At 40.7% G+C, this 144,179-nt stretch overlaps 1 protein-coding gene across 2 annotated transcripts; it reads left to right on the forward strand.

Moving 5' to 3' along the window:
• Positions 1–54,041: 54,041 nt before the first annotated feature.
• Positions 54,042–111,523, forward strand: CENPF (centromere protein F; the record flags this gene model as incomplete). Of its 2 annotated transcripts, XM_082834156.1 has the most annotated exons (19): positions 54,042–54,203; positions 55,199–55,395; positions 61,030–61,151; positions 61,566–61,657; positions 64,121–64,412; positions 65,542–65,744; positions 74,164–74,289; positions 75,238–75,366; positions 79,340–79,462; positions 85,936–86,071; positions 88,269–91,663; positions 92,953–95,694; positions 96,924–97,076; positions 100,195–100,371; positions 100,718–100,879; positions 103,153–103,315; positions 104,537–105,013; positions 106,455–106,633; positions 111,320–111,523. In XM_082834156.1, 19 exons carry the CDS (start codon positions 54,042–54,044, stop codon positions 111,521–111,523), a joined length of 9,234 nt encoding a protein of 3,077 aa, XP_082690282.1. The 2 variants fall into 2 exon arrangements, with proteins under 2 accessions (XP_082690282.1, XP_082690283.1); XM_082834157.1 differs by lacking the exons at positions 100,195–100,371; positions 100,718–100,879 and having other exon boundaries at positions 96,924–97,046.
• Positions 111,524–144,179: the final 32,656 nt, after the last annotated feature.

The following is a 144,179-nucleotide window of genomic DNA, read 5'->3' on the forward strand; positions in this document are numbered from 1 at the left end:
TGCATTTCTCCCTTTTATCATCCCTGATACATATACAGTAATTAACCTATCAGAATCCTCCAGATGAAGGCAATTTATTATAAAGGAAGGGAGTGAGGGAGGGAGGAGAAAAGGGGGAGAAAGGATTGGAGTAGGGAGAAAGAGAGGAGGAAGGAAATTTATCTGAATAATGTAGTAAAGTGTAAACACCACTTCATATTCACAGGCCAAGCTTAAATGCCTAAACACGTGCACGAGGATGAAGCGACATGAAACACACACTTGTACCAAAACTAGCCCTTGGAAAATAGGCCTCATTTTGAAAACAACCAAACAGCTGCTCGGCAGAAACACAGCACAAATCATCCTTCCCAGCCTTTATTTTTAGATGCCTGTTAAGAAAAACAATAATTTTCTAAAGAATATAATTAAAACCGGTAGGTGTCACTTCATTATTTTGGAGTTTTAATTCATTTCACATCAGTCACACTTTTTTCCCCCTCATAAATCACATAATTATATAATATTCCATAACAAATTCCTTGCCTTTGAATAAAAGAATTTATATGATCTTTTTAAAACGTACAGATTTTAAAACAGAACAATCCACCCAAAATGACAGTATAACCCACAGGTTCAGACACAGGGGGTCTAAAAGTCAGCCCCCTTTTTCATATGACAATTTGGAGACTTGCGTATGTCTAAAAAAAAATGCGTACCTTCGTCATGTAAAGTACAGTTTACAAAATGTCTAATGGAAAAGAATATGCTTAATAGATCATAGGATTTCATTGGCAGAAACGAATGCTAATTGCCTGCTGGAGTCTTTAATGAAACCTAATTGCTGGCTTGAGCTGTCACCACTGACCCTGGTAACAGACCAGTACACCCTTCAAAAACCTAATACAGCATAATCCTCCTTCATTACAGTTATTATAGCTCTGCAGTGGGACACGTCTGCCACAAAAATACGTCTGCCACAAAAACGCTGCCTCTCCTCTACAAGGATGTGTCGCTTCTCCATCCCAGAGCAAGTAGCGTTGATGGCATAAGTCACCCTTACAACAAGTGGTACCACCTCAGAGCGCAGATCTACTTCAAAACCTAGACTCACACATCCCTTGGACACTGCTACAGAGACCATCAACATACTCCATGGTCACGGGGGGAAAGGACTAAAAAATAAGAACAAACCAAAACAATTACACCATCACCCATCACCATAAGGTAAATGGGAAAAGCAGAAGAAATAATTTCTAAAACTAATCATGGGTTTGAATTAGGACATCCATGTGTAAATCAATTCAACCTACAGTCTACATTTCCGATATTGAGCCCACAAGATACTCCCCCTTCAATTTGAAGTTTTTCAGACACGCTCTTTTTAAAAAAATTACTTCAATTAAAAACATTAATCTTACATCTATGACTCAACAATTTCGAGCATTTATTGAACTTCTACTCTGCAGCAGGTGCCAAGAACCCAAAGATAAATAAATCACAAAACATGTCCCCGAAGAGCTCACAGCTTTGGGGAGATAGATGAACAAACAGCTATAATCCAGTGTGATGCTTATCAGTAAAGAATGGGGAGAGGACCAAGGGAAGGCAGATCAGGGGACAATGAACTCTCCCAAATGATAAAAAGGGAATGTCAGACAAAACATCTAAGAAGATGTAAAACTCGTACTAGACATTAAGGAACAGAGGAAATTATGATGTGACCAGATGGGAAAAGGAATTCAAGGGAAGAATAACAGTAACAGCATGAGTCAAATCCACAATGTTTCAACCATGAGAAATGTTGCCGGCCCAGGCTAGAAGTTAGGTTAGGTGGGAAAAAGAGCTATGCATGCAGAGCTCTGAATGCTCCGCTAAGAAGTCTGCATTTGACTGTGGGCAGTCTCATGTAGTATTAAAATGAAATATTTTAGACATACAGGAGAATATAGTAAACATACGTGTCCCCGCCACCCAGCTTAGGAAATAAAACAATACCACATCTCTCCTCACCTCTGCCACCACCCATCCCCTGTATTTGGTGTTTATTATCTTCTTGGCATTTCTTTACCAAGTTGACCCTTGAACAACATGGTGTGAACTATGTGGGTCCACTTATACTTGGATTTTTTTTTTTATAGTAAGTAACTACAGAACTACTTGACCCGTGGTTTGTTGAATCTGTGGATGTGGAACCACAGATATTGGAGGGGGAGGGAGCACAACTATAAGTTACATAAGAATTTTCAACTGTGTGTAGGGTTGGCGCCCCTAACCCACATGTTGTTCAAGGGTCAACTGTACTTTTACGACAGACATATGTGTCTCTAAACAATATAAAGTGGCAAGAAAGATTTCAAGCAAGAGACTGAAAATATCAGACGTGTTTAAAACAAGACTCTGCAGTGTAGGGGGTGGACTGGTCTCTGCACTGGCAGCGGCAGCACAGGTGACAAAGAGATGTCGAGACAACTGTCTTTGCTGAAGGACTGTCACGATGGAGAGAGGAAGGGCAACCTCAGCCTCGGAGTGCAGTCCTGGGGCAAGCAGGAGGCAGACCCCAATGAACAGTTACAGGTGACCAGCCGCAGAAGAGAAGCAACAGGCTGGGATAGTCTGTGCTGGGAATGAGGAGGGACATGGAGAGGAGTGAGGCGGGTGGCAGCTACTGGGCAGCTGGCAGGCTAATGACAGGGATGAGGCAGGTTAACCAGGACACAAGGCACAAAGAGGTAAATGCCAAGACAAAGCGGCAGAGGGGCCTGGCCAGGGGGTGAGATCGGGAAGGCTGCCCAGAGGAGCAGTACTTAAGGTGGACCTTGAGGATGCTTTTGACAGGTTAGGATGGCTGAGCACCACGATCCCTGCCCATAGGTGACACGTTATTGGGCCTGTTCAGGAAACAGCTGCAGCTTGGCAGAACCCTGGGGAATAGTGGGACATAAATCTGCAGAAATCAGAGGACCATGTGGGGATTACTTGTGGAGAACCTTAAAGATCAATCTGAAGTATATATAGTGTATACACGTAATTCATAACAAACTCACTTTCATGACCATGAAATCTTCCTTAGTCCCTTTTACTTGAGAACCGACATAAGGACCAGAGCCCATCTCGTGATTTGGGTGATAACGTCAGTGACATCGTTGCTGCTTATTACATGGTTCTGTATGCAGAACAGGCCGTCCTGGTTAAGGACAGGTTGGTATCCACTGTGACTCGGTGTCATGAAGGGTCTCTTTCCTTTTCATTTTAAAAACTAGTAACCCAGAGGTTGAATAATGAGTGATTTGCCTTTTCCTCTTTAACATAAGGGACAAAAGAAAATAATGCATAGAAAGGAAATTAAGCATATTCTAGTCAATAGTACATCTAAACTTGTGAAAACAATTTTGTTTTATGCCTTAACCCCCAAGTATTCCAACTTATTAATCTTTTTGTGATATTTACACCCCCTTGATCTGCAAGGTTTCCTAGGTTTGAAAAATGAGGAAGAAGATTACCATGTTTTTGAAAGTATACGAGTAAAACAAAACAACAATAAGAACCAGAGTATCAGTGACTTGATAAAATAACTCAGGGAGGGGCTTCCCTGGTGGCGCAGTGGTTGAGAGTCCGCCTGCTGATGCAGGGGACACGGGTTCGTGCCCCGGTCCGGTAAGATCCCACATGCCGCGGAGCGGCTGGGCCCGTGAGCCATGGCCGCTGAGCCTGCGCGTCCGGAGCCTGTGCTCCACAACGGGAGAGGCCACAACAGTGAGAGGCCCACGTACCGCAAAAAAAAAAAAAAAAAAAAAAGCTCAGGGATGTGATTCATCTCCTCAGATGAACAAATAAGATGTGTATCATAAACAGCACTGATATCTGTTTAACTTAAAATCACTTACAGTCATTAAGATATAATCTTCCCAGAGCACCACACCTCCTATTAAAGAATAAATAATAAATTCCACACCAAACTCGGCTCTAAACCTTCAGGTCAGTATTTCAGAAATGCATTCATTCGCTGATTCTTTAAACACTTAAAAAAAAAAAGTCAACTCCCTTTCATTCTCTGCAAAACGGCAATAATAATAGTACCTACTTCACAGGGCTGTTGAAAGACATAATAAAATCATCGAAAGTGCTGAGAGCACTGGGAGAGAGTCCGCACCAGTAAAGGTAAGCCGTGGCTATTTCTAGCCAACCTCCATACAGGGTAGAGATTCTGAACCAAGTAAAACGTGAATCCTGCCAGGAGAAGCTTAAAACTCAGTAGGGGAAACAGGGAGGTAAACATATATAATATGGTGAGACAGAACTTACCGATAGAGCTAAGTGCAAAGCGCTCCGGAGCTATAAAGAAAGGAATGCCTAACTGGTCATGGGAAGGCGTGTTAGGGAAGAAGAAGCTTTAGCTGAAGGCACAGGGACTAAGCAGGTGGCAAAGGGGAAGAGGTCGCTCAGGGTCGGAATGTAAGGAACAAAGGAGAGGGGATTACACATCACCAAATCTTAGGGCCCTAGAACAGAGAGAGAGAGAGAGAGAGAGAGAGAGAGAGAGAGAGAGAGAGAGAGAGAGAGAGAGAGGGAGAAAGAGAGAGAGAGAGAGAGAGAGAGAGAGAGAACAGCAGATGGGAATGGGAAGGTACTCAGAATAAAGAAGCTTTATCATACAGGTAATAAGGAGCAAAATAAGAATTTAAATACCATAAAAGATTTGTGTTTTAAAAAAATCTTTGAAAGAGTAGATGAAGAATATATGAAAGACAGCCTTTGAAACTCTTGAACAATCTGAAGAGGCAGCGGGGATGGAGGGAAAGGAACAAATTAAGGATATTTTAGAGACACAGACTCAAAGGATCTAGGGACTGACTGGGTCTGTTATTGGGGTTTGAGGGTCAGGGTTGGGGGGTGCTAACAAAGAGTGACAGGTTGAAGAGAACTCCAACTGCCTGGCTTCGGCAGCTAACTCAGCTGATGTCACTAAGACAGGACATATAGAAGCAGCAGATTTTGTGGCAAGAAACTAATGAGTTCAATCTGAGACAGGTGGAATTGGGCATGTAGATCGGATAACCAGATGGAGAGAAGTACCAGATAAACCGAATTGTTTGGAACCAAGCAGAGGGGTCTGGATGGGAGAAGATAGCCAAGCAAACCCATTAAAATGTAAGCATCTAGGGGGCTTCCCTGGTGGCGCAGTGGTTGGGAGTCCGCCTGCCGTTGCAGGGGACATGGGTTCGTGCCCCGGTCTGGGAGGATCCCACATGCCGCGGAGCGGCTGGGCCCGTGAGCCATGGCCGCTGGGCCTGCGCGTCCGGAGCCTGTGCTCCGCAACGGGAGAGGCCACAGCAGTGAGAGGCCCGTGTACCAAAAAAAAAAAAAAAAATGTAAGCATCTAATTCATGCTCGCCATGGGTCTGGCTAGGGATAAGTGGCCACTAAGTGACTCCCAGCCTCTCCAGAGTTCTAAAGCAACCAGAAACAGAATCATTCAAACCAATACAGTGAAAAACTTAAGTGACTACCACCCCAAGGCTGACTGGGATGGACGGACCAAAATGAGATTCCTTGGCTCAGCGATTACTCAAACTGCAGATGATCAAAGGACCGGGAGTATTAACACCACCTGGGAGTTCCTTAGGAATGCAAATTCTCAGAATCAGAAGCTGGGGTGGTGTGGGGAAGAGCAGCTGTCTGTGGGTAAGGAGCCCTCCAGGTGATTCTGAGGCTCACTAGACTTTGAGATCTACAGCCTTAGCTAATGCCCCAATTACTTGAGGGGAATGGAGTGTGAAAGAGAACTCCCAGGAGACAGGTCTCCAAAGATTTGAGGAAACTGTAAGTTAGAAAAGGATACACTCTGCACGAAGACAAGCAACAGGAACTTTTGCTAATTTTCAACAGCGAAGCAAAGGAGAGCACGTCAGTGGTCCTCACCGTAAAGCTTTCTAATTGAGGAATATCATTCAGCACTAAAATCTCAAACATTACAAACGCGAAAAGGATGCTCTGCTTCTCAGAGGATGCCACCACCACCAGCGAACCCTTTCTCATTTTCTCACCAGACACCTCCCTGTTGAGCAACATCGAGCATTTATGGGATGGTCGCCTAGGGTTACAGGATCTCTGGATATGCAACAGGCCTCTGGGTCAAGCTAACTGACCAGATTCAGGATGAAACCCTTGAGCTGGGCCTAATGGAGTCCCCTAAGGAACTAAGCTAAATCACCCACATATCAAATCCTACACACAAGATTGATCTAAGCATGGCCACAGTATGTTTTTTCCAGTAGCAAGGACCATAAAGCAAGTCCAACAAAAGCTTGACTGGAGAGTAAAACAAAACCAAGCTGAGGCATATGGAAGCAACAGGAAAAAGGGAAAGGAAATTAAAACAATGTTAATACGCCATTTATAATCCAACTTAGACACATAACCACCCTTATCCCACAAAAAGGTACTTAGTCACTATTACCTTTTACCCTCAGCTACTCTAAATCCTCATCCACAAGCATTGCATCATATCCTTTCATTCAAAATTATAAATAATTCAGAGATTATTTATTTTCGTAATTGGTGTGCATGCAATACGTGGCAAAGGCAATGGCTGGTCCTAGCAATGTGATTTCCTCTCCCTTTCCACTGCAAGAATCCCAGCCTGATCTGCATTTCCTTAAACTTTCTCCCTCGACCACTCAAAGGGGTCCTCTCTGACCCGGGACCAGCCTACAATCCCGTATGCACGATCTAGCCAATTCTTGACTGTAACAACCCATTCTGCTTCTAGAAGAGCTACTACACACCTGCCTTACTGATGTTTTAGGAGTTGTTCCTTTCTTCTAACATTCCCTCCTGTTGGGAGGTTGATACGAAGATCAATGAGTTAATGTTTGCCAAATACTTTAGGCTTCTCGGATGAAAGGCAACGTTAAAGTTCAAGCGACCTGAAGCTGGCAGGACACGAGAGGCATTGCAGTTGCCTCCTTATACTTGGGCTTCAAAGAAGGAAAGCAAGGCTGCAAAGACACTCATTTGTGTCGATCGGCCAGCTTTTGCACTCTTGCTATAAAGGCAGGCGGATTTATTCTAACATCATTTAATTAACTGGATTTCAACATTAGAAACACAAGGATCCTTGTATTAGCACTGGACCCTCGTTACACTAAGTAGTAGACAGGGAAAAGAATCCTTTTCTCTGCCCTTGTCTACGTGGCTTTCCCTCCCAACTATCCTACTGCCTGGTCCTGCAACGCTCGACCTCCTCATATATGAGAGGCCAGCAGCTGCCAGCCAACACGTGTGCTTTGAGCCAATAGACCAAAAAAAAAAAAAAAAAGGGTCGAAGACAAAGCTTTATGTGTATGTTGGCACACATGTGAATTCAGGCTGCTGGGGAAAAAATGACACACACAAAGAGCACATTCATGGCCACATATAACTCCTGGAACATATAAATAGCCATCCTTGACCCAACACCTACTCTGTGAGGGAGGCACTGTTAGCAGAGGGACATACAGCACTACACAGAATTCCCCACAAACATCCTGGCAAGTTAAATACTACTGGCCCCATCTAAGAGATGAAGAAATGGAGACTTGGAAGGGCTGCGAAGTTCGGCCAACATCACACAGCTAAACGATGGCAGAGCTGGAATACAAACCTAGCTATATCTTGAACTCCCAACCCTGGATCCCTGGCACCAGCATACCGATAGCCCGGAAAGGCTGCAAAATGTGCTACACACACCCCTTGGACCATTTAATAAGCCCTCCCTGGGGCTCAGACAGGGGAAGAGAGAATTAAATCAATAAGAGGAGACCACAGAGTCTTATTTTAGACATTAACTTTAACCTCTTCTCTACCAAAACTTGTTGGTTTTCCCTCGTTCTTTTTCAATCAGCACAAGCAGCAGTAACTGAATTGACTAGAGTTCATCTCATCTCTTTCCCCTGCCTTATGTCTAACAAAGTGCACAGTACTGTTCTGAGGCTTAGAATGAGTTCCAAAAAATGCACAGCATTTGGTGACTAAGTAAAGAAGTTCGAATGCAGGGTCGCAGGTGACAAAGGATAAGAATATGGAACCCAGGTGGGGGACGATGTGCAATCAAAGGGTTTATGTTTGCTTCCCTGGAGCCAAAAATGGAAACCCTTAAAGGAGGGAAGGCACTGGGAAACCAAAAAAATTTTCATAGTTCTCGACTTCTGGCTCTTCCATTCAGGACAAGTAAGAATCCTCCCCGAAATTCTGATTTTCCTCTGAATTCTTTAGGTTCCTCCAAGTGAAAATAGTCAAACTGCTCTTTCCATTACAGCTGTCCGTTCCGCATGGTCCGCACAAACCTAAATAACTAAAGCATTAAAATTAACTATGTGTTTAAGCCAATGATGGAGGCTGGGCGGCTACCTGTAATTAGCAAGAAAAAGCTTCCCTTGAGCCATTACTCTCAAGCAGGTCCTACACCTTCAGGAAAACCCTCGTCAAGGGGCTGTTCTTGAGATAAGGCATGGTGTTTGCGGGGAGCTTAGGTAAACACCCGACACTGTAGGAAGTCAATGTTCTCTTCTCACTCTGATGGACTGGCCTGAGGTCACCAGAAGCTGGACTCCTGCCACCTCAGCCAGGACGCAGCCACTATGAATAATAAATACTACAACGCCACTTCAGCCCCGAGAAGAGGCACACCACGTACAGGAGGTTCCCGTACTACAAAAAATTTTCTAGGCAGGATCTGCTGAATCCTGGACGATTAGGCTACAACAATCTCCCAGAAGACATTCAGTTTTTCATAAAGTTTCAGAGGAAGGGAAAGTCATCCTTCCAACTGTGCTGGGGCAGTAATGACTTGGAAAAGTGGAGAATACTACAACAAACACAGTGACACATACGTGAACTCACTCTGCACAGCATGGCCACCCATTCGGATTAGGCAAAAGAGCACCGTGCTGTTCAGCCCCCACTCATTAACCTATCATTCTATAAGGCACAAGCTTTTAAGGCCATCACCAAAAGACAAGGCAACTTTAATAACAGGGCTCTGTAAGCTACAGTATTATCACCTATTGCTGTCAGGTGGCTCTTTAAAAGAGAATCAATACCATTCTAATGAAACCAGGCCTGGGCCAATTAGTGCCAATGAAAATTTAGATGGTCCCACAACCACTGCTTGTTGTAGAAACGGCATCAGGCATGAAGGCGTGTCCAAAAAGAGAGATGTGTGCTCCTCTGGAAGCTACTTGGTTCCTGTAAATGCTTCCACTTTAATTTCTGATATTTTAAAAAAAAAATGCTACCCTGGCTACACTGGCCATAAATCCCCCTCCAGCCCCCAGCTAGCTACTAGGTATGACCTTTTTGTACTCGTCTTTTGGATGACTCTTACTTTGCACAAGCTCTTTCCTCTGCGCGAAATGCACTTTCCTAATCGGCCCTCCAGGTGAGCAACATCTCAATCCTCTCAGCTCAGCGCACACCTTGCCCCCTCACCTCCCGACCAAGGCTTCTCAGGCTCTCTCATTACGCTCTACTTCTAGATCAGCCTGAGGGTTTCCTCCGGGAGGCTGCAGTTAGATCTTGTTTTAGCATCTTTGTATCCCTTGTTCCTAGCCCAGAGGGGAAACTGCAATACTAGATTCCTTGAATGAATGGGTGAACTAGCCCATTTGAAGAAATTCACACATTGGTGGAAATCCTGTAACCCACCAGCAGCCAGCAGTCTAGAGATTCCTCACCTTCACAAAGAGCCTGCAACAGCCAGTCCCTGGACAGACTGAAGACGAAACCCCACAATCTCCTTAAGTTGTAGCTGGGGGTGACGGCAACTAGAGGAAGAGGAGAGGAAAGCGGGACAGGGGCGGTGTTACCTCACTGCTCCCTCCAAAAGGTGGAAAATCCCTTACAAGCATTCAAACCCCAGATGTAGCGGTCATGCCAGGAGAGAAGGGAGACGGTGCATTAACAACACCCTCAGAACTTGTTAATACTCAGAACTTCGAGAGTTTGAGGTGGAGACCTGTTCTGAAATTATGCGGCCACAGGTTTTCCTGATGGGCCGGCCCGACCACCCAAGTAGGGACCAAGAAGCCCTGGGGTTTGGTGGCTAGGCTGGGGCCTAGTAGGAGGGCATGCAAACTCCTCTCCCTCTCAGGATCCTGTCTCCTTAGGGGGCAAGAGGAGGGTCGCGGAGAGAGTCCCTCTCCAGCCCGAGAGGCAGCAACGTCTTTGGCTTTCATCCACCGGCCCGCACCGTCTGGGTATCTCCAGCTGCCCTCACTAGGCCCTCTCTGGATCCCAAAAAGGAGAAGGGAATGGGGAAGAGGGGGCGAGAGTGTGATTTCACCACCAACTCTCCAGACAGCGCTCACCTTCCACCTAACTCCCCAGACAAGCTGTGCGCCGCAGCGGGCGGCTCCCACCGCCACTTAAAACTCCTGCGGCCCGGCCACCTCGCGCCCCCGCTGCCCTGCCAGGCGTCCCGGGCCGCCGATCCCAAGTCGGCGTTGCCAGCGTTTGCCCAAGTCATCGGCAAGGCGCCCGAAGCGCCCAAGAGGCCCCCAACCCCGGGCCCGACTCCCCGCCCCAGACGCCGCTTACCTGCTTACATGGCCCTATCGGTGCCCCGGAGTCCCGCGCGGAAAGGCTGTCCTCCGCGGCGGCGGCAGCGGCGAAGCCCCAATTCCCCCAAAGAATTGATTCCAGTGGCTGGCGGTGGAAGGGCGGAGGGAAGGAGCCGAAGGAGGCGAAAGAGGAGGGAGGTTTCCGCCGCGATCCCGGCGCGAGAGTTGGCGCGGGGGCGCTCGGAGAAGGGGAAAAGGAGAACCACCCTGGCTCGGGTCTGTCCCGCCAGAGGGAGGCTGGGACCGGGAGGATGGGCGAGGTGGGAGGGGAAGGACCGCCAGGGGCCACTGAGTGGCGGCCGCTCCCCGAGGACCAGCGCCGGGAGGGCAGGCGGCGGAGCGAGGAGGAGCGCAGCAACCTGCCCCCGGACTGCGCCCGCCGCGCCCGCCCGGGGGAGAAAAAGTTGGGACGAACTTTCAGGGGCCGGGAGAGCCAGAGCGGCAGGAAATGCGAGCGGCCGAGAGAGGAGGGAGGAAGGGGCCGTGCGAGTGGGAGGGGACGGAGCAGGCGCCAGCGGCCGCGGCTCCCCCACCCCCGGGCCGGGCTCGGCGGCGCGGGGGGAAACGCTGGGCGCGCGCCGGGGGCGGGGAGGAATGCGGCTGGGCGGGCGCGCGCGGGGGCGCGGGGGGCGGCGCGGAAAGGGGAGCCCCAGCTCCCGAGCCCCAGGCGCGCGTCCTTGGGGACGTCACAGCGCTGGAATCCGAGGAATGCCGGGCTGCAGGAGCTCCTTCTGCAGGCCCGGGGGAAGTCGCGCACTTTTAATGTGGTGGCTTTGGAGAAGGTTTTCAAAGGTGAGGGCCGAGCGGGGAGGACGGGGTGAAACTCTCCGGAGTAAGAGACGTGGGAGTGGGGAAGGCGAAGCGACCACAGCGACCCCGCCTAACGCCGCTCCCGGCGGGGGCGAAAGCGGGGAGCAGGAAAAATCCCACCTAGATCTCCGCAACCTGCAGAGGCGGGGCAGCGGCGGGAACTTGCCCACCCCGACCAGAAGCAAGGACAGTCCATCTTATTTGGGGGAACCCTCCAAGCAGGATGTCCCCATGCGGCCACCGCACAGGGGAAACAGACCAGGAGAAAGGAAGGTGGCTTCCCCAAATAGGCAATCTTAAAGTTCTCTGTCCAGGACACCTGGAACCTCTGGGTACCGGACCTGGCGTCTTAACAACCCCCAACCCCACCGCCGCCTCCCTGAATCGCAAAAGCAGTTAGTGCACGCAGGGAGTTAGACTATGTCGTTTTCCCGGTTCTTTCAGTGCCACAGAATCGCCCCACCCAGCCTGGGTAGGCACTGGGAGGGAACTTCCTTAGCATTTTCGGAGGTGGAGTTAAAGAGACGCAGCTGGTAAGATGGAACAGGCACCGAGCCAGGCCGGGGAACCCGGGTTTTCGGACCTGACCTGTGGTGAGTGTCCCAGTTCCTGAAAGCCTTGACCTCTGTAGCTGTAAGATTAAACGATTTGCCTATTTTTCTGTGGTCCTTTGCATTGCCAAAATGATGTCTTAGGAGTCTGTTGTCTTACTCAAGCTCAGTCCTTTCAACCTTTCTTAGGTTGAATAGGGTCCTTGAAGTCATTGCCACTGAGGATGTTGTCTCAAATTCCTTCAGTGTCCCACAACTCAGAAAAATTCCTGGACTCTTGGGGAAGAGCCTCTGGCAGCCATCATGTACAAATTTGTGGTCACAAAACTCTGACTTCTCTGAGCATTTGCTAATCTTCAAAATTATAAAGAAGCGGAGAACTTAAAGGGATGGAAGGAAAAGGCTGAAGGGAATTAAGATCGGTTTCTCCAACTTTCAAGAAATAGCTGGATAGCTTCAATATGGGCTTGCTGGATTTCCAAAGAAAATTAAGGAGTGCCTTACTGTTCACCAGGAAGCGTGGAAAGCACTTTATGTGCTCTGGTATATTATCCCCATTTCCGAGATGAGGAAAGTGAAGTGTGAAGAAATTACCTGTCTCACCAAGGGTCACAGAGCAAGTAAACTATGATAATGGACCCTAGTCTGTCTGGCCCCAAAATGCAAACTTATAAACCTTTCAAAATTTAACCAAAATAGGGTTAAGATTAAAGATAAGGAAAGACCTACGGGCTCTCAAGGTAGGAGAGATGAGAGGCCTCTTGAGGTCTTCCAGGAAAGGAAGTGGCGTTTGTATATTTTTGCTTTAAAGTCACTGTGACACCAAACTCTTGAGCACAGCAAGCTGAGACAGTCGTGGTGTAGATGAAAAAGAACTTGTCTGTAGACGCAGTTTTTGTTGTGCCTCTGACTAGCCGTGTGACCCTGGCAAGACACTTCACATCTAGGCCTGAGTTTAATATTTAAGTGGAGTGTGACATGGAGGTCAGAGCCTGGTTGATCGAGTTCATCTCTGAGGTCGTTCCCAGTCTGAACTGGGATGAATGTATACTCCTCCAGGCAGATGGCATACCTATGGAAGAAGCTAAGTGATAAAGCCAGGATGTCTTGGGGAAAGGACTGCCTTCAGAATCAAAATGAATGTTGAGAATGTTGCTGAGTGTTCAATGGCAACAAAAAACAAAAACATAGAAAACCATCAGATAAGATTAAGTACTACTCCTGTGGATTCATTTTTATTTTAAATAATTTTACTTCTAAAAATAAATTAACCCATTATTAATTAAAAAGCCCATAAAGTGCATCTGACCAGCCACATTTTCTTTGGAATAGATCACAGAAAGGCAACACAAGTAAGACTTTTTTAAATATGAAGTCCCACTTCAAATTTTAAAAGCCTTTCATTCTCTAGATAAATATATAAAAGCTAGTCACGAGCTTCTTTCATAAAAGAAAAAAGCAACCCATTTCCTGTCTGCATTACACTTGAGTCTTCTCAATATGCATCAGAGTAAACAGGAGATTGATTGATGCGATAGGCCCTGAACACATCACTACACATTTATTTAAAGCTCTGTAATGTTAGGAACTTGTCAGTATTAAATATCCCCCCAAATCTTTCAACTGTTTCTAAGCCCAATTTAAACTACAAATACAGGCCAAATCCATGATTCCTCCCACCTCCAATGTGTTCCTCACATTAATTTATTAATTTTATACCTTCAAAACCACTGAAAAGCAAAACAAAATAAGTTCCGCAATCAAAGAAAACCGGCAAGTCAGCAGGCTCTCTTATGAAAACTCTGACAATCTCTAGGGGCCTTCTACAAAATGTAAAGCCATATATAAGTAGAGAGAGAGAGAGAGAGAGTGTTTTTTTGGTCTCGCCGTGCGGCATGCGGGATCTCAACCAGGGATCCAACCCGTGCACCCTGCATTGGGAGCATGGAGTCTTAACCACTGGACCACTGGGGAAGTCTGAGATTGTTTGTTTTTACCCTAAGTCTAATTTCAGTTCCTAGGAGGGTATTTGGCAGTGTACTGTAATGGAAGAAAAGAGAAATCGGAAGCTTTTTCAAAATACGCATCCTCTCCTGTTCCCCATGTCTTATTTATCTTATCCCCTTGTTCTAGGGTAAGAGACTTCAGTTGGTATATATATGTTTCTATATATAATACTTTTAGGCAGTATTTTATTGAGATATAATTCACGCTCAATAAAAATGTACCTACAACTTTACTTTTTCATATGGATACATCCATGTGACCACCACCCAAATCAGGATATAGAAAATGTCCATCACCAAGACTTGCTTGGTGGTCCAGTGGTTGAGAATCCGCCTTCCAATGCGGGGGACGAGGGTTGGATCCCTGGTCAGGGAACTAGGATCCCGCATGCCGCGGGACAGCTGGGCCCGTGGACCACAACTACCAAGCCCACGTGCTCTAGAGCCCACGCACCACAGCTAGAGAGCCTGTGCACCACAACTCCTGAGCCCGCACTCTGAAGCCCGCATGCCATGGCTGGAGAGAAGCCTGTTTGCCACAACAAGGGATCCTGAATGCCGCAACAAAGATCCTGCGTGCTGCAACTAAGACCCAACACAGCCAAATAATTAATTAATTTTAAAAAAGAAAATCTCCATCACCACAAAAATTTCCCTTATGTGACTGTTCAGTCAGTAACACCTCTCTAGGCTAACTTCTACTAACATAGCATAGTTTTGCTGGTTCTCAAACTTCATATAAATAGAATTATATAATGTGTATGTATGTATATGTGTGTCCATGTCACAATTTGCTTATCCATTCTTCTGTTGATATATTGGGCAAGTATATTTTGAAAATATTTCCCAAGTAATTCTGTTATGCCTGAACCCTCCAATTCAGAACCATTGACTTACAACAAAAGTAATCATAAAATAAGCCTAGATTCTTAACCCCTACAAAAACTATTAAGTAGCAGAGAAAGAAAAACAAGAACACTTAAGAACAACCAACTTGAAGAGTGTTTTAATGGTATTACACATTCAGAGCTTCTTGTCCATAAAATTTACTGGAAATTGCCTGGAATATGGACTTTGTGTTATCCAGTGACTTTTTTAAGAGCTAACGTGATAATGCAGAGCTCTTGCGTACATACACACACACAGCGCACAATACTATGTAAGTTCAAATAGTCTTTAGTGTGAATGGCATCCCCTGGAGCTGTGCACCATGGTGGCTGTGATATTAGGAGTTCTCGTTTTAGAGGTAACTTCATGGAGTCTGCTTTGGAAGAATCATTTCCGACACAGAAGACTGAGTCCTTCCCTCCTGGTTGCATCTTTGAGGACTTTCAGTTTGGGGAAGAAAAGTGACTTTTTTTTTTTTTTTTTTTTGGCCTCACCATGCAGCTTGTGGGATCTTAGTTCCCAGACCAGGGATTGAACCCATGCCCTCAGCAGCGAAGGTGCAGTGTTCTAACCATTGGACCACCAGGGAATTCCCAAAAAGTGACTTTCTAAAGCTCAGATTTCCCCACGTTGACTAAAGGCAGGAAGTCACACTCTTCTCAAATATTGATAACCTAACAGGAGACTTTTGTGGAGGCATGGATAAGATGAAAGTGCAAAGTATCTGTTTGGGTTTGTTCTCCAGCCTCTTTTGGAGGCCCGCCATACCTGCACCCTTTTATGTCCCATACTGTCTCCATTTCCTCATCTTTCCTCATGTCTCAACCCTGCCATTCCTGATACACTGTCATCTCTGGCCACCAAGCCTTCTGGTCACCACATTACCTCTCCACTTCATTTCTCTTTCCTTTATCCATCTCTCAGGAAAAGGCTCCCTGCCTTCCAAAGGGACTGTCCTCTGACCTGAGTCAAAGAAATGAGGGACCCCAGATCCATAGCTGTCAACCTAGGCCACAAATGAATTATTGCCTTGTTACTTCCTTCTGGAAAGAATTCCAAAGATTTTTAGGTTTTGTTTTTTCGAGCTGGGAGGAGGAAGATAAATCTGTCCTCTGGGACACTGTGCCAGCTCCCCTGGCAACTGTGGTTGACCACGTGGGCGATGGTATCAGAGTCATGTACACCAAGCAGATTCACTCTAGGCAGGTCACTAGTTTTTCCAAGGAAAATGTACAAGATGCAGCCAATTGTTTATTAAAAATTCCATACGACAGCAATATATGTTAATCAAGTATACTCTAGAAAGGAAAATTCACACACATTATCACTACTTTCAGCAAGAGTTAAAAGAAATAAAACCTAGGCACTATTAAGTATCTTACCCATTTCACTGTATTCATTATTCTCTACTAATTTCACCTTGCATCGCAAATACACTTTGAATCACATCTTAAAGGTACAAGCTTCCTGGTCATACTCACCGGTCTCCACTTGCTGACTTTCCCCACTGCCCTCGGCCCCAACCTTGTCTTCCAGCTTTCCCAGGCTTGATGGGAACACACAGCTTACTCCCCACACTGTCATGTGCACACACACGTCCAGTCATCACCATATCCTCTGTGGGGCATGCTGCCAATGGAGTGTACCCACCCCTTACTGCTGAAAACCATCCACCATCCATCCAGTGAAGAAAGACTTTACCTCCAGAATCTCTTCTGGAGGGCTTCTTCATTTCGATTTAAATCACTTTAAACTTTGTAATGGAATAGAGTCATTAGAAAAAGGAAGGAAGGGAGGAAGGAAGGAAGGAAGGAAGGGAGGGAGGGAGGGAGGGAAGGAGGGAGGAAAGAAAGAAAAGAAAGAGAAGAAAGAAAGAAAAGAAAAAAAGAAAGAAAAAGAAAGAAAGAAAGAAAGGAAGGAAGAAAAGAGAAAGGAAGGAAGGAGGGAGGGAGGGAGGGGGGAGGGAGGGAGGGAGGAGGGAAGGCTCTTCGTAGTCCTTTACATGTGGTTGATAAACTCAAAAGCATACTCTAATGTTGGCTGCAACGGATCTGGTACTTAGGGCCAATTGTCTTAGTACAAGTTCCTTATTGTTCAAGCCAAAAAGGAAGATATTGGCGGGATACTGGAACATGTCTTGGAATAACAAGAAAGAAAGAGGGGCGGGACCAGAGAACCTTGAGGGTATTCTGCTTTCCTCCCTTTGGCTGGGGGGATACTATCTTACTCTTTCGCCTGTACCCAGACTTGATAGCTATGTGACCCTGGACAAAGTACTAAAGCTCTCACACCTGAATTTCCTCACCTGTAAAAAGGGGAATGATGAACATAGCTATCTCATGGGGTTGTAGTAAGAAGTAGTAGTAAGATTGTGGTGAGTGAGTCAATAGGTAGGAACCCCTTAGAAGAGTACCTGGTACACATTGAGCTGTCAATATGTTACCTATTAATATTATCATCAACGTCATTCTCTCTCTGCAGACTGGATTTCTCGCCTTCAGCAGGAATATCCAAATTTGAATCTCAAATCCAAATTCCCAAGAGAAGGAATATGGCTTCAGTTGTGAGTCTAGGGTCTCGAAGAAGGAACGGGCTATTGTGGCTGGGCTCAGCCCTTTGGGTGGGAAGGACAGTTCTCAGAAAGCAGGAGGGGCCAGGGAGTCATCTGAAAGCACAATAATCAAGGAAGGGAGACATTTTTTACCAAAGTCAAGTCTCGAAAACCTCTGTTCACCCTCTCTAATTGTCTACACCATCTATGCAAAGGGCCAAACTTGGCTTCTCGTGTGTAGGGAAGAAAGTCACCCCCTAGGGAGGCAAGTGACACAGGGCTGAAAGGAAGGGAACCAATATTCATTGAGCACTTGCTATGCTCTAGGAGCAAGGCTAGGTCCTGTATATACACAGTCTGAAGTAATCCTTGTGACAGTGTTTGCGTGTTTTGGACTGAACTGTGTCCCTCCAAAATTCATATGTTGAAGTCCTGACCCCCCAATATGGCTATCTTTGGTGATAAGGACTTTACGGAGGTAATTAGGGTTAAATGAGGTCATGAGGGTGGGACCCTAATCCAATCGGACTGATGTCCTTATAAGTAGAGGAAGAGATTCCAGAGCTCTTTCTCTCCACATGTGCACAGAGGAAAGGCCATGTGAGGACACAGCGAGAAGGAGGCCATCTGCAAGCCAAGGAGAGAGGTCTCTCCAGAAACCAAGCCCAACAGCACCTTAGTTTGGACTTCCATGCTCCAGAACTGTGAGAAAATTGATTTCTGTTGTTTAAGTCACACAGTCTGTAGTATTTTGTTATGGCAGCCCTAACAGACTAATACATTGAGGTTAGCGTTTTTGTTGTTTAACAGAGAAATAAAATGAGACCTCAAGACATTAAGTACCAGAATTTAGACGAGTACTTAAGTACCTAAGTACGTGGCAGAACCAAGATTCAAATATGGACCTCTCTAATTCCAAAGTTCATGTTCTTTCTAAACCATCCTGTCGCTACAAAGTTTATTGAGTACCATTATATGTCAGGAATAGGGTTAGGTGGTGGCCAAGCTTGTATGGTTAAAAACAGGGGCAATAAAACCATCAAAAGTGTAGTGTCAAAATTCCCCATTACAGTAGTTGATCAGAGGACAGCTCTACTTGGCTGATGTTAAATTTTACTACTAAGAAGACACATATCCAGGGTACGTGTCTTCAATTATCTTAAAACCTTCTTTTCCCATATTTTTCTGAGTGCACCTAGTAAAAAAAGGGAAGGGAAGCTACTGCCGTATGATCAGGGAGCAAATCCTTTCAAAGAACTCTAATTCTCACTACTATTTATTTCATTAGCTCCCAAGATTCCCATGAGTTAATGTCCCCACTTTTTAGCTGCATGAAGTCCAAGAAGTGGCAGTTTGGGTCCATGGTCCTTCTAGCACACAGGAGGTCGCCTTCGACTGGCATGAGGTCACAGTTTCTGGGAGTGTGGAGTCCTTTCTGTTCATGACATCAAACTCAAGAGGTCAGAAATACCCTACTTTCTAAGAATAGTTACTTATGAATCTCTCCTGAATCCATGAACTGAGCTAAACTGTTCTTCATCCTGATTATATCCCTACCTGGGCCACCTCTTAGGAAGGTACACAGCTATAGCATTTACCATGGCTGGCCAAGGAGCCATCAACACCTCCAAGGAGCTGCATGAGGGCAGGTCAATAAAAGCCGTAATTATCCCTGTCTAATCGTCTCCGAAATATCTGCCTGTTGCCATTTTGTGTCATGATAGTGGGAATAGGTGCCAGGTTGCTAAAAATAACTGGGATAGGGAAATTCTATGTGGAATCTTAAAATCATTGTTCATAGGGGAATTCCTTGGCAGTCCAGTGGTTAAGACTCTGTGCTTCCACTGCAGGGGGCGCAGGTTGGATCCCTGGTCGGGGCACAAAGATCCTGCATGCTGCGCGGAGCTGCGGCACTGGAGGGGGACAGTTCATAGGAGGTAAAGAAAGTGATGGCCAGGCACACTATTATAAAAAATCAAGTCAGGACATTTCTGAGTAAAAAGTCAATAGATTCCCCCTCTTCATTATGTACATTTTTCTGTCTTTTCCCACCAACCTTAGAAGAAAACTATTTGCAGCCAGGGTATCTATCTTTACCTTCTTAAAATGATGGTGTTCAGAATAAAGGGGCCAGTCCAGATATGGCTCTCTTCCTGACATTGTCTGTGTTTGCTAATATTTGTAGCTGCCCTAAACCTCTGAAGATATATCCAGCCTGACAAAGCTGGATTTCAACTTTATGGGCCACTGACTCTTCTTCTAGTGTCCTAAATGCCACATTTAAATAAAGCCCCAGGGACTTCCCTGGTGGTAGTGGTTAAGAATCTGCCTGCCAGTGCAAGGGACGTGGGTTCAAGTCCCGGTCTGGGAAGATCCCATATGCCGCAGAGCAACAAAGCCTGTGCGCCACAATTACTGAGCCTGCACTCTAGAGCCCGTGAGCCACAACTCCTGAGCCAGTGTGCCACAACTACTGAAGCCCACGTGCCTAGAGCCCGTGCTCTGCAACAAGAGAAGCCACTGCAATGAGAAGCCTGCGCACCGCAAAGAAGAGTAGCCCCGCTCACAGCCACTAGAGAAAGCCCGTGCACAGCAACGAAAACCTAACGCAGCCAAAAATAAATAGATAAATTAATTAATTAAAAAAAATAAAGTCCCAGCAAGTGGTAATTCATTAGTTTGTTTTTCCCTCGCGTCTTTGGTTCTGAGCTTATTTTTTAATGTAATTTAAACACCTAGGTGAAATTGTCAATAAATAATAATGCAAACTGTACTACCAGATTTATGGAAGTAAAAACTAGATGGACTTCCAGGTGGATTACAAATTCAGAGAGGACTGGAAAATAAAGCAAGAAAAGAGTGCATTTGTTTCTAACATCGGCTGCTATAGCCAGAACACCCATCTGAGAGGTATGGGCCATGAAAGGAATCTTCTGCTGTGATTAGCAACAAGGAACAACCTTCTTTGGGGGAGGGAAGGATCAGGTCGTGTTTGGGATGGCTTTCTAAAGAACATGGACGCTCCAGCCTGCAGGGGTGAGATAGGGTTACCCCCAAGTATGGTCAGGGCTATGTAAGTGAATCCAATATCACTAAATCAAAACCTCCCCTAAGACCTGGCTGCTTCCTGGCTGCCTCTTCTAGAATGAGGGGTGACTCAGAGTGTGACTGGCACTGTGACTTCAAACATTTCTGAGTAATTCCCATGGACCTAGACAAGGGCAATTAGAGAACTGGCTTGGAATGACCACTGAGATCGAAAGATACTTCTGGTGGCCAGCAGGAGAAAGGCAAATTGCCTAGGAAGCTCAATTTTGAGGTATCTTCTGTCACAACTAGGAGACAGAGGTACCTTCTGACATTCTAAATCCTAGACACTAGAGCTTACTAATGTAGGAGGGTGCATCCTGGGCTTCCCTCTACGATGGGCACCTTTGATGTCATGGAATACACAAAGACAAAAATTTTAAATGGTGAAAGAGAAACTGAATTTTTAGTGATAGAGGAAGAACCAAATGATCTGGCCACTGTCTGGCTACCTTTCTGATCTAATTTCCAACTACTCTTCACTGTCTCCCTCTGCCCCCGGGATGCATTCTGCTATTCCTTGAACATACATTCCAACTACTCTCCCACCTCAGGACCTTTGCATGTGCTGTTTCCTCTGCCAAGAACTGCCCCTCCTCTAGATGTTTCCTGGAAGTTTCCTCACTTCATTCCTTGGATAGATCTTTCGCAGCCATCCTATCAAAACAGAACCTCTTCACGTTCCATTCTCTATTCCTTTACGCTGCTCTAGTTTCCTTGGTAGCACATTCCTACTGACATTATATTATCTATTTGTGTTTATTTGTTTATTGCCCCTCCCCGCCCCTCCAGAAGCTCCATTGCAAGTAGAGATTTTTGTCTGTGTTGGTTACCACTGTATTCCACTGCCTAGTGCATAGAAGATCCCCAACAAATATTTTTTGAATGTTTGAATAAATAAAAATTTTATTATTTTTATGTGATTATATGCAGTTACTTTCCTGTGCTCAGAAGTCTACAGGTACTATTTTATTTAATCTTAACAACAACCCTACGAAGTAAGGGTTACACTCTCCCATTTATAGATGAAGAAATTGAAGATTAGAGAGATGAAATAACTTGTCTGTTTTTGTTGTTATTTCTAGGTGGTTTCTGTGTTTGGGAGGTTTTGACGTTGGTTTGCTTTTAAGGACCTCAGTCACAAGGAGACATCCAGACTTATCCCCATTCGGAACACACTCCGTTCCTCACTTTATACACTGCCTCTCTTTTGCTTATTTTATAATTTTTCCCTTTATGCCGTATTCCTAACTTGGTTTTCCTCCTCCAGGTTTGCATCTGATATAGTATATCTGAGGCAGTTAATTATAGTTAAGGGTCTATACTCCAGCTAGTTTGCCTGGGCTGACCTCCTGGCTTTGCCACTTAATAGCTGTGACATTGGGAAATTTTGAACTTTTGATCTCCCTCCATTTGTTTTTTTTCTTTCTGGGGTCCCTAATACACACACTTTGACACCTGATTCTCCACGTTTCTTTTCTATTTTCCATTCTTTACCCTTACCCTTTCCTTGCCTCCTGGGGAAACTCCTCAACCTAACCTTCCAGCTCATATTGACTAGGTACCTTCATTATTTAAGCAATCCATTGAAGTATTTATTCAATAATTACAGGATATTTTTGAAAAATTAACTTTTTTTCAGTTTTATTGAGGTATAATTGACAAATAAAATTGTAAGCTACTTAAAAGTATACGATGTGATGACTTGATATATGTAAACATTGTGACAGGATTTTCCCCATTAAGTTAACACATCTATCATCTCACATATTTATTTTTGGTTGGGGTGAGAACATTTAAATTGTACCCCTCTTAGCAAATTTCAGTTATACAATACAGTGTTATCAACTATAGTCACCAGTTACACATTAGATCCTCAGACATTATTCATCTTTTAAATGAAAGTTTGTACCCTTTTACTAACCTCTCCCTATTTCCCCCACCCTCGAGCCCCTGGCTACCATGATTCTACACTCTGCTTCTATGAGTTTGACTTTTTTTATTTTTAGATTCCACGTGTAAGTGATACCATCAGTACTGTCTTTCTCTGTCAGGATTCATTCTAATTCTTTTACTTTTCTAGTAAGAACTGCTTATTCTCACTTCATGTTTCCAGTATCTTCTCTCACCCCTTCAGGCATATTTATTATTCTGGTTTTAAATTCTTCTCCTGTTTTCCATGAGTTCTGTTTTCTCTGGTATAGGTTGTTCAGTTTGTTGTTCCTCAAACTTACAGTTCTTGGTATTTGCCCTCTGAGCTCATCCTTGTTCCTTTGGGGCCATTAGCTGCCTTGATTAGCAAAATGCATCTGTGGAGGGGGCAGATGTCTATAACAACTTGTGCTGCTCTAGATGAATTGGTGTGTATGTTTGTTATGTGCATTTGTGGGAGAAGCACGGTACTGTGCTCAATTGGTCTCCAAAGAACTTCTGAATAATCTTTTCTTGGAGGCAGCCACTCGGTATTATAAGTGGGTGCCCACAGGAGGATAAGAGCCAGGAGATGTATGTATGGAGGGGGCCTTCTCAGGGACTGGTCAGACCACATACACTCATTGCCATCTGCTCATAACCATCCCCCATCCAAGCCCTGCCTTGTAGTTACCCCACTGCTTCTATGTGCTGAAATCCTGCCTCTACAGTTCCCAAAGGAGGGGCACATCTACCTAGGGCAGCACAAGGATGAGGAAAAGACAGAACTGAAACATTTTCCCCCAAACTGAGTCCCTACCTGTGACCCCAGGCCCTACCCACCTCTGGCCAGTTTCCCTGCCAGGAGATCAAGTTAACTTCTATCCACCCCAAGAATTTCTTTCCACAGCTAATTGCTGAGCACAGCTCCAAAGTTCATCTCCTGTGGCATCTCTCCAGGGGAGAGCACTCCATTTGTGTTGCTTTGCTATCTTGCCCTGAGCCAGAAGCCCTGTAGGCTTCCCAAGATCACCAACCTGTAAGTGATGGAGCTGGGATTCAAACCTTGATCTTTTTGACTCCAGCACTTGTGATTTTAACCCCTATACTATGCTCAGGGTTTGCTGAAAGGTGATTGGGTCAAATTATCCATCCAACTAAAAAATTATTTCATTCCAAATCTTTCCCACTAAACAGAACCTGGGCTCCTTAGAGAAATGGCAAACTCCAAGTCTGAGGAAAGAAATGTACAAGAAAGATATCAAAAGAACACTAGGGTTGTAACCAAAGGACTCAGAAACCATGTTGAAGAGACTCTCAGTGGCTACAGATGGACCAATTTTAGCATCAATAAGGGTGATAAAAGCAATTAGTTATACATTTTCAACTGCGTTGAAATCCATAAGTTCATAATGGTACAAAGGGAAAAAAACTAGTTAGTCGTCATTGGAGCCAAGTCCTTATTTTGAAAAATGATAAATGAAGGCATAGAAATAAATCGTTCATCTTGCCTTTCCTAAGAAATTACACCACTGGTAACCAAGCAGTAGATGAGGAGGGATTTTACATTATGGAAATATCCTAGATAACAAGTAAAAGGGATGATAAAATTAGAATATCACCATTTTGCAACCTCTGATAAAGTAATGGATCTAGGCAAGACCTTCAATGGTTGCTAACATCACAAAAAAAAGAGATAATCAGACATCAGACTGTCACTATTTTGTTTTGAGAAAGACAACCTATACCTGATCAGGCCTCTAGATAGATTCAGCCACCAATTTACAAAAAAAATATACAAGTCAGAGGAACATGTTCAAACAGACCTCAGAGATCAGCATATGAACAATCGGCAAAATGCAGGCTGTGGGAAAGTCTAGAAGAAAACATTTTTTTAAAAACAAATACATTGCAATGGTGGGGGGGGGGAAATAGGGGTAATCTATAGATTAAAAGAGACTTAAAAGACATATCAACTCTCACAACATGTAGCCTTATCTGTATGCAGATTCAAATAAACAAAATCTAAAACAAAAAAGCTATGCCATGTATGAGGACTTTTGAACACTGATTAGATATTAAGGAATTACTATGAAATACTTTAGATGTGATAACTGATATTGTTTTTATGTTAAAAATAGAGTCCTCTTCTTTTAAATATATATATTTTTTATAGTTGAAATGTTTTATCTGGATTTTGCTTCCAAATAGAACAGGAGCCAGGAAATGGATGGGAGTACAGATAAAGCAAAGATGGCAAGGAGTTGATGACAGCGGAAGTTGACTGATGGATACATGGGAGTTCATTATACTAATTGGTTAATTTTGTATAAGTGTGAAATAATAAAGTTAAAAGGCTAATAATAATAAAAAGTTTAAAAGGAAAAATATATTATAAAAACAATATGTCCTCATTTCAAATAATATTGAAGTACATAATGAAAAGATGGGTTGCCTGTTTTCACTTCCCATTTTCATATTAACATTCCCTGGAGGTAATCACTTTAATTCTAGACTGATACAGACCAAGGCTTTATGCTTTATTTTATAGATATATATGTTAAGTGCAAGAAAAAGCTGAAGTGAGGCATTAGCTACTACAAAATGCTGTCAGCCATCCTACATTTTGGGTGGGACACACACAAGACTATTTTAAAGTCTGGAATTATATATACCAAACAATATAGAGGAGAAAACTACATTTTCATTTGTAGTAAATTTGAGATTTGAAGGTATCAGAATAAGTTCCAAGGTACCTCCCTTTGGAGAAAACAATATAAAAATTCCAAACTTAGGAAAAAACTTTGTTTTAGATTGGATGAGAAGGAATCTTCACTTAAAACAAGTAAACAGGGCTTCCCTGGTGGTGCAGTGGTTGAGAGTCCGCCTGCCGATGCAGGGGACACGGGTTCGTTCCCCGGTGTGCGTCCAGAGCCTGTGCTCCGCAGCGGGAGAGGCCACAACGGTGAGAGGCCCACGTACCGCAAAAAAAAAAAAAAAAAAACAAGTACACATAAGTATAGCTTAGGGCTCCTTTAGATTGTGAAGTCCACGACTGATTTTGCTTTTTACATTTTATTAAATGTATATATAACTTCTCAAATGCACACACATGTACACACCCCATGATCCATGATCTGGATTTGAAGTCAGGAGAACTGAGTCTATAGGTAACCTGTGTGTAGGGCACCAAAATAACTGGTCAATCCTGTCAATTCAGTTTTTAAAACTATCTGTTTCAGCTAGAAATATTCTATTAAAATAGCTGATAAATTAATCACGGTAGAACTGTCCAGGAAAGAGGAGAAAAGAAAGGTTAGCAAACATAAGAATATAAATAGAGACCAAGTATCATAACTACATGGACCTTATTTAAAAACAGAGAGAGAAACACTTAGCGTGTGCATTGATCTTATTATCTCTTTTCTGACAAGAAGCAGAAAGATGGACTTGTAGGGCCCTTCTGCATGCCGGGTACCACCACATCCATCTGCCAAGCCAGCTCCATATGTTCTCTAAAACCAATGTAATCTCTTTGTGAGACTTTTTTTTCAATTAAGGAGAGTATCTTTTCCACCCAATTTTTCTGCAGACTCCTTATAAACCCTTATATGATTGTATTTGTGTAAAAGTTTAATAAGCCCTTACTGTTTGCTAAGTGTTCATAACACACAGTTGAATAAGACATGTTTTGGGGGAACTTTTTAAACAATCTTCTATATTTAGACTAAAGCAGGTCTTTGTTGTCATCTTTTGATAACTTCCTGTACTTAATACAGAATTATGAATCAATACAAACTTTTTGATAAAGAGGAAAGGAGTTTTTTTTTTTAAATAATAGAACTTGGGAAAAATGTTCAATAGCTACTTTCCTTGAAAGAACATTATTACCATATTTTTCTGTATTCTTTAATTCTAAAAGGAATCATTCAAATTAAATGATCCTTGACATAAAACTTCAAAAAATGTTATGACATCATCAAATCATGAAAACAGCATGAAGATTTAGGAAAATAGTCCTTAGTAGGAGCACAAAAACACCCTTTCTGGCTAAACTAGCACTTTGCTGTAAGAACTGTAAATGAAGGATATAAAAGGAGTCTGACTTCAAAATTCCTAATGTTTGAAAATCATACAATGGAAGAAAACCATGTTAAAATAAGGAATGAAAAATTTTAGCCTAAATAATAGCTGTTCTGCAAAGTGAGTTACATCTTTATGTGTGTTTTATATCTGACTGAATACACGTTTTTATTGATTTGCAACCAGCAAAGCCATTGGTACCCATTTTAGTGTAGAAAGCAAGTACTCTAGAAGAAACATTCAAGAAAACTCCCTATATTTGTGGAAGAGTAGTCATTTCTTAACCAAATTCTGTAACCAAGAAAGAAAATATTAATACATGGCCATATAAAACTATCAATTTCCTCAAAAATGCACAGAAATAAGTGAGTTATAAAAAGTTGGCAGGACAGGGATGTGATTCATGTATGAGATCCTCCACTAGAGCTATTGATGGCCATGCCTGGGCCACTGGAGCACAGGGCGCTGGCCTCACTCGATGACCCCCGCTGAGCTCACCGACGTCTTCGCAAGAGTTTGCAAGGGGAGAAAGTGACATTTTCGCTCCTACTAAAATTGAGATCTCATCAGAATAGTTCAGCAGTGCCTCACTTTGGAGAAAACCTAATATAAAAATTCCAAACTTATGAAATAAATATATTGGGGGATTGTTTCTCATTCGAGGTAAATAGCCAAGGCTCTAACCATAAGCTCATTTATATTATGTGCACCAGTATTGATTATACGTCAGAATTCAATATTTACACAAATTAAACACACACACACACACACGATGTAGTATTTGGACTTGAGCCCAGACATGAGATTATTACAAGTTGTAACAACTGGCCGTGTGAGTCTACAATTCACTTATAGGCCCTTGTTTCCCAAACTATACAGTAAGGAAAACTGGCCTAAAGCCTCCTTTAACTCTAAAATTGTATGATTCTCTGATTTCTCTAAGAGAAATCTTCTACTACGTCGGTGGCATAAGTTCATAGTTCCCTTATATGCCTCTTCCCCAAACTTCTTATTCTGAAAAGTGGTAATTTTGGCTAATGCTCTAGGAACTACACAAGTAGTGGACTTCCTGTGGTTCCTATGGCTACTGTACATCTGGGTTTTTCTGGACATGTCAATAAAAAATAAGTTTTTAATTTCCCAAGTACCAGTACAGAATTCTCCATAAGTACTGAGATTTTCTACAGGTAAAATAAAATAACGGTTGTCTTTTCTAAAAATCTCTGGAAAAGTAAGTTAATATGTAAAATGTTCTCAGGTTGCTGTGTTTCTCCAAATAGTCTCTTAAAATTTCCAGGGGCTGCCCCTGCTTGTCTATTAGTGGTGGAGAGCAATGTAAAAAGGTAGCAAATTAATGTATATGGAGAAATAGAAGACTACTGATTTTTAGTTCACACATTTATTTATGCCTATAAACTTATGGCTTTAATTTTCTATTCCCACATAAACTATCATCATTTATTAACTCAACAACTATATCTTGAACTCTTACTACGTGCCAGGCTTTGTGCTGGACACTAGATACAATTAGATAGAACCAGACAGGCTTTGGCCTCATGAAAGTTACAGCTAGTACAGGTCTAAACATTAAATAAATTGTTATACCAAATATATTTGTAATTACAAATTGTGCTAAATGTAATGAAGGGGGAAGAAGACAATATTCAGAGAGAGAGAATGAATCTCCTAACTTAGAATTTGGGATACCTGAATCTTCAAAACAATTTATCTTTTATGTAAGGCGTCTCCTATACATCAGATGTGATCTCTGAGACCAGGCTGAGTGTACTAGTCAGGGGTCTCCAGAGAAGCAAAACCAATAGAAGCTATATATATTATATATATGGAGAGAGAGAGAGAGAGAGAGATTTATCCTAGGATTGATTCACATGATTATGGAGGCCAAGAAGTCTCACGCTCTGCCATTTGCAAGCTGGAGAACCAAGAAAGCTGGGGGTGTAGTTCAGTCCAATTCCAAGGGCCCAGTAATAGGGGAGACAATGGCATAAGTCCAGGTCAGATCTGAAGGCCTGAGAACCAGGAGAGCAGACATCCAAGGGCAGCTCAGGCAGAAGGAGCAAATCCCCCCTTCCTCTGCCTTTTTGTTCTATTCATGCTCTCAGTGGTTTGGAAAATGCCCCCCCTCCCCACCCCCCATCGGTGAAAGTGGAGTAACTTGACTCAGTTTATTCATTTAAATGCTAATCTCTTCCAGAAACACCCTCACAGACACAGTCAGAAATAATGTTTTACCAGCTATCCGGGCATCCCTTAGCCCAGTCAAGTCAACACATAAAATTAACCTTCAAATACTATGAAGAAAAAGTGAAAAACAGTATTAAGGGAGAGAGTAACCTAGAACTTGGGATATTTGAATCTTCAAAACAATTCATCTTTTTTAAAAAAAAATTGATTTCATTTTATTTTTTTTTTGGCCACATTGCACGGCTTGAGGAATCTTAGTTCCTGACCAGGGATCGAACTCCAGACGCACAGCAGTGAAAGCGCCGAGTCCTAACCATTGGACCATCAGGGAATTCCCTAAAATAATTCATCTTATATAAAAAGCAGATGTTATCTCTAAGGTCAGGTTGGGGGATGCAGAACATCCTTCCTTTCTTTACCCCTCTCTTTTCTCTTCCTTCTTCATCCCCAGGTTCCCAGAAACCAACTTCTTTCCTTCCTTCTCTTTCAGAAACAAACAAACAAAAAATTAGGCATCCACGTACATTCAATTATGAAAACCAATACCTAGGAGATCCAGTAATCACCTGGACTTAGCCATGATAGTGGTCACCATGATAAATGGTGAAAGGTAAATGAGAACACGTTAAGTAAATACGCAAGCACACCAGACATCAGAACTCACAGAGCAAGGCCTTGGTATCAAGCCCTATGTTCATTTTTCTGTCCTAGTTGTGGTTGGCTTCTTGGCAGTATTTCACTGAGTTGACTACTGCCTCTTTCCTGAAACACACCACCTCTGGGCACACTCTTACTCTCTCCGCCCTCGCCCCCTTCGAAACTCTCTAGCCACTCTTTCTCTACCCTGTCTCATCTCCTTCTCTCCTTGATTAATCATGTTTATTCATGTGACTTCAAATGCCATTTGTAAGAGACGCCTCCCAAATTTATATCTAATGCTGAAATCTTTCTTCTGAACTCCAGTCAAAACTAAACTCTTAATTCACATTCTTTAATCCTGTTCCTCTAGCAGTCTACCCCATTGGATATAGTAACATCACCATCCACCCAATTGTATGAGGCAGAAACATAGGAGCATCTGTGATGCCCTGACCTCCTACCTTCTTCATTCATTCCATCATATAACCTTGAATCAGCCCACATTTTTCCATCTCCTCTGCCATCACACTGGGCCAGGCTATTACCATTACCCACCCGGACCACTATAGTAACCTTCTATGTGTTTGTTGGTCTCCATTCTCTTCTCCACAGGCAGCCATCTTTCTCCAGGTTAAAAACCTTAAATGACCTCCTACAATAGTTTGAAAAATAAGTTCAAGTATTTTACTAAGCGTCTTGTATGATCTGACCTCTGCAAACCTCCCCAACCTTATCTTGGGCCATCTCTCTTTTGCTCACTGTGGCTAAAACATCCTGATTTCTTTTTCACACCCTTATTTATCCCAAGCTATTTCCTGTCTCTGGGCCTTTGGGTATGCTCTTCCCTCTGAAAGGAACATAATTAAACTCTACTTTTCATATAGTTGGTTCCTTATTCATTGAGGGTCAGTTTACTATCACCTCCTGAGTTCTCTCCTGGTGACTCTCTGTATCAAGGTCCTCCAGAGAAACAGAACCAGTGAGAAAGATAGATAGATGGACAGACAGACAGATAGGTGGAGCTAGGTAAATAGACAGATATTTTATGGGGGGTGGGGCATGGGGGTGGCAAATCTGAAATCTGTAGGTCAGCCCAGCAGGCTGGAAACTCCCAAGCAGGAGCTGGTACTGCAGTCATGGGGCAGAATTTCTTATCTTCTTCAGGGAGATCTCAGTTTTGCTCTTAAGGCCTTTTAACTGATTGGATGAGGCCCAGCCTCATTATGTAGGATTACCTCCTTTATTTAAAGTCAACTGAAAAAATAAAAAATGAAGTCAACTTAATTGTAGATGTTAATCCCATCTGCAGAATACCTCTATAGCAACATCCAGATTAGTATTTGATTGAAAAACTGGATACTATAGCCTAGCCACGTTGACACATATAGCTAACCAGCACACCCTGCTAGAAGGATTGGACTCTTTTAATCTTTATTTTTATGAGGTTAGCATACACATTTTATTCCCTCACACCAGGTACCTTGATCAGAGCCTAGAATTTTTTCCTCATTACTGCTCAAGGCTGGACTGAGGCACTCTAGATGTGCAATAGAATTTCTGGGCTAGGGAATTTCTTCCACAAATTTCCCTTCATCCATATTTTTCCAGTCTAAAACTTTGCGGGTTAGAGATAATTTGTGTCAAACACTGTCAAAATGTAAACTCTACAAGTGGTAGTAATAATTATCCTGTTATTGGAAATTCTAAGCCGGTCTTAGTAAAGAAAAGGAAAGGGGAAAGTTAAGTTTGTCTATAGCACGGTTTTGAGTAGGACTCACTCTGACTCTCATAGGAAACAACCTTCTCTGACCCTTTTTCCACCTAGTCCCTGCTGTTTACACCTGCTTGAATTTCCTCCTCTCTCTTTACAATGGCTTCCTATGACGCTGAACATTCTTTTTTGTACTTAAACCTGATTATTCTAGAATACTTAATGTCTGATGTTCCCCAGATTATCATCCAGATGTGTAATCTAGTATTTGTAAATTCTGAAATTTTCCTTGCAAGAAGATAGGGGTTTTTTTTTCTTATAATGATTTATAACAGGGTATATACAGTACATATTCTTATACAATAATAGGATGAGGACACATTGTAAAATGACAGAGGAAAATATTAGGGAGAGGCAGCACCTCAATCACTTTCCAGTATAGGCAATCATTAATAATCATGTCCTATTGAAAACAATGCAAAATTCCCCCCTTCCCAAAGAATGGGAGAGAGAGTAAAAACACAGAAGTTCACTAACTGTAGTCAAATGACTTTAGCCATAATTACGCTAAGGTTCCCAAACTTGGCAAAATCTAGGTTATTGACAAATTGGAAACAGATCAAGACCAGAAATAATTTTCAAATTAAAAATCTCATCAATATTAAAGTGATACTCACCTGTAATCTTTGCATAATTAAGTGATGAAGAGGAGGCTAGCTGGGTTGTGAACCATGTAGGCAACTTACTTTGCCTTTTTTTCCTCAGAATGATCTTCCACCCAACTGACAGCACCCTGGGGGAGGGGGAAGGCAGGAGTGGGGACAGGATATTATCTTCAACTTAGTCTACCTTGTAGAAGTACCAGTAGAAGGGAACAGAGGTTGAAATTAATGAGGTGGAAATGAGATTCTGAATTATCAGTGCATTTCAATGATCTCTGCTCACCCTTGCAGGTTGACTGCACTCAATTCCCTTTAGGTTTCCCTAGGTAGGGAAGTTTAGACTCATGAGAAAGAATTATTTCTCTCTCATGGAATCTCTATTCCCTGTATCCACCTTTATTACTTTCAAGGGAGATCTAAAAACTTAGGGAGACCCAAGTAGAAAAATATTTCTACTTTTTGCTTCATCTAAAAAATCTTTTTATTTTATTTTTAATTTTTGGCTGCGTTGGGTCTTCATTGCTGCATGCGGGCTTCTCATTGTGGTGGCTTCTCTTGTTGCGGAGCACCGGTTCTAGGCACGCGGGCTTCAGTAGTTGTGGCGCACGGGCTTAGTTGCTCTGCGGCATGTGGGATCCTCCCGGACCAGGGATTGAACCTGTGTCCCCTGCATTGGCAGGCAGATTCTTAACCACTGCGCCACCAGGGAAGTCTCTAAAAAGTCTTTAAGGGACTTCCCTGGCGGTCCAATGGTTAGGACACCATGCTTCCACTGCAGGGAGCACGGGTTCGATCCCTGATGAGGAACTAAGGTCCAATATGCCGTGTGGCACGGCCCAAAAAAAAAAAAATCTTTAAGACATTTTTGTAAATAGAGAGAGGGTTTTCTGTAGTATCTTTGGACCATATCTCTGAAAAGTCCCTCTAGGTTACTTCTCTGCATATGCTCCCAGAGTAGAGTAGAGTAATGTAAGTAGCATAATATACCCTCCACATACTCACTTTTTCTTCAGTTCCTCTCCTCCTTGCTGGAGAAACAGCTTCCATTCTTTCAGAATGCTTTTAAATTCTAATGTCAGAGAACTTTTGCAAAAACCAAATATGCACTTGCGTTGATTGCAGTGGATTAAGCTGAAATAATATCATGCCTGGATGCAACAGCAGTGAAAAGTCAGTTATGTTCCACCTCTGTGGATATAGTAAACAATGATAAAAGTCAGGCAGGGAGATCATAAAGTTATTTATTTATTTATTTTTATTATTTTTTTTGCGGTACGCGGGCCTCTCACTGTTGTGGCCTCTCCCGTTGCGGAGCACAGGCTCCGGACGCGCAGGCTCAGCGGCCATGGCTGACGGGCCCAGCCGCTTTGCGGCATGTGGGATCCTCCCGGACCGGGGCACGAACCCGTGTCCTCTGCATCGGTAGGCGGACTCTCAACCACGGCGCCACCAGGGAAGCCCCTATTTATTTTTTTAAGAAAAGAAAGAAAAGTGCAGCCAGGAAAGAAAGAGAAGGGCTTTTGTCCCTAGTTGACTAGCTAGCTCAAAGAATCTACCAGAAATAGTGAAAACTGCAGCAGCTTCATGACGGCTTAGAGGAACGAGAGCACCCTTGCGTTGAAGCTCTTTATAGGTAAGGCTGTTCTGAGATGGACCTGGAAGGAGGCGAAAGATTGGGTTAAAGAGGTGGGGAGAGAGAATTCCAAGCAGAATTTGAAAGGGGGCACAAAGGTCGGAATGAGCACAGTGGTAGCGGTTGGGGGGTGTTGAGGAAGGTTGTTTGTTTTACCCAAGGGAGGGGCTGCCTCAGAGGAATAGGACACCAGCGTCTTCTCCTCTGAAGGAGGGTCGGGGACACGCCTGAGCATGACTGCCTAGTGGCCTGGGCTGCTTCTGTCTGGCAGAAAGCCTTCATTAAGAGCTTTTGAACTGCCAAGGAAATTAGTCCCCAATTCAGCTGAGTTAAAAATTCAGCTCTCACCCACCCCACCACCAACCCTTCAAGATCCTGTCCTTTGGCCATAAGACCTTTAAAATTGCTGCAGTAATGGGGCAGAGAAGAAAAGGTTAATGGTTTTCCCTAAGCAATTAATTTGGGCATGATATTTGAATAATGAGTGTTCTAGTATTCTCTTTATTTTTCACTAAAAATTCAAAGCAGACTCATAACTATTCCATACAAGGACAAGTTCTGGAATTCTCTCTCCCCCTGTATCTCTCTCTCCTTTTCTCTTTGTTACACACACACACACACACTCACTGCCAGAGTTACAATCTCTCTCCCTCACTCAGAGTTTCCATAGGTTCTGACCTGGGGCCCGTTTACTAACACTGCACTTGCTGGTGAAGGCAGTAGAGGAAATCTTGACGTTTGACTTTCAGCTCATAGTAAACATTGGACTGTGTATACATGTTGCATAGGAAAGCACAGAATTACACCATTTGAAAAAAAATCTGCCATTTCCCCCAGAAGAAAAAAAATCATGTTGCCCCAAGAATCTTGTATTGTTCTCTTCTTTTCTTTCCCTCTTAATTCCTGAAACCTACCAAGAAGATCCCAGAGAATGATTACAGTTTTCCAAGTTTGGTTCTTAGTTATTCTGAAACACTCCTCTATGGGATCTACATGGGTGTGTGGATCTTTATTAGTTAGGCCTTTGCCCAAATGCCTAACTCAGTCTGTTCTCCTCCTGTTATCTTCAGGTGAAATCCAAGTCTCCAGGAGGAACTTAAAAACAACAACAACAACAAAAACACCTGGTCTGGCACCCAGAACCCTGAGGGCTGAAAGCCAGAGTGGATTGTCCTATAAGAATCAAACCATTCACCGTCTGGCCTTCAGGTTCGGTCTGCCAGCCAGAAGGGAACAGGAAGCTTGTCTCTGAGTCCAGGACTATGGAATGCAAACCCCCAAGCAGTTATTTGCTGTGGTTTTAAGCTTTGTCCTGGAAGGTAAGAACAATGTGAACTCTCTTCTAAGTAGCATTCTAGTCAATAAATACCAAACTCGCACCTAAAGTCTTTGAACCAACTCCAGTATGCACCCTTTACACACTATTTTAACACCATATTAGTTTTTAAAGCCGATCTAATATGGGTACTAGTGTACAGAGGGCCCAGATCGCCTGGCTCATTAGGTTGCTATTTAAGACTGAGGGAGATCAAATACCCTCCCTAAAAATCCTTAGTAGGCATTTCAATGCTTTATGTAAACCTCAGCCAGCTACTGGACATTTCTCATGGGTCACCCTTGATTTATAGTTTACAGTTTTGTCTAGGGGAAGGGGGCAGTTTGAGAGAAAGGGTCTGAGGTTACTGCAGCTATTACACATGTGCATTTAGACCAGACACTTGCTGGCAATCCAATGTAATAGCTCATTTCCAAATCCTTTCTTGGAAAAAGAATTCAGATTACATAATCATGAAAAACAAACCTGTTGCCACTCAGCGTGAACTAACATGTTACAGTATTTTATGGCGGAGGGTTATTAAGCCAGCACCCAGTTTCATGCACCAAGGAGAACACTGGGAAAATGAAAATCTGCCAGTTTTGTTAAAGTTATGTCACTTAGTGGTAATGACATAGGCAGTTCACCTTTCTTGTTAGATCACATTACCTTGGGACTTTGGGTAGATTAAGTAGGTGCTCCTTTACGGCTGATTAGGGCCGTTTGATTGTTAGCAACCTAGAAGCCTATTAGAGCAATTCGTTAGATCAGCTCTTCTTAGTAGGAAGACCACCTTGGATGTCCCTAGGCATCCTCAAGTTTCCCATCACATAAACTCTCCCCTGTGTAGCCTTCCCTGACTGCACCCCAGGGTAACAGAACTAATGAGCTCTGATCTGGTGAAGCTGTTCACAAGGATACATTGCCTATTAAATTCAACCAAAGAATTCTGGGGTTCTGAGTTTTTAAATGTTTCAGTTCAGATGGGCTTGGAGATAAAAGACTCTAAACTAGATTTTAATCTATGCTTCCTAGCTTAAGAGCCATATACAGGCTCTGTCCTAACACTCCTGCTTGTGGTTCCCAAAGGAAATCTATTAATATCAGCTGTGGGGCTGGGTTGGTGGCCAGACATTAAAACGGGTTACCTTCTCATTTCAGACAAGTAACTGAATAAAAAGGTTTTTCTGCCTCAAGCAAAAATTTGACCTAAATTTCTATTTTCAACAAAGAAGTGAAAAAAGAAAACAATCTGACTCATCAAATTAGGCAACCACCAACTCATGGTATAACCTTTCCTATGATTAATATAACTTATAATTTTACTATGAGGTGTAAAAATTACCTTAGTTCTTCCAGCAGAAATCACAGGTGATTAAATGACACAGCCTATCCAGAACAGTAAGTACCATCAGTACCTTTTGAGTACTTACCATGTGGCCCAGTGCTAAGAGCTTCACACATTATCTCAATTAATCCTCATAACAACACTATTAGGTGGATAATCTGCCCAACGTCTCACAGCTGGTAGGTGGTGCCCTGGGCCGTGATCTTCAGTTTGATACCTACAGCCCTACACTGGGCTGCCTCCGGGTTACCAGGCAGGATAGGAATCTAGAAAGCAAGGAAAACACTCTTCAGTTGCTGTGGTCAACAGGTCACCTTTATATGTTCTGAACACATATTTTGTCATCTTTGACTTTTCATGAAATAATACCTTTTCTCTTGGTAATTAAGAGTCACATGCAAATCTAAAAAGGGTTGGTTACCTGTTTTTAAATAATCAGGTATTCCTATTTCCTGGTTCTAGGATCCCAGAAGCAAAATCTCCTCAAAAGGAAAATATAAGGGGTACTTTTTTTTTTTTTTTTGCGGTACGTGGGCCTCTCACTGCTATGACCTCTCCCATTGGTGTCCCCTGCATCGGCAGGCGGACTCTCAACCACTGCGCCACCAGGGAAGCCCCTATAAGGGGTACTTTTATACCTTTTATCTCTCAGGTACCTGGCTAGCTGATACCAGCCAAGAGAGGATAGCTAGGTTCCTTCAGTTGCTCTTCCTCCTTTAATTTCCAAGAGGCAAAGGAGACAGGAATAAAGGGTTGTTCTCAATGCATCTGTGGTTTGCTTGCACTTCAATCCATCCACTGAGCTCTTGGGCAGGGCAAAAAGGAAAATGGTTATTCCCCAACTTTTTCTCTCCCCTCCCCTCCTGAGGACTTTCTTTCACCACATAGCTGGGCGAGTACATTTGGATGAGTTTCCACCTTTCAGGGGCGCTTTGCTCTATCATTCACAAGTTCTACATATATTCATTGAAACTTACTATGTGCCCACCATTGAACTAGCCATTAGGATTCAATGCTCAGCTTTTTTGGTGGATATGTGAGGAAATGGATTCCTTATAAAGTCAGGCAGTCCCCAGATGCTGTTCAAATATTGCATCTGCTCTCATAGGTGGGAGTAGTTTTAAGGTTAAGGGTGTGAAGAAGCAGAACTCAGGGCTCCCCTGGGGAGAAAGGAGAAGGAAGTGAATCATCATACGATATTTGTCTTGGGTTTTCCTGGTTTGAGAAGCGAGGACTGGAATATAAAGGAGCCATAAAACTTGATGTCTACTTATTTTGAGATATAGGAAAGGTAAAGAGTACCTTTTCTGAAATCGTGGCTCAGGCCCAGTATTCATGATTTCCTTTCTTCACATGCGATCCCGGCCTCACCTAAACACACTGGAGTCTGAATTCACTTAATAGATGTAGGGAGACCATCAATTTTGGCTTGTCTGAGACTGTCACAGTTTTAGCATTGAAAGTTCCACATCCCAGGGAAACCGTTCTTCCCTCCTGGGCATTTGTCCTGTTGGTCATTCAATGGCTCCTTGAAATTTAACAAGCTAAGCCTACCACCTCAATAAGTAGGATTATGTTTTGCTTAGAATCAAATGAGACAGTTTTTTTGTTTGTTTGTTTGTTTGTTTGCGGTACGTGGGCCTCTCACTGCTGTGGCCTCTCCCGTTGCGGAGCACAGGCTCCAGATGCGCAGGCTCAGCGGCCATGGCTCACGGGCCCAGCCGCTCCATGGCATGTGGGATCTTCCCGGACCGGGGCACGAACCCGTGTCCCCTGCATCAGCAGGCGGACTCTCAACCACTGTGCCACCAGGGAAGCCCTGAGACAGTTTTAAAATGTTACATTCTCGGGTCTTTTTTTCAATGTCCTATACCCTAAAATAACAATAAAAGAACCTCCATCCAAATCCATTTAAAAATATTCTAGAACCAATATAGGGCATGAATGATTTAACTGCTTCTTAAATTTGGGCTTAAAATAGAGTGAGTATACAGTTTAGCTGACAAATATTTTTGAGAATAAAAGGGGTGACTAAAATTATTTAGCATGTGTCATTTTTAGCATATTCATTTATTGACCAATAAATTGGTTTTTTACATTGTTGGATCTATAAAATACTTTCATTAAAAACCATTTTCAAAAAAATTCTCTCTTAAAAACATATATAGGGGCTTCCCTGCTGGTTCAGTGGTTGAGAATCCGCCTGCCAATGCAGGGGACACGGGTTCGATCCCTGGTCCGTGAAGATCCCACGTGCCCCAGAGCAACTAAGCCCGTGCACCACAACTGCTGAGCCTGTGCTCTAGAGCCCGTGAGCCACAACTACTGAGCCTGTGTGCTGCAACTACTGAAGTCCACGTGCCTAGAGCCCATGCCCCACAACAAGAGAAGCCACCGCAACGAGAAGCCCACGCACTGCAACGAAGAGTAGCCCCCCGCTCGCTGTAATTAGAGAAAGCCCGCGTGCAGCAACGGAGACCCAACACAGCCAAAAATAAATAAATAAAATAAATTTTTAAAAAGAAAAAAGTATATAAAAGGGACTTATCTGGCAGTCCAGTGGTTAAAACTCCATGCTTCCGCTGCAGGGGACATGGGTTCGATCCCTGATCAGTTACTAAGATCCCGTAGGCCACTCAGCGTGTCCGAAAAAACAAAACGAAACATAAGTACCCATGTATATTAAAGCAAACTTTTGGAAACATTTATATTGTTTATCTGAATATTAAAAATAATATGAGCAGAATAGTTGTTGGTTTATACTTATATACTTTCTTCAATTTCTCAGCTGTATCATTTGCTAATACTCTGTTACTGACATATTTCTGAAGAATATATTGTTTTCAATATGATCTTTTTTTTTTCATTAAATTGCCACAATCTTTTCCAAATGACTCTTCTCTGGAGCCCACAATATTTTCAACTGAGAAATTATTCTTCAGGTGGTGAGACTCATGGTAAGCTCAGAATAAATTCTGCTAAATGGAGGGATTCTCAATTCTATTTTTTAAATTTTGAAATGCGTAAATTTTTCAGCAAAGGTTTTTTTCACAGGTGGCTTATGTTTGCCTCCAGACAAAACTTGTCAGTAACTTGTCTCTATTTATACTTCTTTAAAATATTTTGTGTAATTTAGATGCTTCAAAATTGTTAGCTTTTGCAGTTTCATTCTCTCTGAGACAGAGTATACATTTATGAAATGAAAGCAAGAGGCTCTGTCAAAAGACTATTCCACAAGTCTGAGTATTCCAAGGCACAATGGTAGAATTTCAAAGATAAAACTTGTAAATTGATTATGCTCTCATTGTTTAATTTGTTCAATATTTTCCCACTTTCCAAATTTTGTTTTTAAGAACTGCAATTCTCTAAAAGCTTCAAAGAACATTTCTGCTCTATTTCTTATTTAGCAAGAAATTTATTGATAAGAGACAGACTGTATGTAGAATTTGTACTCATATGATCCTCACAAAACAAATAACTTTATCCTTAAAATTAAACTTTTTGGGACTTCCCTGGTGGTGCAGTGGTTAAGACTCCGTGCTCCCAATGCTGGGGGCCTGGGTTCCATCTCTGGCCAGGGAAATAGATCCCACATGAATGTCGCAACTAAAAGTACACATGCCACAACTAAGGAGGCGGCGAGTCACAACTAAGGAGCTCACCTGCCGCAACTAAGACCTGGTGCAACCCAATAAATAAATACTTAAAATTAAACTTTTTAACTGAATTTACAATAGTATACACAATAATATCTGAAGAACTTTTTTTACTTTGATTCCATGAATTTCATGAAAAAATGAACAATTATTGGAATTAATTTTTTAATTTGAAATAATTGGTGACACAAAAAATGAGTCATTTAACTGTCTGCAGAGTTCTTCTATTAATTAAACCAAACACATTAATAGCTATTTCTTCATCGTTCATACTTATCCAAGATAATCTTAAAATAACGTCTAAGATTTAAAGCAAATTCTGGGGTTTTTAAAATTTTTTTGGCTGCGTTGGGTCTCCGTTGCTGTGCGTGGGCTTTCTCTAGTTGCGGCGAGCAGGGGCTACTCTTCGTTGCAGTGTGTGGGTTTCTCATTGCAGTGGCTTCTCTTGTTGCAGAGCACAGGCTCTAGGCACGCGGGCTCAATAGTTGTGGCTCACCGGTTCTCAAGCACAGGCTCAGTAGGTGTGGCACACCGGCTTAGTTGCTCCGCGGCAGGTGGGATCTTCACGGACCAGGGCTCGAACCCGTGTCCCCTGCATTGGCAGGTGGATTCTTAACCACTGCACCACCAGGGAAGTCCCTGGGGTCTTTATAGCATATTTATGCCTTCTAGTTTTAGTTACTACAGGTCCCATGGTAGATGGTAAATGTTGGCAAACATTTTATGTGTGTTGTACATTTATTATCAACTTTACTGAAAAATAAAAATTCTGTACTCAATTTTCACTAAACATGTGTTTTTGTTTTGTTTAGCTTTGTTTCTTGAGCTCATTGCTGCTGAGAGGGTTCATTGTAAAATCTTTAAAAATTGTTACAGCAATAAAGTAAATACAGGTTTCCCCTGCTTTACAAAAGTAGAGTGTTCCTACGAAATCTTTCGTAGGAAGATAAATCCAGCTAAAGCACAGATGCTCACAGACACAGTTCAAAGCTATGGCGGCTTCATGCTGAGATGCTGAGTGTGGTCCCTGGGGAAGGAGCTTGGTGGTGCCTCACTCAACGCTCCAGGTATGCACTGCCTCTCTATGGGCTTCTGCAAAACAAACACAAAATGCTATTTTTGCTCCTTGCCCTTTTTTTGTGAAGGCAAAAATCCTCTTCAGATTTGTTTCAGTTAGCAAAGAAAGGTACTAGAAGTGGCGTAAACCGAACGTTCGAAAAGCGGAGGATAGCTATAAATTGTTGTAGATTTACAACAATTTGACTAGTATAAGCCAAAACCACTTTAGCAGGATGGCTCACACTTCTCTGTACAAGCTCTACTGCAGGCATGCTTCACCCCCACTTCTCACGTTTATTTCTCATGCACCAAATTTCTGATTTCCCACGTTTCAAAGTGATACCACCCACTGGGAGACTGGCAGCCTACTTGGCTTCCTCATCTCGCAGGCCTCCCTCTGAACTAAGGCACAACGACTCATCCACCAGATGGCCACCAGGGGCAGAAGCAAACACTTCTCCCACATCACTGGGGACCAGAAGTTAGCTGTCCCAAGCCACCTGCCCTTATGCAGCCACACTTTATCAGCCAGCATCCTGTATGCTATCCTTAAAGTGGTGGAGTTAGTTACCATTGTCAAGACGGGTTTTGAAAAAGTGAGGGGGGGTTATCACTCATGGTTCAGATATAACCACTTGTTAAATGCTGGACTCTGCTTACTGCACATGCAGCTCACATGCTACTAAATAAGGCCATGGTAGAATATGGCAGTACAAAGTGATCTACCAAAGCCAGCCTGGCTTATTTTAATACAATTATTTTTAATAATGTTTTCTTAAAAACAACAACAACGACAATTCTGGGACACATGTTAAACCAGAGGGAGGCCAGGACAATTGAAGTAAATCAGAAAGTATATTCATCTTATCTATTGACCACAGGGGTGCTTCATAAAATGGATTTCTGTACTCCACTCCAAACCTGTTAAATCAGAAAAAGGTATAGCCTCAAAATTTGCATTAAAAAAACTCTCCATGATATTCTTGTTTGTTTGTTTTTAAATTTATTTATTTATTTTATTTTTTAATTGAAGTATAGTTGATTTACAATGCTGTGTTAGTTTCAGGTGAACAGCAAAGTGATTCAGTTATACATACATATTTTCTATTTTTTTTCAGATTCTTTTATAGGAATATTGAGTATAGTTCCCTCCATGATATTCTTAGGGACACTAAAGTTTTACTCCTGGTTTAGGGAATTCCTTCACCTTTTATTCCAAGGTGTCAAGACCCCTTGTCAGAGAGGCCTGGAGAATCAAGCGCTTTACTCCATGGCTAATCTAACACCTGGATCAAAGCTATTATTGAAAATGAGCTAGAGACAAATTGAACTTAAATTCAGTCACGTGATAAAAATATTATGTCCTTGAGCAGACTTGTCTTGCAAGTTGAAAGATTTATTTTTGGCTATATCATCTCTTTTTTTTTTTTTTTTTTTTTGCCATACGCGGGCCCCTCACTGTTGTGGCCTCTCCCGTTGCGAAGGACAGGCTCTGGATGCGCAGGCCCAGCAGCCATGGCTCACGGGCCCAGCGGCTCTGCGGCATGTGGGATCTTCCCGGACCAGGGCATGAACCCGTGTCCCCTGCATTGGCAGGCGGACTGTCAACCACTGCGCCACCAGGGAAGCCCCTCATCTCCTTTTGGGGAACTTGGACCTATACCAGCCACTTTCTTTCTTTGAGGTTCAGGTTTACAGCTAAGGAATAGATAATATAATGAACATTGATTTTAATACTTTGGAAGAAATAAGCACTAGGTGAGCCTTTTTCCCCATAAAAAATGCTACTAAAATTTTTAAAACATATAAATTATTTCATTTCATTCATAAAAATTACTATTGTAAGGGTTGTAAGAATGTGTTTTGAGTTTCTGTAAGGTGGCTGATACCAGAATGATGATGTTTTATCTGTTTACACCATTTTCTTAATTTGCATTTGGCAGGGCTGGGGTGTTGGGTCAGTAACTAGTTGTCTGAATTTTTAGAAATATCTTGATCTCACTGACCTCAACTACAAAATGATTTAGTCTGGTAGATGGTCAATGCTCATTCTAGTTTCCTGAATTTGTCTTTTACACCTTTTTGAATGTTTGGAATTTCTTATCAGGTGCACGTGTTATTGTTTTATTATTTTGTTAATAAGAAAGATTTTATAAGCAGTAGGATGATGAGCTATTATTTTTTCTTTTATTTTCCTCTACTTTAAACAAGCAAGTGTTATTTTAAAAAGAGAGTAAACAAGAACATTAGATACACTAAGGGAAGGTGGAGTGGGAGGTAGAAGGATAATGTAGTAAACCAGGATGTATGAGACAGCAGTAATGGTTAATGACTTTCTAAGGCATAGTATAGGGGATCACCTAGTGGTGCGAATAGAAAAAGCTTTTCAAAAGCTTAAGATCCTTTTCCTTGTGCTTCAGTACATGTTACTGAGCAAGTGTCCATATGGTTTGCAATGAATTTATTTAAAACATATGAAGATTTTGAACACTTATTTTTTGTGATCAACTTTATTTAAATCATGCTAATATGTTGAATATTTAAATATTTACCCCGAAGCCTCTCTTTCCTAGAGGGTTCAAAAATCCCCTAATATTAAGCTTTGAAAATTAATTCTTGTCCCAAAGAATGTGTTAATTCACGGTTCCATGGTCAAACAAGGTTTAGATATACACAAACCAAGCATGAAAGCATGCCCCTTACCTATCAGAAACCCCTGGTCTAAAACCATCAACACCAGGCAAATGCATTATGTTTGCACTTCTAATTTCACAGATGAGGTAGCTGAGGTTCTATCTACATAATAGAAGCTTTAAAACACTTGGGACCACGGTGGAGTTTTCACCTGTTGAAAATAATAAATCATACATGTATGGCAACTTCTGTTTAGGTTGAGTTCTGCCAAAAGCAGAGACTGTGATAAGGATTTGAATGGAAGTAGTTTATTTGGGTGATGATTCCAGGAAGGGAAGTAGGGAGCAGCGAGAGTGAGATGGGGGAAGCGGAGAAGCCAAGAGAAGGGTGACAAATTGCAGTTGTTACTGTAGATGCCAGTGGCTTGATTCTCCCAGCATCTACCAGAATTGCCCATGGGGAAGATGGAACCCTTGGATGTTTATCTGCTGCCTCCTGACCCCATTCATTGAGGATTGCTCCCGGATACAGTGAGTGTCCCCATGTTTCCAAGCTGTGCTGTGACCTCCGTCAGCTTCAGAGAAAGCCCTGGAGCAGAGAAGTGGAGCGACCTATGGCTTGTTGAGGTAGAAAGAGTCTGAGCCCACAGAGAACTGTCTACCACAACTGTGGCTGAAATCAGAGCTGGGCCAAGGGGATGTCATAAAGTACTTGCTATAGACCACGGCTTACACTAGTCAGATCCCTCTGTCCCCCTATTAAATTCGCTTTGTCATTGTGCCTTCAAAGCGGTGGCCACATTTCTAGAAAGGACTTTGTGCAGGAGAAACAGTGGAATAAGCTAATAGTGCCTGCTGGTCCCAAGGCCAGACTGAGATTCATCAACTTTCTCCTCTACCACTTATTCTAGATTACCTCATCCTTGGCCAGCATTGGCTGGTCTAATTTATTTGGCTGGTAGGGGATCCCAGAACTTCATCTGAGTGGTCAGGCCTTAGATTGCCTTGCCCTTGTCAGGCTGCGGTGGCTGCAATTGCTTGTTCACTATTATTATCAAATACACAAACACATAAGGGTACCCCAGTGAACCCCCTGAGTTCCAGACATATTCTTCCCTGTCCCCTTAACATAGTAACAATTCTAGCTTCTCATGATAATCAAGGTTGAGTAACCTCACCAGTATTGTAACTCCTTTCTTTGCCTGCTGTTCCACCCACATAAGGAAAACAAAAAGATGAGTTGTAGCTTCAGATTTTGTGGAATCCTTTTGTGTCACTGGGAGTAATGTTCCCCACTCCCCACTTTACCCAGTAGAGCCCACACTAGAATGGGAAACACAAATGGGTTATTATGAGTGATAATGAGAAGGGCTAATCCTTGTTCCACTTTCTGGCATCTGGATCTGGATTTTCGAGCTATGAGGGACACAGCTTGATGTATTGGTTCAGTACAGATAGTGCGTTAGGGAGGATAGTTCCCCAGTTCTATAAGATGTTGCCTTAGCTGAACTGTTAATAGGCTATTCCAATATGGTATTTTTTTTAAAGATTTTTTTGACGTGGACAATTTTAAAGTCTTTGTTGAATTTGTTACAATATTGCTTCTGTTTTTATGTTTTGCTTTTTTGGCCGCGAGGTGTGTGGGATCTTAGCTACCGGACCAGGGATCGAACCTGTACCCCCTGCATTGGAAGGTGATGTCTTAACCACTGGACCGCCAGGGAAGTCCCTCCAATATGGTATTTGTATTGGTTTCCTGAAGCTGATATAACAAAGTACCAACAACTTGGTGGCTTAGAACAACAGAAATTTATTGTTTCACGTTTCCAGATTCTAGAAGTTTGAGATGCTGTTGGCAGGATTGGTTCCTTCTGTTGGCTGTGAGGGAGACTCTGTTCCATGCCTGTCTCCTAGCTTCTGGTCACTTAGCAGCCATCTTTGGTGTCCCTTGGCTCGTGGCAGCGTAACTCTATTCTCTGTGTCTCTGTCTCTGTGTCCAAATATCTCCTTTTGATAAGGACATAGTCATATTGGATTAGGGCCCATCCTAATGACCTCATCTAACTTAACGGATTATATTTGAAACGACCCTGTTTCCGATTAAAGTCACATTCTGTTGTACTGGGAGTTAAGACTTCAACATATGAATTTATGGGGGACACAATTCAACTCAAACAGTATTAGACCAGCTACTTCCAGAAAAAAGTAGCATATGGTAGAACCAGCAAATCCCATGGTCATGTACACATTTCTCAATAAAATAAGTCCCTTGGCACAAGGCAATCTTATGCAGGATTCTGTGACTGTTATCAGGTATTCTATAAGCCCTTCAAAGAGTATTTCTGGCAGAGGCACTGCAGAAAAAGAAGATAAACCCATATCAGGAGTAGGTATCAATTCCTTCAGACAGGAAGGGCTCCAATACAATTGACTTGCCATCAAGAAGCTGGTTGGTTGTTTTTACTTGGGATACTGAGGACACAGTGTCGGTCTGATGATGACAGGTTGATTATGCAGCAGAAATAGTGGTTAGACCAGCTTTTTTGAGAGGGAGCCCATGCTGTTGGGCCCATCTATAGCCACATCCCTGACACCATGGCTATTCTGATGATGGGACCATTGTGCACTCGGGTGACTGAGGGCATCCACTGGACAATCCACCAGACCAATCATCCTGTCCATCTGGTTGTGTCTTCTCTGTGGTGGAGGCTCTCTACAGGGCATTGACATAAGACCCAAAGACTCAAACTCTTTGTTCTCTTTTCTGTAAGGTCTACCCAAAACCCTCTTCTCTAAAACTCTATGTCTCTAATAATTTCATCCTGCTCCTTCCAGGCCCCTGACATGTCAGCCAAATCATTTGCCCAGAGGTATATCCTGAACTTGGGCTACCTTTTCTTCCATGTGAAGCAGACAATCAACTGTTCTGCTCACAGCTCTGCACACTGGAATCCCCCCTTGTGGTGCTGTAGGGAGCAGCAATTTGTTTTCAGGACACCCCAACATATGAAGCCAACCCATCTGTGAACGAGAATCAGGCATTTTCTCCTCTTTGGCTTGTTTGGGGAACCCACAATGAGACCATAGATGTGCACTGAGACAAAGCATTGGTGAAACAGAACAGGTGACTTGTGGCCACTTATTTATGTAAGTTATCTGTGGCTTGGGCTCCATCATAGAATGGCTTGCTGCTGCACCCACTAGAACCCCTGACTTGGTGGATTTGACAATACTCAGCTAGTGATGGACATACCTGATATTCCAAGGTCAGGTGCTCAGTCTTTAATAAAGCCAGTAGCACATCAGGAGTCTTTTTTCAAATGGTGAGTCATTCTCTACTGGAGGAAACATGGCTTTGCTCCAGGATGCTGGGGAGTCTGTGCAATGAATTTCTCCTTGAGGCTTGCCAGAGGCTTGGCCTTATTGGCCACAGTTATCTCTAGTATTATTAGGTTTGCAGATGATATGGCCAAACGCCGGGCCCTGCCTTGAATGTGCACTGTAGTGGCTCTCAGCTTTCTGCTGGGCCAATGCTTGAATATTTCTGGTAATAGAAATCAGGCGAAACCCAAGTGTGCTGGCCATTTATCTGTCACCTAGGAATACAATCCCAATCAAAATTCCAGAAGGCTTTTAGAAAAATGAATATTCTTATTCTGAATTTTTTTGAAAGATAAAGGCCCTAGAATAGATGAGACAATTTTAAAAAGATCATAATGTAAATCAAGGATTTACATTACCTAATTTCATGACTCACTATAAGACCTACGGTAATCAAGACAGTGTGATACAGGTGTAAAGAGAGACATATAGATCAGTAGAACAGAATAGAGAGGCAAAAATATGTCCATATTTGTATATTCAACTAATTTTCAACAAAGGTGCTTTCAATGAAGAAAGGATAACCTTTTCAACAGATTGTGGTAGAATAACTGGATCTCTATAGGGAAAACGTAAATGTTAACCCTAACTTCACACCATACACAAAAATAAACTCAACATGGATCATGAACTTAAATGGAAAAGCTCAAATTATATAATTTCCAGAAGAAAACAGAAGAAACAGTCTTTGCAAATTTGGGAGAAGGGATTTATCCAAAAAAAAGCATGGTGTGTAAAGGAGAAAATTGAATAGGTTCCATCAAAATCAAATGTTTCTGCTTTTCAAAAGACATCATCAAGAAATTGAAAAGACAAGCAATGGACATATATCTGACAAAGGCTTTGTATCCAGAATATATGGGAAATCATACGAAGACCAACTTAATAAAAACATAGGTAAAATATTTTAATAGATACTTCACAAGATACACAACTAAATAATAAGCATGTCAAAAGATGCTCAATGTCGTTAGTCATCAGAGAAATGCAAATTAAATCCAGTGTGAAATACACACACCAATTAGAATGACATAAAGACTGACTACAACATGTTGGTGAAGATGTGGATCAGAGATAGAACACTCATGCATTGTGGCAATGTGAAGTATACAACCACTTTGGAAAAGACTGAGGATGTTTCTTGAAAAGTTAAACATCCATGGTAACTAGACTTACTGTGGTGATCATTTTGAAATGTGTAGAAATATCGAATCACTACATTGTGTAACAGGAACTGCTTCACAAAAATAGGATGTTGGAAATGGAAGCAGGCTTTTCAGTGCTTTTGTGGCAATCTCAGGATATTCCACCTTGACTTTAATCCAGAACGTATGAAGATTTGAAGTTGTCTCAAACATATATTTTTTTACATTTATTTATTTTATTTATTTTTATATTTGGCTGTGTTGGGTCTTCGTGCTGCACAAGGGCTTTCTTTAGTTGTGGTTAGCAGGGGCTACACTTTGTTGCGGTGCGCGGGCTTCTCATTGCGGTGGCTTCTCTTGTTATGGATCACAGGCTCTAGGCGCACGGGCTTCAGTAGTTGTGGCTCGCGGGCTCTAGAGCACAGGCTCAGTGGTTGTGGCGCACGGGCTTAGTTGCTCTGCGGCATGTGGGATCTTCCCAGACCAGGGCTTGAACCTGTGTCCCCTGCGTTGGCAGGCGGATTCTTAACCGCCGCGCCACCAGGGAGGCCCTGTCTCAAACATATTTTTAAGGCCACCGTCATTTGCGATCTCAAGCAGTTGATCCTCTTCTAGGACGGACAAAGTCGATTCACCTGGCTTATTCACAAATGGGTCACGGATCTATTCCTTCCCAGTTCGGGGGTCTTTTGTGGTTGGGAAGTAACGCTCAAAGTCTTTTGAAAACTGTGATAGCTGATCAGGCACCAGCTGGGAGAAAGAAGGCCCTGGCTCAGTCTCTTTCAAAATCTCTGCTAATGTTTGAAACATGTCAAAAATCCCAATGTGCACTCATCGCCCCCAGAATTCCAGTTTGGCTTTGAATGAAGCCACTTTATCTGCCGACTTGAACACAGTTGTCGTTCTCCCCTGAAGTGCCAGATTGAGTTCATTGAGCAGGTTGAATATGTCACACAAGTAAGCAAGTTTTGTGACCCATTCTGTGTCACTGAAATGTGCTGCCAGTGGTGACTCTTTCTATAAGAAATCTCTAGAGCAGCTCTCATAACTCAAAAACTCTGGCCAGTGACCTACCCTTAGAAAGCCATCTCACTTCTGTGTCTAAGAGAAGACGTGTGTGCTCTGCGTCCGTCTCCTCACAGAGCTGTGCAGATAGACGTGAGCTAAGGGCATGTATTTTAATACATGATAATATTAATTGATAATAATATTGATAATTGTTCATTATCAACTTAATCACATCCTGCAAAACGTTGTTAAGTTCAGTTGACATTTTTCGGCTAGCCAGCATTTCTCTGTGGATGACACAGTCTGTAGACTCACATTCAGAGGCGACCTCTTTGACCCGAGTAGTGAAACCAGAAAGCCGTCCGGTCATGGCAGCTGCTCCGTCCATGCATATACTGACACAAAATGACCAATTCAGTTTTCCTGATATGTAATCATTCAAGGACTTGAATAATTCTGCAGCTGTGGTGTTGGTTGGCAACAAAAGTGTGCATAACATATCCTCATGCACATCCTCCTGAAAAATATATCGCACAAAAACAAACACTGTTGCCTTGTTGTCAACATCGGTAGACTTGTCAACCTGGATTGCGTACCATGGTGACTCATTAATCTTCTCTAACAATTGTGCCTCAGTATCCTCTGCTATTTCATCAGTTCCTCTAGTTATGGTGCCAGCCAAAAACAAAGCTGGGGAAAAATAGAGGCAGGGGAAGGGAATCATAAAATTTAAGTCACAGAAATATCACTGAAGTTGCTACAATAGTCTCCATCACATAATTCCCTTGTCCAAGAAGTGAATGTATTTCTTTATTATTTATTATAGAATAGTGTAGCACAAAGCTTGGCTATACAGTGGTCGCTAATAGACATCTGCTTAGTAATGAATGAAAGAATAGTAACTGCAAATTTCTCATTCAAACCTTGAGAATCCTCTATTACACGTCTTTCTAGTTCTGTTTTCCTTAGGCAGCTAATACATAGTCGAATAATTACCCTGGGAAGCAACATAGTTGGAATTGTTGTTGGCGTCAGAATTTGGTTCAAATCCCCAAACAGCCAGATACTAGACTGATAAGGAAGAGTGTCTCATAAAATTCTCTTCCCTTACCTGCTCCCTCCTCTCTCCTTGGGGCTTCAAGGAGACTGGAGAACAAGGCCTTTCTCCAGCTGGCAGTTTTACTTCCCAAGATAATTTGATTTTTAAGTTCTATGTGTAAAATTACTAGGGAGTTACTAGGGGTGCAAAGATGAATTTAAAAAGATTTTAATCTACAGGATTTTCTGAGTCTGAAGGGGAGCCAGACGTAAACATAGATATCTATATGTATAACTATATTTATCTACCCATCTATTATAAGACACAGCAAAAATCCTACAAGTATAAACCAAGCTCTAGGAAAGGCCTAGGAAATTATTATTTCTAAGGGGTGGGTGGGAATAGCAAAATTTTAAGAAGAAAGTGGCATTTGAATGGTGTACTGAAGGATGAGCAGAATTTCAGTGAAAGGTAAGGGGCTGCAGGAACGGTCTAATAAAAGATAAAGAGAGGGAGACAGAAAGATTGCAATCTATTGAGGAAGACAACAGCATCAGAGATATATTAACTTAACAATTCATTGTTTTGCTCCTGCCTTTAGAAGCTTATTTTTAGTTGAGAGAAATAAAACGGGTACATAAATACCCACAATACTAGTGAGCTTCATAGAAAAGGAGAGGTTGCATCCTGTTTCGACGATTTTTCTGGCTACAGTGTTCTCCCCTGGAATCCCAGCTAACAGATGTTCAGAATCACCTCTTTAGAATATGATCAATAGAGAACAGCAGTTAAGAGTGAGATCCTGCATGTTCTAGATTCAATTTCAAATGACTTAGCTTCTATGTGCTTCAGTTAACTTTTAAATAAAAATAAGAATATTTTCCTCAAAGAATTGTTAAGAACGACACGGGATGAAGAACACATGGCAGCACAGTACTTAGTATTTATGTCCTAAGTTATATATTTAATAAATAAGTAGATATGTGTGTACAGTATTGAGTTTTAACCAGACAGCACACTCCAGCGGGCTGCAGCCGATATGCCTCACCCTCCTAATCAGTCTGCCCATTCCCTGGCTTTTGCGGAAAGAGCGGTTCATAACGCCTCCCAGCCTCAGCTAAAGCACGTGGACTCCGCCTCCCCACAACAACAAAACACCCTGTAGCACCAGCACCGGCCGCTCTGCTCCTGTGGCTTGATTTTCTTTTTTTTTTTTGGTGGCTTGATTTTTAAATCCATCCGAAAGGACCAATCAAAGGCGGCATTCCGAGTACGCGGAAGCAGATTGGCTGAAAGCTGATGACAGTGACCAATAGGCTTTGAGATGAGTTTGGTCTGGGCCGGAAGCGAGCGAATCGAAAACGGGTGGCGGTCGCGGGCAGTTTGAGTTGGAATCTGTGCTCCAGCCCGCGGCGGCTGTACTAGGGCCCGACTCTGCCAGCAAGGTGAGCGTTCTGCTTGGGTCCCGGCTCTGGCGGCGGGAGTGAGGGAGCTGTTGGCCTTCTGCAGGGGGTTACTGGGCGGGGATGCCTGTGGAATCGTCCTCCTAGGCACTGAAGGTGCAGCGGGCCGCCGCCTCTTCCCTTCTGACGGAACTGGCGAATCGGCCCCGGGCCAAGTTCTTTGTGGTGTCGGCCCCCCTCTGCTCCTGGTAAAAATGGGCTCGCACTAGTGTCCGGAGGCCCTGCTCGGTCACGGGCTTGCCCTTTGGAGGATCAGTTTCCTCCTTTGTAAGGTAAAAGACTTGGGAGATCAGCAGGTATTTACTAGCAGCCTTCCGCGCCTATTTGAAATTTGGACATCGGTCCTTTGTTGCGTGGAGGAAATGCAAACTTTAGTTTTGAGGGTTTTGATCCGGGCAGCAGGTTGTTGTGCCTATTGTTAGTTGCGAGAGCATTTCTCTCACGCCTTCCACGTTCATTTGGCTGCGCCTGTGTTCCTGGCTCCGCTATGGGATGAGGACTCAGAAATAAATGACTTTGAGCCTGGTCTAGAGGAGCAGGCAGAGTTTTCATTCACAGGCTCCGCGGTGGCACTTTAGGCGGGAACTTGGGTTTCTTGGTGGAGATGGGGAATTCTGATAAAGGGAAAGCGCAAAACGGGCCTGCCGTGCCGGGGGTGGGCGAGTCACAAGGTCACAAAAGAGCTTCCTCGGGCACTTTCTGGGGTTGAGTGATTCGGGCATGGAGAGTGTCCTCCCCACGGTTAAGACAGAAACAGCATTTTCTGGAAGGACGATAGTCCTGCAGATCTTTTTTGCAGGAACCTCGATATCCAGGACTTTTCTACATCACCCACCCCCGCCCCCCACTCCCATCCCTTTGCCCCTCACATCTTTGAGGATTGCATTTTTTGTCCTTTTCTCCCAGTGGCTCCATAGAGATTGTTGAATGGTTGATGCCTTAATCTGTCAGAGTCCCCTCTAATCAAAATTAGCTTGGGTCTGGTGATTGCTTTAACCATTTGTTTGTTGCTGTGTCTTAGACTTTGGAAATGGAAAAGCATTTCACTTGCCAGTCTTCCTTCTGTTTATTTCCATCATCTCTATCATCTTTTTAAATTGCTCCTTTTAATATTTTGTTCGCTATGGTGTATGGATGTCATGATTTCAGTGGCTGGCAGAATTGTTTAGGAGTTGTAGTTGAGTGCCTCTGAGGTATGATATACCCACCCGTGAACCCCTGAATGAGCAAGGTAGTTTGGAATAGAAGGAGTAGCCTATTGGGGCAGTGTAAATTGTCCTTTGCTGGTGGAGCGGCATGAGACTCCTTTAAGTAGTTTTTGGGTAAATGGGAATGGAGTTTAAGATGTTGTGTTCAAAGAACTAAAAGGGTGGGGTGGGAGGTGAGAATGGCAGAGAAAACAGCTCTCCAAGGCTTGATACTAAAGTATGTGTTTTCCGAGACCCTTCCTTCTCTTTTAATATTTGGAAAAAGTTTTATTATACTTAGTACTTTCATCAACTATTTATTAATCTGATAAAAAATGTCATTGATAAAGTCGACTGAAACAAAACGCTAACAATGGTTGTGGACTTCATTTAGTAAAAAACAGATTCTCATCCTGTTGCTAAAGGAACTGGAAAATGAATGCTTTTTCTTTCATTTAAGTTCTAAAGGCTAAGGAATAAAGAATAATTGCCATACTTGTCTCCCAGCTGATTTAAATTTTCTAAGATATGCCTGAGAAAGAGGTAGGCCATTTCTATCTTGGCGCCACAGGCATCAGTATACAAATGAAAAAGCGTTTTCAGTGACTAATACAATCGCTAATATGTATGGAAAGCTTACCAGGAGATACTGTTCTAAAGCTTTAGGGAACCACCACCATTATTATTCCCATTTTACAAATGAGGAAACCAAGGCACAGAGGTGTTAAATAACATGCCCAAGGTCACGCATCTTGTAGGTTGCTGAGCAGGGATTTGAATCACTAAGGCTATATACCTGATTCCTGGTCAGGGTCTGTCTGGAGAATGACTTTACTGCATTTTGCAGTGATTCTAGTGCTAGTATGGCATTCACCCTTTGTTCATGCATGCATTGACTCAACAAATGATAACCTCTTGGGAGGAAAAGGAGGTACCTGTGTCATGAGAGACTTTGATGGGGAGATATGACCAGATTTTGATGGTTGTCCTCAGGGGAGGCTTCCTGGAGGAAGAGGGACAGAGTATGAGTGGGAATTAATGACATGAAGAGAGGAAAGAAGAGCATTTGCAAAGTAACTTATCATGCATTTTATTTGTCCTGTAAGACCTAGTTCACCAGAAACCTTATAGCAAAATATTCATGTCTTGTACAATGAAAACAAACTGAGTGGTAGAAAGCAGGTAGCCATATAAGAGTCAAAAATGAGATATAAGAAAACCAGAAAGCAAGGGGAAGCCAAACAAGCATACTGTGTACTATTGACACTTCACAGTCAGTTATTAGTAGTCACCTTGCAGAGGGTGGAGAAGATGGATGTTATACTTCGTTATCTTTTGAAACATGAAGTTTTGAAACTTGATTCTTAGAGGTGGTTATGTAGATTAGTTAGTCTCTGAGACAGTAAGTTTCTTTTTACTATAGTAAGACCAACAGGTTGTTTATTCTTTTCAGTTTATTTATAAATGTTTGAATAATAAAGGAGAGCAAAATGAGCTGGGCTTTGGAAGAATGGAAGGAAGGCCTGCCTACAAGAGCTCTTCAGAAAATTCAAGAGCTTGAAGGACAGCTCGACAAACTGAAGAAAGAAAGGCAGCAAAGGCAGTTTCAACTTGAAACTCTGGAGGCTGCGTTGCAGAAGCAAAAACAGAAGGTATCACTGAAATGCTGGTATTTAAAACTGTTCTCTCATTATTTGGATGAATGGTTTGGTCTTTTCAATTTAGAGAAAAATGATTTTGCCATCTTCAGGTGGTAATCCCCCCTCCTCTCCTTTATTGAATCTTTTTTTTTTTTTTTTTTTTTTGGCCACACCACGTGGCATGTGGGATCTTAGTTCACCGACCAGGGATGGGACCGCGCCCCCTGCAGTGGAAGCTCAAGCTGAGTCTTAACCGCTGGACCACAGGGGAAGTCCCCTCCCCTGTTGAGTCATTTTTATTTTAATTACCTCATTTTCTCCGTTCTTTGTTTTCATTTCTGCTTACCTGCTAATGTGTAGGGCTGCTGAGTTCCATTTTCACTTCTGTTTAGGACCAAGAATTGGGCATTGCTTTTGCATTCTGCACTAAAATGGCCGAAAATCTCTGGCTCCGAATCTGGGATCAATATTAGAGCACTTTGCAGTCCAAATAGATATCACTTTCTGAGAGTGAGCTTTTCACCTTGGTATTCCCACCTCTCTCCAGGACTAGTAAATGGAAACTTAAATAGTACTTCTTTGGTATCTTTGCATTAGCCAACCCATAGTAATACAATTACTGCTCCTAAAATGTTTTTGCTAGTGGGAGAATTTTTCAGTTTCTTACAGTAACTGGCTTTAGCAGCTGAACTTGAAAATGAATAGCTAAGGGAGGGTTTATAAGATTTATTTTTGATTTTTTTAATTCTTGAAAGCCTATTAAAGCCTCTCTTTCTAGGATGGGTTTGTGTAGCCCTAACCAAAGACTGTAATACATGACTTTGCAAAACTTTTCTATCAGTAGGCTTCAAAGTGAGATCATCTAAAATCTCGGTGTACATCAAGCACTGACTTCTGTATTTTTTCAACCATATCTCAGAAAGTTAGTCATCAGTGTTAGATTAACAGATACTATTTGGTAAATTCATGTGTAAGAGACCTAGTTCCTTTTGAATAATCTGCATTAGGTTGAGAATGAAAAAGCTGAGGGTGCAAACCTGAAAAGGGAGAACCAAAGCTTGATGGAAATATGTGAAAATCTGGAGAAGACTAAGCAGAAGATTTCTCACGAACTTCAAGTCAAGGAGTCACAAGTGAATTTCCAAGAAGGACAACTGAACACAAGCAAAAAGCAAATAGAAAAACTGGAACAGGAACTTAAAAGGTAACTTTTTTGGGAATGGTATTTATTATAGATGTCTTTGTATATATTCATCAGATGCAGCTATCTTTTCCTTTTATGGTGTAATTATTACACATTGACATTTTTTCTTTCCAGTGGAATGAACAATGATTTGAGGAAGATTAATTCTTTTCTTATATGCTTCAGTCCTATTGTTGCATGGCTCAGTACTGTATAAATTCATTAAATGGTTGCTAGCTTATTCATTTACTTATTCAGTATATGTTTATTAAGCTGCTTCATGTGCCAGGCACTGTGTTTGTTACTAGGGTATGTAATAATAAATAATACCAAAACTATCAACAGTGGTTACTGAAAAAATGGAGGGAAGTTAAAGCATGGCTTATATTGATGGCTTCTGTTTTCTCTGTGTGGAAAAGCTGTTGTAGAGAATCAGAGAACTAGGGAACTTCAAAAGGACTGAGGAGCACTGAGGGCTCAGTTGAGATTGGAGGCCAGGAATTTATAGTGGGACCAATCTATAGCGTTTAATGAGTTTTTTTTTTTTTTCCTTTCTTTAGCAAATAAATGCTGAGAAGGTATACAGGAGGATCGATTTAGGGTTTTTGGGCGAGGGTGATGGGATAGAAGACAGTGGAATAATTGAGGATATTGGAAGAGAGTGATTGAAGTTGGGTGCCATGGAATCTCAGCTGGAGAGGAGGGAAGTGAAGTCTAGAAGACTTTCCTACTGAGGTCCCCATCCAAGAGACCCATCTTCCATCTTAAGTATTACATAATCAATTCACCAATATCAATTCCATATTTAGGCAATAAAAAAAAGGTGCTTATTACTACTTTTCCATTAAAAAAAAAATCCCCCAAACAACTAGAGGCATTATTCAAAATAAATTTAATGGGACTTGAGCACTGCTGGCTTATAAATGGAATCTTCTTGTTCTAGTAGTGGAATTTTGTCAAAATAACAAGGAGTGATAAACACTAAAAGCAAAGAAGACTTTAGCAAATTGCCCTATTGTTAATTCCATGAATATACACCCAAAAATTTTAAGAAAAAATTTTGTTTTGAAATAACTTTAGACTTCCAGAAACAATTGTTAACATCTTACATAACCAGAGTACAATGACCAAATCAGAAATAAACATTAATTCAATACTATTAACTAAACTACAGACTTTATTGGAATTGCACTCATTTTTCCAGTAATGGCCTTTTTCTGTTCCAGGATCTGATCCAGGATTCCACACTGCATTTAGCTGATGTTTTCTTACTTTTTTTTTTTTTTTTTTTTTTAGTATTTATTTGGCTGCGCTGGGTCTTAGTTACTTTTTTTTCTAAGCTCTGATGGTTTCTTGTCTTTTGTGACCTTGACATTTTTAAAGAGCACTAGTCTCCTTTATTGTAGAATAGTCCTCAATCTGGGTTCGTCTGCTGTTTTTCAACAATGGCAGAATTGACATTTTGGACTGGATTATTCTTTGTTGTGGAAGGCTGCCCTGTAGGCTGCATTGTAGGATACTTAGAATTCCTGGCCTCTGCCCACTAGATGCCAGTAGCACTTACACCACCTCCAAATTTTGACAGTCAAAAATGTTGCCAGGCATTGCCAAATGTCCTTTGGGAGGGCAAATTCATCCCGGATGGAGAATCACTGGGTCAGATTGAGGTTATGAATTTTTAGTAAGAATACCACAGAGGTAGTGACACACCTTTATAGTGACGTGTATAGTAGTGACATGCATCATATCAGAGTGTACATGATTTAATTTGACTTTTAAACCGATCGCTTGTTAGGGTGTTTATCTGGGTTTCTGCATTATACAGTTACTGTTTTTCCATTTGTAATTAATAAATATTTTGATGCCAAGAATTTTTTTTCCTGGCATAGCTGCAATAATCTTAATTCTACCTACAAAGGAAACATACTTTTGAAAGTTAAAACGTTTAAAAATTACAGTTTGCCCTCCATATCCATGAGTTCTGCATCCACAGATTCAACCAACCAAGGGTCAAAAATATTTGAAAAAAATTCCAGAGAGTTCCAAAAGCAAAACTTAAGTTTGCTGCATGCAGGCAACTATTTACACAGCATACACATCGTATTAGGTATTATAAGTAACCTAGAGATGATTTAAAGTATACAGGAGGATATACATAGGTTATACGTAAATACTACCTATGTGATTTTATATGAGAGTTGAGCATTTGCACATTTTAGTATTCAAGGGGGTCCTAGAACCAATCTTCTGCAGGTAGATTGTTAGGGACAACTATATGCTTGTCTTTTGGTGAAGCTGATAATTTAAGTGCACAGAAATCTTTTTCTAATTTTGTTTCCTATCCGTGTGGGAAGGTGGCTATCTATAATTTGCAATGTTAGAATGATAAATAAATTTCTGTCTTGTTGAGTTCTTTGTTTTCCTAAACTCTATCCTGGTCTGTGTTGTTCATCACTGTATTCCTAGCACCTGGCAATTGTAGGTCCTCAAATATTTGTTGAATGAATGAATGAAAGAGAGGCATTTGTTTTGGAAAGCAGGTGCTCGGGAAGTAGGAAGCTCACTTCAGTATGCTAGAATAATCATTTCTTTGAAAAGAACATTTTGGCTGCCAATGTTAGAAATACTGGTTTTAACAATTTACTTTATTAATTGGTTTTAATAATTTAATTTAGACAGAAATGTTAATATTTTTTAACATTTGAGAAAAAGATGCTTTTGTATACATTTCCCTATTTCATTGAAAAGTGCCATTTGGTAGCAATGCCTGCATGATACAAAGTTCATGGTTGTATCTGACATGTAGCAATGGTTAAATGTTAACATTAATATTATCATTATTATCAGTTATTAGTTATTATCATCATCATCATGGGATTAGGATACCCTCATAGCACATTTAGTTTAAAAATATTTTTATTATCTATGATGTTGATAGATATAGATGTTTATAAAAGTTTACAAACTGTATAGACTTTAGACTATAAAAACTATTGAGTATACCCTTCTATAGTATAAAAATTGTTAAGGGTATAAGACCTATAGATTATAATAACTATTGAGTATAGTTTTAATTATTTAATTTTTTGGGCAGCGTTGGGTCTTTGTTGCGGTGTGCAGGCTTCTCATTATCGTGGCTTCTTTTTGCAGAGCGCGAGCTCTAGGCACGCAGGCTTCAGTAGTTGTGGCACGTGGGCTTCAGTAGTTGTGGCTCGCAGGCTCTAAAGCACAGGCTCAGTAGTTGTGGCACACGGGCTTAGTTGCTCCACAACGTGTATGATCTTCCCGGGCCAGGGCTCGAACCCGTGTCCCCAGTATTGGCAGGCGGATTCTTAACCACTGCGCCACCAGGGAAGCCCTGAGTATGGTATAAAATTTTTCACTGGTAACCTTCAGGTACAGGGCAGGAACTTATTTTTTCCATCAATGGCCACCGATTTCAGGTACATCTTGAATGAGTTAGGTTGAACATTTGAAATGTTGGTCAAAAACTGGTGAATAATAGACACAGAACACAGACTGGTTGTTGTCAGGGACTGGGGGAAGATGGCACTGGGGAGAAATTCCTTAATGGTTAAAGAGCTTTACTATGGAATGATAGAAATGGCTTTTAAGTAGATAGAGATGGTAGTTGTACAACACTGTGAGTGTAATTAATGCCACTGCATTGTTCACTTAATCTGGTTAATTTTATGTTACATGAATTTCACCTCAATAAATTATTTTTTAAAACAAAACAAAAAATGAACAAACAAAAACAAACAAATAAAAACTGGTGAATATTAGCAATCTCATATAGTTAAATTAGACTTAGGAGAAAACAGCTTAATTTTGTGTTTTTTTTGTTTTGTTTTGGTGGTGGTGATTTGTGTTTTTTCTCTCCCTAGGAGACAGGAGATACAAAGGTTTATAAAAATAATAGGGTATACTTTTATTTAATAGTTAAAATTAATAACTTTTTTTTTTTTTTTTTTTTTACTGAAAAGATGTGAATTTGAGAGGACAAAGAAACATCAGTTTTGCAAAGTTCTTCAAAATTCATCTCTGGAGTTTTACCAACCTTTTTACACCTTTGGAAGTCTATAGACCTGCAGTGTCCAATATGGTAGCCACTGGTTACTTGTGGCTGTTGAACACTTGAAATGTGGCTAGTGTCAATTGAGGTGTGCTGGAAGGACACAACCCAGTCCAAATTCTGAAGATTTAGTACAAAAACATGTAAAATATCTTATTAATGATTTTTGCAATGTTTATAAGTTGAAATTACAATATGGAAAATATTGAGTTAAATATTAAGATTAAATTCATTTATTTCTTCTTACTTTTTTCATGCTAATACAACATTTCTGTTGGAGGACTCTTACCTGTTATAAATTCGAATGTAACAGTTTGATTTGCTGAGCAGCCATTTTCAGCTCATACATTGCTTCTTCCTTCCCGGATTGAATTTGGAGTAGGCAGAGCTAGGACACTGAGGCACTTTCTTCACTACTTTCTTCACTCCCTGCTTTGAGTAATGTGTCCTTGGCAAAGAGAATGGTGCACATCATTAGCCATTCTACTAGGGTGTTCATTTTATTTCTTGTGTTAAGTTAAACTCAGAGACATTGGAGACTTGCAGGAATTGAGTCCTCTCTTAGGTTTGCTTCTGAAGGGTGTTACAACTGAAATGGTAGGGTTACTCTGTACACATATACAATACAGTCGGCCCTCGTATCCACAGGTTCTGCACCCACAGATACGGAGGGCTGAGTGTACGACTGCTGTTTTATATAAGGGACTTGAGCATCCCTGGATTTTGTTATCTGCAGGTGTCCTGGGACCAACAACCCACAGATCCCAAGGACGACTGTATATAGCTCACTTTCTCCAGTTCTTTGGATCTGTTTCCTGCCAGTATCTTTTCTAGATGCATTACGTTAACTTGATTTTTAAAATGTGTTTTAAAAATATCACAAAAGACGTGATATGTATATCAAATCTCTGTTTGTTTTTGGTTTTTTTTTGCGGTACACGGGCCTCTGAGTGTTGTGGCCTCTCCCGTTGCGGAGCACAGGCTCCGGATGCGCAGGCTCAGCGGCCATGGCTCACGGGCCGAGCCGCTTTGCAGCATGTGGGATCTTCCCGGACTGGGGCACGAACCCGTGTGCCCTGCATCGGCAGGTGGACTCTCAACCATTGCGCCACCAGGGAAGCCCCAAATCTCTGTTTTTATAATGACAATATTATAAGTAATGCCATCCGGTTTTATGATTTGAGCCCATGCTCCAATTTCCTCCTGTGTTTCTGAAATTCTGGTATTTTGTAGCACTGTGTCTTTCTTTGGCCTAGAATATAAAATTTCATTGGAATGTGTCCCAACCCTCTCAACTCTTCTTTGCTACTGTGGTGGTTATTACAGATCTTCATTATCGTCTTTATCACGTTGTAATTACTGGTCTATATTTCTGTTTTCCTAACTAGACTGAGTTCCTTTGAAGACAAAGGACTGTCTCATAAATTAGTTCTTATTAAACGTCTGTTGGATAAATGAAGTGGTAAGAATTCTTAGAGGGTTTGTTTTTTTGTAAGTTTATCGCTTTCTGAGAACGTATGGTGTTGGTATTCTACAGCTGTTGCTCTGATTTGCCATCCTCTCGGGTCCTTTTCTCATAGGTGTAAATCTGAACTTGAAAGAAGCCAACAAGCTGCACAGTCTGCAGATGTCTCTATGAGTCCATGCACTACACCACAAAAAATTTTTGCAACTCCACTCACACCAAGCCAGTATTATAGCGGTAAGGATATTTTCCCTTTGTATAAATAGCTCTTTTATTGAGATTTTAATTCTGCCGAAGAAATGAATTCATTCAACTTTGAATTCAACTGCTAATTTTAGGATTAAAAAAAAAGCAGCCATTAGTTATATATACATTTGTGTATCTGTTGAACTATGTTGAGCCATCAGTAAGCCTTTAAACTTTTCACTTTATCCTATGGTATTTTAAAATATAATTCAGTTTTGGAATATTTAAAACACCTATGTTTCCATGTATTTTGATATTTGAGTAATTTGATCAGTATCCGTTGCCTTAACCAAAATATTCTTTCTATCTGATGTACTAAGATACTCATTTCTAGGTGATCTATCATACTGATTCTTTGCAAAATCAGTGATCGAAGTAAAACTGTATCTCAATGTCTGTGTTTAGGTTCCAAATATGAAGATCTAAAAGAAAAATATAATAAAGAAGTTGAAGAACGAAAAAGATTAGAGGCAGAGGTGAAAGCCTTGCAGGCAAAGGTAAATTAATTGTGGGCCTTTTAATAGAGTATGCAGTTGAAGAAGTACTTTGATATAGGATGCAACAAGGTTAGAGAAAAATCTGCTTCACATAGGGCTGGCACATTTTTATTACACTGAGAAAATAAAGTTCCTGGCTCATTGGTTATGGTATTTTTAAATTTTAAAATAGGTAAGAGTAGAGTAAAATAGATTGGGGAGATGACTTTATCCCTAAATATTAAATGTTCACCAAATTCCATGGAAACTGTGGTAATGTAATTATTTCTCTGTTAAGATCTAATGATAAAGAAGAAGTTTCAAGAGGGTGGGACCAGAGTCATAACTGACACTCACTAGCTTTGGAACCTGGAGGCGATTGCTTCCTGTTCAGGCCTTCTGATGGAATGTGGTGATTGCTACCAGGGACCTGAGGTTTGGGGGTCATTATTAATGAACTGTTTATTTCAGGTGAGAATGTTATCAACGTAATCTCCCCAGTTCTTTTAAATAAGTTGCTGACAAGTGTTTTAAATTACATTTTGATAGGGGTAAAAAAAGCAGAGACAGGTGGGTGAAAATATTTGTTTAACATCAATAAAATAAACAAAATGCGTATTTTGGAAACCCCAGCTTTTAGTTTCAGGACTGACCCAGAAAATACCTGGTGTCTATAGAATATACCTTTCCCATTTCTGTGCATGATGTTATTTATTTATTTTTTATTTTTTTATTTTTTTTTTTGCGGTACGCGGGCCTCTCACTGCCGTGGCCTCTCCCGTTGCGGAGCACAGGCTCCGGACGCGCAGGCTCAGCGGCCAGGGCTCATGGGCCCAGCCGCTCCGCGGCATGTGGGATCTTCCCGGACCGGGGCACGAACCCGTGTCCCCCGCATCGGCAGGCGGACTCTCAACCACTGTGCCACCAGGGAAGCCCGCTGTTATTTGTTTTTTAAAAAATTCCAGTTTGGCACTTAATGGCACAATTCTAAACATAGGAACTTGGTGAGATGGCACAACTTAGCAAACAGTTTAAGGCTGAATTTATACGTAGATGCCTTAAATACTGAGGATCAAAAAAGTACCTGTTAGAGCTTTAACAATTTAAATTCTTTTTACGCCTTTAACCCTTGTTTTGAGATCACCAGGGTTTTGATATGTAGCAAAGGCATTGCTTACAAGATGAATAAAATTAAACAATAATTCTCTGGTCTGACTTGGAAATATGTGCTTTGTTATCCAGTTCAGTCATTGGTATCAATTCTGGCCCTGACACCTGTTCCCAGAGTTATTTTGTGGAGGACTATGAGTCTCCAGAAGCCTTAAATCTTTCCCTGTGGGAAGAAAAGCCCTTGCTATCAAAAATTTAACTTGGGCTTCCCTGGTGGCGCAGTGGTTGGGAGTCCGCCTGCCGATGCAGGGGACACGGGTTCGTGCCCCGGTCCGGGAAGATCCCACATGCCGCAGAGAAACTAAGCCCATGCACCACAACTACTGAGCCTGCGCTCTAGAGCCTGTGCTCCGCAACGGGAGAGGCCACGACAGTGAGAGGCCCGCGTACCAACAACAAACAAACAAACAAAATTAACTCAGCTTCTATAGTCACACCTTGATAGTTTTCAGAAAGCAGGCAGAGAGAAGAACAAAAAGAAGAATTCAAAACAGCAGAAGATCCACAAATGTGTGTTATATAATACAAAATACCTCATACGACATTTTTGGGGGGAGAGTGTTATGGTGGAATGTGAGATTCTTGAAAGAGTTCTTTAGGTTAGTATTGAATTTTGAGTCTCAGTGTGCAAAGCTACATGGGGAGGTGACCAAGGAGGGGCAAAGTAAAATCAAATTTCAGAATTCAAAGTGGCAGTGAGTCACTCACGTGTGTTTTTATGAAGTACATGAGGGATGCAGAATAAATACAAAAACTGAGCCCATTTAAAATAGATTGGGCATCAGATGGTACTGATTTCACCCTTCAGTGCCAAGTCTGACCATTAGAACATTTCCTCACTGGTTATTGGGACCCAGTGGTTCCCTTGACTTGATGAATGTTCCTTCTTGGTACACAGTGGAAGTGTTACCTTCTTGGCATGGCTTTATGTTCTATTTGAAAATAAGCACATAGTCTTTTTTTTTTTATTGCAGTATTGCTGATTTCCAATGTTGTATTAGTTTCAGGTGTATATAGCAAGGTGATTCAGTTATATATATTATATATACATATATACATTTTCATATTCTTTTCCATTATAATTTATTGCAAAACATTGAATGTAGTCCCCTGTGTGTAAGACCTTGTTGTTTATCTATATTACATGTAGTAGTTTGTATCTGCTAATCCCAAACTCCTCATTTACCCACCCTCCCACCCCCACTGCTTTCCCCTTTGGTAACCATAAGTTTGCTTTTTTATGTCTGTGAGTCTACTACATAGTCTTAAATATTTTGACTTCTAAAGGGCTCTAAAGAGTTTCTGTTTTTACAGAAAGCAAGCCAGGCTACTCCCCAAAGCACCATGAATCACCGGGACATTGCCCGACATCAGGCTTCATCATCTGTGTTCTCATGGCAACAAGAAAAGACCCCAAGTCGTCTTTCATCCAATGCTCTAAAAACTCCAATTAGGAGAGATTTCTCTGCATCTAGTTTTTCTGGGGAACAAGAAGTGACTCTGAGTAGATCAACTTTGCAAATAGGGAATAGAGATGCTAATAGCAGTTTCTGTGATAATTCTAGCAATTCTCATCTTTTGGATCAATTCAAAGCCCAGAATCAAGGTAACTTCTTGAGCTAAATTAAATTTTCCTGAGATAATTTTAGAAGTCTAGAAATTTCTAGACATTTTTAGCCCTAGAAAGTGCTCATGTGTTTTGTTAGACCCATCAGTGATCAACATCCCAGCCTGGTGATGTGAAATACTGTCTGTGGGATAATGAGAAAAGATATCACCATTTGGAAAGGTACCTTTATTTGTACTATAAAGCTGGTGCCATGAAGACTTGAAAAATAGGGTGAGTGGCTTTGACTTTCCAGAGCGGGGCAAGTAGGTGGGTTACAGTTGACACTCCCCACAGCTCTCCCCTGGCTCCTTTTGTGGCCCATGAAACAAGCCAGTTTTGGCCAGAGGTGTGGCATGTGTCTGTAGGAGAGCTTTGCTGTGTGCTGCCAGGTTGTGTGTATGGGAGAAACCTGTAACCTTGGCTGCTGCACCACGCTGCTGCTGACAGCCAAGGGTGCCAGGTGGTGTTTTGGAATCTAGTCTGCAGACTATGATAATTTCCAGCGCTATGATAGATTGAAAATCACCATCTGTGTGCACTGGTGAGACCTGTCCCATGGCCAGTGCCATTGGAACCAATATTGTGTATATGTCGGGAAAAAAATGAAAAAAAACATTCTTGTTAATTTTGGCAATAGAGGAGGTTCACACTGTCTTGCTCTTTACTGGAGGACAAGCTACTAGAGAATGTGGGAGGGTGAATTTTTCACTGCTTAGCACTCATTTGCATTGATATGGGCACAAAAAATATATTAGTTTGTGGGTGTATAAAACCAAGTGGTAATTTTAGTGCAGGCTGTTATATGTGGTACACTTTTTGCAGTCTCGATAAGATACTGTTCACGATTTTAGAAAAACATTTCTGCCCCCCCAAGTTTCTCTGTGAATACTCACGAAAATTTGTTTCTCCTGCTTTCTGTAGGGTTTTTGAATACAAATAACAATAAAGACTAAACATTGAAATTAAATCCAATTAAAATAGCTTCTTTGTTTAATGTGAATTGATTTATGTTTGACTCACCAAAGATTTCAGAGCAGAGTAACGTTGATACATTCTGAGTTTAGTTGTAAATGTCTTTGTGAAAAATATATGTTAATTGAAGTGTGGGTTTTGTTTGTGATTTAAGAGCTAAGGAGTAAGATTAGTGAGTTGGAACTACGTCTGCAAGGACAAGAAAGAGAAATGAAAGGCCAAGTGAACAAGCTTCAAGAACTCCAACTCCAAGTGGAGAAAGCAAAAGTGGAATTAAACGAAAAAGAGAAAGTTTTGAACAGAAGCAGGGATGAACTGGTGAGAACAACTGCACAGTATGACCAGGCATCAACCAAGGTACTTGACTTTTCATGAGTTATTGATAAATCTCCATTTTTTTCATATCATTCTTTGGAAAGAGTACTCTGCACTTAGACTTGTGAAATAAATATTAGTAATGAACCTTATTATATACTAGGCGGTATTGATGCAGTTGAACACTAAGTTCTTTTAGAGTTGGGTAGATCTGGGGTCAAATCCGGACTGCACATTTTCCCAGCCAAGGGACCTGGGCAAGTCACTGATCTCTTTTATATCTCAGAGGGTGGTGAAGAATAAAGATTATGTATGTACAGTGCCTGGCAGGTGCCTAATATATAAAAGAGGCACTTAAAGTCATGGAGCTTTAAAAGAGGTTTAGGACATACGATAGAATTGAATAGATCTACTCCTGGGATCCAGTGTATACACTCCTACCATTTAATCTAAGGCTCTAATTAAGGCCAAGCTTCATAGCCCGTTATTTGGGGGTTGTCTTTGTTGTTGTTGTTGTTGCTTTGCCCCCAACCTACCTCTCTAGTCTTTTCTTCTCTTTTTTCTATTATTCATTCATTCACTGACTCATTTGACAAACATTTATTGACCATCTACTGTATGTCAGCCACTGTTCTAGACCTGGGGATGCAGCAGTGAGTAAATAGACAAAAAGAATGGCCCTTGTGGAGCTTCATCATAATGGGGGACGTAACGTAGATGTACCAGTCACGTAGATAGTGCGTTATATGGAGAAAAGTGTAGAGCAAAACGAATTATCTTCTAGGACCAACTGCGGTTATTTGGTGTTTCTTGAACCTAATCTGTGTCTGGGTCAGTGTTCTGCTCACATTTGCCTTTCTGCTTGGCATACCCGCCTCTTGGAATACTCTTGACATGCTCCCCATCCCGTGAGCTCCTTCTCTCATTTCTTAGTGCGGTGAGGTCTTTTCTCCTGGCTTCCATCCCCATTATGACCCTTTTATTGTCGTTATTTATGTTCTAGCTCTTGTAGTTCCCACACTTGGCTAATTGTCAGAATCACTGAGAACCTTGCAGAATTAATCTTCTTAGATTCATGTCTGAAGTGGGCCTATGGAATTTACCTTTAATAAAATCTCTAGGTAAAAACCACTATAGTAGGTAGACCTGTATCTTCTATTTGCTTCCTGGGAACAGGCTCGTTCTGTCTTTCTTTTTTTTCAAATTAATCCTTTTTATTTTAAGATAATTATAGATTCGTGTAGTTATATAAAATAATAGCTTGTTAATATGATGGGTTACAATGATTGCTTTTCAGATATTTGAATGTCTTTCATCCTTGGAATAGACCATACTTGGTCTTGGTGTATAATTCATTTTATACATTTCTGACTTTTATTTGCTAATAATTTGTTAAGGATTCTCGTGTCTATATTTGTGAGGGATGTTGTTCAGCTGTTTTCTCTTTTTGTACTGTCTTTGTCTGGTATTTGTATCAGAGGTAATACTAGCTTCATAAAATGCATTGGGAAGCATTCCCTTCTCTTCTCGGAAGAGATTGTGCAGAATTGGTGTTATTTCATCTTTATACATTTGGTAGAATTCTCCATGAAACTATCTGGGCCTGGAGATTTCTTTTTTGGGAGATTTAAAATTATAAATTCAATTTTTAAAATAGTTACACAGCTATTAAAATTATTTATTTCACATTGGATGAGTTGGGTTAGTTTGTGATTTTAGAGGAAATTTCATCTAAATTGTCAAATTTGTGCATGTGGAGTTCATAGTATTTCCTTATTCTTTTGATGTCTGTAGGTCAGGTTTATTCCCTGTTCATTTCTGATATTTGTGTCTTCTCTATTTTTCTCTTTGTCAGTACTGCTAGGAACTTGACAGTTTTGTTGCTCTTTTATTGATCTTACCAAAGAGTCAGCTCTTTAATTCATTGATTTTTCTCTATTTCCTATTTTCAATTTCATTGATTTTTTAAATTTTTTTTCCTCTGTTATTTCCTTCTGCTTGCTTTAGGTTTATTTTGCTCTTCTTTTTCTAGGTTGTTGAGGTGGGGAGCTTAGCTTACTGACTTGAGACTTCTTCTTTTCTAATGCAGACATTTAATGCTATAAATTTCCCTCTCAGTACTGCTTTAACTGTGCTCTGCAAATTTTGATATATTGTATTTTTTTAAATAATTTTTTAAAACATTTATTTATTTTTGGCTGCATTGGGTCTTCGTTGCTGTGCACAGGCTTTCTCTAGTTGCGGGGAGCAGGGGCTACTCTTTGTTGTAGTGCGTGGGCTTCTCATTGTGGTGGCTTCTCTTGTTGCAGAGCACAGGCTCTAGGCGCATGGGCTTCACTAGTTGTGGCATGCGGGCTCAGTAGTTGTGGCTCGTGGGTTCTAGAGCACAAGCTCAGTAGTTGCGGTGCATGGGCTTAGTTGCTCCGCGGCATGTGGGATCTTCCCAGACGAGGGCTTGAACCCGTGTTCCCTGCATTGGCAGGTGGATTCTTAACCACTGTACCACCAGGGAAGTCCCTGATATATTGTATTTTAATTTTTATTCTTTAATGTACTAAAAAAATTTTTTTTTCTTGGAACTTCCTTTTTGGCTCATTGATTATTCAGAAATACCTTGTTTAGTTTCCAAGTGTTTGGAGCTTTTTCTCTTTTTGTTATTGATTTCTAGTTTGATTCCACTGTGTTCAGAGAATATACTTTATGATTTCAGGTCTTTTAAATTTGTGGGGGTTTTATGGCCTAGTATATGGTCTATCTTGGTATATGTTTCATAGGCACTTGGAAAAAAATGTATATTCTCTTGTTGGATGGAATGTTCTAAAAGTGTCATTAGCTCCTGTTGGTTAACGTTCTTTGTTGAATTCCTCTGTATCTTTGCTGATTTCTTGTCTAGTTGCTCTAGCAATTGTTGAGAGAGGGATATTGAAGTCTCCCATAATTGTTGATTTGTCTATTTCTCCTTTCTGTTCTATCAGTTTTTGCTTCACTTATTTTGCAGTTCTGTAGTTCGGTCCATACACGTTTAGGATTGCTATGTCTTCTTGGTGGGTTGACCCTTATCATTATGCAATAGCCCTCAGTGTCTCTGGTAATTTTTTTTATTCTGAAGTCTACTTTATCTGGTAGTAATATAGCCACTGTAGCTTTCCTTTGGTTTATGTTTCATGATGTATTTCTTTGTCTTTTTAATTTCAGCCTATCTATGCTATTAAATTAAAAAGTATGACCTAACTATAAATTAGAAAATAGGCCTAATGTGAGTTTTGTGTGGACAGCGTATAGTTGGGTCATATTTTTTAATCCACTCTTTTAAAACACTATTCCCTTTTAGAAACACTATCTGTCTTTTAATAAGTATATTTAGATCACTGATATTCAATGTAATTATTGATATGTCATGGCTTAAGTCTTCCATCTTTTTTTTGTTTTTTATTTCTTTCATTTTTCATTTCTCTTTCATTTTTCCTGCCTTCCTGTAGGTTACTTGAACACTTTTTAGAATTCCCTTTTGAATTATTGATAGTGTTTCTGAGTGTATTTCTTGGTAGAGCTTTTATAATGATTGTTTTAGATAATGTATATATACATACAATTTATCACAGTTTATTGGTGTTGTCATTCTATCAACGCTAATAAATTATCAAAAATTTACTTCTCTTTTTGCCCTTATACCCTCCCCCATTTATAGTATAATTTCCTTCGGTGTTTTCTCTACATACATTTAGAACCACATCAGACAGTGTTATAATTTTTGCTTCACTTGTCAAACATAATTTAGAAAACTGAAGAAGAGATGGAAAGCCTATTGTATATATGTTTATTGTTCATTAACTTATTGTTCCTTCCTTCATGATTCCTTCCATATTTCCTTCTTTCATTATTTCCTTTCTGTTTAGAGAACATCCTTTAACCATTCTTTTAGTGTAGTTACAAATCCTCTAAATTTTCTTTTGTCTGGGAATGTTTTGATTTCCTCTTCATTCCTGGAAGATATTTCTGCAGGGTATAGGATTCTAAAGGTTAACAGTTTTTTTCTTTCAGCACTGTCTTGTTTTTCCTTGGGCTCCAAAGTCTCTTGTTAATCTTCTTCTCTTTTTTTCAGAGCTTTTTAATGTTTGTTTTAATGTAATGTGCAAGGTTTTGGATTATTCTTGGTGGGAGGTAGAGGGAAATGTTCATCTCTTCCATCTACCTGGAAGTGGTAGTCCAGGTTCATTTTTAGAATTCTTCTAGTGCAGTGCTTTGCACCGAGAAATTCTTGGTAACTGTGGCTTAGATGTATGAAGGAACATGATCTCCCTTGATCCATGTATTTATTCTCTTTGTGCCGTCTGGGTTTGTAATTTGGTTTTCTAAGTTAGAAAGACTTGGATTCAAACCCTGGCTCTACTACATCCCAATTGTGTTGCTTTGGAGCTATTTAATTAACTTCTGAACTTCAGTGTCCTAATCAATAAAATGGTGTTAATAATAATGCCTTTGTCATAGGATTGCTGTAAAGTTTGTGATAGTTTTAAAAAATATATTTATTTATTTTATTTATTTATTTTCCTTGTTTTTTCTGGCTGCATCGGATGTTAGTTGCAGCACACGGGGTCTTTGTTGAGGCATGTGTGATCTTTTCGTTACGGCATGTGGTCTGCTCGGGTTTCTCTCGTTGTGGTGCACGGGCTTCTCTCTAGTTGTGGTGTGTGGGTTTTCTCTCTCTAGTTGTGGCATGTGGGCTCTCTCTTTGAGGTATGCAAGCTCAATAGTTGTGGCACGTGGGCTTAGTTGCCCCACGGCATGTGGGATCTTAGTTCCCTGACCAGGGATTGAACCCGCGTCCCCTGCGTTGGAAGGCAGATTCTTTACCACTGGACTACCAGGGAAGTACCTGTGATAATTTTTATAAAGGTTTTGGCATATAGTGCCTGGCACATGGTGAACTTATAATAATAATTGTTATTATTATATCAATAAAGTTCCTTGTCAGTGAAGCTCATTTTCAGTTGCATTTCTGCCAAGTCACGCCTTCTCATATAAGAGAATTATACTTATCCTTTTACATTTTGTCTTGTTGGTTTTGGTGTGACAAGGTCACCAAATCCTTGTACTGACTAGCATATTTGATGAAGTCTCTTCTTACCAGATCATGAATTAGGATTTTTGACTAGGACAGTGCTGAGAATATAGCTCTGGCTTTCTTTCTGTTGGAGACTCCTCTCCAAGTTCTTAAGACTCATTCGTTCAATGCTTTTTGTATTCCATTTTTTCCCCTGTAAATTACAAACCCACCTAACTGAAAATTCAGTCCACCTTTCTCCATCTTGTCTCTAAAGATAATATGACCTTGTCCAATATGTTGCTGAAATCAGATTATGCTTTGTTTATGCTATTCCCTGATGTACCATTAGAACTACCTATTAAATAAAATGGAGCTAATTTAGCCAAAATCAGTACCGTGTGCTTTAGTGAACATACGCTGTTTCTCGTATGCTTCTTTTCCAAGTATTTACAAACCGTGTGGGATGCAAGGTTTGAACTCATGTAGAAACAGAGTGCTGGGGCTGGCAGCAAAGCTAGACTTCAGCACCCGTATTTTACAGCGAAAAGCTCATTGGCCCAGAGCACTGAGTCTCCAGGGTCATATGCTGTATATTTTTAAAGGACTTGAGCTCTGGACCCTTTTTTAGAGTATTATGGAGCATTCATGACACCTAGTGGCCAGGTACTTGCACATGGATTGTGCATCATAAATATCAGCATAAAAAATAATCTAAATAAAATATAAATTACTCTTAAAGGCTCTTTTTTAAGCTACTGTTTCTAATAAGAAAGAATTGATTGATCCTGAGATCTTATAGTGGAATATGTTGCAGTTTGACGGAGTGCCAGCAGAGGGTGCCAAGGGTTCATTCATCTACTCTGCCATGCATGTTTTTTTTTTCCCCCTGAAAATTGTCAGAATTTTATTTTATTTTTTATATTTATTTATTTATTTGGTTGCGATGGGTCTTAGTTGTGGCAGGCGGGCTCCTTAGTTGCGGCTCAGGGGCTCCATAGTTGTGGCACACAGGCTCCTTAGTTGTGGCATGTGAACTCAGTTGCAGCATGCATGTGGGATCTAGTTCCCTGACCAGGGATTGAACCTGGACACCCTGCATTGGGAGCGCAGAGTCTTAACCACTGTGCCACTGGGGAAGTCCCTGTCAAAATTTTAGACCATCATTTAGGCAATGATTTTTGTCTGAGTTGTTTACTGCTATATCCCCAGTGCCTAGCATGGTGCTAGACATATTTGTTGAGTTCATATTTATTATTATTAGAAATAATTTCTTTCATACTTTTCCTTAGGGATTTAAAAATTCAAGAACAATAAGGTTAATGACAAAGGTGTCTTAATGTTCAAAGCAGTGGATTAATTTGAACAACTGCTCAATATTTTACTTTTTGAATCCGGTATTTTAAAGTTATGATATTTGCAAAATCAGACCAGCTTTATCTTTTCATCTTTGGTTAGTTAATAGTTGGTGTCTGGTCTTCCAGGAAAGTCTTACATAATGTTTTCTTTTCCTCTGAATTCTCTGTTAAATTTCTAATAGTTCTAAATTGGACTATAATGAGTGTCAGAGAAATACATTAGTGGAGAGATTTGCCAAACTGGGGCACATTTCTTTTGGAACAGGAATTCTCCCCCACTAATGTGAGTTGTTCTTATTCTTTCCTGGGAAGTTAGAGTTGCTTTGTAGGGCAGTTCAAGGATTTGAACACCACAGGGAAGCATCAGAGGAATGGGTTTTAACACTTGAAGATTTAATTTTAGAAGAGCATCCTAAATTTTGATGTAGTTCATGTTTTAAAAATTATTTTAGAGATAACTGGCTATGCATAAAAAAGAATGAAATAATGCCATTTGCAGCCACATAGATGGACCTAGAGCTTATCATACCAAGCGAAGTAAGTCAGACAGTGAAAGACAAATATCACCTGATACCACTTATATGTGGAATCTAAAAAATGATACAAATGAACCTGCTTACAAAACAGAAACAGACTCACAGACATAGAAAACAAATTTATAGTTATAAAGGGGAGAGTGGGAGGAGGGATAAACTGGGATTAACAGATACACACTACTATATATAAAATAGGTAAACAGTAAGGACCTACTGTAAGGCACAGGGAACTATATTCAATATCTTGTAATAACCTATAATGAAAAAGAATCTGAAAAAGAACATATGTGTGTGTAACCGAATCACTTTGCTGTACACCTGAAACTAACACAACATTGTAAATCAACTATACTTCAATTAAAAGAAAAGATAAATGGCTATGTAAAAGGGCAAATGCATGTTCTTCGTGTTGCCTTTGGCAGCTTGGTTAAAACCCATTGTGATATTCTTTGGAGTGCTGTGAAACTCTAGATATTTAAAATGGCATAGTGGGAGCATTGTGGAAAGATGCATATTAATATTTAAGTTTCCCACAAAATCTGTTGTGCTTGAAAAACACTATCATATGAGGATAACGGGTACCCTCTGGTTATTTTATAGCCTCTAAATTACGCAGGTCAACATCACTGCTTTTTTTTTTTTTTTTGCGGTACGCGGGCCTCTCACTGTTGTGGCCTCTCCCGTTGGGGAGAAACAGGCTCCGGACGCGCAGGCTCAGCGGCCATGGCTCACGGGCGCAGCCGCTCCGCGGCATGTGGGATCCTCCCGGACCGGGGCACAAACCCGTGTGCCCTGTATCGGCAGGCAGACTCTCAACCACTGCGCCACCAGGGAAGCCCAACATCACTGCATTTTAACCTCTCATTCCCGTGCCACAAAACATTAGGTGAGGGCTTCCCTGGTGGCGCAGTGGTTGAGAATCTGCCTGCTAATGCAGGGGACATGGGTTCGAGCCCTGGTCTGGGAGGATGCCACATGCCGCGGAGCACCTAGGCCCGTGAGCCACAAGTACTGAGCCTGCGCGTCTGGAGCCTGTGCTCCCCAGCAAGAGAGGCCGCGATAGTGAGAGGCCCGTGCACCGCCATGAAGAGTGGCCCCCACTTGTCACAACCAGAGAAAGCCCTCGCACAGAAACGAAGACCCAACACAGCAAAAATAAATAAACTCCTACCCCCAACATCTTCTAAAAAAAAAGCAAAACAAAAAATCATTAGGTGAATCATTATTCAGACATGCTGATTTCTTTTTTCATGGCACAAGTTATGAAGTATTTATTTAAATGGTCTAATGCTTTACATCCTTGCTAATATTTCCCAAATATAAATTTTATGTGTGCTAAAATAATTGTAGTGGTTTTGGTACTTGACTAATTGTTTTAAACCCAACTTTTTATGAAATAAAAATGTCAAAACACTATGTTAAACTTGAACCAGATCATGGGACTAATTTTTCTAAAATTCAGAATGTTTGTTTCTTTCCAAGAATAATTTTGTTTTGTACTGAGTGTCTTAATTTGTTGTTAGTGTATTGCTTTGGAGCAAAAACTGAAAAAATTGACTGAAGATTTGAGTTGTCAGCGTCAAAATGCAGAAAGTGCCAGATGTTCTCTGGAACAGAAAATCAAGGAAAAAGAAAAAGAGTTCCAAGAGGTAAGGTAAATGGATTCATGAGGAGTTTGTCCAGAAGGCTCTTGTCGGCATTTCCTAGTTTGATCATTTGAAAAGAGGAGTGTCTGTCATTATTTGGGATGTTCCACTAGACGGGAAATGCTTTGTGCGGAAAAGGCACTATATTTTCCTTCACACTTCTCCATCTTTTAGTTTTTGACTGGAGAAGGGACTTAGAATGTTCTTTTTTATCCACATTTTCTGATTTGTTTGAAATCTGACACCAAGTAGGAAAGGATTGTATTTCTTATGTCAAACACTCTGTGTTCTAAAGGAAATTGTATTACATTCACCAGGTGTATTTAAAGGCTGTGAGTCGGCAAATACATTAGGAAGGTAATTGATGGGGAGGGGAATGAAGTTGGCAGACAAATTAGGGCTGAAGATGCCCTTGCATAAGGCTTGGTATCAGTTTCAGGTGAGTTAGCCTTGAAATGGGTCTATAGTCTTTCAATGAGAGTGGCTGGAAATGTTAACCTGGTGTCCCTGTGTGATTATCCAAGTTAATTGGTGGCATTTCCTTCCTGTCATTCTCAATGGTCAGTGGCATAAGCTATTTGACATTTTAAACTCCATTTTTGAGCGTGTTGATTTCTCAGCCGAGTTGTGACCGGCTACAGCTCGGCTCTACTCTTTTGCCCCTGGATAATTCAGAACAGAGGTGATTCATTTAAGTCGGGGATGAGGCAGGAACAGGCCAGTTTCCATGTGTTCTCCTGGCGGACTCCTTCCTCTTCCGCTCTGAGACCCGGATCTGATGCCCGGGACCCGTGCTAAGGCTGCCTATATCAATCATCAGGCAGTCGCAGACTGACTCCCATAATCTTCTGCTCTTACAGAAGAGCATTGCCTGGGGGAAGAATGGGTCTCGCCCTAGGATCTCCCTTGTTAACCAGCATCAGTTTGATGCATTTGTCTTTTGCTTTTTAGGAGCTCTCCCGTCAACAGCGTTCCTTCCAAACCCTGGACCAAGAGTTCACTCAGATGAAAGCCAAGCTCACCCAGGAGCTACAGCAAGCCAAGAACATGCACAACATCCTCCAGGCTGAACTGGATAAAGTAGGGTGCTAACTGATGTCTCCCTCCTCCTTAACCTCCCCACCCCCTTTTTAATACATGTCATTTCTGTACCACAGCGGACATATGATGCCTTTAAAGAAAGAAAAAAAAAGCTCTATCCTCACTTTCCTTACGTATCAAAGTGGAGAGCAAACTGAACCTTTCTGGGTCTGGGTTTTCTTGTTTAGAGAAGGAGTGCAGTGAGTGAGGATCTCAGATCTGAAGGTCTGTGGGCGTCTCTGATATTCCAGTGGTTCTTGGTCATGCCACCAGCTGGGAGCTATCCCAAGTATTTATGCTTCCAAATAGTCAAAGCACTGAAAATTATAATTTACTTATTTAACACTCCCTGCACAAATGATCTCATCTGCTTTTATGGCTTTCTGTGTCATCCATGTGATGATGACATCCATGTTTATATCTCCAGCCTGGGTGTCTGGTCTGAATTTCAGACTTGTGGGTGTGCATCTGATATTTCCAGTCACACACGTAATAGGCATCTCACACTTGAAACATGTTATTAATGGAACTCCAACTTTTTTCTGACTTGTTCTTTGCTTAGTCTTCCTTGTCCCAGTAAATAGCAATTCCATTCTTCACATCGCTCAGGCTAAAACCTCAGTGTCGTCTTCACCTCCTCTTTTCCTCTCAACACCTCAAAGTAATCCATTAAAACTCTGCTGGCTCTACCTTTATTTATTCACACACACACACACACACACACACACACACACACGTGTGTGTGCATGTGTATTTGTGTATATCTGTGCATATGTATATTTTCATGCATGAGTATATGTGTGTATTATATGAATAGTATAAACTTTTTTGTGTGTTAGAACACAAAATCTATATAGAACAAATGTACAACAATAAATTACTGTAAGGCATGCCTCTCTTGTGACCATTATATATGCCAGAGGATAGAATCTTGTTGGCTACCCCAGAAACCTTTCATGTGCCACATACCTCCCTGCTAAGAATAAACCTGACTTCTCTGTCTTTATGTTTTATGCTGGATCTGACTGCTTTCACCATCTCCAGCTCTATATGTGGTCTAAGACACATCATCTCTCACCTGGGTTTCTGTACCAGCATCCTAACTGGTCTCCCTGCTTCCACCCTTCCTCCTCACAGTGTGTTTTCAATCAGCAGCCAGAGGGAGTCTTTTCAAGTATAGATCAGATCATGTCACTCCTCTGCTCAGAAGTCTGCAGTTACTCCCCATTTCTCAGAGTAAGAGTCAGGTCATTCCAAATGTATGCAGGAGCCTAGGTGGCCTTCCCACCACCTTGCCCGCTCACCCCATCTCCTACTCTCCCTTTGCTTACCTGTCCACGTGGCCTCCTTGCCATGGGGGGACACACCCAGCAAGTGGCAGCTTTGGGCTTTGCTCTTGGGGGTGCTCCGTCCCCAGACAGATCTGTAGGGTGTGAGCCTTCACTATCTGAAGACTTGCTGCTCCAGTGTCACCTTATGAATGACATCTTCCCGTGGTCACTACATAGACCCTTGCCCTCAGGTACTTTCTATTTCTTTACCTTGCTTTATTTTTCTCCATAAAGTCTATCACCTGACATATAATAGAGTTATTTGTTTATTTAAATATTATCTTCTGGGGCTTCCCTGGTGGTGCAGTGGTTAAGAATCCGCCTGCCAATACAGGGGACACGGGTTCGAGCCCTGGTCTGGGGAAGATCTCACATGCCGTGGAGCAACTAAGCCCATGCACCACGACTACTGAGCCTGCGCTCTAGAGCCCACGAGTCACAACTACTGAGTCCGCATGCTACAACTACTGCAGCCCGTGTGCCTAGAGCCCGTGCTCCACAACAAGAGAAGCCACCGCAATGAGAAGCCCACGCACTGCGACGAAGAGTAGTCCCCGCTCACCGCAACTAAAAAGAAAGCCCGCGCGCAGCAACGAAGACCCAATGCAGCCAAAAATAAATTAATTAATTAATTTAAAAAGATATTATCTTCCTTCCATCACTCAGATCTTTCCATGAGGACAGGGTCTCGTCTGTTTAGTTTCCTGCTCCATCTGCAATGTGGAAGCACTAAACATCCAGAGCTTTAAGCAATGTGGTCATTCATTCTTTTCTTCTTTTTTTTTTTTTTTTTTTTGGCTGTGCCCTGAGGCTTGTGGGATTTTAGTTCCCCAACCAGGGATTGAACATGGGCCCTCAGCAGTGAAAGCGCAGAGTCCTAACTGCTGGACCGCCAGGGAATTCCCAATTCATTCTTTTCTTGACTTCACCCATTTTCCCTGAGAGGGTGACACATTTTAGAGTTTTATGCTGAATATGTCAGGTATTCACCTGTTGTCAGAGTTATACTTATTTTCTTAGTGTTTGTTTATTTTCTAAAAGTGAGGGTTTACCAGTTAGGTTGTCTCATATGAAAAATACAGGTTAATTCCCAAATGTAAGATATAGCAGCCTAGGACATGTTGATTTCTAGTAGCAGAGGAGCTGGGGATGGGGGAATGCAGGTGAAATGCGGACAGCCAACATTTATTGATATCTCTTACATACAAGGGATCATCTGAAGTTCTAATAGAGTCATTCCTTTATCTATCCATCTGTCCAAGTTTGGAAAAAAGAAAAAAAATCTTCCTGTGCCAGGATAAATTGTTATGCACTATTTATTGGATGTCCTCCAAGACGTTTAAAAATATACATTCGCAAATGTATAATTTTTTTTTTTTTTTTGGTTTAAAAGGAAGCATTCTGTTGGTAGTGTCTGAGCCTTGTTTTTATCGGATGTTTTGTAGTTTATTTAGTCATTCCCCTACTGATGGGTATTTAGGTTCATGTAGCACCATTGGTGGTATCATTGGGCAGGTAAAGATGTGTGTTGCTGGTGCTTCTGTAGGACAGCTTCCTACATGTGACATTGATGGCCTCGAGGGCATATGTGTTCTCACGTATGATACGTGCTTCCAAATTGCCCTCCAGAAAAGTCGTAGCAGTTCACCTGACACCAGCTGTAAGAGGCCTGTTTCCTCCCATCCTCCTAATAGGAGATAGTCCAAGTTTTTAAAATTTTGCCAACTAAGGAGTGAAAAATGTTATCGTATCATTGTTTTAATTCACACTTTTAAAATATATATATTTATTTATTTGGCTGCCTCAGGTCTTTATTGCGGCGTGAGGGCTCTTCGTTGTGGTGCACGGGCTTCTCTCTAGTTGTGGAGCGCGGGTTTTCTCTTCTCTAGTTGTGGCGCGTGGGCTCCAAAGCACGTAGGCTCTGTGGTTTGTGGCACGTGGACTCTAGTTGAGAGGCGCGAGCTCAGTAGTTGCGGCACATGGGCTTAGTTGCCCCGCAGCATGTGGGATCTTAGTTCCCTGACCTGGGATCGAACCCGCATCCTCTGCATTGTAAGGCGGATTCTTTACCACTGGACCACCAGGGAAGTCCCAATTCACACTTTCTTGATTACCATTGAGGTTATTTCTTTCAGAAGGTGATTTGCCATTTGTATCTTTTGTCATTTCTGTTTCTGTCCTTTGGTCTTTTTATAAATGGGCTTGCCTCTTTGTATATTGAACCATAGATATGCTTTATGTGTTGTATTTTGGAAATATCGTTTTTATTCTGTTGTATTTATTGCAAGTGTGTTCTCCCAGTTTGTTTTCTCAATTTTTGTTATTTCTTATCTCATTTTTAAAAATTAGTTTATTACTATTTAGTTGTTTTATTTTTTTGTGGTTAATTGTTTTCCTTGTGGCTTCCTCCTCAAACCTAGCCTTTTTCATCAACATATACTGCTGCCAAGTAATGTCACAGGTTGACATGACGGTATTTTAAGTTCAACTTCTAGGGCCTTATTAAGCTGTTATGTATAGTGGGTCTCAACCAAAATAGATGATATCAATTATTATATTCCATGACCTTTTTATTCTTTAAGAATACATAGTTATTTAAAAAGTAAAGAAAAATGAAGCTTTGCTTTGTTTTCTACTTGTAGGCCACATCTGTAAAGCACCAGCTGGAAAAAAAATTGGAAGAGTTTAAGGAAAAGTTCAGTAGAACTGAACAGACCTTACAGGCGAGTCAGACCAAGGAAAATGAGCTGAGGAGAAGCAGTGAGGTAAGTGAGGGGTAGAGAAGAGTATTTGTCAGCTTCTGTACAGGAGGAAGTGGGAGGGTTAAAGAATTTCTATACCATTTTCTAGTAGTTTATTATAGCTACATTTTTGTTTTTAATTTGCCAGAAGTATATATTACAGTGTTTTGTATAAAATCTATGACATAGAACATGTGGGGTTTTTTTTTTCACTTTCTATTCTGATATAACTTACTAATATACATCTAGCAATTATAGGAAAGCATGACTTATATTAAGACCATGTACTACTCTTTTGTTTTTTCTTAAGATTGTTTTAGACCACCTGTGAGGTGGAAGGATGGAAGAAAGCAAGGGATTTTCTAAATGGAAAGAAACAAAACTGGTGATGGGAGGTATAATTTAAATCCCTTTTCCAAGGGTTGGCTTTTGCATCATCAAATATTAAAAACCTTGTGCAAAGTGATAGACTTAAATATAAAATTTTTTACAGATAAAGAGTTTCTAGATTTAATATTGTTATAAAAACCTCAAGTAATTGTAAATTGTATTACTCTGGCTTCAGCAGTCAACATTAACTTTCATGTTGAGTGTGTGCAAGGCATGGGTGATGGTGTCTTTGCTGGGTTTTTTTGGTTTTTTTTTTGACCATGCTGCGTGGTATATGGGATCTTACTTCCCCCACCAGGGATCGAACCCGCGCCTCCTGCAGTGGAAGCACGGAGTCTTAACCACTTGATCACCAGAAAATTCCCATGACAGTGTCTCTGGAGAGTCATGGTAACGATACAAAATTGTGGATGAGGTTTCCCAATGGCACGGAGTACTGGGTGTACCCTGATGTTGCTTCTACCGATAGGATTTTATCTGTACTTAACTTTATTTATTTATTTATTTTTGGCTGTGTTGGGTCTTTGTTGCTGCATACGGGCCTTCTCTAGTTGTGGCAAGCGGGGGCTCCTCTTCGTCGCGTTGCTCGGGCTTCTCATTGTGGTGGCTTCTCTTGTTGCGGAGCATGGTCTCTAGGCACACGGGCTTTGGTAGTTGTGGCACACGGGCTCAGTAGTTGTGGCTCGTGGGCCCTAGAGTGCAGGCTCAGGAGTTGTGGCACACGGGCTTAGTTGTTACGCAACATGTGGGATCTTCCCGGAGCAGGGCTCGAACCCGTGTCCCCTGCATTAGCAGGCGGATTCTCAACCACTGCGCCAACAGGGAGGTCCCCGTACTTACTTTAATTTGCTTCTCTCTGAATATACTTAGTTGCTTGGAGTTTATTTTAAAGGGCTTAATTAAGAACCATTTAGGGACTGTTAATAGACTGAAACAATATGAATAGAGTCATAAATCTACATTGTAGTTTTATGGAAAAGCACCGCAGAACATTGGAGGTTTCTTTTCCAGCAAATGTCACAGGAAAGAATTTGTTTTCACTAATCTTTTAACTATTTTGCAATTACTTTTTAGATTGTACAGGTTTTTTTTGTTTGTTTTTTAAGTTCTCTGTAAAGAACAGTGATTTATCCAGGTGAGGCAAGTCTAAATATATTTATCCCCTCAGCTTCAAGGAGTGTATTATGGTTATAAAATCAGAACGTCTGTCAGTAGCAAAGAAGAGGTTGTTAAAGCAGCTATAGCCTCAGAGGGGTAATACTGCTGGAGAGAGGAGGCCACAGCCCCAGAAACCCGAGATGGTACCCATCTGCTGGTAGTGGAAGAAAACTTCATATCAGATGACGGTTTCATCAGCAAACGTTTTTAAATGAAAGCGTTTGTTTCAGCAAAACAAATGTTCGCCGTTTGGCCAGTGGGGACCAACCAACAGATGCTTCTGCTAACATTTCCACAGGCAGACTGGCACTGAACTCTTCCCTCTGTGAGCTTCCCTTTCAGCCAGGAACTCTCCCGCGACTCCACTGGCTGCCTGGTGGAAACATTTTGTAAAATCGATCGACTGGTTAAGAGGGTCCAAACACTTTGCAAACGGTTTGCTTGGCGAAGGCTCCACAGTGGGCTGGACATTTCTCGCAGGTGTTTCTGAAGACGCATGCATCCCTGCAGGGCCTGGTTTGTCAGCTGTGGAGCTGTCCACCATGAACTCTAGCTAAATGTCCGTCATGTTGCACTTAATATTTCATTGATTTCTGTGTCCAGTGAGGGCAGTCATTGGAGGTGTGTAGCTCAGGGCCAGGGGATTCATTTAGTATTTGTCTTTAACTTACGTTTTTGTGTGTGTGCCTTCTTTTGAGGATGATCTCAAGAATTCAAAGGGTTTAGCTGGCTCTTGCAGTTTGAATTGGGATTGGAATCAGAAAAGCAATTTACCCAGTTAGACTGGTGGTATAGCTTCGAGGTAAAATTTTGGTGACTTTAAAGTGAGCGAGATCTGAAATTGCATCACTTTTCTGCCACCTCCCTGCTGTGTGACCTGGGGACAGTGATTACCATTTCTGAGTCTGACTTTCCTCATCTGCATATGGGGACTAATACTAACCCTCCAGAGCTGCATTAATGATTAACTTAAATACTGTGTGTCAAATGTTTAGATCCGTGCCCAGCAAGCACATAAGGGCTCTTTGGTCTTCACAACTGTTGTAACTTTTTGATGCTACCACTGTTTGCTCTCACCCATAGGCACAGAAAGGATGGGCAAAGGAAAGAGCATTTGAGATTTTTCACATATAAAATTGCAGCCCATTCTAGTCTTATCGTGCTGGGTATCTTTCTGTATCTAATTATAAGTACAAACAAGTTTAGCATGCTTATAGGTTTTGGATGCCAAAAAAATGAGACAGTTGTACTGAAATTTTCCTTGTCCATGTTTAGCAAACTAATATGCTGCTCACAGTGAGAAATTATCAGTAGTGGAAATGTGATGTAACGGCCCAATCAAGGGTAAAGTTAGCATTTAGTATCAAAGTGAATGGAAGGTTTAGATAAGCTGCTCACCCAGCATCCAGTGCCAGCTCCATAGCATTGGGGTTAGGCGATCATATACCATCATTTGACAGCCAAGATGAGGGAACACTTGCCTGGGGACCTTCCTGAGCGTGGGGACCTGTATTACAACAGGGTCCGCTAAGGGGCCTGGTCTGGCAGGCAAGAATGATGAGGTGGAAGGGGAAAAACACATCCTTTGCATCCATCCCTGGTTCGCCATATAGACTTCGCCCAGCAGGGGACGTATTAAGCTTCATTCATGGATGGGATCAGAAATGCCACACAGTAACTGAAATTTGTTTTGTCTGGTCCTAGGAAATGATGCTTCCCTGGTTGCTCCTAAACCAGAGTTGATCTGGCTGGAATTGCTCGCTAAGCTCTAAGGCTGGCTTGTGGTTATAGGGTTTTTTGTTGTGTTTTTCCAGACTAGTGCCCAACTCTGCAAATCATGTGAGGTTGCAAGAGCTGCCTAGGAGAATATATCCTTGTATGCTTAACGCATCGTCGGCAATGAGCCACCCAGTCAAGTCCTAAGTGGCTGTAAGCTGTGCGGAAAACGAATTGCTGATGGGTGGCAGCCTACAGCTCCATTTTCAGATGTTCATTTTCTAAATTCTGGCTTTTTAAAACTCTTGGGTTGGCCATAGCCATAGCATGATAAGCCTGCTGGGTCTCAGGACTGGCTGAACATTCCTTCATTTGAAACAAGTATTTATGGAACTACTGCCAGAATAGACAAAGACTTGTTAATCTTTTCATTGAGCTTAGTATTCATTTAAATGTCTCCAGTTATACACAGACATGGATAGAGACGAACAGACGCATAGACATAAGTTGCACCCTCCCTCCTGGGGTCCCTCCCCACCTCTTCTCCTCCTTTTCACCTTCCTTCCTCCTACTGGGATGCACCCAGCTTTGCATACAGTGTCTTGTCAGCTTTCTTGTCACGCCTCTAGATGTAGGTGCCATTTGATTTGATGATTTTTTTTTAGGGTAAAAAGCATAAGTTGCAAAATAAAAATGCTAAGTCAACTCAGATGGTTGCATTCTAGTTACTCTTATGTTGAGCTCATTTAGCTGATCTTAGCATTGATCACACACATCTAGCTGCTGTTAAATTTTAGGAAGAAACACTACTGACAATGCTCCATTACCCTTGTTAAAGTACGTTAAGGTATTTTTCCTTTCATATCTGTGATCTCATTTGAGTGGTGACTATTTTGGAGCCTGAAGAGCAAACAAGCGATTATAGATTCTCTAGTTGAATGATGCTAGTTTAAGTCAGTAACATCATTGCACTTCAGTGATCATTCTTTGCAGAATTTCACAATGACTGGTATGAATGTCAGTCTTGAGATGAGTTGGAGCGGGCTTTTTTTTAATTTTATTTTTTATTTATTTATTTTTGGCTGCGTTGGGTCCCCGTTGCTGCCCACGGGCCCTCTCTAGTTGCAGAGAGCAGGGGCTACTCTTCGTTGTGGTGCGTGGGCCTCCCATTGCCGTGGCCTCTCCTGCTGCTGAACACAGGCTCCAGTCGCGTGGGCCTCACTAGTTGTGGCTCATGGGCTCCAGAGCGCAGGCTCAGTAGTTGCGGCACACGGGCCCAGCCGCTCCGTGGCATGTGGGATCCTCCCGGACCAGGGCTCGAACCCCTGTCCCCTGCACTGGCAGGTGGACTCCCAACCACTGTGCCACCAGGGAAGCCCGGAGCGGGCTTTTAGTTCTGGTTGATCTCTTAATTTGATAGCTTGTCCGTTAAGCTCATGGAAGGGAGGTAGGATCAGGACAAAGGAGAAAGAAATATAACTACAACGGACTCTGTCTTATTTTGATGATGAAATGAACATATATACATGAGCACAGCAGCTGCCAGCAAGTTTTCAAGTACTTTCTACCAGCCAGATTCTCTCTCTTCTTGAATTTGGCTTTGCTACGTTGGTACCCATCTGCTGGTAGTAACCAGACTGATAATTGAAGGCAGACTTCCAGCACTGAATTGCCAGGGCCATCTGTTTTCCAACAGTGCAGTAGGTTTTGGAGGATAGGTCTTAATTGTTTCTTTAAGATTAAAAAATTTCCCCTACTTTTCAGCTTTTCAGAGGGATATTTTTTAAGTGTGTGTGTGTGTGTGTGTGTGTGTGTGTGTGTGTGTGTTTTAAAGTCAGGCTTATGAATCGCGCCCCCCCGCCCCCCACCACCAAGGATGGGAGTTGCTTGATTCTGTCAGTTTGTAATGATATATGCCAATTCCCAGTGGTCCAGAGGGTGGCATATAATATAGGTTGAAATACTTATCAGCTGTAATATCATTGAAGGTTGAACAGCAGGTTGAGGAATATGGATAGAGGATTTATAATATTTATTATGCAAGTCATGTGGTTAATAAGAAGCATTTTTGTTCAGCATGAAAATATTGCTTCATTTTAAGACTCAGAGAAATAGACAGATCTCCCTAGAAAATAGTATGGGGCTGCGTATGTGTCTCTGCTACTCTGGCACATCGATGCATGGGTCCTTCATTTAATCAGGTACCCAAAGGACCTTTCTTCACTGTGAAATCTCCGATTCCTCCACCTAGAATTAATTCTTCCATGCTCCAGCCCTCTGATTTCCCATAGGACACGTCATCTCTCTTGAGGATGTAGTGCATCTTGGTGTGTATTAAGTGATTGGTATTGCATCGTCCCCCACTGGCGGGTACCTGGTCCTGGGGGCAGAGACTCTCTTAATTTGTAGCTGCATCTTTCATAACGCCCATTCCAACATCTTTACATTGCAGACTTTCTTAATGAACATTTATTAAAGGTAATTTTACTCATAAAGACATTCCCATAACAGTGAACCTTAAGATGGTTTTATAACGAAACATCAAAATTTGTCACGTGAATTTTTTGGTTCGTTAGCACCTCAGAACTTTGCAAATATATATGTGTGTGTATATATATATATATATACTTTTTTTGGGTTTTTTTTGGTTTGTTTTTGTTTGTTTGTTTGTTTTTGCGGTACGCGGGCCTCTCACCGTTGTGGCCTCTTCCGCTGCGGAGCACAGGCTCCGGACGCGCAGGCTCAGCGGCCACGGCTCACGGGCCCTGCCGCTCCGCGGCATGTGGGATCCTCTCGGACCGGGGCACGAACCCGCGTCCCCTGCATCGGCAGGCGGACTCTCAACCACTGCGCCACCAGGGAAGCCCGCAAAGATATATTTGATCATTCAGGTGTGATGGGGACTTGGAGCATTTGTGTTTTGGGGGAGCTTGTAAATAGGCTTTTCCTTATGAACGAACACTTTCACAACCATAGGGACATCCAGAAAGTTCAAAAAATATATTTCTCGAAGTAAAAAGATTATCATCCGTTTTGGATTCTGTGCTTTTGACTTCTATTTATAAAATCATTTTATTGAAGTAAAACTATGTAACTTCATTGCTCAAAGGGAAAGTGTGATTCCTCCCCTAGTGAGATACACACCCAGTCCCATTAGGGACCCTCACCAAGGCAGAAGTCCTAAGTTGCTTGAGCATCTGCTTGGGTGATAACTAACTAAACCTGTGCTTTAGGAAATGAAGAGGGAAAACAGCCTCCTTAAGAGTCAGTCTGAGCAAAGGGCCAGAGAAGTTTGCCACCTGGAGGAAGAACTGAAGAAGGCCAAGCAGCGTTTGAGTCAGAGCCAGAACTTTGCAGAAGAAATGAGGGGTGAGTAAATGTAGCGTTTTTGAGTTCTTTCTCTAGGCTAATGTTCCCATGAGGGAGGATGGATATCATTAGAAGCTTCTTTGAATTTTTCCATATCTTCTCCCAGAGAGATGTCTGCAGTTGATGTGGAAAAAGTTTTTGCTTTTCCACTTTTTCGTTTCCAGAGTGATAGTTGGACTTTTTTTTTTTTTTTATTGGAACACACTGAGTCCCCAGATGCCTGGTTTTCAGCACTTTGAAACCAGAAGGGTAAATATTTTCCAGACAAAAGTAAATTGTTGGGGCTGTCTCTCGCCTCAGAGTGCTATTTTGTGTCTCAAGTGTGTGTGTTAGTTACATCCAGACGGCGCATCGTCTCACCCATCACCATTTCCCTTATAATGGAAAATCCTATGTTAAATGCATGTTTTCCCAGCCCTTAGTGACTATTGTTTTGGGATGGCTTACTTGACTGAATGATTTTATTTCCTTATTCTCTGTATAGCCATAGAATGATGCTGTATACACCAAATGAATCCACTGTTCGTTTCACATTTATGTATATATAAATGTGAATGAGTCTTTCCTTACATTTATGTTCTCCCCTGAGGTATTTGCACATCTTGGATTTCTTTTAACCTGACTTGTGTAATGGGTGTCACACTTCTCTGTGACTGTTTTCTTTTTTAAATTCCAGTCTCCCTAAGACAGCTTTCAATTTTTCCATGGCAGGAGGTAGAAATGTCAATCTTCAGCTTTTTTTAAAGAAAACTATAGGAAAAGAAAGGGTTAGGGCGTTTTTCAGTGTTGGTCACCAGTATCATTATTTGAGGTCCTCACACGCGAAGTGGACTGATATCCCCTGTGGCGCTATCTCCACCAGCCTTCCACTCTCAGTATGTAGACTGAGATTAGGGGGCTAAAAATAGGAATGATTTCTAGTTACATCTGAGTTTATAATACGTGCTACCTTTTTCATCTACTATTGAGATTCACAACTTTTATTCTTCCTCAACATACTTGGGAAGCCTTCCCATCATTGTTGAATGAAAGCAGTGTGGTTATTCTCAACTAGCAGGGGCCAGTGGGCAGAGGGGAGTTTTTAGGCAGAGGACAGGTGCTAATGGAGTTTGTGACATCTTCCTGATGATTCTCATCTTCACAGGCACCACCCTCACTGTGAGGGGCCGGGATGTGGGGGGATATCGCTCACCAGTGATACTCACACGTAGGCCTCGAGAGTTACTAATATATAGCACCATATACTATTAAGATATATATATATATATATATATTAGTTGAAGTATAGTTGATTTACATGTCAGTTTCAGGTGTACAGCACAGTGACTGTGTTTTTTTTTTTTTTTTTGCTGTACGCGGGCCTCTCACTGTTGTGGCCTCTCCCGTTGTGGAGCACAGGCTCCGGACACACAAACTCAGCGGCCATGGCTCACGGGCCCAGCCGCTCTGCAGCATGTGGGATCTTCCCAGACTGGGGCACGAACCCGCGTCCCCTGCATCCGCAGGCAGACTCTCAACCATTGCGCCACCAGGGAAGCCCAGTGACTGTGTTTCATACACACACACACACACACACACACACACACACACACACACATACTTTTTCAGATTTTTTCCCCTTATAAGTTATTACAAAATATTGAGTATAATTCCCTGTAGCACTTTATACTCTAGTACTTATGCCTGATCCTATGGATTTTTTGGCTAAAGTGGCGAAGAAGTTATTTACTTTTCTGAGAAATCTGGAATACTCCATAGTATTCCTGAGATATTTCCATTTTAGTGCTGCTCTTGTCACACTTTTCTCTCCTTGAATAAGTATTTCCAAAGGGCATAAACACATACAAGGAAAAAGAATAAAAGAAAGTTTCATGTGCTTAGGAAAATAATCCCTTGGTATTTTTTTTTTTTTTTATCCCTTGGTATTTTATACAACAACACTTTCTTAAGCTGCTGAGAAAGGAGATAAACAAATGTACTGCCATCCTGAAAAGGACCATTTTCCACTGTCTTTATATAAGCTTAGATAATTATCAGGCGATCTATTTTCAAGGAGGTATGCAGGCAATAATGCCAGTTTGTACAGGACTTGAAAAGCTGTTAGTTTGTTTGGGTTTTTTTTTTGAGAGTTTAGAATTCTTGTAGAATAAATATTTATTAAAATCATGACAACTTAAAAAAATATCTTTTTTAATAGCTAAGAATACTTCTCAGGAAACCATGTTAAGAGATCTTCAAGAAAAAATAAATCAGCAAGAGAATTCCTTGACTTTAGAGAAACTGAAGCTTGCCCTGGCTGATCTGGAAAAGCAGCGAGATTGTTCTCAAGACCTTTTGAAGAAAAGGGAACATCACATCGAACAACTGAATGAAAAGTTAAGCCAAACAGAGAGAGAGTCCGAAGCTTTATTGAGTGCTTTGGAATTAAAGAAGAAAGAATATGAAGAATTGAAAGAAGAGAAAACTCTGTTTTCTCGCTGGAAAAGTGAAAATGAACAACTTTTAAATCAGATGGAATCAGAAAAGGAAAGCTTGCAGAGTAAAATTAATCACTTGGAAACCTGTCTTAAGACACAACAAATAAAAAGTCACGAATACAATGAGAGGGTAAGAACATTGGAGATGGAAAGAGAAAATCTAAATGTCGAGATCAGGAACCTTCACAATGTGATAGACAGCAAGACTGCAGAGGCAGAGACACAGAAGCAAGCGTATGGAGAACTACAACAGAAAGCCGAGTTCTCAGATCAGAAACATGAGAAGGAAATAGAAAATATGTGTTTGAAAATTTCTCAGCTTACCGGGCAAGTTGAAGATCTAGAAGATAAGCTTCAGTCACTGTCAAGTGAAATAATGGACAAAAACCAGCGTTACCAAGACTTGCATGCTGAATCTGAGAGCCTCAGGGATCTGCTAAAATCCAGAGATTCCTCTGCGGTGACAAATGAGTCTCATCAGAGAAGTCTTTTGGCATTTGAACAGCAGTCTGCAGTGAATAATTCCTTTGCAAATATAATTGAAGAACAAGAAAGCGTGCCTTCAGAAAGGAGCGAATGCCATTTAGAAACAGACCAAAGTCCTAAAAGCTCATCCATGTTACAAAACAGAGTCGTTTCTCTTGAATTTTCATTAGAGTCTCAAAAGCAGTTGAACTCAGATCTGCAAAAGCAGTGTGAAGAATTGGTGCAAGTCAAAGGAGAAATTGAAGAAAATCTCATGAAAGCAGAACAGATGCATCAAAGTTTTGTGGCTGAAACAAGTCAAAGAATTAGTAAGTTACAAGAAGACACTTCTGTTCATCAGAATGTTGTTGTTGAAACTTTAGCTGCCTTGGAGAGCAAGGAAAGAGAGTTGCAACTTTTGAATGAAAAGTTAGAAACTGAGCAGGCAGAGATTCAAGAATTAAAAAAGAGCAACCATTTACTTCAGGAATCTCTTAAGGAGCTACAACTTTTGTCTGAAACTCTGAGCTTGGAGAAAAAGGAAATGAGTTCCATCATTTCTCTTGATAAAAAGGACATTGAAGAGCTGACCCAAGAGAATGGGACTCTCAAGGAAATTAATGCAACCTTAACCCAAGAGAAGATGAACTTGCTCCAGAAAGCTGAGAGTTTTTCAAACTGTATAGATGAAAGAGACAAAAACATTTCAGAGTTATCTGACCAGTACAAAAAAGAAAGACTTACTTTGCTCCAAAGATGTGAAGAAACAGGAAATGCATTTCGGGATCTTAGTGAAAAATATAAAGCAGAGCAGGAAAAGAACTCTAAATTAGAATGCTTGCTGAATGAATGCACGAGTGTTTGTGAAGATAGAGAAAATGAATTGGGACAGCTAAAGGAAACATTTGCAAGGGAACACCAAGCATTTGTATCACAATTAGCATTAGCTGAAGAAAGAAACCAGAGTTTAATACTAGAGTTGGAGACAGTGCAGCAAGCCCTGAGATCTGAGGTTACAGATATCCAAAGCAATTCCAAGAGGGAGGCTGACAGCTTAAAGCAAGAAATCATGACTTTAAAGGAAGAACAAAGTAAGATGCAACAGGAAGTTAATGCCTTATTACAAGAGAAGGAGCACCTGATGGAATTAATGAAGACGAAACATGAGCATCAGCATCTAGAATTGGAACCAATTCAAGACTCTGTGAAAGTAGCAGAGAGGAAGATAAATACACGTCACGTTCAACTTCCGATGGACCTTGAAGTTAAAGATGCTTCTCTAGACAGTTACAATGCGCAACTGGCACAAGTAGAAACTAAAGTGAGAAACATGGAATTAAAACTTCAGGAGAGTGAGAAGGAGGAGTACCTACAGCACGAATTACAAATTGGAGGAGAATTAGAAACTGGAGATGTGCAACAAGGCACTCAGTCACAAGATATTAGCGGCCTTGGAAACTTTGAAATAGATCCAGAGGAAAAATACATTTCGGTGCTTCACGAGTTGTCAGCAAGTCAGCAGGACAATGCCCACCTGCAGTGCTCTCTACAGACGGCAATGAACAAGCTGGACGAGTTAGAGAAGATGTGTGAGGCATTGCAGGTGGAAAAGCTTGAACTCATATCTGAGCTGAACGACTCAAGATCAGAATGTGTCACAGCAACTAGCAAAATGGCAGAAGAGGTAGGGAAACTAGTAAATGAGGTTAAAATATTAAATGACGAAAATGGACTTCTCCAAGGTGAGTTCGTGAAAGAAACGCCAGAAAGTGAATTTGGTGAACAGCAAGATGAGCAGACGTCTGTGTCCTTAAATCCTTTGGACGACAGTAACTCCTATGAGCACTTGACAGTGTCAAACAAAGAAGTTCGCATGCACTTTGCTGAATTACAGGAGAAATTCTCATCTTTACAGAGTGAACACAAAATTTTGCACGATCAGCACTGCCAGATGAGCTCTAAGATGTCAGAGCTACAGTCCTACATTGACACGTTAAAGGCTGAAAATTCAGTCTTGTCCATGAGTCTGAGAAACTCTCAAGGTGACTTGGTAAAGGAGGTGATGCCAGGACCCGGGGAGAAGCATTTTCTGTCCTTGTCACTCTCTGGTGTGACTGACAGCCCCGGTAATGCAATAGAATCCTCTTTTTACAAAGATCTTTTAGAGCATATGGGAGAAACATCCCTTTTGAATAATTTAGACAGGACTGTTTTGGCAAACCAGTCCAGTGTAGAGAAGGTCTCTTGCAGTAGTCTGGAGGAGGAGAATCTGACTGAGAAAGAAATCCCCTCTGCCCCGGTGAGGAGCGTTGAAGAACTTGAGACCGTCTGTCAGATGTACCTGCAGTCCTTCAAGAAGCTAGAAGAGAAAATTGAAAGTCAAGGGATTACGAAAAATAAGGAAATCGAAGAACTCGAACGGTTACTAAGTTCTGCAAGGGAAGAGCTTGACTGTCTCAGGAAGCAGTATTTGTCAGAAAATGAACAGTGGCAGCAGAAGCTGACAAGTGTGACAGCAGAGATGGAGTCCAAGTTGGCGGCAGAAAAGAAACACACGGAACACCTTACACTTGAGCTCGAAGTAGCGCGACTCCAGCTTCAAGGTCTGGACTTAAGCTCTCGGTCTCTGCTTGGCACCGACATAGACGATGTAAGTATGTGGGACTGACATGCTATTTCTCTAATCGAGTGCCTAGTAGGCACGCAATCAATGTTTGTTGAATTGAAATCGAAATTAAATCTAAACTAAAATATTTTTAGGGTTCAAGGACATACGAACAGAATATACCAAAGTTTTGAAAAAATAAACCAGAACTTTAGGAAAGTGAGTCAACTTTATTTGAGGAGTAAATTTCTAACATTATTATCTTTAAACACTATTATATTGGACATTACTAAAGATGCTTTTTAAAGACTTCTGGAGAAAATCATGTTACAGTGTCAGAACATGTTCTTCAGGACGTCTGTGTGTTTTCATTCTTTGTGAGTTAATAAAGCACATTAAATATCAAATTGGAACTTAGGAATGGTAAGGTGATATGAATTTTAACCTCTTTTGCCTTTTTCAGACTCTTTTTAATGTTAGAGTTATAGTCATGAACCTAAATATTGGAGTTTATTATGTATTTCTGAATACCTTTCTGACAATTTGCTTGGTACAAATTTGGATATCAAATCTCTGATTTGATATCAGTCATTCAAAGAGACATTTCTTTCTTTACAGAATACGAAATTGTTTGGTTACTTACATCTTTCTCTTTTCTAGTCTACCAGCTAAACTAGTAATGGCGTACAGACAATGAGACTCACTTAATTCCCTCCCTCTACCTGTGTAAGGTAGGGAGGGCAGGTGAGAGGTGACAGCAGTTGTAGTCAAAGTAGCAGATCCCTATTTTACAGAGAAGAGAAAGTGAGGTTCAAACATGTGATTTATCCAAGAATATAGTAAGTGCTGGATCTGTGATTAAGTCCTTGGGCTGGGAATCTGGTCATGAAACCCTACTGCCTTCTCTTATCGAAGAATATCATAAATGCTGAAGATGGAAGCCGACCATTTTATGTGGAATTTGTTAGCCTCTTATTTGATAATCCCAAAGAAAATTTCATATTTAGGTTACCTACAATATTGCTAGCAAGAAAAAAAGTTTGAAATGTAACTACATCACAATTTAGATGATCACGTAACTGACCCTGAAAGGTTTGTGTTCATGTTAAATACCCAGTACCTTGCCCACAGAGAACACTTACTGAATGTTTGTTTGTGTTGAATATTTGGATGGAGAGAGGTGAATTTGGTGGGAAGAATGCCCTTTGAAGAGATGTGTTTAGCAGAAGCAAGTAGCCAGTTTCTCAAAAATAATCCTATCATTCAGCCTATTTATTCTATTTTGATTCTTCTTGAAAAATAAAGTGCCTTCTCATTATATCTTACAACTACAGGCTATTCGGGGTGGAAACGATAGCTGTGACATAAGAGAATCGGAAGACTATACTTCAGAAACTAAAGAGAGGACACCAGAGCATGAGATCCATCAGATCTGTGAAAAAGATGGTCAGCAGGACCTCAGTCTGGAGATGGAGAAAATAACTAAGACAAGTGCAATCAAACTTATAGGAGAGTTGTCCGGGGAGCAGTCCCCAGAAACCAGTCACAGGACCCCAGTGGAAGACACAACCCAGGGCTGTTCAGAATGCATTTCCCAATTGTCACTTTCTGGTCCTGATGCTTCGGTACCTATGGATTTTCTGGAGAATCAGGTAGCCATTCAGAATCTCCAACTGCAGGTAAAAGAGACATCAAATGAGAATTTGAGCTTACTTCATGGCATAAAGGAACGTGACCAAAAAGTTGAAAGCTTGCTAAATGAAATCAAAGAGTTAGACTCAAAACTCAATTTACAGGAAGTACAACTAACTACCAAGATTGAAGCATGTATAGAATTGGAAAAAATAGTTGAGGAACTTAAGAAAGAAAAGTCAGAGTTCAGTGAAAAATTGGAATCCTTTTCTCGTGATAACCAGAGAGTAGAAAGTTCGAGAGGCCTCACTTCTAACTTAGAAATGGGCACAGATAAATTGTCACATGAAGGTATTGAAGATGAGGTAGCCAAGGTGACCGACAACTGGAGAGAGAGATGTCTCAATGTGGAAAATGAGCTGCAGAGGATGAAAGCTGAGAGAGGTAGCACAGAGCATCACGCCCTCTCTGCGGAAGCCAACTTAGAGGTAGTTCAAACAGAGAAGCTGTTTTTAGAAAAAGACAATGAAAATAAGCAGAAAGTTATAAACTGTCTTGAGGAAGAACTCTTGGTGGTCACAAGTGAGAGAGACCAGCTTCGTGGAGAATTAGATACTTTGTCAAAAGAAAATCAAGAGCTGGATCAGATGTCTGAAAAGATGAAGGAGAAAATACAAGAGCTCGAATCTCATCAAGATGAGTATCTACATCTCCAAGAGCAGCTGCAGAGTTTGGAAAAGGACTCTCAGGCACTGTCTTTGGTAAGAAGTGAGCTGGAAAACCAAATCAGACAACTGAATAAAGAGACGAAATCACTCGTAAGGGAATCCGAGAGCCTGCAGACCAAACTGAGTGAATTGGAGCATGAAAAGCTGACCGTCACCAAGGCCTTGGAGGCTGCACTGATGGAGAAAGGCGAGGTCGCGGTGAGGCTGAGCTCAACGCAGGAGGAGGTGCACCAGCTGAGAAAAGGCATTGAGAAACTTAGGGTCCGCATTGAGGCCGATGAAAAGAAGCAGCTCCACATCTCAGAGAAACTGAAAGAAAGCGAGCGTAGGAACGACTCGCTTCAGGATAAAGTTGAGACCCTTGAAAGGGAATTGCATATGGCAGAAGAAAACCAAGAGCTGGTGATTCTTGATGCTGAGAATTCCAAAGCAGAGGTGGAGACCCTAAGAACACAAATGGAATTGATGACTGAAAGCCTGAAAGCTTTAGATTTAGACCTTGTCACCATACGGTCCGAAAAAGAAAATCTGGTGAAACAACTACAAGAAAAACAAGGTCAGGTGTCTGAATTACACACGGTACTCTCTTCATTGAAAAATGTATTAGAAGAAAAGGAGCGAGAGAAAATACAGATGAAAGAAGAATCTAAAGCTGTGGTGGAGATACTACAAACACAATTGAAAGAGCTAAGTGAGGAAGTAGCAGCCTTGTGTGATGACCAGGAGACCTGGAAGGCGGAAGAACAGAGTCTGGACTCCCCAGTGCAGGAAGTACATCAGCTGAGAAATAACATTGGAAAGCTGAAAGTCCACCTAGATACTAATGAAAGGAAGCGGCTCCATATCTTAGAAAAACTGAAGGAAAGTGAGCATCAGGCAGCTTTGCTTAAGGATACAGTTGAGAACCTTGAAAGAGAACTAGAGGTATCAGGAAAAAACCAAGAGCGTGTGATTCTTGAGGCTGAGAAGTCCAAAGCAGAGGTAGAGACCCTGAAAGCAAAAATAGAGGAGATGGCCCCAAATCTGAGAGCTTTGGAGTTAGATCTTGTCAATACAAGGTCAGAAAAAGAAGATCTGACAAAAGAATTACAAAAAGAGCAAGGTCGAGTGTCTGAATTAGAAACATTAAACTCTTCATATGAAAATCTATTGCAAGAAAAAGAGCAAGAAAAAGACCAGATGAAAGAAGAATCTAAAGCTGTGGTGGAGATACTACAAACACAATTGAAAGAGCTAAGTGAGGAAGTAGCAGCCTTGTGTGATGACCAGGAGACCTGGAAGGTAGAAGAACAGAGCCTGAGTAGTCAAGTAGATTCCCTTGAACGTGAGAAGGCTCAACTGCTACAGGGCCTTGACGAGGCCAAAAGTAATTACATGCTTTTGCAGTCTTCTGTGAATGGCCTCATTCAAGAAGTAGAAGATGGCAAACAGAAACTAGAGAAAAAGGATGAAGAAATCAGGATACTAAAAAATCATATTCAAGACCAAGAGCAGCTGGTCTCTAAACTGTCCCAGATGGAAGGAGAACAGCAACTTTGGGAGGAGCAAAGAACAAAACTGGAAAATCTGATGGTGGAATTGGAGCAGAAGACCCAGGTGCTGCAATCCAAAAATGACACTTTGCAGGACACCTTAGAAGCTCTGCAGAATTCTTCCAAGGATCTGGAGAAAGAGCTTCAATTGACAAAAATGGAAAAACTGTCCTTTGTTGAAAAAGTAAGTGGCTTTATCTCTGTACATTTGAATGTGTTGTCATGCGGGAGGGTCAGCCACTGTGTGAATTCTCTTTCCTTCTGGACAGCTTTTGCAGTATTGGACCAAAGTTTGTAAAGGCTTTTGGGGTCTTGAATTGTGGGGACATTGAGTTGGCTCCAGCAGTGGTGGCCCTTTGCTTTGGCACACACTTCCATGGGGCACTTGTATGGATTGCCATGGTTTTCACTGTGGCACCTGGACAGGGCAGAAGCTTTTGGGTTGTGCATGGTTCCTTTCTCACAGTACATCAGAATAGTAGCCCCCATACCCATACCCAGTTGAGAACCACTGCTGTAGAGAGTATAACAGATATCAGTTAGAATCAGTAGGGATCCCCTTTGCTGCTGCCCTGCCTTTTTTTCTGCCTTTAGGAGAAAGAACTATTAAAGATACTGATACAATTGTAACTGATAGAACCCTCGTGGCTCCCGGGGCATGTCCTGGGGATTTTGTGCTTTCAGCCCCTCTTTTGTACCTTCTCCTCGGGCAGTCTCCTGTTCTGTTAGCTGATGTTTAAAGGGGAAAATCTGCCATCTGGAAGCTCAATTATTAAAGAAAAATTAAGTTTTTGCCCTATACTTACTGACCTAGGAAAGTGATTCCTTCAAATTAAGTTTTTACTGGACAAATATTAAGAGACTGTCCAGAAAATACAATCAATCATACCTCTGTATTTTCCAAGAATTTCAAGTTTTTGTATGGCAGTTATGGGTGGAGACAGACAAACTATACCAGGCTGTTTCAATCTGATATAGGGACGAATGTAAACAATACTGCTTTAACTGGTTTTAATGAATCATAGTCATGTTTCTTGCATTTTAGCATGGCATTTGGAGAATTAGTAAGAGATCCAAGAGCTGATAGATTAAGTCACTGCCTCATACAATCTCTGATATTTAAGTTTAATTCAAATCTTTACTTCTATGAAGGATTTTAAGACTTGGTAATATTATCTTTCTTTGTCATTCCTTTCCTTATTGTTGTCTTTTATTAAATCTTGCAGAGAAGAAAAGGTAAGCTTACCAGTAGGTTTTGAGAATATTAGTTGAGTGGATTAGTAAAGGGAGAATTAGCTGGGTTTTATTTTATTATTGGAGGCTAAAGCGAATGTCGTGAATATGCCATATAAGAGTGATTAATTTGATCAAACAGACAACCATAAGCAGATCCTAACGAAGAGGAAATTTCAGGTAAACACAATGACTGTGAAGGAAACTGAGCTGCAGAAGGAAATGCTTGTAATGGTACAGAAAACGACGGAGCTGAAAGAAGAATTTAGTAGGGAGAAAAACAGGCTAACTGAAGATTTAAAATTAGTGTCGGAAGAAATGAAGAGCAGAAAAGTAAGTTTCTCTGTGACAGATTCATTACACTCTGATAATTCTTGTGCACTCTCTCCTTGTTTGTTTTTGTTACGACCTTCTGTAATGTACTAAACTTTTCTTTTAGCTTTTGAAAAGAGTAACCCAAGCTCATGTCACGATCAGACCTGAAGTAATTTTCTCCATCCAGCACTGTCATGAGCCCGGAAGGAGTCAGGCGAGGCCCCTGAACACATGAAAATACCTGTCATGGAGCCCAAATATTTTTTTCATAGAAGATGACCCTTGTAACTACATTAATGCATACCAGAAATGGATTTCATGCTGCTTTCAGTAGGCTGTTGTCCTAGCCTGCCACAGATTACAAGCCAGAACTTGCTAGAGACAAATGCACTGATCTTGCAAAGAACTAACAAAGTAACAGAAAGAAAGTCATAGTAAGATGTAAAGTTGGAGCAGTCTTGGGGTGCTATTTTAGGGCAGGTTGTGGCAGAACTATAGCGTTTGGGCTGCCACTCCCACTGCTGGTCTCGTAATAGACATTGCTCATTCATGCGCTTTCTCCTGAATCTCTTTAACACCAAGTCTTAGGTAGCAGCTACCATGCATGCAAATGGTAAACACTCCTATATTCATGTAGTCCTTGTGCAACTTCATTCCTAAGTAATTCTCAGAAAAGGACAGCAAAATATAATTGTGATTATGACCCAGAGTAATCACAAAAAGTTGAAACGATATTTGTAATGGCCTGTATAAGGAGTTGGGGAAGTTAGTGCTTTTCTTTAAATGTGGTATTTAATCTAATGAACATTGAAAAGCTTTGGCATTTAATCTCAGCAATTGGCTTATGGAATTTTCTGGCAATGCTGTGTGGAAGGAGTTCCTATGGATGATATTTGAGTCCTGCATCTGCTAAAATCTCCTTTGGTACTGAGCAGCTTGGGAGTATCCCAAGTATATTGTTATTTGTCTTTCATTTATAGGCTCTACTATAAAGGAAAGCTAGGTGTTCAGCCCCAAGGCCATACATATGAGTTTGTTAGTCTGCAATGGCTTTATTCATTCTATAAACACGGCTAAGGTCAGAGGATAGAATGGACGGCGATAGCTGTCCTGTGGTTCTTCCTGCACCCATAGAACTTACCATCTTGACATACAATAAATCATTAAATAGGAAATATATCGAATAATCATAAACTGTTAAGTGCTATAAAGGAAGCAAGATTCTTCACTGCAGAATATTTGGGAAGTGGAGTGTGGGGTAAGGAAGAACCTAATTTAGATGGCGTGGCCAGAGAATGTCACGTGCAAGGCAAGGAGTCAGCCACGTGGAGAACAGGGCAGACGAAGGAGCCTTCTAGGTCTAGAGAGCAGAGTGGTAGAATCTCTGAAATTAGAAAAATCTTTGTACATTTTAGAAATGGAAAGGTAGCCATTGTGTCTGGAGTCAGATGGAAAATAATAGGAAAGAAGGTTGGAGCAGTAGGAAGGCATGGTAAAGAACTAGAGTAGAATCTAAAGTGACACCAAATACATGAGCTTGGAGATTGAAGGAAACGTTTAGGGTGGATACAAGAATTGGGCTAGTTCAGAATATAGGTAGTGTTTAAAAAATTATGGGAATGGTAGAAAACATAGATGGAGAAGAGAAGATGGCTCAGGGCCTAGCCCAGATGCCCTCCAGCATGTAGGGTGAGGAAGAACCAGCAAAGAAACTGAGAAGACAAGATGAGGCAAACCAGGAGAGTGTCATGTTCTAGAAGCCACGCATGGAGGCTGTCTCAAGACCGAAGGAGTGGTCAGCGGCAGCACATACTTCCTGGAGGTCGAATGAGATGAGGGCTGAGGAGTCCTCCTGGGATTTGCAACATGGAGCTTAACGATGCCGTGAAAAGCCATTTCAGGAGGAGCTGAGATGAAAGCAGGTTGGAGTGGGTTGAGGGTGAACAGTTGCTGAGGAAGTGGACACAGCATGTATATAAACATGTATAGAAACAGCTATTTGGGGTCAGGCACGGAGAAGCCAGATACCTCTAGGGCTGCAGTTTTGTTTTGTTTTGTATTTTGCGGTACACGGGCCTCACTGTTGTGGCCTCTCCCGTTGCGGAGCACAGGCTCCGGACGTGCAGGCTCAGCGGCCATGGCTCACGGGCCTAGCCGCTCCGCGGCATGTGGGATCCTCCTGGACTGGGGCACGAACCTGCACCCCCTGCATCGGCAGGCGGACTCTCAACCACTGTACCACCAGGGAAGCCCTAGGGCTGCAGTTTTGATAGTCCTGCACAGTGAAGGGAGAGAAGGGCAGAAGAGTGGGGCCCTTTGGAAGGAAATTCTTAAACTGATAGAAGATGGAATCTAAGCTGGCCAAGGAAGAAAACATAAGTCTGGAGGGGCTTGAGTGTGAAGGTGGTGGTGATGCTGCTAATGAGGTCAAGAAATTACTGCACTAGAAGTACTTAAATAAGTGAGCCTGGGAGCCTAGGAGGGTTTGGTCCAGAGTGTTTTAGTAGCGAAGTCCAGGTTTCAGAGACTCTGTGTTCCCCGTGGATGTAACCTTGGGCTGGAGCAAAGGAAATTGCCACTGGAGGTGAAATCGCCATTTAAAGTGAATACAGTCATCCCTTGGTATCCACGGGGCATTGGTTCCAGGCCCTCCCCAGATTCCAAAATCCGCAGATGCTCAAGTCCCTTATATAAAATGGCATAGTGTTTGCATATCACCTGCACACATCCTCCTGTATACTTTAAGTCATCTCTACATTACTTAAAATGCCTAATACTACCTAAATAGTTGTAAATACAATGTTAATGCTGTGTAAAAAGTTGCTGGTACACAGCAAATTCAAGTTTGGCTTTTTGGAAATTTCTGGAATTTGTGTTTTGGAATATTTTTGTTCTGTAGTTGGTTGAATCAGTGAATGTGAAATCTGGGGAAACAGAGTGTTGACTGTACATTGCTAGGGACTTATAGCACTAATTCTCTATAGATTGTCTTGCCTGTAAACTATTACAGGCAAGACAGTACTCAGTATTTTCTAGATATAGATATATATATCCAGTATTCAGTATTTTCTAGATGTTGATATATATATCCAGGCTCTTAATTATCTTCCCATGATTTTATTATTTTTCTCATTAGGGTCAACTGGAGGAGCTCATTCTAGAAAACAGTGAACTGAAGAAGAGTTTGGATTGTGTACACAAAGACCAGATGGAAAAGCAAGGGAAGATGAGAGAAGAAATAGCTGAATATCAGCTACGGCTTCAGGAAGCTGAAAAGAAACACCAGGCTTTGCTTCTGGATATAAACAAACAGGTAAAAATGTGTGGTCTGGTGACTGGGGGAACTGGAGAGAGTGTGTTGACCATGGTGATGAGGCATTTTTTCCAAGAAGGTCAGTGTTCTGCATTATTATGATGATGTATAATCCTGTGAACATCCCATCCTATTAAGTTCCATATCTTTCCACCAGTTACTTGCACATGTCTTATTTTATGACTTGATTTTTTTAAAAATACATTTCCGTCTTGGAGTAGAATAGTAAGGGAGTTGCAAAGACCATTTGAAATGGTCCCCGGATCAGCAGTTTTCTTTTTTGTTTGTTTTCTTTACAATATTTTCACCTGAGCCTCCTGGCTAAAGTAACATTTTTCTGCCCTAGTATGAAATGGAAATCCAGACATATCGAGAGAAATTAACTTCTAAGGAAGAATGTCTCAGCTCCCAGAAGGTGGAGATAGACCTCTTAAAGTCCAGTAAGGAAGAACTCAATAATTCTCTGAAAGTGACCACTGAGATTTTAGAAGAATTGAAGAAAACCAAGGTATGTTCACTTATCATTACTTCATGACTTAGAATGGTTCATACGTCTAACAGTGGTTTTAACAGTATGAAATTAAGTGCTTTCATTTTAATTTTCATGAAAAAAGTTTTTTGTAATCATAAATAATACCATTCATCACTTGTCTGCTGAGTTGTTTTTAAAAATTAGAGGATAGCCTGCAGTTCCATAGCTTGAATAAACTTCATTCATTGCTCAGTGAATCCTTTCAGAGTAGAGGATGTCAGAGACTTCTTGAGATGGATATGAAGAGCAAGCCAATAACAGATCAGGGCAGGCCCCTCCAGGTGTGGATAATAATAATTTGGTGGTGAAAGTCTTGCATGACTGGTCTTCAGGTTCACTGCTGTCACCAAACCCACTTTACCATGGCTTATGGGGAGATCAAGCACTTGGTCAGGTACACGTATGTATATGTTCTCCTTTTCTTTTCCATGCAAGGACCATAAAATTTTTTTCTTTATAAAAAAAATGAGGTGAGCCCTCATCTCAGTATTGTGAGACTGTAGAAGGTGCTACAGCAATTCTACCTGGAGAGGGAGGCTGTTTTGATACCCACAAAATTCTTTTCATAAAACGAATACCATCCAGAATGTACAATATGAACCTGGAAAATAAATATTTTTCAGTAAAGGTCAGAAAACTAGGTATAGATTTCTTATGTTTACAGCTCTTATACAATGATCAAGGTGAAGGAAATATACCAGTAAAATACAAACTAAGTGCAAAATAACATTAATGATCAATAATGTCCTGTTGCTACAAAATGAGAGATGTTAGGTTTAATAACAAGACAGAAGTAGCTTCAGGTCTAAGTTTTAATTTACTCACTTTCTCCTTTTTTTTAATCTTCGACAGTTGTACTGTGGGGAATGTCTATTTATATATATGCCGTGCACAAAATGGTACATTGTTAGTTGAGTCTATACAAATCTTATATAATTTTAATGAAGTAGAAAAGCATTGCTTTATTTATTTATTTATTTATTTTGGCTGCACTGGGTCTTAGTTATGACATGTGGGATCTTCGTGGCAACATGCAAGATCTTTAGGTGTGGCATGTGGACTTCTTAGTTGCGGCATGCGGGCTTCTTAGTTGTGGCATGCATGTGGAATCTAGTTCCCTGACCAGGGATCGAACCCAGGCCCCCTGCATTGGGAGCGTGGAGGGCTACCCACTGGACCACCAGGGAAGTCCCAGCATTGTTGAAATTGAATTAAATCTATCTCTAATCCAATTACTGTTGGAATCAGAAATAGAAAGTTCTGAAAGTGCAGATTTACTGCAACATTGCCAATAAATTATTTCAAGGTGAAATGTGCGAAGAATGAAATCTACTTGTAACATGAATGCGATGCTCAGGTTCTTCTTTTTTTTTTTAATAGTTTGGTCTGCCTTTATATGTTCATGATCTCTTATCAGAAACTCTTAGAGCTAGATTGTTTTACAATTCTGCATTTCTTAGATATTGCATAATACAATGCCTATGCCACATATTACATAATGTCCCATCAGAATCTTGGGGTAATACTTCATAATCAAATTCATATTTCTACAGCAAAATGTATGAATATTTTTACAAGGTGGGATAAATAAAGGAATAAATTCCTTCATATCTGTTCAAGTCAAGTTTTGCCTAGAAATCATTTTCAGAGCTTTTTTTTTTTTGATTTTGCAATTGTGCTTAAGGAACTGTGAACATGTTCTACTGAGAAGTGCTTGATGACATAATTCTGCCACCATTCTATTCACTTTTTGTTTGAGCTGCTATAAAATTTAAATTTGTATTGTAAACCATAATATCATTTGGCCTTAAATTTGTGTTGTGAGCCATAGTATCACTTGGTGTGACGAAACAAATGCCATCTTAGGTATTGAAATTGTGCAACAGCACAGATCACAAAAGAGAACAATTCTGTCATCTAGAGTGTTTGGCCTACCAAGAATATGTGCACGGACCCTTGGCCCCTACCTCCCAGTGTGATTCCTATGGGATAAACACAGACATAGTGGGCTACTTAATAGGACATTATATTAAGAACTGTGACTGATGCTTGCTGATACTAAGAAAGGGAGTGACAAAACCACAGGGTCTACTGGGGGGACTTAGGACACTGAGCAGAGAAGATGAATTGTTTTGAAGATAATAGTTCTTAAATTTACAGCATATGATTCTTAATTATATCTTATTATTTTTCCATATGCTTATGAAAAGCAATTCAAGGTTTTAAGTGGAATTACTTCTGTTTTGTAGATGGAAAATCTAAAATATGCAGATAAGTTGAAGAAGGAAAACGATCGTGCCCAGGGGAAAATAAAGTTGTTGATCAAATCCTGTAAACAGCTGGAAGAAGAAAAGGAGACGTTGCAGAAAGAGGTATCTCATCTTGAAGCTGCGCAAGAGAAACAGAAAGCAGGTCGGTGTTAACTGGGTACATCAGTGAACCCAGACTGTTTTCCACTAGTGAATCATACACTTACGGTGTGTCTGCATGGGAAGTGTCGTTAGTGCTCTGTTCTATGACTGCATGCTGATTTTCAGCAGTTAGCCGTTTTCAGCATTTTCCAGTTTCAGAATTTTGTGCTTAGCTTGGGGTCATTAATAGGATTCAGAATGAAGCCTGCATTTTAAAAACAGAATTATTGCATCTTCTGTTCTATAAAACATACAAAAAACTCATTAGCCCTTTCTGCTAATGAGCCTTTCCAAGAAGCGTTTTTCATGTGGATGTCCATGATGTAGTTCTAATGTAAAGGAAGACTGGCATGTGAGCTGGCATTGGTAATTTATAAACAACTGATTCTGGTTGTCCTTGGCCCATCCTGGTGGGTCAACTAAATGGAAGGGTTGGGGGCTATATTTTTGGGTATGGAGGTGAAATAAAAAAGAAATGACAACTCTTCCTGCCACTTTTCTCCACGTATGCCCCCAGAGTGGAATGCTTTTTCTGTGTGGATAGATGATGGCAAGCATAGTATAAGTGGCTCTTTTGGACCATACATAAATTGGCACGGGTGGGAGGTCAACAGTCTTGCCTCCTGAGAAGAGTACTCAGAATGGATTGGCGCTCCAGGGAGTGTCTCTAATGGAATCGGTGCCAACCAGGCAGCTATAAGTTACTGAGACCTCTTCCCTTATAGTATCCCTCAAGCCCTTGTCCATCAGATCCTCCATTGCCTCCAAATGGTTTTCAGAACTTCTTTGGCCTTGTCTCGTCACTGGCCCTTTCCTATCTCCCAAAGCCATTACAGCAGTGACTTTATATTCTCTTTCGACTTTTACTGTTCATTCCCTTACAATAGAAAGGACGGACGGGAAAATCGGGGATGTAATAAATTAATTCATTTGATGTCACATGATAACTACAAGAGGGTTTGATGGATTGGCTGAAATATGAGTTTGAGATTTTGGTGGGTTATGTTTAAGCTATCCCAATAAGTATGTAACTCACTAGAATATGTATGTTGATATGATCCCTCCCAAACAAGAACTATAAGAACATACACAGATAGACCTTCTGCCACTCTTCCCAAAAATAAAAATCAAGAAGCAAGTCTAAGGTTATCTGCTTGCTGATGCCCAGTGTTAATCAGAGAAGCGTCAAGTTACAAATGATGTGTCACTTTATTTTTGACAGGTACTGTTGTGGATGCTAATGTTGATGAATTAATGACCGAGATGAAAGAACTGAAAGAAACCCTTGAAGAAAAAACCAAGGAGGCAGACGAATACCTGGATAAATACTGTTCCCTGCTTATAAGCCATGAGAAATTAGAGAAAGCCAAAGAGATGTTAGAAACACAGGTTGCCCGTCTGAGTTCACAACAATCTAAACTTAATCTTCGAAGTTCTCCTTCGCTGAATTCAGTTGTTCCAGGACCATCCCCAGTCCCTTCTGCTACTGAAAAGAAGTTATCATCTGGCCAAAATAAAGCTTCAGGCAAGAGGCAAAGGTCCGGTGGGATTCGGGAGGATGGGGGAGAAACCACACCTTCTACACCAGAGAAATTTTCTAAAAAAAGCAGGAAAGCAGTCAAAAGTGGTATTCACCCTGCAGAGGATGCAGAAGACGCTGAGCCTGAGCCAGAGGGACTTCCAGAAGTTGTAAAGAAAGGTACTCATAATTCAAAAAGGATTTGTGTTCTTTTGAAAGTGCTCATAAAAATTCACATACAAAAAGACAGAAGCATTTATTTTTTAGGTTATTGCGTAACAGTACTCGTTGACCTTCAGAAGCAATAGTCCACTGTTAAATTGGTAAGGCATATACTTTCTTTTCTGTCATGAGAGAATGGCTAAGATCTAATTACTCATGTCACAGTACCAAAAGTACTAGGAGATTTGAAAAATGGCTGTCAAAAACCTGTTTAGAAATTGGCATTTCTGTGTTGAAAAATCCCCAAGTCAAAGACACCCTTCGAGCTTTCCCACCTTCAGTCCTGTGTGACCCCCAGGTAGTGGGTGAGCTAGAGGATGGGCCTGATGATGCTGGACCCCTGGCTGAAGCCACTTACCACTTTTTTTTTTTTGAAACCCACTGGTGCTCCAAGTGCGGCCCAGAGATTGGGGCCAGTCTAGGAACTTTTGTTACTGCTCCATGATCAAAACAATGTATAGAAATCAAGAGTAAGAGTTTGAAATTTTCATAGCCCTTTGCTATTGTTGCAACATTCAAGCACATAATCAGTTCTCTATTAGATTCATTCTTATTGTACTATACAAAAGTATCATTCCACAGCAGATGGGAAATTACTTCCCACCCCTCCCCCGCAAAATATCAAAACCAATTTTTTGCCATAAATAGTTTGAGAAGCACTGCTCTGAGTAACTCTAGGCTTTAGGAAATCTAACCCCTAAATAGTTAGCTATCTCTTTCTCGTTTCTGTTTTTTATTTGTAGTCAAAGGGTTAAAAACAAAGCAAAACCACATGCTGCTGTAGTTACTGTAGTTACTTTAATGCTGTGTGTGACATGCTTTCTTTAAGTATCCTTGGCATTGCCCTTCACCTCTCAGTCATCACAGGTCCTGTCAGTTCCCTCTGTGGAAGGAGATGATGAGTGCAGAGCAAGGTCAAATCTTTCCTCCCACATAGTTTTTCTGCCTGAGAGTAATTACCTCAAGTAGCTGCTACCATTTCACATTTTCCTCCTTTCAACAAGAGCAGACCTTTTCTTTTATCTCTTTCCTTTCCATTTCACCCATTGTTTCCTCCTCTAATCCAAATCTTACAGGAAGGCCTGCTGGTGTGTTCTTCTTAGAAAAGTGCGAGTTAAGACATCCACATAAAAGAAGCAGGAAAAATTTTTTTCTGTTTAATGTTATTTTCCCCATGTGTTTTTTTACGTTTCTAATAAGAAAAAAACCTGTTAGTGATTTATTCAATTTGATGACTCCAGGGTAACTATGAATAAAGTGTGTCCATTGTCCACTGTGGCTAGGAGAAAGTGTTTTCGGAGTCACCCTTATCCTTGTTCAAACTTTACCTAGTGAGTAGTACTCCCACCGTAGATAGAATTGGAGCCAGCAGTGTTGACAGGCAGCTTTTTGCCTTTAGGGTTTGCCGACATCCCAACAGGAAAGACTAGCCCATACATCCTGCGGAGAACAACCATGGTGACAAGGACCAGCCCCCGCCTTGCTGCACAGAAGTTAGCACCATCCCCACTAAGTCTCGACAAAGAAAATCTCGCTGAGACCTCCAAACCAACAGCTGGTGGCAGCAGATCACAAAAGGTAAGCTACTGTCAACATGTATCTACCGTTTGAAATCCAGGAAATGACAGCATTATCTGGGCAAGGGTTTGACACTGCGCCCTCTGACTCAGGAGCTCTTCAAAGTCTGACCTTCCCCCTGGGGTATAAAGAAGTCAGTAGTGAGGAAAGTAGCGAGCAGATGCGAGGATAAACATCACATTACCCTACCGCACAATCTTGTCCTTGACCCAGCGGGCCACTTATAAATTGTTTGGCGGGAATTGGCGTTGTTAGATCAGCGCTCAGAGGGTCTGTGAGAAAGTTTCGGGCAGTACCATCGAAGGATTTGGCATGGGTACTGGTCATTGCTTGCTTCACAGTTTTCCCTCTCACCCATCTGCCCCCCAGCTGCTGACTCTCTGTGTTTCATTATTCCTTTACTTTCTACAAAAAGCACATGTTTCAGTAGATATCTGGAGAAAGTAGCTCTGTTTATGGATGTCTCTAGTTTGATTGTTGAGGGTAGGGAGGGCTGGGATCTTAGGGACCTCTCTGCACCTTGCAAACAGCCCAGTCATGTTATTTAAAGCATAGAGGATATTTGCTTCACAGATCTTTGTCCCATTACAATAATCCATACCAGCATCTACCACTTATGTATGCAAAGTATATGTATTTTATGGAACTCAAGTTTTATTTTCTTATTTTATTGTACTCTCCTAATAAGTAGTATTATAAAAAGAGGAAGAAAGTAAGACTTACGAAGATTGAACCTGCCCAGTAACACCTACTCTCTCTCTCAGCTCCAGTCTTGATCTTTTCCCATTGTTTCTCAAACTAGGGATTGCAGGAATCTTGTTGGAAGTTTCTAGAATGGCTCACAGATTTTTTTTTTTTAATGTCGTGATTTTACTTTGATTGCTTACTTGTCAGAGTTTAAGTATTCAATGATTACCTTGAACCAGCCAACAAAGCTTTGAAAGTGTAGTAACCCTATTTGTGTAATGTAGTAATTCTTAAGTGGGCAGGCATGCTCCTCAGTAGGATTTTAGACACCGAATACAAAGACACTGGTGATTAGTTGCATCAAAGCAAGAACATATATGCACGTGTTTGCTATGTTGATGTATAAGGGCTTTAAGGATTAAGGAATTTATGCCTACTATTAAGTTTGTTCATAACTTACATTATAATAAAAATTTGATTAACTCAGGAGTGAGGAAGAAGGGTCTGAGGTTTTCTTTCACTTATTAAAATGGGCCCATTCATGACTTGTATTAGAAATATTCTACTGTGTTGTGCAAATTTCTTCCCCATCCCCACCCCTCCACCCACCTTTTTATCTTTTTTTTTTTTTTTCCTCACTCACTCACTCACTCACATTTGGATTTAACTCTTGGATGCTGGTAGCAATAGAACACTGAAGAGTACACTGGAGTAGGTCCTGACTTTCCAAGGGACAATAAGAACAGCTTCTTTTCCATAAAGTAACTAGCACCTTTAAAGAGTGAAGCTTCCAGGTTTGACTAAAGCTATTAACCACAAGCTAATTCCTGAAATGAAGTATTTGGCTCTTTTAAAACAGGAAATCATGATACATAGGTAGTACCCTGTACGTCCTGCTATTTCACGGCAGCTCACTTTACTGTAACTACTCTCCTAAATGTCTGCCTTCTGAGTTCCAGTACGACTTCTGCGATGTTCCTGGTTATGTTTACAGTTTACCTGTGTCCTCATGTCTAGTAGAGATATTTGTTGAATGAATGGAGCTGTGAATGTTCTGAAGTGATTGCAATAATAGATGTTTAAAGGTGTGTTAGGAAATCACCTCATGAAATCATCATATGGGTCATTTTTCCCTTCTTTTATGAGGAATTGATGTTATTTAAAGCAGTTTCCATGTGGAGTTTAGACTTACTATCTAAGAAAGAGAGCTTTGCACGCTAGGGGGCCTGCTCTCCACGCTGCTGTCGCATCTGCTGAGGACAGAGCAATAACCATGGTTGCCTGCAGACTTGTGTGCTTGCTTTAGCTACAGGCTGCAGTAGGCACCAGTGGTTATGAATTGCTAAGCAATTTTGTGCACTTGTGCACATGAATGGAGGGTGGTTCCTCTTGAAAGAAGGTTATAGGGGACTTCATGATTAGATGTAAGCCTTTGAAACCCGGCCTATTGATTTTTTTTTTAATATATATAAATTTATTTATTTTATTTATTTTTGGCTGTGTTGGGTCTTCGTTGCTGCATGCGGGCTTTCTCTAGTTGCGGCGAGCGGGGGCTACTCTTCGTTGCGGTGCGCAGGCTTCTCATTGCAGTGGCTTCTCTTGCTGTGGAGCACGGGCTCTAGGTGCATGGGCTTCAGTAGTTGCGGCACGCGGGCTCAGTAGTTGTGGCTCACGGGCTCTGAGCACAGGCTCAGTAGTTGTGGTGTATAGGCTTTGTTGCTCCGTGGCATGTGGGATCTTCCTGGACCAGGGATCAAACCCGTGCCTCCTGCGTTGGCAGGCAGATTCTCAACCACTGCGCCACCAGAAAAGCCCCAGCCTATTGATTTTTAATTTAATTCAGCATTTTCTGAATCACCTTATAAAATGCTTGCCTCATCTGTTGAGCATATTTCATCATTCAGTTTGAAAAAAGAGAGAGCAAGGTGTCGTTTCCTAAAGCAGTTGCTTAGAAACTTGGGATTATGAGCCTTTGCCTGAAGTCACTGGCTGAGTGTTGAGAGATTTCCTAGATCGTTTAACAGAACCTTTAGTGACATCTGACAAGTTCAAAGGGGAACATGGGTAAAATGCGGATTAGGTGAGGATCACTCTCTGTTATGTCTCTGGGATGAATAAGCCCAGAGCTCCCAGTTTGCTGGGAACAAGGGAGTTGTGATTGTGTGTAAACTTGATCTGAATCTAGGGTTGGTAGTCAGCTCCAGAGGACCGTCCACTAATTGTAGAAGATGATGGTGAGGCCGTCACCACAGAGTCGGTCAGCAGTTTCGTGGGGTCTTAGCTATTTTTCCTACTAATGAGATTCATTTCCAATGAGCCATTTGCATACCTGCCCTCTCCCCACTGTGGCTGCAGACACAGTTTGTAAGACAGTCAGGGTATGGGTGCACTTAATAGCTTAAGTACCTGGTAAGTCTGACCTCACCTAGTTATGGGTGAGTCTGAGGCTAACTAACCAACATGAGGATCAAATCCATAGTGTAAACTGATCACCGGCTACAGTTTCGTCAATTCAGAATCAAAGAAATTGAGTCTAGAGGGGGAGGCCAAAGGGTGGGCTTTGGCTATTTAATTGGGTTTCAGGAATTGAGTAGCTTAAATTCTCTTTCCCCAGCTTGATCTCTCCATCCCCCTGCTTTTAATGGTGAATCTAAAGGTTTGATTCTCCCGCAGCTGTTGGGTTCAAGGGAAGTGTGTTTTTGTATCACTTTCTACTTTAAAAAAAAAGAGGAAAAGAAAAAGGAGTGCCAGTAAAACTCTGTTTTTTTTTCCTTCAACTTTCCATGGACAGTAATTTTCCATTAAGTCCTAATCCTTCAAGGCTGCTCCTTTTAAATGTCCTGCACATCCTCTGAGGTAGAGGCAAGCTTTCCAGGGATCTGATCTGTCGGCCAGATTTACTATGTTTTCTGTAATGAAGAGTATTTAGCTGCCTTTTAAGACCACGTACTTCCTATGGAAAGAATATAAACGGGGAAATAATTTCCATTCTTTCTTCTTACTGCTTCAGAAGGAGGTCACCGGCAGTCCGTTGCACAGGGAGTGACGTGTCCCATAGCCGCTTCTCAGGCTTGGTCCTGAGCACGTTTGTGCTGAGCACCCTTGTTAAGAGTCCTTCCTCTTTCTCTTTTACAAATCTTCCTACCTGAATTGTCTACTCTTGCCTTTCACTTTGGTTAAGTGACGTTTTTTCTGTGCTTCGTCTGTCGTGCTCTTCTTTCTCTTTCCCGACCCCATATCTTTTTTCGCTACCATGGAAACCTCAAAAATATCTCGACTTTACCAGCTACCCTGCCCTTTCATCTACTTCTTAAAGTCTCGCATTTTTGAGATTCCCTCTTTCTCTTAAAAGGCAGGACATCAGAAAGGGAATTTACTTTTTTCTGGACTTTATTATTAGATAGCTGCCCTTCTGCCATAAACCAAATATGGGAATAAAACAACAATGTAAGGGGAATGATTAAAATGCTGGTATGTGAGGAAGAGGTTCTAGGTCTTTTAAATGTTGTAAGTAAAGCTTCCACTCTATGAAGGTGGTATTACTCATTTGTAATACGTTCATTTGAATGACAGCAGGGGCTCAGTTAAGATAAATGGAAGCTGCTTTGGGTTCTTATTTAGGCAAATATTGAATGTTTGCCAGGTAGGCATATTCTGGGCACTATCCATGCAAAGGTAAAGAGGACATAGTCTTTGCCCTCAAAGAGCGTACCTTCTGACCTGAGAATGTCACACTGGCCTTGGGAGTGAGTTTGCGGCCGTCAGAGGTGTCAAGGGAAGCTTGCAAGGCGGCTGGCTGGTCAGAGGTTGCGTCCGACTCTTTTCTCTAGCTTCTCTGTTAGATGGGGGCCTGTTTTTGGGGAAGAAGAAATAGTAAAACTGTGTACAACTCCTAGAAGAAGAATTTAACTTCAAATTTGGTGATCTAAGTGCTTGATTTTTCATGTTGTAGAAATGTGAATGTGATTTAAACCTCTAACAACGATGCTTGTGTTGCAGGTCAAGGTTACTCAACAGAGCCCAGTGGATTCAGGCACTGCCCTCCGAGAACCCACCACCAGATCTCTCTCCATCAGTAACCTTCCTGAGAGAAGTTCGGCTGACAGCCCCAGGGAGGGCCTGAGGGCCAAGCAAGGCCGACTGGCTCCCAGCCCAGAAGCTGGCCCCGAGTCCAAGGGCAGTGAGAACTGTAGGGTCCAGTAGAAGAGCCCTTGTGTGTCAGCACCCCTGGAAGGTGGCTGTAGTTGAATAGAAGGCAGTGTGTCTGTGGGGTTTTTCTTTATTCAGGGAGCACATTATCAGAGGGAAGAAAACAATTCCTTATAAATCTAAATATGTTGGACTCTTTAGGTCTCCCCTGTATAACAGTTAGAAAAGTTTGGAAGCACTGATTACCTCTTCATTGATATTCCTCTTCTGTAATGTATAATAGTCCTGTATAAAGCTTTTTGGTAGTGTTAACACAAATGGCAAGCACTATATAACAACTCCTGTTTTTATACGGATTTTTACACTAAAAAATTGCAAAACATTTTTTACTTGCAACAAACAGCTCCCAGGAAAATGTAAACTTGCTTTATGGTATTTCCTTGGTATAGTGTTAAGCATAAAATAATTTTAGATCAAGAATTTCTTTGAGTTGAGTAAAACAAAAGAAAACAATGTTATATGTGTTCAGGGAAAACATGCGCACAAATACATATGTGGGTGTGTCCCTCCTCTTCCAATGTGTTTTCTAAATCTTGGCTTATATAACCTGTACATATTTGTGTGTGGGGTAGTGGGAGTTGTGTGTTGATTTCCAATTAGCCTGGTTGCAGACTCCTCAGAGGTGTAGCATATCGAGTTTTCTGTCATTGTGCTGTTTCTGTTGAAGACCAATTTGTTGTAGTATTTTGGTATGCATTCTGATAAATGGTGATCTTCTATTAAAATATGGCATATTTTCTATTAAAAAATTCACTTCTGTTTTCTGTAAAAATGATTTCTAAATATAAATATACTATGAACATTGGTACCATTTCTTGCTAACTTCACCAGCCTCTTATAATAGTAAAAATGTTTTAACAACCGATATTACTATATTTAGTGAATGTATTCAGTTATATTAAAAGACGTGATTTGGAATATGGGTCATGAAGATTATGTAGGCATATAATATGTCCAGCCAGCGCTTAGCACATTGTGTGTACCCATTAAATCCCATCAGCAAGGATACAAGTATGTGGTATTTTCCAGCTCATTTACGGATGACAGGGTTTTGAAAATATGCAGGCATTATGAGCCATATCAATTCCAAAAACTTTGGAACAAGTCCTTGTGTCCTTGAATCGGGGTAAAGATGTTTTCCAGGACATGAGCTAGTAAAAGATAATTTGCTCTTGACTTCCAGTTCAGATTGATGTGTAAACCTTGACAAATACTATCATTTATATTTTAAAATTGTCCTTTGCCAGATGGCCTCTATGGTTGGATAATGCTTCAATAATATTAAGCTACTTAGTATTCATCCACTGAGAGTGGTATCCTGACTTTCCTCCTGTTTTTTCTGTTGCTCGAGGTTGTGGTCTGGTGCAATATCCTTATCATAAATCATCCCAAGGCTGCCATGTGCTCAAGGGCATGGCCCAGAGTAGACGTTGCTGGGATCAGGCCATCAGCTTTATTGGCTGTCTCCAGTTTTTGGAAGATTCCACTCAATAGGTCTGGCTGGGCGGTTTGGTGAGTCCTTGAAAGCATCTTCATCTTTTCCTAGGTGAACTGTAGTTGCTGTTCCTTGTTATAGGAAGTACTCAGCATGCCTTCCATTTTCAGAATTGTAGAGAATTGTTCACAGTCTTATAAATGGACAGCAAGGACATTAAATATTCTTTTCCTTGAGCTAATAATACTTGTTACCCTAGGAGCTGAGCTGCATATAGGATGAAAACTAAATACACTACAGTCCCAACTCTGAAGTACCTAATAAGCCAGGTAAGTCACAAATAAGATCCCAGCTGAAAAATCATATGGGGAAATAACCAAGTCCGGAGATCTAGGGATTTGATTCTCATCTGTTCAAAGAGGGGCTTGGTTGAGATGATTTTTCCCTCTTGAATATTCTGTAGGAATTGAGATGGCCCTTTGTGTTGTTGGGAGTTATCAGGAGTCCAAAGGGACTATGCTCTCCCTCCCACTTCTGCTCACATAAGCTGCCTTCCCTTTAGAGGAAGGGGCTTCACGCTAAGTTCACTGACTAGAGAGAACACTGAGGGAATAGAACTTGGGTAGCTTCAGAAGAACCAGGACCTGAAACTAGCATCCTACCTCCAGGTAGAGCTATGTATCTAATGGCACTATTCACATGAGCTATGGCTCAGCTACTTAAAACACAGTGTGGAAAATTATAGTCATTTCACATGTTTGCTCAAACCTTACACCTTTGTGGGGTAGACATTAGGATCTCCATTTCATAGGCTAACATTAAGTAAGAGACACGGAGCTTCTGACTCATGTCTGGAGAGAGCTTGTTAATAATAACAGTGTGTCTCACAACAAGCTTGCAAAACGGGGATTATACTTACTGGATAAAAGATGATGTAGGCTCAGAGAGTTGAAGTATTTCAACCATGGTGTTCGTGAACATAGAGCCCACTCTATTTCTTGTTTATATTGTGCCTCTCTAGGAGCAGTCTGTCCCAGAATAATTCTGATAGCACAAATATTCCTGTGATAGAAGTAGCTCTTCCTCTCTGTGCAATGGAGATGTCCTTCAGTCTAGGATGATGGCATCTGACTTGTGTTACCTTCTATTGAATTTTCAAAACCATAAAATGAGACAAGCTATAAATTTCAACTTCTAAAAATTGTAACTACTAACTCAGTGCATAAGCACTATTTATTTAAATAAAAGCAAATCTTTTTAAAGAGTCTGTTGGAAAACTTGAAAAATCTAAAGATTTGTAAGGCTTTGAATATGCAAGTTTAGTATAATGTAGACGTTCAAAGTCAGGTGTCAGAATGCCCGGGCTCCCCAAGTGACCTTGGGCCAAGTTTGACCTTCACTATGCCCCAGTTTCTTCTGGTAGAATTGGGAATAATAATAATACTCCTGACGTTGTCATGATAATTAAATTAATCCGTTACTATTTAACTATACATAGGATTTTGCACTCTGTTGGTTATTCTGTATACATATAATTAGAAAATTTTTTAAATTGCAGTTTACAATTGTTAGATAAATCTTTTCATCCAACGGTGCACATTAATTTCAGATGAAGTTCTGTCCTACAAAATTCTCACCATTCTCAAAACCACTAATGCTTGTTTTGCAAATGAGTTTAATCACTGTAGAATTGCTCATATCATTCAGTTACTGGTCTTGCAAATGTACTGTCCACTGGTTTTGGTTTTTCTTTGGTTGGCTCATTAAAAATACCCAAAGAAAACAATTGCTGCAATTTTAATTACAAATGAGTTGTGTTGCTGAAGTTCATGTAAACTGACCATCTGGAACTCAAAATACATTTCTTTATAGAAACAACATTGCCAATTGTGCCTAATTCAAGCTTAGAAAGTTAATTGAGTTCACATATAATATATTAAAAATGGGAATTACTTTTGTTGCAACTGTCAGAACCTCCACTTATAGCATTGTTTTACTGGAAAAATATATTTTAAGCATTGAGTTACCAGAAACTCATTTTTCTACCCCTCGACCATTTTTATAGTGTGTTCCACCCTTCCCATCCTGTGGTGTTGGACAGGAATTTTCTAGTGGTTTCTGGAGAGTAATAGGTGCGCAGATTCCTGTCTGCCACATTTCTAGCAGCAGCCTGTCCCGGTATGAAAGGGAAAGGGACGGCTTTTATGTTGGTTCTGATGCTGCAGGTAAGGTCTGTCCTGTGTAATGCTGATGTATTTATGTGTGTAGATGTAAGTGGTATGTTCTATTGATGTTTTAGAAAATCACGAGGAAACCCGCATATCCCCAAAGTTCATACATTTTTGTTGACTTGCAGATTGAGTTCCAGCACAGAAAATGCCACCAGCCCTCATCCCCTCAAAGTAAAGAATGTGGGAGGTGAATAAGATGACAGTTCTTTGTTGTTCCTCTCCTCTAGGACGCCTTGAGGATGATCATAGGGTAATGTTTACATGCATAAAAATACCAGATTTGTCAAGCCGAATCCTTGCAGTTTCAAATGCTTTGTCTTATTTGATATTTAATAATCTTGTGAAGTGGGTCCTATTTTGCCACTCAAGGTTATTAAGTTTGTGGCAAAACAAAACTGAGGTTCTAGACTCGATCTCCAGTCCAAGGCTCCTCATAGATTACCTTACACCCCCCAGTAGAGAGGAAAGAGGCCAAGAAGCTAACTACCAGCCTGATAAGTTCTTTTTAGGTTCCTATTGTGAACCCAGTGGGGGGAGTTTCCTTTTTTTTAGGGCTTAGGACAACTCCGCACCTAAGGAAAATGTGCTTTACTTAACCCTTAGTTAGAGATGGTTTCCAGCAAAAGTTACACTGTTGTAATCATAGGGAATTCCACTTCTTCCCGCTTCGAATTTTTCCCCAATGCTGCTTCCTTCCCCCAAGGAGGCAGGAAAATGGCAGCTTTCCACAGTTACAGACTTTTTAGGGAAACATTGAGATATTTCTGAGTTTTAAATGTGAGCCGATCCACTGGGTGTTGAAATCACAGCTGTGTTATCTAACAACGTGTGCTGGCTGAGAGCCCACTCCTTCCTGCTAGACCTTGGGCAGTCCACACGAGGGTTTAACTTGTCCTGGATGCCATCTGCCTGTTGTTTTAATGGTCATCTTCTTGGACGTGGGCCAGCAGAGGGTCATGAGGGCGCCCTGTGTCAGCCCACAATGCTTTGTCTCCCCTACGCTATTATTTATGGTCAGCCCATAGCTTATGCCTTCACAGCAGGCTGGTGGTCATTTCCCTCCAAATCATAGCCATGTGGGGAAGGAAAGTGTTACTGCTGATTTGTAAACAGGTGACTATTTTCCTTTGAAAATAGCCATGACTTGGAGCAGGTTAAGTGAGTTACATCTTGGCTTTGCCCACTTAGGTTCTTTCAGAGGTTTGGGTATTCGGCTATGAGACAAGTTGAAATACCAGACGTTCATGGACTTGCATATAACAGATTTTAAGGGCAGAGCTAATGAATGGAAGATACCCATCATTCCTAGAAGTTAAAACAAGTTCTCACTGAGAAGATTTACTGCAGATTCCATTTACCAATATGCTGTTATAAAAACCAGAAGCCCAAATTAGCATCCTAAATCTCATTCCAACATGTATAACAAAATTAGAATTTTTAGAATTTTTTCCTCCATGAGGTTGTCATAAACTCATTGAAGAAGAGAATATATTGGTTTGCAAAGAGTCTCACACTGATCTTCCAAATGTGGCATGCGTTGTAGTCAATGAAGAATTCTTTTTTTAAAACCAAATTCAGCCAGTTAAAAATAAAATTATCCCCAGACAGAAAAGATGGTTGATTGCCTACTCAACTGTCACTGCCGCTTTCTTTCCTGCCAATAGAACTCGCTTTTGTTCAGATGCTGGGCAGCACTTGCTCAGGAAATGTGGCCCTGCTCACAGGGAAGGAACGAAATTAGGATAAGCCAGTTTTGGTCATTCCATTCTCTTTTGCCAGTGATTGGTTATGCTGACCACCCTGCAGTAACCAGTTCTGAGACCAGAAATAAAACATTTCCAAAACACAGATGCCAGGTCAGAAAGGTGGGTCACTGATGACTACGTTAAGCCTCTGAACCAACCTTGGGTTTCTTGTCAAAAATAAGCTATGATCTTTTAAAGCAACTTCCAGTAGGAAATTCTGTTACTTCACCCACAAGCTTCCTGATATAATTGCAAAGCCCGTTTTCTGGTTTTTTGTTAGTCCATCCCTACACTCTTTATCTTTGCTTTGAGTCTGGCCTGCTACCTGAGCAAGAGAGCTCTTTGAAACCCATAAGCTTAACAATCTTACTCCCTCCAGGTCTGTCATGAAAAGCAATTCTGCTTGGATTGGCACAGGGCACCTGTCTGAAACCTAAATTACACAGGGGAGGACGTGAAGAAAGTACATAATGTCCTAATGCCTATTAATACCCACCTTGAAAGTCATTCATTATTCTGCCTATTGTGATTTTTCTTAACATCAGGTAATTAAAATAGCTACAAGTCCAAAAATAAAATGACTTTTGGGGCATCCATAACTTCTATTATAATAATATGGTTTAATTATCTGGGTTTTCCTTATCATTTTGAAGATGAAGAAATTGAGATCCTGAATAAGAAATAGTTTTCTCTGCCTCCCACACTTTGTCCTAAAATCTACATTCCAGCTACTCAGAATGGTGCTTTTAAAAAATAGAGCATGTGAATAATATTTACAGTTTTTTTTTTTTTTCTCTAGAAATGATCATTCACAGCACTGGAAGGAATAGCAAGTTTGAACCACATCAAGAAAATCGGATCTTGAGTTCTACGAGGGTCAAATATCCCTTCATTCTGTCCCAGCCTTAAAGACCAGGGGATTTCACTAGGAAAACCCGGTAGGGAAGCCATGATTAGGGTGCCAGCTGCAGAGAGATATACGTGTGTACGTGTTAATGGAATAGTTATGGGGACAGACACACAGAGTATGAACACTCAGTGTTTCTGGTGACAGGCTCACAGAAGCTCTCTACTTGCCTCACCAGGCTTTTCCCCCAAGCCAACACCCACACTCGAGCTGCTTCTGTGTGCTCTAGGACTTCTCTCTTAGTAGCTCCCAAACATGGCTGTGGGTACCTTTTACACAATTAGGGCTTTACATTTTTTAAAAAATCCTCAGATAGAACCTGTCAGAATTTTAAGACCGTCTCCTTCTCCCATACTCCTTCTCTTCATATGTACAAACTACATCCTTGTTTGATTCAATTTATGAAAACCAGAACAAAATCAGAGTATGAATATCATACTTTCCAAATAATTCCTAAGCATTCCCTTTAAATGACAGTGGATGGGAGCCCTACCATATTGCTTTGGGGACAATTAACCTCTTGACAGAAAGACTGAGTTTTAGAGAGAGATTTAATAGTGAGGTTTGTTAGAGGGTCACACCCACCGAAGATCAAGTAGGAGGAATACAGATGAAGAATCTGCAGTGGTCACTGCAAAAGTGAAATATCTTTTAAGTCAATGTGATAGTAAAAGAGAATTTCAAGAATAGAAGGAAATACCATCTATAAACTCACCCTAACTCAAAAATTATTTTTATCAGAAATAATAGAGATATTGAGAAGACATTTTTTTCTCATGTAACTTTTCAAGACACATCAACAGAGAAGGGTTATTAACCACACTCATCCTAGTTAGATAGCTATCCATTAGGGTTTCTTCTCAAGTCTGTGTTTATATATTTATATATTAAATATAAATTAAACAGAAGTCTGTTTATATATTAAACAGACTTCTTAAGTCTGTTTGTTATATATTTTTTAAGTTCAAAAAGATAAACACTTAAAAAAGTCTTTTGTTTTCTGGTTTCATACATTAAGTGTCCCCTTTAACTGGTTTCTAGTCTCCAAAATAATTTTTGAAATGATTGAGGTAAATGAGCCCTGGGGCTTAAGATTGGTTGGCTTAGATACCATAATCATCTCACGGTAATTGATAATATATTATTGATGGTGATGATCAGGAAATCCTGAGAGATGGACAGTGAGGGAGGAGAAAAAAGATGGGAAGGAGGAACATTGAGCAGCTGGGAAGAGATATGGGTGGGAAAGGAATGAAGTTTGGGGATCAGAACAACCCAGAGAACATTAGATGTTTTACAGTCACAATTCAAGAATTGGAAGTTCGATTGTCTTGTGAGGACTGCTAATTCCAGGTCTGAGCAGACCTTGAAACTCCATCTCACAGCTATTGCCTGCCAACGTCCTTATTTTACAACCACGAACTCATGGAAGCCACTCCAATGCTCTATCTGCTGTTGAAACACCTCCCCCCCACACACTATTTTTCAGGCATAGTCAAAAAGCCTCTGCTTATTTAAAGAAGCTAGTATAGAACTAAAATCAGGTGATTTCAACTCCAACTCTGATTTAACTAACAGTTTTAGCTTCCGCCACCACATTTCTGACAAGTGATGTTATCCTATATTGACTTGGACTGGTTTGTGTTCCTCTACCCTAGTCCTACTTAATCTTTTAAAAGAAGTACCTCTATTACCCTCTGTTATCACCTGCTGGGAGTGAGTTCATGACCTCATTTGGTTAGCATTTCCATCACAACATTACATATGCTATATTTTTAACGTATATTCCTATTTCCTCATCTGAATTCCAGGACTCTTTGGGGACAGTAGAATGTCCTATATACATTTTTATACTCCCAGTTCAAGCACAGGGTCCAGCCTGTAAATACTTATTGATGATTATTGCTTGGATGACAGTTGCCTTCTCTTTTTTATCAGGACATAGAAGGGTGAGAGACTGACAGAGATGTACTGATTTCTCAGCCTTAACCCTGGCTGGTACTGAAAGCCATCTTCTCGCACTTGTTTTTGATAAAACCAGACCAAATCCTTCTTAATAAGTAATCAAATCTTTGCTGACATCTGTTTCAACTGATGAATTGGGTGAGCATCTTACTGAAAGTTCTGATGTGATTAATCTCTGTCCCAGAATCCACAGAACTATTCCCATTATCTAGGAGAATGGTACACGACAAACACTTTCTTCCCACTAGTTAACTATTTACCTCCAGTATAGCTAATTTCACTCTTTTCTTTGAGAGAAATCAAGATGGTATAGTTCAAGGATCTAATCACAGAAAGGTCAAGAAATTGAAGCCCGGAAGGTTTGTAGCTGCTTTATCTTTTTTCTTTTAATGAGATGACCTTATATCACTTTGTAGGTATGGTAGAACCTAATGTATCCATTCCTTACCAATGTGGAATTTGTGAAAATGTCTTATATGCTCTAGATTGCTATTTGTCTGCATTATCTGGGGAGAACAGGCTTTCCAAATGGGTTCAATTTACAATGCTCCCAACACTCATCAGCCTCATTGCCCGCCCTTAGAGAACCAGCACCTGCAAGGCCCTTCCTCCAGGTTTTTTTTTTTTTTTTTTTTTTTTCTCGGTACGCGGGCCTCTCACTGTTGTGACCTCTCCCGTTGCGTAGCACAGGCTCCGGACGCGCATGCTCAGCGGCCATGGCCCACGGGCCCAGACGCTCCGCGGCACGTGGGATCCTCCCGGACCGGGGCACGAACCCGCGTCCCCTGCATCGGCAGGCGGACTCTCAACCACTGCGCCACCAGGAACGCCCCAGGTATTTTTATTTTAATAATTTTCACCTCTTCCCTTTGTTCCTTTGGTCTTAGGAATGGTTACTGCTGATGGCACTTGCAACCTCTGTAAATCCTTTGCATTCTTTGTTTTGCTTTTTCAGTTCTGCAATATCTAGTTAACAATTCTTTGTTAAATTCACTCTGTTTAAATAGCTGGTGTCATTTCTACATCTTGGTTGGACCGTGACTGATATAGAGCACACATATTCTCTTGTGTATTTGGAGGTAATAGAAATATTGTAAATTCTTTAATATCTGTTTTTTACCTTTTAAAATTTCCACCAAATGTGTCCGAATTAGTAACCTGTTCTAGAAATCATATTTTTCCTTCAGCAGTAATCTGTTTACCAGGCTTGATGCTAATACTTTAAGACAAAAAAAAAAAAATGCACAAATCTCCATTTCCAGCAAGTGAGAGTTGATATTGTTCTGTTTCCCTGTCCCCCCGCACCCCAGAAAGAGGGGATGACTTGGAACAGGAGTATCCAAGTCAGCCCCACTCTTGTGACACCTTCCAAATCACAGGAGGGGGCAACACAGGACACTATAGTCATCATCTCCCCCAGGAAGCAGTGATCCTGGGTCTTTCTTGCTCTTGGCAGGGGAGGAGAAGCCCCAGTGGGAGCGACAGAATTGATTTAAATATTCCTTTCAACGTTGCTCAGCAGGAGCACAAATGGGTTTTAGGGACAGAGACTTTGGCTTGAAGTTGGCTATTCTGAGGTCAGAGGAAAGTTTCTCCCTTGAGAACTTCTGTGCTCAGAGCAGAGCTCATGTGCCATTACTCATTTGCTAGTTACATTTGCTTCTCTATCAGGTTTATTTTAGTCATTACGGACTGGTATCTTTTGCAGGGCAGAAGTTTTTAACTTCAGCGAAGTCTAATTTAACAATTTTTTCTTTCATGGGTGTTTTGGTGTTGTGTCTAAAAACTTATCATCAAATCCAAAGGCACATAGATTTTCTCCTATGCTTTCTTCTAGAAGTTTTATAGTGTTATGTTTTATCTTTGAGTCTATGATCATTTTGAGTTAATTTTTGTGAAAGGTATAAGGTGTCTAGCTTTTGGGTTTTTCCCCATATGAACATGCATTGTTCCAGCACCATTTGTTGAAAAGACTATCTCTCCTATATTGAATTACCTTTGCTCCTTTTTCAAGGATCAGTTGACTATATTCATGTGGGTCTAATCCTGAGCTTGCTATTCTGATCCAGGTTCATTCAAGTTTCACATAATGTTTATTAAGCAATTAACAAATAAAATTAAGAGGATTCTGCTTAGGTACAAAGGGAAAAGTCAAAGCCACTGCTTCCAGCAGCTCTCAGTCCTGATAAAGTAATCGTTGATAAAGTAATCGTTCACAGTAGAGCTTAGTAAAGAATACAGTGGAAGTACTAAGAGTTCCCAGAACACAAACATATAAGGCATCCAACCGTTTCTTCCCACCTCTGTCATGACTGTTTCCATCTGGGCCCAGGGCACTACTATTTTTCACCTGGATTTTTTAAGTTGCCTTCTAACTAGATTCTCTGATACTGGTCTTGCCTTTCCTTTAAAAGAAAGTGGAATTATGTCATTGCTCTGCTCACAGACTCCAGTGGACTCCCTTCTACCTTAGAGTAAAAGTCAACGTCCTCTCCATGGCCTTCATGAGCAGGATCCCATCATGTTCCTGCCCTCATCTCCTTTTCTCACACTCCTGTTTTGGCCTCTCTGGCCTCCTTGCTATTCTGTTAAAGTGCCAGGTGCTCTTGTTTTAGGACTGGCATTTGCTGTGCTCTCTGCCGGGGAAAATCTTGCCAGATATCCATACGCGCCTCTCCCCCAATTCTTTTAGATCTTGATACAATCTATGCTATCAGTATCTATTACCTGCTCAGTATTTTAGCTCTTCTTTTTCAAAAAAGTTATCCGTCTCTCCCCAGTAAGTTCCATGAGGTTATGGAATTTTATCTCTCCTTCTCTCCCTTCCTTCTCCTCTTCCTCTTTTTTCCCCTGTGGTGCCTAGAATAATGCTTGGAATATAGTATGAACTCATAAAATATTTAATGGAATGGAGGAATAAAAGCGTGAAAAAAAAAATAGGGACCCTGGGGGTAATCCCAGTAAACTATCAGCTCCTCAAGGAAAGAGGAGCTTATAAAAGCCATCATTGATTCTCAGCGCCTAAGCATGAAACAAACGCTGAATAAATGAATGAATGAAGAACAATATACTCAAATAACCATTTACAGTTGAGAACACTGAGGCACAAAACTTTAGAAGATTTCTTACCCCTGTAGTGGCAGACATGACCTTTGAGACTACAGGGATATTTTTTTCTTTTCATTGCGACATTTTAAGACTACCATCTCTAAATAAGATGAACTAATTGAGTCAAGGGAATTAATCAGATGCCAGGAGAAGGCTTCATGGGTTGGAATGTTTCTCAGTAGGACTTTGAAGGAAGGGAGCCTCAATTAAAAGGTCAGAAAAAAGGAGTTCTTCTCCTTCCAAATTCCATATCCTGGCTGAGAAGCTAGCCAGCGCAGGAGTGTGCACCAGAAGGTCCTGACAGCGGTCTTGACAAGTGGCCATTGTGACCTTTGCTTGCCAATTAACAGAGGCTAAGAGGGTAGGGGCTGAATGGATTTAACATCCCAGCAAGGCCTTCTTCTAGCTGCATAAAAAAGCAAGTACTGGTAGATTAGGAACCTGAGGTACCGAAGATGTGGAAGCAGTTTTCTCAGACGTGGGCTTTTCTCAGGGAGCACCAGAGATTACCTGGAGAAAGTTACCCTTCTCAGGGTCCTTTTCAGAGGATCTCTCTTGGCCCAAGCTGGAGATGCCCAGCCCAGCCCAGCTCTTCCAGGAAAACGTGGAAAAATGGTGAGATGTAGCTGACTCTGCTCTCAGAGCTCTGCAGTGTGTACGGTGGGTGGGAAATGTTGGCCTCAATACCTCCCTCAGTTCAATTCAAAAGCAAGTGGCTGTGGAACTGCTATAATAATATCACTGATGCTCTCACTGGTGCTTGTGCCTGTAAACGGGCATGGTTGTGTCTGGTCTCTCCATCAAATGGCATTTATAACTTTTCTTTGTTTGTATTAACTTTTTGGCTGAAAACATATGCCATCAGAGAACAAATAATACTGACTTTCAAGATTTATATAACGAATTCCATATGCCTTTGACAATTCTATCACATTTTTAGGCAGTTACAAAAGACACTGTTTTCCTATAGGATGTCAGGATAGCAACTTGGATAGTTGATGGGTGTCTTGTGAAGTATATAAAAGATTAGAAAGACAAAAACTAACTTCAAATGTTTTTACCAAAACTGGTCAAGGAAAAAATGAGGAGAGATGTTCTTTATCATGATACCTCAGAGTAAAAAATGCTGCTCTGTGGTTAACAAAAACCTTTTTTAAAGTTTATTGTCTATTAGTAAACCATTACTGTCTTAAACATGTTCTGAATTTTCTCTTTAAATTTGCCATGCTTATCATTATTCATCATACTTGATTAAAAGTACATCTCTGGAATTTCAGAAGCTTGAGGAAATGGATTCATCACTCAATAAAGTACAACTAAGAAAGAATGGCACATTTTTTAAACTGAATTTTTGGTTTGTAATTTTATACTTTTATACATGTTACAAGAGAAAAAAAGTTTTCTCTTTAGGAGAAGCATCATGACACCAAATCTCCTCATCCAATATTTCCACTCAAAGGACCTCTGAGTAAGTCAACTTCTCTTTAAGACTTAAAGGGATGGAAAGAGTGACTTGAGTTTTCACTGTGCGGGGTCTGACTGACAACACTGAATTTTTCTTTGCATATGGATACATTTTCTTGTACTTACAAAGAGAAAAAAAAAAAAAGCTTGGAACTCTTTTTATTCCCTCTGAGGGTTCTTCTCTTTCTTCTCCTCCTCCATTTGGCTGAAGGAGCAAAGATGAATGTGAATGGTTATTAAATAATCACTTGTTACAAGTAACTGATTAGAATGTGGACTATGTCAACAGTGGTTGCTTGCCAGCCACTTGGCAAAGCGCTAATCACGTTAGGTTTTGGGTAATCAATTTATTCTAATACAAACCATATTGGATGATTGAGATTTTATGCCTTTTTATTTCCTTTAAACAGCTTTCTGAACCAAATGCTTATTATTTTGAAATGCAGCCAGATTCTGGCCACCACAGGAGTCCAGTGTTAAGATGGAGCTCCTAGTACTTCAGATATTTTCTTGGCTTATGCAGAAACACTTAGAAAATTGGACCGAAAAGTTATGTTTCTGATTTTCTCTCTTAGCTGCTGATTATTCGAGTTTCATTAGGATAGTGACAGTAACTTTTTAATCTATGGAATATTTTTCTGTAATAAAAGCTTCCTCTTCTTGTTTTATTTTGTCTAAATTTTAGGTAAACAAAGAGTACCCAAACATTTAGTATTCAAATCCAGTAATAAACAGCAACCATGGGGTGGGTGGAGCCCCAGAGAAAGGAATAAAGGCAGAGTTTCCTGGGAAGAGATCATGGAAATTGACAACGAGCAATGCAGAGGATTAGAAGAGTGATTAAGCTGAGAGGCTGAGCATAGAAGTTATTTAGGGCTTTCCATGGGAATGAGGCTATTAAAAAAGCCATGTTCTAAAGGTTACATAAGGATGTCAACAAGCGGAATATATTAAGATATATTCGGCAGCAGAAGAAAGACAGGAACTTCAAATGAGCACCTGTTGATGAGACGGAGAGGTGACTAAGGTTTGAGAGAGGTGGCAAACGAATGTCTGCAGGGGGTAGGCAGGTGACCCACATGTAGGGATGCTATTAATAACGTTTCACGGGTACGGTACCAACATTTACCAATCAGAACAGACGCTGACCACAGAGGTGGAGCAGGGTGCAGTAGGTTCCTTGTGACAGCTGGCCTTTCTCCTTTATTTCCTGGATCTTGGGGAGATCTGAAGGATCCTCAGGGAGTGGTGATGGGACAGCTGCAGAGGCAGGGATACGTTTAGAAGGCACAATATAGTGCTGACTTACCAGTATATTTAATAGTCTAACAACTCATGGGGCTAAACTGTACTGGTGGATTATTATCCCTTCCCACATGGGTAAAGTGGACTCTGTGAAGCTACAATAGAGAGTGGTACAGGCTGTGCTAAGCCCGCGCAGCCACGCCACTGTTAGCTGCAGTCCAATGGATTTTGTGTTCATTGGAAATCTCCTTTTTAAAAACTATTCTTTAACCCTGTGTGGGTGAAATAAAACACACCCGTAGTGTGATCACACGCCATCCTTTGTCATCATATGAAACTTTATACTCAGGTTTCTATCTTAATAGCCGGTACATTATAACACCAATGTCTCAGGTAAGAAACCTCAGTTGTTTCTGACCTATTCATTCATTTCTCCATTTTCTTCATTTATTTATTCAATACTACTAGGGATTATCTTTGTTCTTCATGTTTTATCACTTACTTCCTAATATCTTTCTTAAGCTATCCATCTCCACCTCTCAACTAACTTCTCAGAATAGTATCTGAGCCTGTCTTTCCGACACTTTGACATCATACAGTAATTCCAAAATTCATTTGCTTTTTTGTTTATTTAATATTTATTGGACAACTTCCATGTACCACAGACTATACTAGGTGCTGATATAAGACTCATAAGATAGTCTCTTCTTATTGCCCTCAAGGAGCTTACTCTCTAACTCAACTCAACTATCCACTGATGAAGTATTATCAAATTCTGCTTGACAGTATCTTACTCAATCCTTGGAGATGCTGATTGAATGGTCTTCTCTCTTTTTTGCTTTTCACCTCCCTCTCCTCATGCTAACATAGTGATTTCCTCAGCATCTCACCTCAGGTCCTTGTTCTTGTTCTGTGTTTCAGAGTCCTTACTGAGCTACCTTGGCAAACCTCGTCTCTCCAGTACCTTCATATCTATCTCCTTTCCCTTTGTGGCTTTTGGACTTGCTTGTTCAATGCACGTCCTCCTCTTCCCCCTCAGCCCTCCCAGCATGCACAGGTCTCCAGCTTCACCAGGAACATTTTCCCCAGGCCAGTTCATGAAGGCCTATGGCTTTCTCTGAGCTGCTGCCTGGATCAAATTTCATCTGGGGGACATTTGTGCCCTTTGCTCTTGGCTGGTACCTATCAACTTTCCTAAAGGATCAGGTATAAGATGAAACACCACATCCAGTAGTGGAAGGATGCTGCTTAAAAAAAAAGAGCAGTAGACACATCAGACTGACTTAGCAGAGGGAACTGAGGAGAAAGACAGAAGGAGAGAAGGGCAAGTACATTTTTAAAAACATTTTTTAAAGGAAAGGCCTTCCTTATGTAAACTTCCTGGAAGCTGTGAATAGAGGTGAGTTCTGAGAGCGGCACTGTGCAGGCCAGACCACAGAGCTGGTCTGGTTCGAAGGCTGGGGAAATGATGCCTTGGGTTCCATTCAAAGTCACTTTCTCCTCAGCCTACTGCCAAACTTGCACACAGCCAAACAGAGAAGACACTAGGGAAGGTTAAACATGAGCAGATGAGGCTTCTCAATATCTCCTGCTCAGAGTCATGTGCTCAATACTGTTTATGTGGAAATGGGAGGCTGCCTGGACCTCTGACCTGTTCCTGTTGTCTTTCAAGGATTAGAATGAAAGAGGGGGCTTGTTAGCATTCGGGGAGCCGCCTACTTCCATACAAGGAAATTATTGCTTTACTGACTGTTTTGTGTTCAACTGTGTCCCCCTGGAAAAGATACGTTGAAGTCCTAACCCCAGAGGCCTCAGAATGTGACCACACTTAGAAATAGGGTCTTTACAGAGGTTATCAAGTTAGAATGAGGTCATTAGGGTGGGCTCTATCACTGTGACTAGTATCCTTATAACAAGGAGGAATTAGGACATAGAGACAGACACAGAGGGAAAACGATGTGAAGATACACAAGGCGAAGTATGCATGTACAAGCCAAGGAATATCAAGGATTGCTGGCAAACGACAGAAGCCAGAAGAGGCTAGAAAGGATTATCCCCTAGAGCTGTGAGAGACAGCATGGCCCTGCCAACATCTTGATATTGGACTTCTTGCCTCCAAAACTGTAAGACGATACATTCCCTTTGTGTCAAGGCATCCAGTTTTTGGTGCAACTAATACTCCTTCTTACTTTGTCAGCAGTCCCACGTCAGGTCTGCCTATGGCTTACCACAGGCCATATAATAAAAGATAGGTTTCTTCTGCTTCGAGTATGGAAAGAACCACTGTGTTTTGCAGACACATTTGCACACAGAGGCAGTATTTGTCTATAAGCTAGGAATATATAACACCTCCTCTGTTATTCTATAGCAGCACTGTCCAATAATGTAGTTACCACTAGTTATATGTGATTCTTTAAAACTCAAATTTAAAGTAATTAAAATGATTAAATCAAAAATTTAGTTCCTTAGCCACACCAGCCATACATCAAGTGCTCAATAGTCATATGTGGCTAGTAGCTACTGTATTGGACAATACAGATACAGAGCATGTTCCTCACCGCAGAAAGCTCTATTGCACAGCACAGTTCTAGAGAAAGAGGTGTTCTAGTCAGTTGAATGTTCTGGGTAATAGAAAGATACTATGTATGGCTAAAAAAATAAAAATCAAAGAAAGAAAGAAATGAAAAAGGAAAAAGAAGTCAATACAGTTAACTTAACCCTGAAAATGTACTTTGATAAATCTGAAGGGATGCTATCACCTTGAAATATTTTAGAGGTGGGAGTATGAATTTCAATACTCACTGTACTGACAGTGGACCAGGATGCTGGCAAATTGAGAGCTGGGTTGATTGAACTCTAAATAAATCAGCCTCTGCTGTCTAAACTATAACCACAGTACAAAATCTAACCAAGTCTGGGGAATAATTTAGGAACATTTAAAGTCATTAGGATCATTAGATCAGACTCGAGCAAAGCAAAATAAACAACTCTCCCAGCCTGATTTGGAACTAGTTCTACTGCCTTATAAGTCAAAGTGAAATCCTCTGAGTTTAAGTATATTACAAATGTTTTTCTTTGTTGGGCTATGTTTATTCTCACTTCTGTTTTTTCAGTGTTCATTCCATTGTTTTCTGTACCCTAATTACTCACTGTGTTAGAGCCATAGGACTGTTTGTCCAGACTGACCAGACTGAATTGTCTGGTTCTGGCCTTCAGTCCGGAACTCAACTGATCTGACTATCTATACTTCTGTGTTCTAGGTCCATCCTTCATGGGAACATAATCATCCCAGGACTATACTTAGCAGTTTGACATTGCACCGTGATTTCTCTTGCCCCCTTATTTTTCATAATAGCATTTTTACATTCTTTTCAAACCTTTGGGTCAGAGTGCCATTTAGTCTGCTCCTCTGATCTCTAGTTGTAATTTTCTTTGTCTGGGCTATGGGGAGGGACACTAAATTTCCCTTTTTATTGTGGTTAGAGGGTTCACCAAGGAACAATGGCAGGAATGTATTCAATAGCTCTGAGTTCTAAAATCATAGATAACTAAATAATACTTTACAGACAGAGGGGACTCCAAAAATATTCTTAACTGACTGGTTGGCTTAAAGAAATTAACACCCTTCTATAAAAAATAATTTTGTCTGTATTTAAGAGATATGTGGTACTCTAAATTTTAAATAAATTGCTGGAGAAGGACTTCACCCCAACTCTTAAGGGAGAAAAGTCACTAGATTTGGCTTTATTGATAACAGTGATTTTGACATTTATTTCTTTTCTTCCACCAGAAAAATGTCATGCCAGTTATGTTGCCAAGAGCTACAGAACGAACTGGGCTCTGATGAAGGCTTATCAGGATGGTATGATCAAGAGGCTCTCCTGGTCAAGCAGGCTGAGTCTCAGCTGGTGCCCTGTGTGCTCCTTGGGAAGAGAATTGGGCCAGTGTGCTGCTTACCTTTCCAGGGCCAGCCATACGATTATGTGATTGACAGATTACTATGTCGACTAAGAGGAAAGATGAATAGATGAAACAAGAGAGGGAAGTTTAATAGGAGGGCATTTTCTATACTGAGAGTAGAGAGGTTCTGTCACATTTTCAAGCCACCCCTTACCCTAGGCAGTGGGCCCCTCTCCCAAGTATGGAAGATACATGGTGTTTCTCACTTTAAGAAATTCAACAAATAAAAATCTAGACAAAGGGACCCCGAACATCTTTAGAAAAATAGCAATTATTGAAAAAGACTTTCCAAATTACCAAATAATATCTATGCAGGATTTCTTTGAATAATGAGATTTGGCAGAAATCTCTGTTCTGGCTTTATGCAAATTCATTATTATTATTTTTTTTCTTTTCTATTTGGGTTCTGGACACTTCACTCATGCTGGTTTACAATGGGTTGCTTTTTCTCTTATACTGTGACCCTTATTACAAGTCATAGACAATTCTTGGTCTCTACTCCCAGATTTGGAGCTCCAGCCCACACCTCTTTCTGGGACTTCGGATCTATGTACCCAATCATCTAGGCAGCTTTTCACTTGATGGTCCCATGGACAGCTCAGACTTAACAGTGCCCAAGACTGTCTTTTAACCCCAAATCTATTCTACCAGTAGTCTTCCCTGTGTCAGGTTTGGGTAATTCCAAAATTCCATCTGCTAAGGCCAAAAACCTTGGAATCAACCGAAACTTTCCTTCTCCCCCACTCCCCCCTTCCCCACATTTCACATCTACCAGTTAGGATTTCTCTCTGGAAATATCTCCAGATTCTGACCACTTCTCACCTCTCCCACTGCTGCTGTTAGCCACCATGATCTCCCACTTTGATTACGGCAGTGGCCTCCTAGCAACTCCCTCTTCCCCTTTCCAGTTTCTTGACCCAGTGGCCAAAGTGTAGGAGCCACTGCAGGGTTTTGACCAGAGGAGTGACAAGATCTGACTTTTGCTTTAAGTCTCCTTTCTCAAGTGTTGCTCACTCAACAAGACTTAACAATAAACACTCAGTTTGAAATTACAAGCTGCCCCTCCCTCAGCATTCTTAATGCCCTTAGCTCAATCAAATTACACATAACGTTAACCACTTCTAACATAATATATAATTTACCTATTTATCACATTTACTGTTGTCTCTCATCATACCTGCCCTCTCCCACCCCAATAGAATGTAGATATTTGCTCTGTTCACTGCTATTTCCAAGTACGGAATCATACATGGCACATTGAAAACATTCCTCATACTTGCTGAATGATTAAAGACAATTTTCTTTGTAATCCATCCAGGGGTCTTCAACCCTGTGTAGTGAAGTCTACATTTTTTGCCTTTCTCCTAGATAAAGTCTTAACCAGGTCCATAGCTTTTCTAGTTAGAGTTGAATAATGAAAAGGCTGTGGGACACTTCCTGTCACAGGGACAGTTTTATTTCAATGCTTTAAATGACCCAGTTCCATAAAAAGCTAAGATTCAGACTTTTAGTCATATTTAAAGTGTTTCCCCATCCCCAGTTTCTGAATCCTGCGCTGGGGAGGGGAGCATGGATGCCTCTGTTCCATATCCTCACCTTTTCTAAACCCTGCTCACTAGTCCAGGCTTCTGACTCCTTCTGAATTGGGAAGAAGGCATTAAGGAAACACACAGTATCCAGAGATTGATATTTTTACAATCTGTCCTTGGTGTTCATGAGGCTTGGCAAATGTAAACCTAGATCTTTCCCTTGGGATACATCTTGTGGGTTTCTAGGAAACTCCACTGGTGGGAATCTTCGATAATGACCAGTCCTGTGATGTGGGATGTGGTTGGCCACTTAACAACACAAACTCTCAGACCTGGAGCGTTGGACCTTCCACCCTACAAGACTCTCTGTGGTAAACCTCTTGAGAGCAAGGTCTTTTGGAAGATGGCTCCAGTCTGGCTCCCACGAGACCCACATATGTTTGAAGAGAATCTCTCCTACATCTTTGCCTGTGTGAAGTGCAGTTTGCTTCCAGTGCTGCCACTTCCTCTGAATGTTTCTCATTAGCATGACCTTAGATATTTCAGCTGAGTCAGACAGCAGTGCATTGAGTAGTCTCCTGGTATATCCCCAGTAGATCTCGAAGCATGGGGGTAAAAGATCCCTCTTCTTCCCTTTTGTGGAAGAGAGAGGGCAAGGGAGTGGATGCAGAGCAAAATGACAGCGTCTCCAGAGAAATTCTTGCTCTCAACCTTTTCAGCTCCAACCCTGTTGGAGCCTCAAGATGGGTGATAGATTAGGGATTGACAAAGGGATGGCTGGGTACCCTCTTTGCAATTCCAGTGGGGATGTCTGGGATCTATTATTTTGCTGTCAACCTATGGAGAGAACAAACAGATAGAACAAGCCATAGTTTAGCATGTTCTTACAGTTGTAAAATGATAAAGAAATGAGTGGGTGTCGTCCCTCCTTCGGTCTTGCCCCCGCATGCTGCCTTCTGGGCTTGCAGCATTCACGCGCCTGGCTCCTCTTCCATTTCAGGTCTCAGTTTAGATGGAGCTTCCCACAGAGGCCTGCTTGGCCTGCCCAGCCTCAGATGGGCCCCTGTTATGCTCTCTTAGCTCCTGCTTCATTTCCTTCATATATTTATTACAGTTTGTAATCATACATGTATTGACAGGATTCATTTCTGTCTCCCACACCAGACTAATTAGCTTCAGGAGGTCATTCTGCTTGGTTCATAGTAGCCTCCTTGGAGCCCAGGACAGAACTGAGCATACAGCTCCTGCTCAGAAATGTTAGGGGATGCTCAGTGCTGCCTGGGGTGAATGTGGCTCTGCCGCTTACTAGTCGTGTGCTCTCAGGAAAGTTCTTTTCCTTAGCTGTAAAGTTGGGACAACAAGAGTACCAATTATTAGGTGATATTTAAATATTTATAGTGTTTAGAAAAGGGACTGGCAGATACTTTAAAATTGTTTGCTGTGATTATTAACTCCATAAAGGTGATGCATTATCTAATTGGTAAGTTAAATGTTTTTAGGAAACATTCAGTTAAGAAAGGGGAATCGTTCCGCTGCAATCCAGAGAGAACCCACCAGTGTAATGTGGTTCAGGGAATGCGAAGGCCCTAATGCCCTGGTGCTGAGAGGTGCTCCCTAGTCCCTGCATCACATAGATCTGGGGAGAGAACATTCAAAATAGTGGTCTAGCTTAGCGGTTCAAGCACAGGCTGTGGAAGCAGACAGATCAGGATCAGATCTTGCCTCTTCCACTTATAAAACTCTGTGATATTGAGGAGTTATTCAATTTCTCCAAGGCTTGATTTCTCTATATTTAAAATGGGTATCATAATACCAACCTCACAGGGCTGTTGTGAGGATTACATGATTTTAGATATGTGATATTATTTGGCTATCATAAATGCCCAAAAAGGCAGCCATTATTAATATTGTTGCTAGTAACAGTAACTATAGCCATAGAAGAACAGTGGGCAAGGACTCTGCACTTTCGAAGTAAACTTTTAGAAATTGCATATAAGACAGTATTTTTTGCAATCAGTGTTGTGACTAGCACGTAACTGTTGGATGTAATCCCATTATGAGGAAATAAATACCTCCCCCCCCAAATCTCAGTATTAGATTAATAAAAAATATTTCTATTCCCTGCTTATTTCAAGTAGCACTCACTGCAAATAGTTCCTAGTATATAACACAAATCAGATTGCAAACGTGAGGAGTGGTTTGAATCTCAGTAATCTCTGGATTTACTTGCACATGAAGCATCTCCCTGTGAAGGGCACTTTGAACTCTTAGTTCTGACAGCACCATCAAAATCAAAGGTGCTGGTGTTATTTCAGCCAAACTCAACTTCTGGAATACTCTCTCCTTACACAAATAAATCTCTCAGTTTTAAATCTGCAAAACATTAACATAAGATTCTCAGCGTTTAGTTTACTGGAAATGATATTTGGATTACTTTAGAAATGCAGATTTCTTGTTAGTTCTATGATAACTGGATAAAAAGCTAGCTTTTTATTTAGAATTTCTCCCATTGACATTTATTTCTTTGTTTAAATTGTGTACCCATTCATTTTAGCAGGGGGCAAATGAAGTTGAATAAAGACATTCTACCTACAAGATTAAGCCTCTATTCAGAATAGTCTGGGAACTCTGTGCCCTGGGGAGAGTAGCACTCAGCAACTCCCCATTATAATCAGTCTTCATGATTAAACATTTTGAGGACATTCTCTGGGTCCATTTTTTAAAGACAGTTATTCTCTTTGACTATATATACTTGATGTGGTGTCATTTTTTGTTTTCTCAGGGAAGCTAAATAATTAAGCTAGAATTTAGATTTTTTTGTTAGTGCTTATGGAAATTGAAGTACATAATATATTTAGCAGGACTCCAAATCTGCAGTCACTAGTTTGCTCATGACAATCACATGTTTCTGCTGCTCACCAGAAGCCTGGGGTTGTTGTGCTTTCTTTGATCTCCCCAGGATGCACTTCTGAACTGTGGGCTGTAGAGTGTCAGAGAAACTATCCCAACTGTCAGGGAGTCCCGTGGCTTCAGGCAGGGCAAGCCCTTGGGTTGCCTCTTCATCCTGGGTTCATTTCCTGTATGACCCTTTCTCTCTTTCCACATTTGGTCACCGGGAGTTCTCTACATTCAGGGAGCCAGAACTCGGGAGATGGAGGAATGTGATGGAGAAAAGGGGCCTTTCTTTCCATATCTCAGTATGGTGAAATGCCTGGTCAAGGTGTTTGAGAAGAAAGCTCAGCTGCTCAGTTACTCTCCTCTCCTGACGAGCCTTTCCTAGTAAACCTTCCCCCCTTCACTCAAAATTTTCTTCTGTTGCAGAGCCATGGTCTGTAGCACCTGGATGTTGTAAACTGGCAGAAAGCGAATGGACCCAAGGGTGACCAGGCTGAATTATCAATATATATTGCCCTGTGATATATAGTAGCTCCTCATTTATCTATTTTATATATAGTAGTGTGTACCTGTTAATCCCAAATTCCCAGTTATCTCTCCCCCCTTTCCCCTTTGATAATCATATGTTTGTTTTCTATGTCTGTGAGTCTATTTCTGTTTTATAAAAAGTTCATTTGTATAATTTTTTAAGGTTCCACATATAAGTGATACCATATGCTATTCATCTTTCTCTGTCTGACTTCACTTAATATGATAATCTCTAGGTCCATCCATGTTGCTGCAAATGACATTATTTCATTCTTTTTTATGGCTGAGTAATATTCCATTGTACATATATACACCACATCTTTATCCATTCATCTGTCAATGGACATTTAGGTTGCTTCCATTGGTTGGCTATTGTAAATAGTGCTGCAATGATCATTGGGGTGCATGTATCTTTTTGAATTAGATTTTTCATCTCTTCTGGATATATGCCCAGGAGTGGGATTGCTGGATCATATGGTAGTTCTATTTTTAGCTTTTTAAGGAACCTCTATAATGTTCTCCATAGTGGCTGCACCACTTTACATTCCAACAGTGTAGACGGTTCCTTTTTCTCCACACCCTCTCAGCATTTATTATTTGTAGACTTTTTGATGATGGCCGTTCTGACTGGTGTAAGGTAATAACCCAATATAGTTTTGATTTGCATTTCTCTAATAATTAGTGATGTGGAGCATCTTTTCATGTGCTTGTTGGCCATTTGTATGTTTTCTTTGGAGAAATGTCTATTTAGGTCTTCTGCCCAGTTTTTGATAGGGTTGTTTGTTTTTTTGATATTGAGGTGTATGAGCTGTTTGTATATTTTAGAGATTAATCCCATGTTGGTCATGTCATTTGCAAATATTTTCTCCCATTCTGTAGGTTGTCTTTTCATTTTGTTTATGGTTTCCTTTGATGTGTCCCTGTAAATTTTAGAATAACTTCTATGTCTACAAAAATATTGTTGGGATTTTGGTAGAAATTGCTTTAAACCTGTAGATCAATTTGAAGGGGAACTGACATCTTTGAGTCTTCTAATCCATGAACACAGTGTGTTCATTTACTTAGTTCTTTGATTTCAATCATCAGTGTTTTGTAGTTTTCAAAGCCTGTTTTCTTAGATTTACACCTATGTATTTAATTTTCTTGGAGTGACAGTAAATGGTATTACATTTTAATTTTAGTGTCTCTGGACTCATTACTAGTGTATAGAAACATAATCAATTTTTGTATATTTATCTTGTATCCTGTGACCTGGTTAAATTAACTTATTATTTCTAGTTTTGTTTTGTTTGTTTGCTTGTTTTGTAGATCCCTTGGGGTGTACTATGTAGAAAGCTATGTCATTTGCAAAAAGGGAGAGTTTTACCTCTTACTTTCTGATATACACACTTTTAGTTTCCTTTTCTTGTCTTATTGAGCTGGCTAGAACTCCCAAGTGCTATGTTGAAAAGAATGGTGATAGCAGACATTCTTGCCTTTTTCCCAATCTTAGGGGAAATATTCAGTCTTTCACTGTTAAGTATAATGTTAACAATAGGTTTCTTTATAGATGCTCTTGTCAAGTTAGGGAAGTTTCCCTCTAGTTCTATTTTTGATAATTTTTATCATAAGTGAGTGTTGCATTTTGTCAAATGCTTTTTCTGTATCAAATGATATAATTATTGACTTTTCTTCTTAGCCTACTAATATGGTAGATTGCATTGATTGATTTTTGAATATTGAATCTGCCTTGTATCCCTAGAATTAATTTCGTTTGGCCATGTTTTATAATTCTTTTTATATATTGCTGAATTTTATTTGATAATGTTTTGTTAAAGATTTTTGTATCTGTATTCATGAGGGATATTGGTCTGTAGTTTTCCTTTCTTTGCTCTGTTGTCTGGTTTTGTTATTGGGGTAATACTAGCTTCATAAAATGAATTGAGAAGCATTCTTTCCTCTTCTATCTTCTAGAAGACCTTCGGGAGAATTAGTGTTATATTTTACTTTATACACTTGATAGGATTCTCCAGTGAAACAATGTGGGCCTAGAGATTTCTTTTTGTGGAGTTTTTAAGTTACAAATTCAATTTCCTTAATAATTACAGGGCTATTAAAATAGTCTATCTCATATTGAGTGAGTTGTGCTAGCTAGTGATTTTTGAGGAATTATTTCATTTCATCTAAATTGTCAGATTTAGGTGTCCATAGTATTCCCCTATTATATTTTTGATGTCTGCACAGTCTGCAGTGATATCTCCTGCTTTATTTATGATTGGTAGTTTGTGTTTTCTTTCTTTTTCTCTTTGTCTGTCTTATTAGAGGATTGTCAATTTTACTGATCTTCTCAAAGAATCAGCTCTTTGGTTAACTGATTTTCTCTGTTGTTTTTGTAATTTCAATTTTATTGATTTCTCCTCTTATCTTTATTATTTTTTCTTCTTGCTTTGAATTTATTTTGCTCTTTTCCTAGGTTGTTGAGGTCAAGGCTTAGATGATTGATTTGAGGTTTTTCCTTTTTTTTCTAATTGATGATTTTAGTGCTATAAATTTCTCTCTCAGTGCTGCTTTAGCTGTGACCCACCAATTTGACACATTGTATTTTTCTTTTCATTCAGTTCAATGTACTTTTTGATTTCCCTTAAGATTTCCTTTTTGACTTATGGATTATTTGTAAGTGTTTAATTTCCAGGTGTTTAGAGATTTTAGTCTTATCTTTTATTGATTTCTAGTTTGATTCCACTGTGGCCAGAGAACACACCCTGTATGATTTTAATTCTTTAAGGGTTGAGTCTATCTTGGTTTCATGGAAGCTTGAAAAGAATGTATATTCTATTGTTGGGTGGAGTAAAAATGTCATTAGATCCTGTTCATTGATGGTATTATTGAGTTCTTCTGTATACTTTCTGATTTTCTGTCTAGTTGTTCTGTCAATTGTTGAGAGAGGGGTGTTGAAATCTCCAACAATAATTGTTGGTTTGTCTATTTTCCTTTCAGTTCTATCAGTTTTTGCTTCACATATTTTGCAGTTTTATAGTTTGTTACGTACACATTTAAGACTGCTATGTCTTCTTGGTAAATTGACCCTTTTATCAATATATAATGTCTCTCAGTGTCCCTGGTAATTTTCTTCATTCTAAAGTATATTTTATATGATATTAATATAGCCACTCCTGCCCTTATTTGATTTATGTTTATCTGTCCTTTTACTTTCAACCAGTCTATATACATTATGTTTGAGGTTTCTTTTAGATGACATTGAGTTGGGTCTTTTTTTCTTGTCAAAGATTTAGTTTATTGTTACAAAATTTAAAGTATTGACAGCTTCAATTAAACCTTCCTATAGACCATAATATTTTATTTATTAAAAAATTTTATTTTATATTGGAGTATCGTTCATTAACAATGTTGTGTTACTTTCGAGTGTACAGCAAAGCAATTCAGTTATACATATATAAGTATCTATTCTTTTTCAAATTCTTTTCCCATTTAGGTTATTACAGAATATTGAGCAGACTTCCCTGTGCTATACAGTAGGTACTTGTTGGTTATCTATTTTAAATACGGCAGTGTGTACCTGTCAAGCCCAAACTCTCAATTTATCCCTCCCCCCACCCATCCTGTCTGGTAATAATAAGTTTGTTCTCTAAGTCTGTGAGTCTGTTAATCTGCTCAGCCAGTCTATTTAAGAATGTTTAGACCATTTATGTTTAATATAATTATTGATATTTTAGGGTTTGTCTGCCATTTTTTTCCTGTTTGTTCTTTACATTTTTCACTTCTGTGTTTTCTTTTTCCTGACTTCCTGGGGTTTACTTGAACATTTTCTAGAATTCATTTTAACTTATCTGTAACATTTTTGAGTGTATCTTTTCATAGACCTTTTTCACTGGTTGCTCTAGGTATTGCATTGTATATACATAACTTACTTCATTGACTGGTGTCATCATTTTACTAGTTTGAGTGAAATATGAGAACGTGTTCCCTTTTATGTCCTTTTATCCTCCTCATTTGTAATATAATTGCCTTAAATATTCCTTCTATTACAGCAGGGCTCCCCAATTCCTGGCCACGGCCTGTTAGGAACTGGGCTGCACAGCAGGAGGTGAGCTGCGGGTGAGTGAGTGAAACTTCATCTGCCACTCCCCACCACTCCCCATCACTCACGTTACTGCCTGAACCATTTCCCCCCACTCACATTACCACCTGAACCATCCCGCGCCCCCTGGGTCCATGGAAAAACTGTCTTCCATGAAACCAGTCCCTGGTGCCGAAAAGGTTGGGGACTGCCATATTACAGGTAGTACCACATAAGACAATGTTACAATTTTTGCTTCAATTATTAACCAAATTTTAAAAATTGAAGAAGAGAAGGAAGGCCTACTGTATTTACTCATATTTTTACTTATTGTGCTCTTTCCTCCTTTATGACCTACCAAGGTTTCTTCTTGTATTGTTTCCTTTTTGCTTAAGGATTTCTTTTAGCCATTCTTTTAGGGTACTTCTGCTGACGACAAATTATCTTAAGTGTCCCTTTGTCTGAGAATGTCTTGGTTTTCCCTTCATTCTTGAAGAATATTTCATTGAGTATGGGATTCTTGGTGATAGGGTTTTTTTCAGCACCCGAAAAATATCATACAACTTCCTTCTGTTTTTCATGGTTTCTGATAAGAAATCAGATCTCCTTCTAATTGTTTTTCTTCTATAGATAGGTATTGTTTTCTTTGGCTGCTCTTGAGATATTTTCTCTGTCTTTTGTTTTAAGAATTTTAATAATGATGTGTTTTGGTGTGAATTTTGGGGGGGATTTATCTTGTTTGAGTTTCATTCAGATTCTTGATTCTGTCAGTTTATGTCTCTTGCCAAATAAGAAGTTTTCAGCTATTTTTTTTTCATACTTTTCAGCCTCATCCTCTTTTTACTCTCCATCTAGGACTACAAGGACATGGATATTGGATATTTTGTTATAGTCTCAGAAGTCCCTCAAGCATTGTTCATTGTTTAGCCTATTTTCTCTTTCTTTTTTCAGATTGAGTAATTTATATTGTTCTATCTTCCAATTCACTGTATCCTTTCTGTCTTCAACATTCTGCTGTTGATTTTATTTATTGAATTAAAAAATTTAATGAGGGGCTTCCCTGGTGGCACAGTGGTTGAGAGTCCGCCTGCCGATGCAGGGGACACGGGTTCGTGTCCCGGTCTGGGAGGATCCCACATGCCGCGGAGCGGCTGGGCCTGTGGGCCATGGCCGCTGAGCCTGTGCGTCCAGAGCCTGTGCTCCACAATGAGAGAGGCCACAGCAGTGAGAGGCCCGCATACTGCAAAAAAAAAATTAATGAAGTATAGTTGATTTACAGTTGATTTACAATGTTGTGTTAATTTCTGCTGTACAGCAAAGTGATTCAGTTATACATATATATACATTCTTTTTCATATTCTTTTCCATTATTGTTTAATCTCAGGATATTGAATATAGTTCCCTGTGCTGTACAGTAGTACCTTGTTGTTTATCCAGCTGAACTTTTAATTTTGTTATTTGTATTCTTCAGTTCTAAAATTTCCACACAGCTCTTCTTTATATCATCTTTATATTCCATTGATGAGATGTTCTGTTTATTTGCTGAGGTTTTCTTTTTTCATTTGTTTCAAGTGTGTTTATAATTGCTTATTGTAGCATCTTTATCATGACTGTTTTAAAATTTTTTTCAGATACTTTTAACCTCTCTGTCATCTTGGTGATGACATCTGTTGATTTTCTTTTTCTTATTCAGTTTGAGATATTCCTCAAGTGATTTTTCAATTGAAACTTAGACATTTTTGTATTATGTTATGAGACTCTGGATCTTATTTAAATATTTTGTTTTCACTGGTTTTGCCTGATGCCATTCTGGTAGGGAAAGGAGAAGTTTGCCTTGTTGTTGCCAGTTGGAAGTGAAAGTCCAGTTTTCCCACTCAGCCTCCATTGACATGTGAGAGAGCTGCCTCCTCATTACTGTTGGGTGAGAATGAAAGTTCCTGCTCTCCACATCGTCTCCATTGACACCATGGTGTGGTGGTCTTATTAACACTGGGTGATAGTGAAAGTCCTGGGTCTCTACTGGACCTCCTTTGATGCCATCCCAGCGGAGAAATGTTTGGGTGCCTTGTTACAGCCTTGCTAAGGTGGAATTCTGGGCTCCCCCTTTACCCTTTGCTGGCATGGGTAGGAGTGGGGTTATAGTGTTTTCTGTGTTGTTTGGTAGAGTAGAATGGTTATTATCTAAAATGTTTCTCTATTGCTAGGCTTTCCCCTCTCCTGATTCTTTGACTAGAGACAGCAGACTTTTGTTGAGACTTCTTTGGTCTGTGCCTATTGTCATTTCTGAGTTGGTAGCTTCTTCAGCGCAAAGTCTGGTATATCTGAGGCAAAAAGAAAACCCACAGAACTCATCAATGGGTTGTTCCTTGGGTCCCAAGGTCCTTAGCCAATCTGCCATCTTCTCTCCGTCTTTCAGAGTTTTCTTATGTTTGTTTTATATATAATATAAATATATGTTTAAATATGTTCATATTTATATAGCTTATATAAACATATATTCATATTTATATATGTTTGTTTTATATATAATGTCCAGGGTTTTTAGTTTTTCTTGGCGAGAGAAATAAGGAAAAGTACATCCATTCCATCTGTCCGGATGTGGAAGCATTCCTCATTGATTTTTAGGATTTCTTCTAATATCCAAATATTTACACTTTTTCTCTTACTTGGATTGCAAGTATTTTCTCTCAGATGTAACTTTTCTTTTAATTTTGCTTTTGAAGTCTTTGACCATATTGTTCACAGGAATTTTTAAGGAGACTGTTTTGTTTAAAATGGGTGAGAGAAAAGTAGACAATTAAAATAGAAAGAAATATGACTGTCTAACAACTGGTATATGAAATTTGATATCAATGAGTTCAATTTGAAGAAAAATGATGGAATTATAGGGATGCTACGAATGTTAAGGTTCAAAATGTAAAACCCCTGATGAAAAAAATTTAGTGAAATATCAGTCAGTCAGTGGTTTCCTGTGCTAATAAGGAACTTTAAAAATATATGCAATTCTGGAAATTTTTTCATCCTACTGTGACGTCTCTAATTGTTAAAAAAAATTATAAATCAAATTTTACAAGGAATATCATGGAGATGTTAGAGATTCTTTTAAAACTAGAGATGTACAAAATCTGTTTTATGACATTTTTGCTATTTTTGTGCAATTCACAAAAGAGACACAAAATTAAAACACCGAAAGTACTTAGATAAGAATTCCTTTTTTAGGTGTAGAATTCTTAGTACTCTAAATAAGATAAGTAGTCTCTGTGAGAGCTAAATGGTCTTTTTAGGGTATAATAGAACCCTAAATGCATCAAATTACTAGGCATCAGATTTACTAAATGCATCAAATTACTAGGCCCCAATAAAGAAAGAAATATTTTCTAAATATAAGTTTCCTTTTAGGGTAATGGCTTACTTTTCCTGTTTCCCAAGATGCCTTCAGCTGCTTATGTGCTTTTATTATGTAGTATTAATTTTGCAACACAATGCTCTTGAGAATTCGTAGCATATCTAGTTTCCCCAGAAAAGTATTTTAGAGGATTACATTGCTTGGTTTTGTGTTACTGGCCTCACATAATCACATATACTGTATTATTTGACTGGATGAAAATAACTGTGGGAGGTTTGGGAAATTTTATGGATGGTAATGTAGATATCTATTTCACCATTATATCTGCAGTTGGCATTCAATTTCTCCAAGGAAAGGGGACATAGGCACTGGATTAATCTCTAAACCTAATTTCAGCATTGTTCATAATAAAAAGTTACTCAAACTGTAAACTATCAGGAAGACTACCTTGATTCATGTTTGCATCTACCTGTCTATTTTCTGAAACAGTTGCTAGTGCAAGATGAAAGATGGGTAGGACTAATAAAGACAAGCAGATGACTGGATTAGCCACAGTGGGCTGGAAAGTTTTCATCTCAAGTTATAGAATCTGAAATACCAATCAAATATCTTTATGTCATGATGTAGGTATAAAATAAAAGTAATGATAATTACTGAATTGTGGAAAAGTGGTGATATAGCTGAAAGGGAACATTTCTTAAACAAACAGTATGTCTCACTGTACTGGAATATGGTATTTGAATAGAGATTTTTAGTTTGGAACCATTTGGCCATTTTTATTGGTAAAATATTAACAATTTCGTATGGCTCAATCAACACAAATTGCCTAATGTGACCACATATATTAGGCAAAACATTTTAGAATAGCGAAATCCTAGATTGTGATGGGTGAGTAGGGGTGAGGTTGGGGAAAGTAGGTGTAGTGTGCTGGATCACATGATACAGGAAACACAAATTCAACTCTTCTGAACCACAGGAGAGCAAGTTTTAAAATGTTGAACTTTACTTCTAGGCCAACTCTCAAACCTTCACCTCCACTCCACCCTCACCAGCAACTGTGTGCAGATGTGTTCAGAGGTGTGAGAGTCAATCAGCCCAGAGGAAGAAGAACCAGTCATTCCTAGCATGATAGGGACCTACAAATGGTGCTGAAAACAGCATGAAAACATAGCATGGAAAACAGAAAAAGTAATCATGGAAAGATACAGAACTACAATAAAAGGAGCAGTGCATCGTATCTATTCCTATTCTGGTGTATGAGTGTTTATATTTATTTGGCACTTTAATAATTCCCAGAAAGCTCTGATTTTTTTTTTCATAGACAGATCTATGTGCTGTACTTACTGTATCACTTGAGAACTGGTTTGGATTTATGAACTAACATAGATCAGCGAGGGACAAAACCACAGTTCTCTATTTGAAATGTAGCTGGGTTTCTAGAATTAGCTGTTCTAGTTGCTGGCACAAGCAGCCCATGTAAGTTTTAAAAATTATACAACCTTCTGGATCTAAATTTCTGTTAGTTGTTTTTTGCCAAATATAATATCTTTGGTGTATTATTAAGAAGAAGTGCATCACAGACTACAAAGTGCTCCTGAATATGGAGCACTGACTATACACAATAGGGAGATAAAAGGAAAAGTAGCACAAAACACAGTCATTTGTTTCTTTTACTATGTGCAGTTAATTGTCTCTGTGCATGTTCACTCTAGTTAAAGAGGGAATGCATGAAAGACATGAAACCCAGATAGAATTTTGGAGTTATTCTCAAGGAGCTTCCCTTGTTCACTAGGAAACATACATGGAGAGCAACTACTGCACACAGTAAATAAAACAAAACGTTAACGTACAGTTATAAAATCTCAAAGAAATGTGTCACAATGTCCAGAAGAAAGGGGTTGAATTTATGCCTTTGGCTGTCTCTGAGTGACTCTAAAATAATGCCTGGAGCTGACTTTTAAGAGAACACCCGGATAGCAACAACCAGTTGAAAAGCAACACTAATATGGAAGAGAAGGTATTAAAAAGGAAAACAATTCTGAAGTGAGTCTGGGGTGGGGGGGGCATGGATCATTACAGGCACTCATTTCTTTCTACAAAGTTCCTTTCTGTCAAAAAGATTAACTGATTTAAAAGATTTCAACTTATTTTTCCTTAAGAGACTATTCACTGCCTACCGTATATCATTCAAATTAAAATTTAAACAACCACTGGAAAGATCAATTCTATACTAAT

Source organism: Leucopleurus acutus (genome assembly GCF_964270905.1).
Source record: "Leucopleurus acutus genome assembly, chromosome: 2".
NCBI classification, from domain to species: Eukaryota; Metazoa; Chordata; class Mammalia; order Artiodactyla; family Delphinidae; genus Leucopleurus; species Leucopleurus acutus.